At 33.8% G+C, this 138,118-nt stretch overlaps 23 protein-coding genes, 1 long non-coding RNA gene, 1 other non-coding gene and 3 pseudogenes across 40 annotated transcripts in view; 12 read left to right on the top strand and 16 right to left on the bottom strand.

Annotated features, from left to right (window-relative positions):
* The window catches only part of LOC111300748 (cyclin-dependent kinase inhibitor 7-like), a 1,723-nt gene extending 400 nt beyond the window's left edge, over positions 1-1,323 (top strand). The window contains exons 1-4 of one of the 2 annotated variants that reach the window (XM_022896367.2): positions 1-80; positions 174-223; positions 441-623; positions 746-1,323. The exon at positions 1-80 is cut by the window's left edge and continues 400 nt beyond it. In XM_022896367.2, the coding sequence (XP_022752102.2) occupies positions 1-80; positions 174-223; positions 441-623; positions 746-815 (383 nt within the window). In that variant the 3' untranslated portion in view covers positions 816-1,323. The remainder of the gene's footprint in view (positions 81-173; positions 224-440; positions 624-745) is intronic. The other variant, XM_022896368.2, reaches the window with a different exon arrangement.
* Positions 1,324-4,303: 2,980 nt separating this feature from the next.
* On the top strand, positions 4,304-5,808 carry LOC149513875 (B3 domain-containing protein Os01g0234100-like; annotated as a pseudogene).
* Positions 5,809-6,718: 910 nt separating this feature from the next.
* On the bottom strand, positions 6,719-7,711 carry LOC111300747 (uncharacterized). Its single transcript, XM_022896366.2, has 2 exons — positions 7,165-7,711; positions 6,719-7,069 (listed from the first exon to the last, which is right to left on the bottom strand). Exons 1-2 carry the CDS (start codon positions 7,636-7,638, stop codon positions 7,016-7,018), a joined length of 528 nt encoding a protein of 175 aa, XP_022752101.1. The 5' UTR covers positions 7,639-7,711; the 3' UTR covers positions 6,719-7,015.
* A 3,256-nt stretch (positions 7,712-10,967) lies between these two features.
* Positions 10,968-17,701, bottom strand: LOC149513874 (uncharacterized). Its single transcript, XM_089747918.1, has 2 exons — positions 16,785-17,701; positions 10,968-11,690 (listed from the first exon to the last, which is right to left on the bottom strand). Exon 2 carries the CDS (start codon positions 11,485-11,487, stop codon positions 11,194-11,196), a length of 294 nt encoding a protein of 97 aa, XP_089604044.1. The 5' UTR covers positions 11,488-11,690; positions 16,785-17,701; the 3' UTR covers positions 10,968-11,193.
* On the top strand, positions 12,104-13,722 carry LOC111299990 (cell number regulator 1-like). The gene is made up of 3 exons (XM_022895547.2): positions 12,104-12,987; positions 13,085-13,294; positions 13,642-13,722. Exons 1-3 carry the CDS (start codon positions 12,756-12,758, stop codon positions 13,713-13,715), a joined length of 516 nt encoding a protein of 171 aa, XP_022751282.2. The 5' UTR covers positions 12,104-12,755; the 3' UTR covers positions 13,716-13,722.
* LOC111299989 (uncharacterized) lies at positions 13,873-15,105 on the bottom strand. Its single transcript, XM_022895546.2, has one exon. The coding sequence runs from the start codon at positions 14,698-14,700 to the stop codon at positions 14,131-14,133; it is 570 nt and encodes a 189-aa protein (XP_022751281.1). The 5' UTR covers positions 14,701-15,105; the 3' UTR covers positions 13,873-14,130.
* Positions 17,702-18,526: 825 nt separating the features above from the next.
* LOC111301058 (isoleucine--tRNA ligase, cytoplasmic-like) lies at positions 18,527-24,701 on the top strand (annotated as a pseudogene). Its single transcript, XR_016330150.1, has 6 exons — positions 18,527-19,921; positions 20,773-20,880; positions 21,606-21,630; positions 22,561-22,617; positions 24,392-24,427; positions 24,624-24,701. The product of XR_016330150.1 is annotated as an isoleucine--tRNA ligase, cytoplasmic-like (transcript).
* Positions 24,332-34,103, top strand: LOC111299986 (uncharacterized). 2 transcript variants are annotated; one of them, XM_022895543.2, is made up of 8 exons: positions 24,332-24,427; positions 24,624-29,912; positions 30,040-30,293; positions 30,373-30,517; positions 31,266-31,461; positions 31,549-31,857; positions 31,984-32,672; positions 33,017-34,103. In XM_022895543.2, exons 2-8 carry the CDS (start codon positions 24,777-24,779, stop codon positions 33,668-33,670), a joined length of 7,383 nt encoding a protein of 2,460 aa, XP_022751278.2. In that variant the 5' UTR covers positions 24,332-24,427; positions 24,624-24,776; the 3' UTR covers positions 33,671-34,103. The 2 variants fall into 2 exon arrangements, with proteins under 2 accessions (XP_022751278.2, XP_022751277.2); XM_022895542.2 differs by having other exon boundaries at positions 31,549-31,884.
* Positions 34,104-34,463: 360 nt separating this feature from the next.
* Positions 34,464-35,429, bottom strand: LOC111299988 (ethylene-responsive transcription factor ERF110-like). The gene has a single exon (XM_022895545.2). It carries the CDS (start codon positions 35,303-35,305, stop codon positions 34,709-34,711), a length of 597 nt encoding a protein of 198 aa, XP_022751280.1. The 5' UTR covers positions 35,306-35,429; the 3' UTR covers positions 34,464-34,708.
* Positions 35,430-35,747: 318 nt separating this feature from the next.
* LOC111299987 (pentatricopeptide repeat-containing protein At5g39350-like) lies at positions 35,748-39,654 on the bottom strand. Its single transcript, XM_022895544.2, has one exon. The coding sequence runs from the start codon at positions 39,531-39,533 to the stop codon at positions 36,603-36,605; it is 2,931 nt and encodes a 976-aa protein (XP_022751279.2). The 5' UTR covers positions 39,534-39,654; the 3' UTR covers positions 35,748-36,602.
* Positions 39,655-40,038: 384 nt separating this feature from the next.
* On the bottom strand, positions 40,039-41,987 carry LOC111300746 (caltractin-like). The gene is made up of 7 exons (XM_022896365.2): positions 41,849-41,987; positions 41,316-41,436; positions 41,193-41,229; positions 41,075-41,102; positions 40,799-40,951; positions 40,614-40,716; positions 40,039-40,298 (listed from the first exon to the last, which is right to left on the bottom strand). Exons 1-7 carry the CDS (start codon positions 41,849-41,851, stop codon positions 40,234-40,236), a joined length of 510 nt encoding a protein of 169 aa, XP_022752100.1. The 5' UTR covers positions 41,852-41,987; the 3' UTR covers positions 40,039-40,233.
* Positions 41,988-42,404: 417 nt separating this feature from the next.
* LOC111299984 (red chlorophyll catabolite reductase-like) lies at positions 42,405-45,339 on the bottom strand. Its single transcript, XM_022895540.2, has 2 exons — positions 44,845-45,339; positions 42,405-43,133 (listed from the first exon to the last, which is right to left on the bottom strand). The coding sequence occupies exons 1-2, from the start codon at positions 45,196-45,198 to the stop codon at positions 42,522-42,524; spliced, it is 966 nt and encodes a 321-aa protein (XP_022751275.2). The 5' UTR covers positions 45,199-45,339; the 3' UTR covers positions 42,405-42,521.
* TRNAE-CUC (transfer RNA glutamic acid (anticodon CUC)) lies at positions 45,298-45,370 on the bottom strand. The gene has a single exon. It is a non-coding gene; the product is annotated as a tRNA-Glu (tRNA).
* An 873-nt stretch (positions 45,371-46,243) lies between these two features.
* On the bottom strand, positions 46,244-49,059 carry LOC111299985 (heat shock factor protein HSF24-like). The gene is made up of 2 exons (XM_022895541.2): positions 47,993-49,059; positions 46,244-47,198 (listed from the first exon to the last, which is right to left on the bottom strand). The coding sequence occupies exons 1-2, from the start codon at positions 48,194-48,196 to the stop codon at positions 46,524-46,526; spliced, it is 879 nt and encodes a 292-aa protein (XP_022751276.2). The 5' UTR covers positions 48,197-49,059; the 3' UTR covers positions 46,244-46,523.
* Positions 49,060-56,257: 7,198 nt separating this feature from the next.
* LOC111299983 (uncharacterized) lies at positions 56,258-57,315 on the bottom strand. Its single transcript, XM_022895539.2, has 2 exons — positions 56,753-57,315; positions 56,258-56,653 (listed from the first exon to the last, which is right to left on the bottom strand). The coding sequence occupies exons 1-2, from the start codon at positions 57,219-57,221 to the stop codon at positions 56,574-56,576; spliced, it is 549 nt and encodes a 182-aa protein (XP_022751274.1). The 5' UTR covers positions 57,222-57,315; the 3' UTR covers positions 56,258-56,573.
* A 5,007-nt stretch (positions 57,316-62,322) lies between these two features.
* On the top strand, positions 62,323-66,777 carry LOC111299981 (CLK4-associating serine/arginine-rich protein). The gene is made up of 13 exons (XM_022895537.2): positions 62,323-62,641; positions 62,732-62,770; positions 62,847-62,995; positions 63,181-63,256; positions 63,852-64,134; positions 64,216-64,325; positions 64,419-64,466; positions 64,547-64,756; positions 65,024-65,125; positions 65,234-65,367; positions 65,702-65,840; positions 66,385-66,519; positions 66,609-66,777. The coding sequence occupies exons 1-13, from the start codon at positions 62,445-62,447 to the stop codon at positions 66,631-66,633; spliced, it is 1,647 nt and encodes a 548-aa protein (XP_022751272.2). The 5' UTR covers positions 62,323-62,444; the 3' UTR covers positions 66,634-66,777.
* Positions 66,778-74,953: 8,176 nt separating this feature from the next.
* LOC111300745 (uncharacterized) lies at positions 74,954-76,555 on the top strand. The gene has a single exon (XM_022896364.2). It carries the CDS (start codon positions 75,155-75,157, stop codon positions 76,352-76,354), a length of 1,200 nt encoding a protein of 399 aa, XP_022752099.1. The 5' UTR covers positions 74,954-75,154; the 3' UTR covers positions 76,355-76,555.
* A 3,475-nt stretch (positions 76,556-80,030) lies between these two features.
* LOC111299980 (zeaxanthin epoxidase, chloroplastic-like) lies at positions 80,031-85,722 on the bottom strand. Of its 3 annotated transcripts, none has more exons than XM_022895532.2 (16): positions 84,795-85,722; positions 84,533-84,695; positions 84,298-84,372; positions 83,747-83,847; positions 83,501-83,613; positions 83,045-83,256; positions 82,723-82,814; positions 82,174-82,288; positions 81,973-82,076; positions 81,550-81,595; positions 81,405-81,469; positions 81,213-81,299; positions 81,006-81,060; positions 80,827-80,915; positions 80,660-80,747; positions 80,031-80,380 (listed from the first exon to the last, which is right to left on the bottom strand). In XM_022895532.2, exons 1-16 carry the CDS (start codon positions 85,595-85,597, stop codon positions 80,300-80,302), a joined length of 2,289 nt encoding a protein of 762 aa, XP_022751267.2. In that variant the 5' UTR covers positions 85,598-85,722; the 3' UTR covers positions 80,031-80,299. The 3 variants fall into 3 exon arrangements, with proteins under 3 accessions (XP_022751267.2, XP_089604041.1, XP_089604042.1); XM_089747915.1 differs by having other exon boundaries at positions 82,723-82,871; positions 84,795-85,639; XM_089747916.1 differs by lacking the exons at positions 80,031-80,380; positions 80,660-80,747; positions 80,827-80,915; ... (2 more) ...; positions 81,405-81,469; positions 81,550-81,595 and adding an exon at positions 81,686-81,838 and having other exon boundaries at positions 82,723-82,871; positions 84,795-85,639.
* A 3,679-nt stretch (positions 85,723-89,401) lies between these two features.
* LOC149513873 (uncharacterized) lies at positions 89,402-90,936 on the bottom strand. 2 transcript variants are annotated; one of them, XR_016330039.1, is made up of 4 exons: positions 90,571-90,936; positions 90,430-90,497; positions 90,219-90,343; positions 89,402-90,115 (listed from the first exon to the last, which is right to left on the bottom strand). It is a non-coding gene; the product is annotated as an uncharacterized LOC149513873 (long non-coding RNA). The 2 variants fall into 2 exon arrangements; XR_016330040.1 differs by having other exon boundaries at positions 89,975-90,115; positions 90,219-90,333; positions 90,571-90,709.
* LOC111299978 (uncharacterized) lies at positions 89,554-92,411 on the top strand. Its single transcript, XM_022895529.2, has 4 exons — positions 89,554-90,163; positions 90,825-91,182; positions 91,671-91,752; positions 91,914-92,411. Exons 1-4 carry the CDS (start codon positions 89,554-89,556, stop codon positions 92,112-92,114), a joined length of 1,251 nt encoding a protein of 416 aa, XP_022751264.2. The 3' UTR covers positions 92,115-92,411.
* A 206-nt stretch (positions 92,412-92,617) lies between these two features.
* LOC111299979 (heterogeneous nuclear ribonucleoprotein 1-like) lies at positions 92,618-97,195 on the bottom strand. Of its 10 annotated transcripts, XR_016330036.1 has the most exons (15): positions 97,109-97,195; positions 96,771-96,924; positions 96,578-96,667; positions 95,879-95,944; positions 95,717-95,782; positions 95,526-95,611; positions 95,266-95,311; positions 95,118-95,172; positions 94,764-94,840; positions 94,439-94,574; positions 94,227-94,354; positions 94,043-94,147; positions 93,424-93,624; positions 93,139-93,273; positions 92,800-92,941 (listed from the first exon to the last, which is right to left on the bottom strand). XR_016330036.1 is itself a non-coding variant. In XM_089747911.1 (14 exons), the coding sequence occupies exons 2-14, from the start codon at positions 96,786-96,788 to the stop codon at positions 92,879-92,881; spliced, it is 1,071 nt and encodes a 356-aa protein (XP_089604037.1). In that variant the 5' UTR covers positions 96,789-96,924; positions 97,109-97,195; the 3' UTR covers positions 92,618-92,878. The 10 variants fall into 10 exon arrangements, 6 of the variants coding, with proteins under 6 accessions (XP_089604037.1, XP_022751266.1, XP_089604038.1 ...); XM_089747911.1 differs by lacking the exon at positions 93,424-93,624 and having other exon boundaries at positions 92,618-92,941; positions 94,439-94,570; positions 94,760-94,840; XM_022895531.2 differs by lacking the exon at positions 93,424-93,624 and having other exon boundaries at positions 92,618-92,941.
* A 5,098-nt stretch (positions 97,196-102,293) lies between these two features.
* On the bottom strand, positions 102,294-103,416 carry LOC111300744 (transcription factor HEC2-like). The gene has a single exon (XM_022896362.2). It carries the CDS (start codon positions 103,181-103,183, stop codon positions 102,395-102,397), a length of 789 nt encoding a protein of 262 aa, XP_022752097.2. The 5' UTR covers positions 103,184-103,416; the 3' UTR covers positions 102,294-102,394.
* Positions 103,417-106,424: 3,008 nt separating this feature from the next.
* On the top strand, positions 106,425-107,408 carry LOC111300743 (protein RALF-like 34). Its single transcript, XM_022896361.2, has one exon. It carries the CDS (start codon positions 106,512-106,514, stop codon positions 106,896-106,898), a length of 387 nt encoding a protein of 128 aa, XP_022752096.1. The 5' UTR covers positions 106,425-106,511; the 3' UTR covers positions 106,899-107,408.
* Positions 107,409-114,242: 6,834 nt separating this feature from the next.
* On the top strand, positions 114,243-115,693 carry LOC111299975 (mitogen-activated protein kinase kinase kinase 20-like). Its single transcript, XM_022895525.2, has one exon. It carries the CDS (start codon positions 114,378-114,380, stop codon positions 115,461-115,463), a length of 1,086 nt encoding a protein of 361 aa, XP_022751260.2. The 5' UTR covers positions 114,243-114,377; the 3' UTR covers positions 115,464-115,693.
* Positions 115,694-117,791: 2,098 nt separating this feature from the next.
* Positions 117,792-119,319, bottom strand: LOC111299976 (uncharacterized). Its single transcript, XM_022895526.2, has 3 exons — positions 118,697-119,319; positions 118,342-118,527; positions 117,792-118,222 (listed from the first exon to the last, which is right to left on the bottom strand). Exons 1-3 carry the CDS (start codon positions 119,183-119,185, stop codon positions 117,938-117,940), a joined length of 960 nt encoding a protein of 319 aa, XP_022751261.1. The 5' UTR covers positions 119,186-119,319; the 3' UTR covers positions 117,792-117,937.
* Positions 119,320-124,956: 5,637 nt separating this feature from the next.
* Positions 124,957-126,109, top strand: LOC111301057 (protein decapping 5-like; annotated as a pseudogene).
* Positions 126,110-128,894: 2,785 nt separating this feature from the next.
* On the top strand, positions 128,895-132,057 carry LOC111299972 (PI-PLC X domain-containing protein At5g67130-like). The gene is made up of 9 exons (XM_022895523.2): positions 128,895-129,128; positions 129,232-129,318; positions 129,423-129,554; positions 129,689-129,826; positions 130,507-130,605; positions 130,710-131,013; positions 131,128-131,351; positions 131,438-131,524; positions 131,757-132,057. The coding sequence occupies exons 1-9, from the start codon at positions 129,123-129,125 to the stop codon at positions 131,931-131,933; spliced, it is 1,254 nt and encodes a 417-aa protein (XP_022751258.2). The 5' UTR covers positions 128,895-129,122; the 3' UTR covers positions 131,934-132,057.
* A 677-nt stretch (positions 132,058-132,734) lies between these two features.
* On the bottom strand, positions 132,735-136,030 carry LOC111299977 (putative serine/threonine-protein kinase At1g01540). The gene is made up of 7 exons (XM_022895527.2): positions 135,116-136,030; positions 134,842-134,946; positions 134,573-134,695; positions 134,307-134,477; positions 134,090-134,219; positions 133,754-133,963; positions 132,735-133,217 (listed from the first exon to the last, which is right to left on the bottom strand). Exons 1-7 carry the CDS (start codon positions 135,736-135,738, stop codon positions 133,089-133,091), a joined length of 1,491 nt encoding a protein of 496 aa, XP_022751262.2. The 5' UTR covers positions 135,739-136,030; the 3' UTR covers positions 132,735-133,088.
* Between the last annotated feature and the right edge of the window lie 2,088 nt (positions 136,031-138,118).

Raw genomic sequence — 138,118 nt, 5'->3', positions numbered from 1 at the left:
ATCATGATGATGACGTGTCATGTTGTTCAAGCAATATTGGATCGAGCTCGAAAAGGATTATCGAATTGCCAGATCTGGAGGTGAATTTTGAAACTTATGGATTCTAGGAATTTCGTTTTGTCCAGCTTTAATTGATGTTAATAAATTAAAATTTTTTATTTTTATTTTTGCAGGATGAGAGTATTGAAGTTGAAACATCCACTCATTTTAGCAGCAGAGAAAGGTTTACTAATAATTAGAGGAATAAATTTATTTATTTTTTATTTTAATATTTAAGTACTGTAACTTACTTTGTCACGTCTCTTGAATTCGAATTTCAAAAGCAGCCGATCATTCAAATTTTCTTTTTCCGTTTTAAATTCTTTAAATTCTCTTTCTTTATAAACTCGATCCTTTTCTCAAATTCTTTTGCTCTTCTTTGTCTCTTTGGTGAATTCTAGCAGGAGAGAACTGAAACCGTCGAGTGAGCTCCGAGCAGAAGCAGAAGACCTGGATTCAACGTCGAGGCCGTCAGAGGCGAACTCTCGCCGTGTATCAACGGTGGAGAATAAGCCAACAGAAGCTGAACTCGAAGAATTCTTTGATGTTGCAGAGAAAAAACTTCAAAAACAGTTTGCTGAAAAGTATGTTCATGCACATTCTCTTAAAAACCTAGATTTTACTCTCCTGTTGTTACATTTTCTTAGCAACCAAACGGCAAATTGAAACTAAACAAGAAAATTTCTTTTTGGTTCACTATTTTTAGGTATAACTACGATATTGTCAAGGATGAGCCGTTGGAAGGACGTTACGAGTGGTTTCGATTAAAGCCATGAAGAAAAAACCCAAAAAAAAAGGAAAAAACAAGAAATAAATTATTTAGAGGAAGATCAAGCAAGCAATGTCTCTTAGGTACTACTACTAATTTAAAATTTCAGTTTCTCTTTACTGTTCTAGGGTTTTCTTTTATGTACAGAAATGAGAGGAAGATAGAAGGGAAGAAGCTGTTAGTCTGTTTTTTGGAAGAAAAAATGGGGGAAAATCAGCTTAGGGAAGAACAAAAAAAAAAAAAAAAACAGTTATCGAACAACGAAATTCTGTTTGAAGTATATATTTTGCTGGTTTTAGGAAATTTTTTGCCCAAAAAATTCGTGTCTGTCTCTTCTGCTAAATTCTGCTGCTGCTTCTCGCTTCCCTCTTTCTGGTACACCTACTGTATCTTTCGTCAGTTAGTAATTCTTAGTAGCTTTGTAGTAACTTTTTTGGATTAATTTAATTTAATCCAATAAAATTTACTAACTCTAACAGAAAGCTCTTTTTTTGTTTGTCTTTTTCTGTTTTTTATTTGATTATTGTAATTGTGAATTTTTTCTTTGGAAATTCTGGAAATGTCATCGACTATAAATATAGTTTGTTAATTAAAAAAAAGAGCGAATGATTACATGAGGTGAGAATACATGGGGATAATGTGGATCACAGGAGAGACAACTACACGCGCCCCGCTGAGTAAGTTAAGGACACGTGTTTAGTATTGGTATTTTGATTTTACAAATATTTTTGAGTAAAGATTCAAAGTACATTTTATAAATAAAAAAATGTTAATCTCGCAAATGTTCTTTCAATTATAATAAAATATTTAATATAATATTTAAATTTTAAAAATTTATAATATCGTATTTAAATTGTAAATTTGATAATTAATATGAAATTTATTTATAATATAATTAATTTTAAATGAAAACATGCTATATATATAATAATTTTGGTGGAACTTATTAAATTAAAAAAATTACTTAAAATGTTTCATGCATGTATAGAAAAAGAGAAAAATTATACAATAATTGAATATGATAATTTAAACCCTCATTAGTTAAGATTTGAGCACTTAATATGAAAATTCAATAATAGTAATATAAAGTTTATGCAAGGTTTAATAATAATTTGTTTATAACTTGGGTCTTGTCGACCTTTCAACATTATAATGTGGAGTAGTAGAAAAGAGACGTGAACACTATCCCTATAAAACTATAGTATAAGATTAATCAAACGACTCAATGACATAATAAGACAAGCAAGTTAATCTGATAAATGCTATGGAGAATTAGACATTTGCCACCTCTTTCCAAGACATGGAATCACCGACTTACCAAACTTATATTCCATCTTTTATGTCATGTTATTTAGAGCACCCTAATAGACAATTTTCACTCAAATCACATCGTGCATTATGCTGTCATGTCAACAAATTTCATTACTACCAAACACTAGGAATTAAGCAAGGATAATGATGAGACTATGATGGGGAACAAACTAGGAATATTAATGGTTGAATTAATCAATAACAATTTCAAATCCTTCAATTATCTATCGTTATGGTTACCTTAATCGCTACCAGTCCATGAAATTTAAAAACTTCGTCAATTTATTAAGGATGTCACATATGTTATTATAATTAATACTGCAATAGTCTCGACCAAGAGTCAGCCATGGAACCCGACGCTTTGCCATGCCATGGAAAGAAGAAGGACTTCTAACAACTCACAAGAAAAAGGAGGAAATAATAAATTAACTAACCTAACATGATTTGAGTTCTTTTCACCTTAACATTTGCATGTAACTTTTGGTGTTTGCAGCTAAATTATATGCAGATAATAATTTTAATGTTAATTGTTATTAATTAGGGTAGTTAATTAAATTGAATTTAGCAGTTTTTTTAAGCAATTAAAACATGGGTGGAAGAGTGATCCACATGGATTAATAAGTCCAATTTATAAGAAGAATTATTTTTGTCAAAATAGTATATCAACATAAAAATTATATTTTTAAAATTATTCAAAAAAAATAAATTCACATAAAATTGAGAACACTCGATCCTTGTCATATTATATATACTATAATTTATCCATGAAATGTGTAATTATTTTTTTAAAAAATGGGTAATTTTTAAATAATGTTTTTATAAGAAAAATAAAATGAAATGTATATATATATTTTTTATAGTAATAGAGTTTTATTAACATATTTAATATATATATATATATATAAATAAAAGAAAAATGGGGAAGGGTGAAGTTAAGGGATACGTGGGGAATACAGGCTATCATTCATTCATGGAATTGCGTGGGGGTTATTCTTTTACTTTGGATTGGGTAAATTAAAGGAGGGTGAGTGATTTATTAGGCTACCATTCCTCTTGGATCTGGTGCCCGCCCCCGACACACACTCCGTCTGCTGCTTTCTTGGGTCCCACTTCTCTGTAAATTGTTCTTTCAGATTCCCATGATTTCCACAAAATTTGAATTTCTTGTTCATAAAGAAAAATGAAAGTTTCAAAAAGATATATATATTTTTAAATAATTGTTATAGACACTTTCATAGAAGAAGGGGAGAAAAAAAAAAAAAAAAAAAAAAAAGGTAAAATTCCCACTTTGGGCTGGCCATCAGGAAATCAATGTTATCCACGCAAGTATACATCTAACCTTTGGGCCCAAATTCAGGATATTTGGGCTGAATCTCTGCTTAAATGTGCAATCCTAACCCAAACCCTGAAATTAAGTCTGCTCCAATCTTAACCCAAACCCTGAAATTAATTGTTATTCTTTATTCTACAACTTTTTTTTTTTTTATTTGGTTGTGGGGTTGGTGTGGTTGGAAGAGATTGACAGGGGAAGCTAGTGGATGGTAGTGGAGGAAAGGGGTTAAGCTGGCAGTTAGGAAAAAGTATAACAGCTATTTTTGAGACTGATGCTGAATGTTTTCTCAGTTACTTTACTTTGCCAAAGGTAACCCCATGTTGGAAACTAAGGCCTGTGTTGTTTGATATCAATCAGATGATGGTTGCTGTAAAGGAGAAAAACAAGAAGCACAAGCCCTGCCCAAAAACGAAGTTTGAGGCCCAGAAGAATCCAGTAGCACTTGGTGAGTTTTGCCATTGATGGTCTGGGAGAGACTGAAGCATCTTCGGTTCCCTCTTTCCACATGATCTCTCTCTTCCAGTGCTTTCTAAGCCTAGAATGTATTAAATTTGAGACTCCAATCTAGTTATTTAAGAGCTGATAAACCGTCAAATGTGGAAAAAAAAGCTTACTGCTTCTTGCACCAACATAAGATGTTACTGCTTGTGTATTTCAAATCCAAGTAATCAAGGTTACTCATTAGTCAAAAGTTGTCTGAAACACAATAGACTTATGTTTAATTGACAGCCATATAACTTTGAGAATGCATAACCTCAGTGTTCCTTCTAGAATTGCAGTACAGTGATAGCTTGGGAAGAAACGATATAGAGGCACAGAGTGCAGGAAAAGCATTCTAGATGTTAGGGTGAATGTATGAAACCAGATTCTCAAAGATTTTGAATCTGTATGTCCCTTATTAAGAGGTCAAACATTTAAGGCCTAAGAAGGATAAAGGAACAAAACGTCAGGGGTGGCCTGTAACATTGCAATGAGGGTGAGACATCTTACTATGCAGAATTTACTCTTTTATCCAATGTATCACTCTTCAATGACCTGCAGGAGGAATGAAGAGAGCAATGGACTTTTAGTTCCAGCCAACAGCACCAGACCAGTGCTTTTAAAGTTTCTATAGGAACTAAAGGTGATAGTCCGATGGAGAACTATTGCAGAGTTCATATAGGTTTATTCAAAGTCATTATACCAGTAAAACAAAGGGACTGGTTGACAGTGTTTCTAACAGTTTCCTTCCCCTGTTTGAAGAGAGATTATCTTCTTTTTCTCTTTTTTATTTTGGGAAAAGGGAAGATGGGGGAGGGTATCCACAGCTGAGATTCATTAAATGTCTCTGTTCATGTGAAAATTCAGTCATTTATATTACTAATTCTATTGCTTCTAACATATATTGACCTTTTTTTTGTAGGTATGCATAGTAAGGGCAAATGATTTGACTGAAGCGGATGATCATACAAAACAAAGTGATGCAGGCAAGTTGATTGATGTCTTTGTTTGGTATCTTAAGTTTCATGCTTGAATGTCAGAAGGTTTGAATTATAATTGACTTTATGAAGGAAAAAAATGATGATGCAGAAATTGGTACAACAGCCTCTAAAAGTACAAAGAGCAAACGTCCAAAATCTCAGAAGATTGGCTTGTGATCTTGGGCAGCCAGCAGAGCAATCTGAAAATGATAGCGAAGAAGTTGTTTCAGAAGTTTTGGAAGGTTGCAAGCTATCTGTGCCTACCATTCAATTCAAAGACATAACAAGTTTTGAGAACCTCAACAATTAGGTGATGGCTTGGTTATAGATTCTGAGCTCTCAGAAGATATTCGCAATAAATACTACAAGCTATGCTGTCGTCAAAATTCTTTCCTTCATGAAAATAGTATCCAGGATATAAATATTAAATTGATAGTTGGAACTATTTCTGATCAGACTGTCAATATTGCTGATGCCATAAGAGCTTGCATTCTCACAACATCTCTGGATGAATTTGACAGTTGGGACAAGACCTTGAAAGCCTTTGAGCTGTTGGGCATGAATATTGTATTCTTACATTTGAATCAGAAAGTGCTGCTGACACAAGAAGGTACATTGAAACTAAAACGAAACGAACTTAGACAGAGGATGGGATAAGAAATCTTGAAGCAAAACTTGCTGAGTTGAAGAATGCCTGTAAAACATTTGGAGTTGAAATTGAGAGTTTGCAATCTAATGCAGAAACCTACGAACTCAGATTTAAGGAAGAAGTTAAGGCTCCATTGTGAGAATCCCTTTAAGATGTATTGATGGTTCATTTCCAAAGTTATTTTCTTCCTTATGTGTGCATTATCTCTCTGACTAGCAAGATGACAACCCTAGCTTGTATCAATGGTATTGACAGGAGATCTGTAAACTGTAGTGAGATTTGTAGTCACTTAGCTTTCAATGATTATTGTTGTGATTTCTTTATTATTTGTTTTTTTTTCCTAATAACTTGGATGATTCTGTGACATTGGAGGAATGATATATAGTACTGTTATTTCTCTCTTGCCCGAATCTTAATTGCTTATATTTTCATCTGTTTCAATGTTAATGGGAGAATTATGATCGTGGTTGAGATTGGCAAATAGGAGCAAAAAGAAGAGTCCGGCTTCATGGCGGCGAGGGAATCGTGATTATAATTTGAGACCAGACAGAGAGGAACACTATATATATGAGGCAAGTGTGTCCTGTCCTGCTTGCAGTTTTATTTTCATGCATTCAGTTTCTTGAATTGACACCTTCTTAGTCGTTTATAAAAGGCTTAGAAATTTGCTCAAATACTCAATCAGTTGTCACTAAAAACCACCCATTTTTGGAGGAAATTAATCCTAAATTATTCATTGATTGAGAAACACTAAATTAAGAATGGTTATGGCCTAACAGCTATACCAAAAGCAAATAGTCAACAGTCATCAACACAGATGAATAGTCGAGCATTAGCTGTCACATTAATGGCTGATCCAGTCAGTCAGACTCAAACCTCCTCTTCCGGTCCTCCGCCCCACCTCCCTATGGAGCACTTAATCACATGTTTTTGATTAAAATACTGTTGAGTTCTCATTTCTCTTTTTCTCATGCATTACCAGTCTAGCGCTCTTTATTAAACCTTTATTTCGAACTTGGAATCGAATAAATGTATTGTGAAGGGAAAAAGGTTAGTACACCTTCCTAAAGATAGTAAAAGACACGAACAGATCAAGTCAAAGTGAAAATTACATGAGTAGATCCGAGTCAAAAAACAATGACCTAAGACAGATCTATCGATTTCTCAACATTAGAAAGAAGTTCTTGAACTGCAAACATTTTGTACAAACGAACAGTCAAACACCAAATCCAAAGAGATAAAAAGAAAAATAAGAACACCAACGAGGGTAATGACTGAACTCCCAAAGCAAGAAAAAAGAGAAAGATCAAAAGCAACCCCATTAGCACAAGTTTTGAGACCTTCAAATTTATCCAAATCTCCTCCAAAAATAAGAAAGCCACCCCCAATCTTCCTTTTTTAAAAAAAAAAAAAATGCTCCACATCTCTACAAGTTATCCCCTCCAAGAAATTAACTATATTCCAATCTCCACATCCCTGCAACTTGACCGTCCTTCACTCAAAATCTCCTGTAACAAAGAGCATTGATGAAATCAGATCAACAAACCTAAAAAGAGTTAGCTTCATAAAGAACCCTTTCTTTTGTTTTTGTTTATCTTCTCACCTGTGAAGTCTCGGTAACATGGGTCTCCTCATGAGCAAAACCAGACCTTTTACTGTCACCCATTCTCTCAACAGACCCTTCAGTCTTGTCAGCTTTTTTGGAACCAATGTGGGTTCTCTTGAGACCCAGAAATCCCTTCCACCTTGTGGCCCCCTTAGGAGGCCTCAGTGTCACATTATCATCATCCTCCTCAACAAGAAGCTCTTCTCTCAGAGTCCTTTGCATTTGATTGCTACAATTATCTTTAAATGGCAAAAGCTTACCCTTAAAGAAAAGCTCATCGGCACTCATCATGGAGTAGTTTGACACTGAGAATTCAAAGTCTGAGGACACTGGAGCCTCTCTTGAGCTCCTTTCTTGCTTCATAATCTGCTGAGTCTCAACAAAATCATTTGAGAAAGAGATTCTTGGACTCATTGGAGCGCAGTGATTATGACTTTTGTGCTCGGAATTATACATGTCTAAGCATGCCATGAGCTTTCAAAACAACATGAAAAAGAAGGGAAACCAAGAAGAAACCCTAATAAATTCCATAGGACCCTCTCACACTGTTACAACTTACCAAGTGATGTTTGTATTTATATCTAAGGAAGTAAGGGAGCTTGATGTTGATCTTTTTGAATTCATGTATGTCATGCCCATGATGTGATGTTTTTTGTCATCACATGTTAATTGGCATTCAATGACCAATTTCGAAGACAGAGAATCCTCCCAAGTATTTTTAATTTTTTTTTCATTGTTTTCTTTTGGACTGGATGTAGGTGAAGGTACTAAGAAGCTTTATTTTCCTTCAATCGATAAAATAATACAAATAAACAAGAAATAACCCTCTTTTCTAGAACCAATCCCTTATCCTCATGTTTCTGAAAATACACTCGGAAAACTTTCTATGAAGATTCCGAGAAACGGTCCTTTGTCTTTCCACACCAGTGAATTCTTTTTCCTTTTCCTATCAATAAATTATTTATCATATTTATTTATGAACATCACAATAATTTCCGCCCGTACACTTCTTTTTATTTCAACTACAAAGATGGTGAGATTGCCACCATCATGGCTTTTTTTTTTTTTCAACATTTAATCGAATGGCTAAGTAAAGTGTTTATCGGGTAATATCCAATGCAGCTGCCTTTTTTATTACATTTGGGTGCAATGACTGAATCATATTTTTCACAAGAATAGCATCTGGCAGTGATAGGCAATATGCATGGAATAGGATGTACAGTTCACAAACTTAACCTTCTTTTTACTTTTTATTATTTTTTAAAATTGTAGTGCAATGGGGGTCAAATGCAGAAGAGCTGAGGCACCATTAATTATGAAGACAGTGCACCATTAATTATGAAGACAGTGAATAAATTAAGTTAAAAAAGTGGATGGGCTTTTGGGAAGAAATGGGTGTCATGTAGCCAAATTTAGGAAGGTTGGAAATGTTAGGATTAAAGCATTATTTTTCAAAAAGTGATAATAAAATAAGTATAAAAAAAATTTAATGTACTAGATTTGTGGTAATTCATTCTCAATTACGTCCACAATTATAATTTTGTAGAATTTTTTACTATAAAAAATATTTTTACTTAATATTCTTATCTATAAAATTTTAAAAGGATAACCAATATAAAAATAATAATTAAACTTCAGACAACTTAACAGAAACAGATACTATTGCTGGCAAAGAAAGCAACAGCAATGTTTTAAGCTAAAAGTTTCACCTTTAGTTTCTTTTGACAAAAGAAGAAATAAAAAAAAAAGATTTTCAGTTATAGGAAACCAAGGCAGGGGATTGTCTTTGCATTTGCTTCTGCTTGACCCTGCTTTAACGTGTAAGTAAAATACCAGTGAATGAGCTGGCGAAACCGACGGATCAAAAGGACCACGTGATCTGGGGTTTGCTTTTTCTTTAAAATAACTTTAAAAGATAATTTTAACTCTTTATTCAGATTTTGTACATGTTATAGGATATCATTTTCCAATTCTTTTTTAGGATGCCCCTTTTAATTATTAATTATCTCCTAAAATCCTGGTTTAAGGTTTTAATACTAACTTTGGTAATAATTGATGTTAATCTCTTGTAAACCCTAACGTTTGAATTCGAGATAGATGAGATTCGAATTTTAATAAAAAAACAAAAATTTTGATATTAAAGAATTTTAATACGATATAAACGAAAAACTTTGAGGTGAGATTAAGATTAATATTTAAAAAAAATAACAATTAATCATTTAAATTCAGGAGTTTCTAAAATAAGCGTAATTAAGCAAAGCAAGTTGTAGTAAGAAAGGCAAATTACAATCTTCCAACTAGTTGTATGCTGTATACTGGTGGAGATCACGTGGTCACGTGCAGACCTCTTTCTCTTCCTAACATGATGATCTTTGTCTTGCACTACAAATCATTAGTCATTGAGGATTATCTTCTTCTGCTGTCAACTTTTCTCCTTTATTTACTTTTTTTTTCCCCCAACTTTTTCTCAGTTGTGAACATGAAAATTCACTTGATCAGCAAAAAGATTTTAAATTATCCAATTGCAATGGCGTGAGATGAAATAGTACTTTTTTTTTATCATGGATTTTGGACTAGAAATAATGCACATGTTCTTTTAGCCAAAATAATAAAAAAAAAAATTCCCCCACCAACCCTTTATTCTCTTTATTTTAGGATTTTCTTCTTGTTCACCTATTGGCATTTTATAAACAATGCAATAAATGGAATTAAGTTGTTTATTTCTATTTTGCTGATAAGATTTAGGTTCGATTTATGCTGTCAGTAATCTCTCTTAATAAACAATTCATAAATCTATGTTAATTTTTATTGAAATTTACAATATATCCTGATTATAAAATGAGGTAACTTTTTCTTAAATTTTTTTTTTTTTTTACAAACTTGAGTATCTAATTAAATATCAACAACTTGGTTAGGTTAAGAATCTGGCAGAGGGCACATTCATTTGGATTTTGGAGTCTGAGGATCAGATTTTTTAGGGTTTTTTTTTTTTTATATGTACTTAGCAAAAGACAGATAGAAAGGAACAGATTCAAAGATCATGGTGAGCTATGGTAGGTCTGAGTAACATGCATGTTGGGGGGGGGGGGGGGGGAGGGGAAGAAGAAGAATACAAAGAAGACTGGTCTGCATGCATTATAAAGAATTGAAAAAAAGGACATGGTTGTCACTCACGTGACTCAAACAAAACACGTTTTCTAGATTCAGCCAAATGGGGTTATGACACGCGGAGGATTCTCATCAATTAGTGCCTGCAAAAGAGGACCAGTCAAAACTCCACCTAAACACACATACACACAGTCTCTGGCTGTGGCCTGGTAGGGGGCTGAAGCCTAAGCATTTTTTTTTATTGTCTCTGTTCTGATCTCCCATCTTCCTAGCAATAGCTTGGAATTTTATCATAGATTTTTTTAAAGAGTAGTATTAACTGCACCTCTCCTAATTTTAATATTAAAAAATTGAATTGATTTTAGGTTGAATTACTTTGATTTCGGATTGTTTTGAAATAAGGTTATTTTGAGTTTTGATTATTTTTAGTTCGGATCAAAGCAGATTCGAGTTATTTTGGATCAGGATGAATGATCCTTGAATTAAATTCTAAATGTCATAAGAAACATTAATGATTCTGTCTCTGTAATGTACATTATTGTAATGAATCCTTTTGTACCAACATTTGAATATTTTTACGCAAAATTGAAGAACCGAACCATGAGCCGGAGAGCCCATGTAATGTTAAACCGAGCTTTTCAAACATTTGGGCTTCCCTGAAAGCTTGACATTGGCTGTCAATGCTTGTCAGATGAAGGAACGGCGCATCAGCTAGAATTGGAATGCAATGAAATTATATAATTCTATCCATGGATTTGCAGAAAAAGATAGATATACGAAGTATTACAAAATCTGGATTGAAATAAGCAGGGAAACCCACAATGAAATGCCCACATGTTTGTAGAATTAGTTATATGCATGGCTGCCAAGACATAAGATTTTTTAGAATGTAAAAAGTTTATAAAATTCTTTTAAAGATCACCAATCACTTTGATAAATTTTCATATGCAAGCGATGTTGAGCATAATTCACCAGTTTTTCAATCTCCTTGGCATTCTCAATTTGGCCATCATGATTGCAATCTGCCTCCTTCATTCCTTGGCGAGCCTTCCAACAACCAAACCAAACTCTCAGGCAATGCAGAGCGTCTTTCAGCTCTTCCTGCCTGATCCGTCCGTCACGATCAGCGTCGAAGTGGCGGAGCCACGCTTTGAATTCATCGACCGTCATTTCCCTGGTAGGACGGACCTCAATACACCGCATGATCGCCATCTCTCTCTGATAATGGAAGGCGATGTCGAAGTGCCTTTTATGGTGTTAATTGAATTTCGCTCTTAAAAGGGTGATGCTTGAAGTGATTGATTTTAGTGGAAAACAAAATAATCGACCAGATCAGTCATGCATGGGTGGCATGCCACTTTCTTCCTATGCCATCGGCATCTTTTAACATATCTTTCGATGATCGTTTCTTTGTTCTGCAATCATAGGAGAGTAGATCAGCAAAGAAATAAAGCATCAATCTTTTTTGAGTTTGATTGCTACCCTTGAGATTCTATCTAAATGCATGTTCTTGAGTTTAGATTTAGAACGTTGGATAATGTCAACTTAGGCTATAATTTTATCCTAAGCATATATGTATAAGAATGTTTTTTTTTTTTTTTTGGTAGAGACTATCATAGGTTAGATCTTTGATTGCTAGCCTTAAAAATTTTACATTAGATCACTTAACCGTTGATGTCCGACTATGTATTTAGTTACTATAAATTTGTATCAAAAGCATTGTCAATATCAAAATTAAGCTTAGCCAACAAGGGAACAAGAAGCAGGTGTATATAAATATATATATATATATATATATATATATATATGTATGTAGGGGAAGTCACTTTTTCTCTGTTTTTCAACTTTCAAGCAACTTTAAATATGATTATACTCAGGCAGTTCCTAAATGTATGATTCAATCAAGTTAATCATCCGAGTTCCGAGATATATAAAATTCATTTGTGCGGTCTTTCAAGAAACTAGTAGCATAAATTAACAATCTGGCCATTGGAAATTGAGATTATGAAAACGGTTTCTCACGGTACTCATAATCTTACTCCACATGAACACTTAGACATTATCAGATATCGAGAGTCTTGTTGCTTTTCTCAAAAAGCAAAAAAAAATCCTAACAAAATTCTAGAGGGCTAGACTTAGAGGCCAAGGCTAAAATGTTCATATAAAATCAGTACTAGCTAGTTTTGATGGAAAGAATGTCTAAAGTTTTGCAAATTTAAATGAGAGTTAGTGTTGAAATCAGTATCCAACCTAGAATTTCCAGCATGTAAAACTGGTTTTTCTCGTAGGGGCTTCTTCTTGGGGAGGGTTACTTGCATCTGGGCTACCATTTCAAAGCCTTTAATTTTGACCTCTGGAGCTTAGCTGTACTTTCTTGGAAATGGGGTTTAAGCTCTAAGAAAACCTATGAGTTCTTTTTCAACTACAAGGTTCCTTTACCACAAATTCCAAGTTATCATCACAAATTAACAAGAAAAGAAATGTATACTTCATCTCATGGCAGTGCAAAATATGCATCAGCAGGGTTTCCAACAACTGCCATGAATATGCCTCCCTCCCATATCTTACCCTTCCATGGAGCAACAAGTGCTACAGGGTGGTCTACTGGCCTTTGCCATTGTTGTGATGACCCTGCCAATTGTCTCATTACTTGTTTCTGTCCATGTGTAACCTTTGGACAAATTGCTGAGATAGTTAACAAGGGGACTATCTGTAAGCTTCTAAAACACCAATTTTAAGTACATTTTTCCACATTTTTGTGATCCTGAAGTATTGAAAAACTAATTTTGGTCTTAATTTTGGTATGCAGCTTGTGCAGCAAGTGGTACAGTTTATGGGCTGCTGGCTCTTACAGGCTTATCCTGCTTGTACTCTTGTGTTTACAGGTCAAGATTGAGAGGACAATATGACTTGGAAGAGGCTCCTTTTGCAGATTGTTTGGTTCATTTCTGCTGTGAGACTTGTTCACTTTGTCAAGAATATAGAGAGCTCAAGAACCGTGGATTTGATATGGGGATTGGTAAGTTAGCTCAGCTAATTCTGTTGCCTATTTCTTTAATTTATATACTTTCCGATTAGCATTGGCTCGCTGTTTTTTTATACCTGCCCTATGTTAACTGATCAGAAAGTCATTTCTAAAAGCTTAAAAGAGCAATAATGGGACTAACATAAGACCAAAGCAGTATCTACAATCTTTCCCTTTTTCCCCTTTCTTTTCAATCAATAAAAAGGTTGAAAAAAGGCATTGCCCTTTGCTATGTTCCTGTTACTATCCTTCATACACACTACATAAAATCCTTACAATATTTTCAATTTTCAAAAATTACAACATTTTTCTTACAATAGCAATTTTGAAAAAAATTCAAGGTTGGCAAGCAAATATGGATCGACAAGGCAGAGGAATCACGGTTGCTCCCGCTGTAGGACGTATGGCCAGATGATGATACTGAAACTGATCCTGCAACATTTTAAACTCAATGCTCTTCTGTATCTGTTCTATTTCATGCATCATCCGGTTAGTGTAGTATTTAGTTTATGCTTTTTTGATTTGTGCTTTTTATTTTGAAAACTGCAAATCCTCTTGGGAGCTGCCAAGAAATTATTGATAATTTTAAAGTTACATATTGCTTTCTAATGAGAGTTATGGATGTCTATTATTCCTCTATAAAACAAAGGTCCTAGAGACTGCAAGTTAGCAGCCTAACCAATAACCATGTCCCTTATCTAGTGATTAGAAGTCTAGAAAAGATGAAGTAGCTAGGAAAACAAGGATTTTGATCCACCTGCCAAGAAATTAACTTTAAAATATTGGGGGTTTCCTAGTTAGTTTCCCATTTTGAAGGGAATAACTCCAGATCACTGAGATGGCTTCATGGTGTGAGTCATCATGGTCATAAATTCATTCATGTCAATTAAACCATCACCATCAGCATCCACCCCTCGAATCATTTTGCGACAAGCCTCCAAGCTACACCTCTCTCCCATCTTCTTAAGCACCTCCATCAATTCTTCTGCGCTTATTTTCCCATTTCCATCCAAATCATAGACCCGAAATGCACTTTGGATATCATTGGCATTGATCCCTTCTCCCATGTTGTGCATCATCTCAATGAACTCCTTGTAGTCGATGAAGCCATCCCCATCAGTGTCAATAGCACTAAATGACTTTGCCACTTCTGTTTCTGCCACTCCTTTGCCTAATACTTTCAAAGCTGACTTGAACTCCTCCTTCGAGATCTTACCATCTTTGTTGGTGTCAAATTTGTTGAACACCCATTTCATCTCTTCCTCATTTGGCTGATATGTCCTTGATGACACGTTCGACTTTTGTCTTTCCTTGCTGAAGCTCAACTGATTAGTTGGTTTCCTCGACAAATTCCTCGGAAGTGCTCCATACTTGAACTCGATAAAACTCAAATTTGACATACTCTTCGACGTTGCTATATCGGAAATGCAATGTGAAACTGAGTCTGATACTCGATCTTCTATGCCAGGGAACTCCCTCTATATATAAGCTTGACATTTGACATCCTTTTTTATCCTTCTTACCTCAAAAGGAATCAAATCAAGTGGAGTCTCCCTTTTAATTTGAGGTCCAAACTATAAAAGACTCTCCCAATTTGATATTCTTATTCCAAAAGTGATTATTTCCATCTACAACTTGAGATTCTACGCGGAAGCCATGGCGAAACAAAAAAGACTTACTACCTACTAGGCCAAGCAAAAGGCATAAAGAAGGTGAATACTACAAGCTGAATCATAGGACAAATGCTTGATTCCAATTGGGCTTACCTTTCGGCAAGATTGATGCTATTTATACAAAAGTAAAAGATATTTGAGCTTTTTTCATTTTTCAGTCGGCAGCTGTGAAAATGAATTGGATATGCCGTGTGACAGGGACGAAAAAGTGCTGAGTCGTATAGAATATATATATATATGTATGTATGTATGTATGTATGATGTATGTATTGGAATTCACTTGTCAATATTGTTTCACAACAGAAAAATAGTTTATGGAACAATGGATTTGCGAATTGCGAGCCTTATTATTAGCAGACGGATATACCATTAACAGAAAGGAGGAATGCAAAAGTGTTGAGTGAGAATCAAAACCCGTTTTAAGTTTTTGTAAACAAGATTTCCAATAGCGTGAAGGATTTACTGTACATAAATGCAATGATACGATGGATGCAAAGATGGTCAACTGTGAATTTTAGGTGAAGAGGAGGAATCCAGAGGAAGACTTTGTTTGAGAATCGATGGATGATAATGTACTGAGAAAAGATTGAAAGAGACAAACGGCTCGAGGGAATAATGGACTTTGTAGTGGTATAGGACATTTGTTTGTATTCGCTACACATATTAGTTTTAGATATATACATTAATATGATACAAAAACAATAAAAAAAATAAATATGACAAAATTTAAAATTTTAATAAAAATTATATATGAATTTGAAAAGTAAAATATTTCCCAATTGATATCTCAATACAAATTTGAATAATCATTTTTATGTTTTATACATAATTGATATTAAAAAAATAAGACACAAATATAAAAATTAATATATCTATATTTTTAGCAAAATTATGATGGCTGTAACTAAAGGAGAGAAAAATTGAGGAAAACACGGAATTATATTCCTTTAAAACCATTGCATAAACTAGCTAGGGCGGCTTGCATTCCGTATATGTCGTTTTCTTAATTTAAAAAAAAAAAAACTCATCCCAACAGCAGACCCAAAATGTAAGCCTATACGAAACCCTCTCTCTCAACCCAATATACAAAATTTTAATAAATTGAACTGCTTAAGGGAGAGAAAAACAAGATGTACTAATCATTTAAGTAATTTATAGCTTAAAAACAAGCTAATTCACCATAATTACTGATATTAATCCCTGGGTTTTGCTCTGTTCTTCCTCCTCTCCTGCTAGCTCTTTCGGCTTGCACTAACCAATCTGTTCCAGCCACTACGACGACCTTGACAATTGCACACATCACCTAACCTAATGCTGCCAATAAACCAAATCAAAGGCCCAAGAAGCGAATATCCATGACAAAGCCCATCAAAACTGCAACAGGCAATCCAACTCCACAGAAGGATCCCAAATCTATGTTGGCACCTTAGGTTGCCCTAGCACTTCCTTTCAACACCCCAGAGCCAGTGGTTTGTCGCAGTTCCTAGCTCAAACAGCCCGCCTGCCACCGGCATCGCCATTTCCGTCAAACGAAAAATCACTTTATAATTAGTGAAGATTTGTCCCCAAGGATTGCTCATTGTTGTCATAAATGACATAGCCTCTGACACTAGTGAAAAAGGCACCCAATAATGTGCAATAATGGATGAGGTTTTACCTTTGCTTGGCTGGTTTGCTCCCAAGCCGTGTCGAAATCATAAATTATTGTTTCAAAAATCATATAATGGGAATTAATCGAACAAATTTTTTGGAAATTTTAGTACTTTTTTTCGAAACGCATTATAATTATGACAAAAAGAAAATGAAAGTACCTTGTAAAGTGGAGTCCTTTGCAATAACTTGAAGAAGTTCTTTCTGTTGCTCTCTCCTTTAGCTTATTTTGATTCGAGGGTTTAGTTGGGGAAAAAGCTAGTATTTATATGTTGTTTCTAGGGTTTTTATTTTTTTCTCTTAAGGATGTTCTAGAGAGTTCGAACATTGAAGATTTGAATCTCACAAGTGTTTTCCTAAACATAGGTTTCGGCTCACTCGTTCTTCTAATTTAGTCATTCTTTTTCTTCTTTCCTTTTCAGATAGTTGACAATTAGAAAGGGTCGTCGGGTCGACTTGACCAAAAAAAAAGAGGTTAAGAAATGGTTGATTCTTGAAATCTCATGCTAAGTAAATGTGACAGATGATAAACTAGGATTTTGGTTGAAGACTTTTCCACAAATGATGGTGGATAAACCCTGGAATATGACTTCTTACCATTACGCACCAAAAAAACAAGTGAGAAAGGGGATTTTGTTATCTAACGTGAATCAACTATGAAGATCAAGTCCGCAGTAGAAATTTTATTCTCGAAAAGGAAGAATGGAAAAAATCCAGTCCGCGTCAAAAAGATCGTGTACGGTGTACATAACAAGTCATCAATGATAATTATTTACTTAATTCAACAAAAAAAGATGGAAATTAGAACAGAAAGAGCAGATAGCCGAAATTTGATATGCAAACCCGTCAAGATTCTTCCTTTCTCATCGCGCGTCTTCCTCGTCGTTTCGTGAGCTTCGGAACTCGGGCAAACTCGGCGCGACGACACGGATTTTACAAAAGGGAAATGCAGCCATGGAGATGTCAAAGAAAGGTGGGATTGGCGATTTAGGGTTTGGAGATAACAAAAGGGAGTTGGCGTTTGGGCTATGGACAAAAAGGTTGGCATGCGATCCAATAACATAGTTGGGTTATTTGGGGTTTTCAGCTAAGCCCGTTAAGAGTTTTACCTTTATTAATTTTGCATGTTAAAATTATCCAAAAGATTATAAAATTTCTTAAATTTAGTACATATTTAATATTTAGTAACTTTATTTCACTAAATAAATTAATTCCAAGTAAGCCCGATGTTATTATATGAAAATTATGTAAAATAATCAATCATGTATCTGAAGTTACTGATTTTGCATATCAAAAATTTCAAAAACACTATAAAAATTATTAAAAAATTTAAAGATATCTTAAATTTTACTAACTCAATATTTAAACATAATTATGTATAGTTAGAAAATATGTCACGTCAAAGGGTTATTACTAATATTTTACACAAAGAAAAGTTAATATTGGCTGGTGGGCTATTAGTAGTGATGGCAACGGGTCGGGTCGGGGTAGGTTTTTATTCGTCCCGAATTCGATCCGATTTTAAATATACAATACCCGAATTCGTATTCGATCCGATAATTTTTTCATTTTTAATACCCGAATCCGACCCGACCAAACATTGTATAAAATTAAATCCGATTCGATCCGATCCGAAATTAATAAAATATTATTTTAAATATAAATATAAATATATATAAAAATATATATAATTAAATATATAATTAAAAAAATATTTTTTTTTATATATATCGGGTTGGGTAAGGTCGGGTTTGCTTAAAACCCGACCCGATACCCGATTAAAAAAAAAAAAAAACCGACCCTAAGGGGTCGGGTCAGATCGAAACCCGACGGGTTCGGGTGATTTTGCCCTCCCTAGCTATTAGTCACACATTTCTTTTGGTTTTTCTCATTGCATGGTGGGATGAAGTTCCCAATAGTCATGGATTCTGTTGAAAAACTTGGAAGGCTTTCTGGTGCTAAGGTCTTTGATCTCCATCGTCACAATATTGATCATATCACTGTACCTTCTACCCGTGGTCAAGAGTTTGGTGTGCTACGAGGCATAGACGATGTATTTGATTGTTGGTTCGAGAGTGGATCAATGCCTTATGCTTACATCCATTATCCATTTGAGAATGTTGAACTTTTTGAGAAAAGTTTTCCAGGGCATTTTGTGGCTGAGGGGCTAGGTCAAACTCGTGGATGGTTTTACACTCTTATGGTTTTGTCAACTGCATTATTTGGGAAACCTGCATTTAGAAATCTCATTTACAATGGTCTTGTCTTTGCTAAAGATGGAAAGAAGATGAGTAAAAGGTTGAAAAATTATCCTTCACCCATGGAAGTCATTAATGACTATGGGGCTGATGCTTTACGATTGCACCTTATAACTCCCCAGTTGTTCGGGCCAAGACTTTACGTTTTAAAAAGGAAGGAGTTTTTGGTGTTATCAAAGATATCTTCTTACCGTGGTATAATGCGTATAGGTTCCTTGTTCAGAATGCAAAAGACTCGAGTACGAGGGTTCTGCCCCATTTGCTCCTATTGCTTTCACCGTTCTTCAGAAGTCATCTAATGTGCTCGAGCAGTGGATAAACTCTGCCACTCAAAGTCTTGTTCACTTTGTTCGCGAAGAAATGGATGCGTATCGACTTTACACAGTGGTTCCATATCTTTTGAAGTTTCTTGATAACCTTACGAATATATATGTGAGATTAACCGTAAAAGACTAAAAGGCCACCGGAGAGGAAGACTGCCGCACGGCTCTCTCTACTCTTTATAATGTGATTCTAACTTCATGTAAGGTTATGTCCCCCTTTACACCATTCTTCACTGAGGTTCTTTACCAAAACATGTGAAAAGTTTCTGATGGAGCAGAGGAAAGTATTCATTATTGTAGTTTTCCTCAAGAAGAAGGAAAGAGAGAGGAGCGAATCGAAGAAAGGATGGCAAGGATGATGAAGATTATTGATCTTGCCCGCAACATTCGTGAGCGTCACAACAAGCCTATCAAAACACCTCTCAGGGAGATGATAGTTGTTCATAAAGATAAAGGCTTTCTTGGTGACATATTTGGCAAACTAAGAGAGTATGTATTGGAGGAGATCAATGTAAGGTCTCTTGTTCCATGCAAAGACACTGTGAAGTATGCTTCTGTACGTGCAGAGCCTGATTTTAGCATATTAGGTAAGCGACTAGGGAAAACTGTGGGAGTCGTGGCCAAGGAAGTCAAGGCCATGTCTCAGGAATATATATTAGCTTTTGAGAAAGCTAGGGAGGTGACTATTGCTACGCACTGTTTGATTATTTGGGTTAAGTAAGTTAAAACATTTAATCTAAAACAAAAGAATAATAGATGAATATCAAATTTTAGGGTAATCATGCATTTATAAAATAATTTGTTACAAAATGATATGCCAAAATAACAAAACTCAACAAATATTTCAATTGTATCCGTTAACAACCTATGGCCACCTTCAATCCTAATAACATAAGTTAAAATCATAACCAAAATTATGATTAACCCCTTAGTATAATGGGACAAAATTATATCAAAAGCAACCGGGTGGTTGCACTAGACAATCATAATTACTCATTAGTGTAATGAAACAGAACAAAAATCACAGTTACTCCTTTAGTGCAATGAAATAAAAGTATATTACCAGTGATACAATAAACAAAATCTATTATTCTCAACTAGTGATATGGTTTAAAATTGATTTCTAATCACATAATACACGTCAACGTAGCCAACAACCCCAAAAATCACAGTTACTCCTTTAGTGCAATGAAATAAAAGTATATTACCAGTGATACAATAAACAAAATCTATTATTCTCAACTAGTGATATGGTTTAAAATTGATTTCTAATCACATAATACACGTCAACGTAGCCAACAACCCCAATTGACAATGTTAGAACATAATGTATCGAGAGACATTTTAAAATAAAAAATCTTAGATTATCCAACAAGAATAATAATTTCATTCTTATAACTCCAACAAGGCTTTTAAAATTTAGGGCTCATATATAGTTCTTTCAAAACTAAATTACATGATAAAATCGTAATATGGAGGTAAATATAATTATTTACCAAAATAATTTTCACCATTTAAACAAATCACTTATGAGATTTGAGTCACTATTTTCAATAATGTGGTATCAGAGCTGAAGGTTCAAGATGTAGGAAGAGTCAGGTTCAAGATATAAGAAGAATCAAGTCCAGAGGAGCTCGATTCAAGATAAGAGTTTGCGTTTATACTTTGATAGATCGGTTTGCATAAAACTTGAAAGCACAAAAGAGAAGATAATTGTGAGACTTCCATTATAGGTAGAATCAAGCATATTTAGCATGAAAACTGATAATTTGATAAAATTTAAGTCAAAGTGGAGATTGTTAAGAATAATAATTGAAATACTATAAGTGATTTGTTTGAGATTGATTAGATATTATTTGATAGACAATAAGACTTGCAAAAGAAGAATTCTAATAGGAAAGAGATTTTTAATAGGTAAGTTTGTATACTCATAAATAAGTGAAGTCTCTATAGGGTTAAGCATAAAAAAAATGTAAGAGAGTTGTAAGATTTTATGGGATAGATATTCCATAGGACAACTAAAGATTTACATCTTATGGGTATGTATGTTTGAAAGTTTGTGAGTGTATTAGATTAGCTAAAAAGGTCATATAAGTATGGTGCATGGGTGTGCATGTGTATATATTTGTTTGAGTTGATAATACTCCAAATGATTAGAAGAGATTAAAAGGATCTATAGGTATTAATTATTGAGTGCTTATTGATTTTTTATTGTATGTTTGTAATTCTCTACAATTAATGAATCTTTTTTCTCATCCATAGACATAGGTCGATTAGGCCAAATCACGTTAAATTATTATCTTTTGTGTGATTGATTGATTGTTCAATTTTGCTTTCACTGGCAAAAATGTTTAATTTTGATTGAGACTTTTTGCCTAACAAATATGTGTCGAGATTGAAGGTTCCCTAAAAGCAATAAGTGGAAGGTAGGCAGCCATTATAACAATCATATGATATTTTAGCTCTTCATTTACAATTTCATGACCATTTTTTGTCTAAATCGTAACTTGTTGCTTCCAATTCATCGTTAAAACATCAGCTTGGTTGCTATGCTAGCATTTAAAATAAAAATACAAATGTAATACTAGTAAAATTGGTATATAATTTATACCACTAAATTGATATTACAAAATTACCAAAAAGGACAAGAAAATGTAAAGGAGGTTAGAGACGGCGGAGCAGATAATGCCAAGCTCGTCAATTAGCTATAGCTAGGAGTGTAATCAAGCCGAGCCTAGCCGATACATTGGGATGCTCAAGCTTAAAAAAACTCGAAACTCGACTCAAACTTGCTCGAATTTTATTTTTCAAGCTCAAACTCAACTTGAGGTATAATTCGAGTCAAGCTTGAGCTCGCTCAAGTCGAATCATAATAGAAAATTTGTGATTTATATTCATTCTCCACAAAACAAAAATTAGAATAACAAAACAAGAACCATAAAATCTTTTGTGAATCATTCCGAATATATGAAAAAAAAAAACATAAAAATTCAAAACAATAAAACAATTTAAAGAAAAAGAACAGAATGAAAAAAAAATCAAATAACATGTCATTTTTTTAAATGGCCATCTAATCACAAGATGATATCAATAATTTAACAATTTTGTTCACACATTTTGTCACAAAAATAGATTCAAATTCTACAAATACCCAAAAAAAAAAAAAAAAACTACAAATACCACAAATACCCAAAAAAAATAATTCTAAAAGCTAGGAAAAAAATGGCAAAGAGTAGAGATGCTAAAAATGATGGTTGTTCTTATCGGGATGGGATTTTAACATAACACATGTGATTGATTTGTGTCTTCGTTTATTGCAAATTATCACCAACCTTTTCAAGTATAGTTTATGGTAGAGAGGGCCTTTCTTGCAAGAGTTGGAGAAGGAACATGACAAGAGAGTTTTAGAGAAAGTAAAAAAGAAGTGGGGGAGAAAGTGAATGAGGTAATGCCATTTTGGGGAGAGGGGAAAGCGTGAGAGTGAAAGAGGAAAAGAATGATTTAAGGCTTTTAGTTTTAGGTTTTTATATTTTAAAGGTAAAATTGTAATTAAACTAATAAAATATATATTAAAATAAAAAAGCTTGAATAAGCTTGAAAAACTTGAGTCAAGTATTAAAATACTCAAACTTGACTCACTTGATAAATCAAGCTATTTGAGTTCGAACTTGACTTGACAATTATCGATTCGAATTTAAGGTTTTTTCTAATCAAGTCCAAATAATTTGTGAGTATAAGTGTATCATTTATACTTTAATTATAATAGACTATTATAAGAAGGTCTGTGCGTTGACCTGCCATGACTAGGATTTTAATTAACGTCTCCTACAAATTTTGGTTTTGTTTTTCTTTATTCAAAACTTAGAAATAATGAATCTTCAAGGATTAATCGATGTTTGAATGAAGAGAAAGAAAAGAGGACTATTTAGAAGTCAAGTTTGTTGACAGTGATGTAAAAGTAGCAAAGTTGATGGGAAAGATTGCAAATTCATGAATTTATTGGAAAAAGAAAAAAATAGGATCAAATTTAAGTAAATAAATTTGAAATTAAAAAAAAAAAGAAAAATTCCTAAAATTAGAAGGGGGTTGAGAAGGAAGAGATAAAGCTTTGATTGTGTCCATAGCTATGAGCTCATTCTCTTTGTGTTCCAAAGTGCTGAGTTTTTGTCCACTAACTTATACTTTATTTAAGTTAAATCATAGTCCAAAATAGAATATAATCCAGTCGAATCATTCAGTAAGAAATTTGAGTTGTTGTTCAAAACTTAATTTAAATTTGATCGAATTTTAATTTTTAAATTTAAATTAGATTTAAGATAAAAATTAAATTATTCGAGCTCATTAAATTAAGTTCATTTAATAAAATTGAATTCAATTTTTATGTTTAATTTCAAATTTTATTATGTATTTAAATTTGAATTCGAGTTCGAATTAATATATATAAATAATATAATAATTTTTAATTAAAATAATAAAAATATATTAAATTTAAAAAATTTAATTAGGTTCATGACCTATTTAAATTAAATATTAAAAAACTCAAACTTAACTTACTTAATAAATTAAGCTATTCAAACTTTAGTTTAATTTAACAATAAATTATTTAAATTTTATTTGAATCGAATTTAAATAATTTATAAATTTTAATATATCATTTATATTTTTACTTAAAATATATTTATAAAAAATCCCAATTAGGTAAAATCATTTTGTAAAGAACAAAAAGTACATAGCAATTGCCAATTACCATAATCTATCTCATCTCGAGCTGAAAAGGAGAGACAAAGATTTCATTGCCAAATCTTACAGCTGCAAGCAAACCCGCACTGTAGAGAGTGTAAAATCACAGTTACAAAAGTTTGCAAAACATTGAACAGAACTATGCTCTGCACAGCTAACAGCCACAATCTAGTAATCTACGGTCCGAAGTACAGCCAACGTACATGTAAAAAAAACACGCACCAATACTTTCAGTCCGCAAATCAATGGACACGTGTAAAAAAGACAATAATAATTGGGGGCCAATATATAAATAAGCATAAATAAAGAGGAAAAAAATAAAAGAACCATTCTTCTTTTTTTTCCTCTCGTGCTATTAACTCATACCTCGTGTTCTTCTCTCTCTTTGTCTCTCTCTCTCTGGTTTGGAGTGAGTTGGGCATTTGGTTTCTAATCTGTGTGGTGCAGGTTAGCTTCTGCCGTCTCTATCCTACGCCAACGGAGGTAAGTGCTTATCCTACACTCCATTTCTTCCCATTCTTTCCCCTTTCTAAAATAAAAATTCGCATCAAAATAGAAACCCTAATTAGAATAACACTCTTTTCTCTAGCCATTTTTTCCCTTCGCATCTCGTAACTGCAGAAAGATTGATATAGTTTGTTAATTTATTATTTTTTTGTTTTTAAATTATTATGATCAGGGAGTTTCGACGGTTTTGATTGATTTATTATCTGATCATCATTGCGCTGAGAGATCTGTTGAGGCGAGTAAAATCTAGGGTTAGGTTTTTGATGCTTTGTCGGGGATCATCGGAATCCGTCAAACGGGTTAACAGTTCGGGTCGGACCCTCCGATGGCAAATTCCGGAGTTGGGAATAAGTTTGTTTCAGTCAATCTGAACAAGTCATATGGCCAACAACCATCTAAACATAACTACCATTCACATCATTCGGGTTCTTATGGGTCAAATCGGGCACGACCCGGTGCTGGCGTTGGAGGAGGGGGAGGAATGGTGGTACTTTCAAGGCCTCGTAGCTCCCAAAAGGTTGGGTCCAAGTTATCTGTTCCACCCCCCTTGAATTTACCATCCTTGCGAAAGGAGCATGAACGATTTGATTCGTTGGGCCCGGGCGGCGTGCCTGCCAGTGGAGGGATTTCCGGAAGTGGACCAAGGCCTACTTCGTCTGGGATGGGATGGACTAAGCCCGGTACAGTTGCTTTGCAGGAGAAAGAAGGGTTCGTTGGTGGTGGTGATCTTGTGAATGATGGTGTTGATCAGGGTTTGAATACTGGTGATGGGGTCAGTAGAGGAAATGTTGGTGTTTATATGCCGCCTTCAGCTAGGTCAAGTGTGGCAGGGCCAACTTCCTCGGTGGCTGCTTCAGCTCAAGGTTTTCCACCTTTGGATAAAGCTACGGTGCTGAGGAGAGAGGATTTTCCTTCATTGCAGGCAGCTTTGCCTATTGGATCGGGGGCTGAAAAGAAACAGAAGGATGGTTTGAATCAGAAACAGAAGCAATTGGCAGTTGAGGAGTTGTCTAATGAGCATAGGGATGGTTCTCGTCCAAGTTCAGTTATAGATATGCGTCCTCAATTGCAGTCGGGAAGAATTGCTGTTGGTAATGGATTGAGTGAGAATGGGGATGAAGGTCATGTAAATGGCTCTCGTTTATTAGAGCAAGGCAGGAAGCAGGATGAGTATTTCCTGGGGCCACTTCCATTGGTTCGCTTGAACCCAAGATCTGACTGGGCTGATGATGAACGTGACACTGGTCAGGGTTTTACAGACCGTGGGAGAGATCATGGGTATTCAAAAAGTGAATCTTACTGGGATAGAGATTTTGATATGCCTAGGGCTAGTGTTCTGCCACAAAAACCAGCACATAGTCTTTTTGATAGGTGGGGACAGCGTGACAATGAAACTGGACGAACTGCTTCCAGTGAAGTCACTAAATTGGACCCTTATGGCAGAGATGCAAAAATACCAAGTAGAGAAGGGCGGGAAGGAAATGCATGGAGAGCTTCTTCCCCTCTTCCTCAAGAGGGAATTAGTTCTCAAGAGATTGCAAGTGACAGAAATAGTATTGGCTCAAGGCCTTCTAGTATGAACAGAGAAAAGGAGAATAAGTACATTCCATCGCCTTTCCGGGATAATGCTCAGGATGATAATGGAAAGAGGGATTTGGGTTATGGAAATGGAGGAAGACGAGCTTGGAACAATACAATGGATTCATTTAGTAGTAGAGAGTCTGAGAGGAATACAAGGGAGCATTATGGCAATGACCAATACAATAGATACAAAGCTGATGCTTTCCAGAATAGCTCCTTATCAAAACCATCTTTTCTTTTGGGTGGTAAAGGATTTCCTGTTAATGATCCTATACTAAATTTTGGTAGAGAGAAACGTCCTTTGTCCAATGGAAAACCTTATCTAGAAGACCCTTTCATGAAGGACTTTGGGGCTACTGGATTTGATGGACAGGATCCTTTTCCTGGAAATCTTGTTGGGGTCATTAAGAGGAAGAAAGATATGCATAAACAAACTGATTTTCATGACCCTGTCAGGGAATCATTTGAAGCTGAAATTGAGAGAGTGCAGAAGAGGCAGGAACAGGAGCGGCAGCGAATTATTGAAGAACAAGAAAGAGTGTTGGAGCAAGCTCGAAGACAAGAAGAAGAGAGACTGCTGTTGGCAAGGGAACAAGAAGAGCAGCAGAGGAGGCTGGAAGAAGAAGCTAGGGAAGCTGCTTGGAGAGCTGAACAAGAGCGGTTGGAAGCCTTGCAAAGGGCAGAAGAACAGAGGATAGCCAGAGAAGAGGAAAAGCGCAGGATTCTTTTGGAGGAGGAAAGGAGAAAACAGGCTGCTAAACAAAAACTCTTAGAGTTGGAGGAAAGGATTGCCAAGAGGCAGGCTGAAGCAGTGAAGGGTGGTAGTAACTTTTCTGCTGGAGAGGATGAGAAAATTTTGGGGATGGCGAAAGAAAGAGATGTATCAAAAGCAACAGATGTGGGTGATTGGGAAGATGGTGAAAGGATGGTGGAAAGAATCACAACTTCGGCTTCTTCTGATTCTTCTGGTCTAAATAGACCCTTTGAGATGACTTCTAGGCCTCACTTCTCTAATGCTTCTTCTGCATTTTCAGATAGAGTTAAGCCCTTTAATTCATGGAGGAGAGATGCATTTGAGAATGGAAACAGCTCAGCCTTCAATGGGCAAGAGATAGAGAATGATCATCATAGCCCCAGGCGAGATGGATCTATTGGGGGTAGACAATTTCCAAGAAAAGAGTTTTATGGAACACTTCCGTACATGTCTTCTAGGCCTTACTATAGAGCAGGGGTTCCAGAACCCCATACGGATGATTTTGGTCAGCCAAAGGGTCAAAGGTGGAATGTTGCCGGTGATGGTAATCATTATGGCAGAAATGCTGAGATTGAATCTGAATATCATGAGAACCTAGCTGAGAACTATGGTGATGTGACATGGGGGCAGCGATCTCGTGGTAATTTTTATCCTCCTTACCCTGAAAGATTCTATCACAACCCTGAGGGTGATGGGCTTTATTCCTTTGGGAGGTCACGATATTCTGTGAGGCAGCCTCGTGTTTTACCTCCTCCATCTGTGTCTTCAATGCAGAAAACCTCATATAGAGGTGGGAATGAGCATCCTGGTCCTTCAACATTCCTAGAAAATGAGATAAATTATAATCATGCAACAATAGGTGGATCTGGCATGGAGAGAGTTTATGATAGTGGCCATCAAGACGATCTTGTACAGCATGTAATTATGGATACTCAGCCTGAGAATACTGATAATGAAGCACAAAAAGTGAATGGCAACACAGCAAGGTGTGACTCACAGTCATCCTTATCTGTTTCAAGCCCCCCAGATTCCCCAGTTCATCTTTCTCAAGATGACTTGGATGAGTCTGGAGATTCTACAGTGTTAGCAGCTGAAGAGGGTAAAGAGGTTGACTTGTCAGGCCAGGGGATCGAACCCCTTTTGTTGCCTACTGAAGCTGGGAAAGGGAATGTTCAGACTGCTTCAAGTTCTATTTCAGCTGGTGATGATGAGGAATGGACTGTTAATAACAATGAACACTTGCAGGAGCAAGTAGAATATGATGAAAATGAAAATGAAGATGGATACCAGGAAGAAGATGAAGTGCATGAAGGAGATGATGGCAATATTGACCTGACTCGAGAGTTTGATGAAATGCATCTAGAGGATAAGGAGCCGCCTGACATGATGGATCACTTGGTCTTGGGCTTCAATGAGGGGGTCGAGGTTAGCATGCCAAATGATGAGTTGGAAAGAAGCTCTAGGAAGGACTCTGCATATGCAATAACACAGATTTCTATTGGCTCTTTAGAAGAAAAGGTATCTTTTGATGATATGCATAGTGATAGAAACACCCTTCAGTCCATGGATTCTCCTTCCCAAGTGAGTTTAAATAGTTCTTCTAGAATCTTCCAGGAAAGCGAGAAGGCAATGCAGGATCCGGTTATTCAACCGAATACTGCTTCTCAAGCATCAACATCATCTGAGCTAATGGATCCTGTGGATGCTACTGGTAGCACTGGTGTGTTGGCAGAGCATACTCTCCCCTATTCTGTCAGCATGGCTTCCCATTCATCTTATGGTCAAAGTGGCATGCCTACTGCTTCTTCTGTTCCTAATCAGTCTGAAGTACCTGTTAAGCTCCAATTTGGGCTGTTTTCGGGTCCCTCTTTAATACCATCTCCAGTTCCAGCCATACAGATTGGTTCTATACAGATGCCTCTTCATCTGCATCCTCAGGGTGGTCCATCTCTCACCCATATGCAGCCATCACAGCCTCATCTCTTTCAGTTTGGTCAGTTAAGGTATACATCTCCTATTTCCCAGAGAGTGCTGCCATTGGCTCCTCAATCTGTGTCATTTGTCCAGCCAAATGTTCCAGCCAACTTCTCCCCGAACCAAAACTCTGAAGTGCCTCTGTCTGTTCAGCCCAGTCAAGACTCTTCTGTGCATAGTATAATGAAAAATGAAGTTTCATCTCTATTGGATAACCAGTCAGGTCTTCCAAGGCCCTTGGATTTATCACATGGGAATTTGTTGAAGGAGGAAAGCTCCACACCAACCAGGGAAAGCAGAAAAAGTGTTGTGACACAGCATGTTCATGTAGAGATATCAAATATTGGTGATAACACATCTTCCAAGTCAGGTTTCCCTTCAGAAGATCAGGGGCACCAGAATTCAGTTCGTAGAAACTTAAAAGCACTGTCTAGTAATCAATCAGAACTTGAACTTCAAACTGTTCTGGCACCATCTCAGTCAGTTTCAAAAGAGAAAGATTTAAGTGCATTAAGGGGCCAAACTTATAGTAATAGGGGGAAAAAGCATGTCTTCAAAGTTAAAGGTTCTAACACAAGATCAACTTTTCTTGCTTCTGAGGCCTCTTGCCAAGAGTCTACTGGATATCAAAGGAGAGCTCGACGTCCTAGAACAGAGTTTAGAATTAGAGAAAATTCTGATAAGAAGCAGTCTTTTAGAATGGTTTCTTCAAACCACCCGAATCAAGTAGGGCTGGATGAAAAGTTAAGTGCCAATGGAAGGAATACTGGATTTTCCTCAAGAAATGGGGTGAGGAAAGTTGTTGTGGTGAATAAATCAAAACAGATAATTGAATCAGAATGCTCCAATTCAGCTCTCTGTGGTTCCCAGGAGATTGATTTTGGGAACAGGAATGAAAAGGGATTGGGAAAAGAATCATTGATGAGGACTCATAATATCCCACCCTCTGGGGAAGGTAATCTTAAGAGGAATATTGAAGATGATGTGGATGCTCCTTTGCAAAGTGGCATTGTGCGAGTTTTTGAGCAACCTGGAATAGAAGCAGCTAGTGGTGAAGATGACTTCATTGAGGTGAGATCAAAGAGGCAAATGCTGAACGACAGGCGTGAGCAAAGAGAAAAAGAAATCAAAGCAAAGTGCCGGGTTGCAAAGGTTCTAATGCACTTTGAACTTTTTTCATGACTCACTTCACAATAAGATGTTTTTCCCCTTTCATTTTTGCTGGTTCAGTGCAATAAGACTGTGTTGCTTAACATTGTTTATTTATCTTTCATGACAGCCACCACGAAAACCTCGTACAATCCCACAAAATTTCACCATCTCAGCCAGCTCAAATAGAAATTCTGCTTCAGCAAGTGGAGAAGTAATGAACAATGTTTGCTCTGATTTTGTTGCTACTGAGGGATGTAATGTGGGAAATAGCGAATTATCAGCAGGATTTGGTGCAACTATAGTATGCCAACCCTTGGCTCCAGTTAGTACTCCTGCCACTAAATCTGATGCACAGGCTGATATAAGAATGCAGGCAGTGAAGTATATACCTCTCTAGAAAAAACTAATGTACATTTAAACAATATTCATACAGATTGTTAAATCTGATGGTTTTCTACAGGTCACTCCAGAGAAGCTCCCTTCCAGTTACCTCAGGTGGTGAACCAAACCTAGTATCTGGCTTCATGTTTGATAGCAAGAATAAAGTTCTTGATAATGTTCAGACATCTTTAGGTTCATGGGGTAATTCACTTATTAATCGACAGGTATGAATAACTGCATTTACTGACTTATTAACTTTTGTAGCAGTTTAATACTGCCCTCTGTTTCTAGTAGATCTGCAAGACTCATGGTGTTTCTATGAATACTCAATTTTCCTTTTTATGCATTGTCTCATGGATTATCATGGAATCTTTTTTCCCCACGTTTTATATTTTGACTGATCTGACAACATAGTTTCTACGGCCTATGTTATTTTTATCTTGATTTTGGAATCAGATTGATTTACATATTTGCTCCTTCAACATGCTCAGCTCTTACTTTTCTTGCACCTTCTCGATTTTTCTTCAAGATCTTTAACTTGGGATTGGAATTCAGTATGTGTGGTGCACTGATTTATCTTTTTATACTTGTGTTTTATGCTTGTGTGCATGCATGTGTCTGAATTTCTGCACGTTGTTATATTGTGTCTTCCAGGATGCCTATAGGCATATTTGATACTATGATGCTGCAAATTTTAATCTGTTACTTTGTTTTTTATCATTTTCCCTTCTAACTTCAGGCTGTTATATTCTGCATTCTAGATTGATTAGGATTGAACTTTACAATGTGAAAGGTTGATTAAAATGTCTTGTATTTTCAGGGTTGTTAGTCTGAGGTTATTTATTTATTTTTTGATATCTTTAGTCTGAGTTTATTCTAAATTATTGTGCTTGCAGATGCTGGTATTCTTTCTTTTAATTATTTTAAATAAATCTGAGAAAGTCCAAGAACTGATTTGGTTGCATCTTGTAGGTAATGACACTGACACAGACCCAACTTGATGATGCTATGAAGCCTGTTCAATTCGATATTTGTGCTCCTATTGGAGATCACACTGGCTCAGTTACTGACCTCAGCATGCCATCCTCCATATTATTGAAGGACAGTTCATTTTCTTCTGCTGCAAGTCCAATAAATTCTCTGCTTGCTGGGCAGAAAATACAATTCGGTTGGTGTATTCTTTCTTTCTGATATTGCATTAGATTCTTTGAGTTACTGTTGCCACTTATATGATGGATATCATCACTTTATACAGGAGCAGTTACATCTCCGACAGTTCTTCCTCCTATCAGCCGTGCCATTTCACATGGGATTGGCCCTCCAGGTCCATCTCGATCAGATATCCAAATCCCCCACAATCTTTCTGCAGCTGAGAATGATTGCACCCTGTTTTTTGGAAAAGAGAAACATTCAAGTGAATCTTGCGTTCTTTTGGAAGATTGTGAAGCTGAAGCTGAAGCAGCTGCTTCTGCTGTTGCTGTTGCAGCCATAACCAGTGATGAGATTGTAGGGAATGGAACAAATACCTGCACCGATTCTGCTTCAGATAATAAAGGTTTTGGAGGTGCAGACATTGATGTTATTACTACAGGTGTTTAACAAAATAATCTGCAATCATAGTAGGGGCCCTGTATGTTTTTGCTTGTGTGGATGTTACTAACCGAGTTAGCTTTTTTCATCTATTTCACAGGTGATGTTGGTCAGCATGTAGCAAGTCAATCCAAGGTGGAAGAGTCACTCAGTGTTTCTCTTCCTGCAGATCTTTCTGTTGAGAACCCACCTATTTCTTTATGGCCACCACTACGTAGTCCACAGAATTCTTCAAGCCAGATGATTTCACATTTTCCTGGAGGCCCTCCTTCGCACTTCCCCTTCTATGAAATGAATCCCATGATGGGGGGTCCAATCTTTGCCTTTGGACCACATGAGGAATCTTCATCTACCCAATCGCAGTGCCAGAAGAGTAACACGCCAGCTTCAGGTCCCTTAGGGACCTGGCAACAATGCCATTCTGGAGTGGATTCATTCTATGGTCCTCCAACGGGATTCACCGGCCATTTTATCACCCCACCGGGAGGTATCCCTGGGGTACAAGGCCCACCACATATGGTTGTGTACAACCATTTTGCTCCAGTTGGTCAGTTTGGACTAAGTTTCATGGGTACAACGTACATCCCATCTGGAAAACAACCTGACTGGAAACACAATCCCGCATCTTCTGCAATTGGTGAAGGGGATGTGAATAATTTGAATATGGAAGCTTCGCACCGTAATTCTACCAACATGCCTGCTCAAATCCAGCATCTTGCACCTGGCCCTGGTTCTCCTCTTCTGCCCATGGCATCTCCACTTGCTATGTTTGATGTTTCTCCTTTCCAGGTAAAAGTTTAAGCAAACCTCAAGCTATTAAGCCGCCAGCATCGTGAAGATTCACGATGGTGCTTTTTTTTTTTTGGTTGTCCTAGTCCATTTTTTCCAAATTAATTTGTGTTGTCAACTCAAAAGTTAGTGGTCTATGTAGATATTCTAGGTGTAATCATCGATTCTTTTAAACTGGATTTTATTGAATAGGTGCACTAGAATGCTGGATGATGAGAATTATCAAAGTTTTTTTGTTTGGCTGTTGTTTGATTTATGACACTTTACAACCCAGCCCTCCCCCTTTTTGTCCCTTTCCCTACTTTTCCTCTGATCTGACTAATATCTTGAAACTTTTCCTTCAGTCCACTCCAGACATGTCAATCCAAGCTCGTTGGGCTCATGTTCCGGCTTCACCTCTACCGTCTGTTACACCATCAATGCCATCGCAGCAACGCACAGGTGTACTACCTTCTCAGTTCAGCCAGGGGCCTCCTGTTGACCTGTCATTGACTAGCAACAGGTTCACTGAGTCCCAAACATCAACGCCTTCTAACAGCAGTCGGAAATTTCCTGTGGCAACAGATGCAACCGTCACCCAGTTGCCTGATGAACTAGGGTTGGTGGAACCATCTAGCTCCACCATTGCTGCAGCTTCAGCACAACATGTCTCCAAGAGCTTGTCCCTCACTAAAATTGCAGGTGCTGGCCAGATTGATGTCCAAAATGACGGCGGTATTAAAAGTAGTGGCCAGAGCGCAAATCCTGCATTCAAGGCTGAGTCTTACCAGCAAAAGAATATATCATCTTCCCAGCATTACAGTGACTCCTCCGGGTATAATCATCAGAGAGGAAGTGGGGCTTTGCAAAAGCACAGCTCTGGTGAATGGACTTATCGTAGAATGGGTTTTCAAGGAAGAAGCCAATCCATGGGTGGAGACAAGAACTTTCCCGCTTCAAAGATGAAGCAAATTTATGTGGCTAAACAGACCAATAATGGGTCGTCAAAATCATCATGATGACAGCTTTTCTGACTTTAGTCAAAATAGAGAATCAACGAGTGGAGCATTTCTTTTCACCAGATGCAACTTTTGTTATTTTTATTGGCAAAATCACTTGGGTTAGTATGGTGACCGGTGAGTGTTGAGTTTTTGGGATTTTACCAGTGTACCAAATAGCCACGGTGGTTTTTCTGGTGGAAATTTGGACTACTGGTTGGTAAAAGAGTAGTTTTGTTTTTGGTTTTTGAGTTTTCTAGCTTAAGAAGGTATGAGTATTTGCCTTGAAGAAGCTGTGTAGTGTTTGTGTAAAGGGGCTCGATGGTCGGTGCAGTCGTGCTCCATCACTCTTTACGTTTTATTTTATTAGGTGCATAAATGTCTTGGGATTTGATCATGTACTGAGACTATAACTATATATATATATATATATGAAGGATTTTTCCGAGAGATATATGTACTATTTCATCTCAGTAATGATAAATATGGGCTTTTGGGGAATAATATGTCCTCCAACTCATTGCAGTCATTAAGTATGTCTCTTTGTCTGTATTAATTATTATTTCGAGCTGGCTATGTAGGATTATTGACTTTTCAACCATATGCGGGTGAGGCGAGTGAAAATTGAAGAGTCAACAGTAGACTATAGCCGAGCTTTGCGGTTCGCTAAACGTACATCATGTGAGAATATAAAAGCAAAGAAGTCCTCTTCTGACACCTGTACTTTCTTTTAAGAATTTCAGTCAGCTAAGTCCATTCACGTGGCATTCGCTCCTTTCCTCAGATTTTTAACATGTTTTGATTAGACACGAAGAAAAAGGAATGTCCCATCTTTTTAAGGTAAAAAGATAAACAGACACTTTTATAATTAACACATGACTAATTAAAACACATAGTTAACAATCATCCTCTTCCCCCGCCTGTCTGCCTAACTAAAGCGACCAAACTTATCAAATTTTAATTTAATTTTAATTTAAATTCACTAGTTGTATGCCAACGTTTTTGACTCGTTCCTTCCTATATCATAATCATGCGGGAAGCGGAGGGAGGTAGCTGCCGTTAATCCATCATCATCATCATCTCCCTAAACTCTTCCTCAGAGAATATTTCCAATGCTGCCTCTTCATTTTCTTTAATAGTCTGTCCTTTTTCTCCATTGCTCTTGTCTTTCTCTTCTTGAATTTCTCTCTTCTTTCCTTTTTCTCCTTCTTCTTGCTCCATTTTGTAATCTGATAATGGGAAATTGACCTTTGCTTTATCTCCACGAAATCTAATAGCCGCCCTGTCATAAGCCCTGGCAGCAGCCTCCGCCGTATCGAACGTCCCCAGCCATACCCTAACCGCCCGTTTCGGGTCTCGAATCTCCGCCACCCATTTCCCCCATGGCCTCTGCCGTACTCGCCTGTAACGCTTCCTGTTTGCTGGGACTCTGGCTGGTTGTTGTCGGCGTCCGCTTGGCGGGAAAATGCCGTCGAAATACTCATTACAGTTTATGAAAGGACACGTGTCGCTAAAAGAAAACCCATTGTTGGTCCCACTACTTGAAGTTAACACTGACGTGGTAGGTTGTCCACCGTTTATTACGTGCATGAGGGTGGAGACCATTATTTGATGCTCGTGGTCACAAGTGAGGTGGTTTCTCTTGTAACTTTCCATGACGTAAAGGGTGTTTTGGGAAATTAAGAGTTAAGTTGCAACGACGGATTCCTTTATGAACGAGCGGAAAAAAGGAGGAAATGCTTTATATAGGGAGGGAATTGACAGCTGTGAGTTACTCACACGCTGAATTGAGGTACGTAAGACACTTTCCTTGAGTTTTTTCTTTTTTTGAAGGATTTGGGTTAGCAGGAGTCCACTCGATGCCACCGTCATCTTCATACACGCGCCTTTTAAGCGGCTTTGCAAAATAAAATGTACTGTGGCTCACCGTGAGTTTGACAGCGCAGCATCGGCTGTAAATTCCAAAATCCAAAAACTACTATCTTTTCTATCCAGAAACTCCAAGAATCACCGAGTGATTGATTCACTTAATTAAAATTCGTTTTTTTTATCGAGAGATTTTGAGTTTAAATTTTATTAATAATTGTTAGTTAAAATATTTTATTAAATATGATATATTTTATTTTATTTTAAAAAATTAAATAATTTATTTATCTCAATTTTTTTTCTAAAAAAAAGAACTCCAAGAATCTAATCAAATATGTCGAGTGTCATCATCCATAGCGGAGCTGCCACCAACAGTGATCGCATCCAACATTGGATTACGAATGGCCTTCCTTCATGGGTTTGGTACTTTGATGCATGCTGCTGGCGCTTGATGTATCCCAAGCCACTTGGAATGGAAGTTGAGAAGGATTAGTTTGATTCCGTATTATTCCAACTATCCCTTTCATTTTTTTTCTTCATCTCTTCTTCTCCCGGCCAAAACCATCCCGTGTGAAAATGAAGACTCTTCATCTTTTTCTCTTCCACCGGCTACTTTCTCTCTAGTTATCTGGATAACTGTAAGTAATCCATTTGCTTTCTTTTTTCCAGGCTGTTTTTGTGTCTACCGCATCAGCATCACTTCTTACTTTTTGTATTCAACCGTCATTTCATATCAAGGGTCGTTTTGACTTGCTAGTTTCAGAAAGAAATTGTGGGTTGGTTGACCCCAACATTATTCTCCACTTACTCGAAGAAGGTCGACTGTTGGTTAACAGCTCGAGCGATATTTCTTAGCTCTCCATTGGCTGCCATTTTTTTCACATAGACCTCTGTGGATCACCTCAGACACCTCTTCCGATCGTGCACATTCATTTACGCTTCAGACAGCTGCTTTCTGGAGCGGCTACCACTAGTTGATTTGGAGCTCAGTGGATCACCTTCGACATGCGTGGTCACATGACGTTGTCTACTCGCCTTGACATTCATTTACTTGTTAGCACACTTCAGAGGACTGCTAATTCTGATGTTAATCTCCAACTAGACTAAAACCAGGGACTTTCCTTAGTAGTCTTCCTTCCATGATAGACCTAACTGTATTGGCATCTTCCCACTTCCCAGCTGCTGCATAGATATTGTGAAGCATCACATAGGATTCTGAATTTTGTGGGTACATTTTAAAGAGCATCTGACAAATTCTCTCTCCAAGTTCAACATTCCCGTAGATTTTACAAGCACCCAACAAGGATTCAAGCATGCCTATAGAAGGTTTAAATGGAAGTCTATTAACTATATCATAAGCTTCATGCAAGTGACCGGTTCGCCCAAGAAGGTCAACCATACAAGCATAATGCTCTGTTCTTGGAGATACCCCGTCTTCAACCATAGAGTTGAAAACCCTATGGCCTTTCTCAACTAAACCAGCATGGCTACAAGCTGATAAAAGACTTGAATAAGTAATGGCATCAGGGCTCACCCCTGAAATTCGCATCCTCGAAAAAAGTTCGAGGGCATCTATAGCATCTCCATGCAATCTGTATCCATTAATCATCACACTCCAAGAGACAGCATCCCTTTCATGCATGTAGTTAAACAGCAATCTAGCAACCACAATGTTTCCACATCTTGCATATAGATCTATAAGGGCATTAGTAACTAACACATCTTTGTCAAAGCCCTTGCGTATCACATAGGCCATCACAGAATCTGCTAGATTTAGGCTATTTACTAGAATACATGAGGAGATTAAACTTAAAACTGTTATATTGTCGGGTTCCAAACTTAACTGGAGCAATTCACGAAAAACAGCAACTGCTCTTTCGGCATTTTTTGTATCAACATGCACGGATATGATAGCATTCCACAAAGAAATATCTCCTTTTTTCCCCATATGAAAAACAAGGAGGCACAAATTTATGTTACCAAATCTAGCATACATGAAGATAAGAGACGTAAGAACAGTGGTTTCTTCTATTATTCCTGTTCTGAGTGCAAAAGCATGGATGGACTTACCCTGTGGCAGCGTGCAGCATATGGGCAATAAGTTTAGCAAACTAACTTGATTTGGTCTCTGATCCTCCTTTATCATTGAACCAAACAAGACTAAAACGTTGTTTGATAAGTTGTAATGCCGGAAGCCCGTCATTAATGAATTCCAAGAAACTACACTTCTTTCAGGCATGACATCAAACAATGAAAATCCAGCATCAAGCTCCCCGCAGTCACAATACATGCTAATTAGTGCATTTGTCAAAGAGACATCAGACTCACACCCAGCTTTGATAGCATAACCATGAAGTATTGTTCCTTGGCTGAAATTTTCACTCTCAGTGTAAGAAGAAAGGATACTTAGCAAAGTTACAGAATCCAACTTCTCTCCCTCTTTCTGCATCTGGTGAAAAATCATATTCGCCTTCTCCTTTTGTCCACTGTGTACATACCCAGATATCAATGTATTCCATGATACAGTATTTTTAGTCGCCATTCTTTCAAATAGCTTAAAACAAGTGGAGAGTAGACAACAATCAGAGTAAAATGCCAGTAGTGCGTTTGAAACATTAATATTTGTTTCAAAACTTCTTCTAACTACAAATGCATGTGCTGATTCACCCAGTATAATGTCACCTTGGTTGGAGCAGGCAGAAAGCATGCTAACAATTGAGACTGCATCGGGGCTGAACCCTTCCAATTGCATTCCACGAAATGCAACCAAACTTTCATCCCATAGCCCATTACTTACATAACGAGAAATCATAACATTCCATGACAGCAGCGTTTTGTTAGGCATCTGATTAAACAAAAATACAGCTAAACTTATGTACCCAAGCTTAGCATACATTGACACCAGAGCTGTCAACACAGAAACCTGATTTCCTAACCCATATTTAATAACACAACCATGGAGTGATACGCCATACCAAATATTAAAATAGTTCTCACATGAGGGAATTATAGACACAAAAGTGACTGAATTAGGCTGCACATCAGCTCGAAGCATTTCCCGAAACATCTCAAAACCTTCCAAAAACTTCTCGTTCTGTGTATAACCATTGATCATAGCATTCCAAACAGAAACATTCCTTTCCACAGCAAAGTCAAACAATTGTCTAGCACTAGATAAATCCACTTCACTTTTATACATCGAAATAAAAGCAGGCACCAAAAAATCATTCAAGAAATATCCACATTTAATAGCAAAACCATGAAGAGATTTACCAATACCAAAATACCTCCACCGACTACATACCGGAATTATACTTGCCAAAGTACTAACATTAGGCTTTATGTCCACTCCCTGAATTTCCCTGACAACCCCTAATGCTTCTTTATCAAGTCCATTAAAACAGTAACCAGAAACCAAAGCATTCCATGAAACCAAGTCTGGTTCAGAAATTCCATCAATCAGTTTCCGCGCAATCCCTATCTGGGCATTTTTCGCATAAAAATCAATAATAGAAGTCATTATAACAACATTTCTTTCATACCCTCTTCTCAAAACAAAGCCATGAATCTGTCTTCCAATCCCAGAAGCACCTAGAGCTGAGGAAGCCTTAATCACGAAAGGAAATGTAAATTTATCGGATGGGCAATTCAGGACCCGGCATTTTAGATAAACAGATAAAACATCTTCAGATAAACCAAGACTAGAAAGACCCTTTAACATTAAGTTTTGTAAGAACAACTTTGGGTTTTGAATCTGGTAAAATGTGGAGAGAGCTAAATTTGGAGCACCCAGATTAAAGCAAGATTTGAGAAATTGTTCTAGCAGTAAGTTGTTTTTAATGAGACCGTGTACGATGAGAAGGGATTTAAGCGGCTTTAAGCGTTTGATGCATTGATTGTATTTTAAAAGATGTAAGAAACTTGAAGAGGAACGACATGGAAGATTTAAAACCATGGTGGGCCTTACTGAGTGATTTATGTTTGGAACTATGGCTTTCCCCCCAATAGCAATGCTCATCCTCAGGAGTTCAGAATTCAGACAAGCCTTCGCTACATTTATAAGGTTTTTTTTTTCCTTTTTTGGCGTTAGAAAAAAGCTTGAATTTTGAATATGTAAAATAAAAAAATATCATATTACATTTCCTATCATCATAGAAATACAAAAAATTAAGAATTTAAATATTTTATGGAATAATTTTATTTAATTTATTCTAAATATAAAATATTTTAATTTTAATTTTAATATATTTTATTATTCAATTAATTTTTAAATTAACCAAATTAAATTAAATCTTTAAGATTTAATAAATTCGATTCGATTAATCAAAATAAAATAACATAATTCATTTAATTCAATTTTGAGTTCAAAATTAACATTAACTAAACCAATCAGAAGAATGGTTTCCTGCCATTTAATGGCGATGTTGAAGCAAATTAAGGCAGATCAATTGCAATAACCAGGATGGATAGTGGTATCAGATTAGATACTGCGATAGAATATCATATAATCATCACTGGCCAAATAAAGCCAACAAAATACTAATTCAAATTACTTAATATAATAGAGATCAGCTACATGTTTAAAAGTTATGGTTAAACATTCAATCCAGTACATAGATCATGCAAAACATTTTTTTTTTTTTGGTTTATTTGTACAACTATTCTGCAGCTACAGCATGACTGCAATTAATCTCCCCCTTCAGCAGTAAGTGGAACTTCTAATAGCCGTAAGTAGTTCTCTTCATTATCCTCATGAACTCATCGCTACTTACCTCACCATCACCTGCATTCAGAGTTGACATTGATTAACATGCTTGCTTGAACATAGATGAGATTTGACAAATAAAGAAAAAAAGGCTGGTAATAATTTTATGCGCAATTGTCACAGGTGAATCTATGTTCTTTTCATGTAGCACAAAACTAACATCAAAACAAAATTAAAAAGATTTTGTAAGATCGAAATTATCAGGAGATATCCAAATATTGTTCAAGAAAGTAAATGTGAATGGCATCAAGATATACTATCACCTGGAACAAAACAGAAAAGTAAAACATCATATAGTACTGTATCAAGATTCAAGAAGAAAGGTTAGCTTACGATCTCGATCTGCTTCTTCAATCATGTCTTGAATCTCTTTGTCGGAGAAGTGTTCACCAAGCTCCTTTGCAATGCGTTTAATGTCTTGGGCAGATATCTTTCCCTGAATTCAAATGAAGGAAGAATCAATCTTCCACAAACAGCTAATAACATCAATTCTAAATAAACAGAAAACAGATCTTTACATTGTTATCTTGATCAATGATTTGGAATGCTTTCATAAGCTCTTCTTTAGTGTCCCTCTCCCCAATCTTGGCAGTCATCATGTACACAAATTCATCAAAATCAATGGCACCACTGCCATCCTTGTCCACATCAGCAATCATTTGATTGATTTGCTGTTGTGACACAGCAGATCAAAACATAAGGATTACAAGAAAATCAACTTAATACACAATCTATTACAGGATAACAACAGGATAGCAAACATTTCAACAAGTATCCTCTGTTAAGAAAATTACCTCTTCTGTCATTTCGAAACCAAGAGCCCTGTAAAGCTAAAACTTTTAGTTCCAATGTGTTGACATCAACCAAAAACACTGTTAACAAACATGAAACATGAAACACAAATACTCATACCTCATGGCAACATTCAGCTCTTTGGCATCAATGGTACCTGGCCAGAAAATTCAAACTATGATTGAGTAATATGCCAACCACATGTATCATAGATAACCCGCGTATTAAAAAGTCAGTCCATACCTGAGCCATCAGTGTCAAATAGCTCAAAGGCTTCCCTAATCTCTTGCCTCTTCTGTTGGCTTAATCCATGGTGACGTCCCCTCGGCTTGTCCTTCCTCGATGCCCCTCTATAAAGACTAGCCTGATCGAGTGATCAAACATTCATAAAAGACATAAACGAGAAAATTCTAGTTCTACAGAATATCAGTGAGCCATAAATAAACAAACCAAAGAAAATATTATATAGCCACAATTGCTTCAATTTCCTGAGGCAGTACTGAAAAAGTTTTTATTTCCATTTCCTGCTAATGTCACCACATATCTCATCCATTTTATTTTATCATAAAACCCCAAATTTCACATTTAATCCCAAATTAAATCTACCAACGGTAGGCGGTAACCTAAAAGGCGAATCCTATTCAAAGTAAAGAGGAACACGAAGATAAAGAAAATATCAAAAACCTAATCTTTAATAATAATAATGATGATGATGATGATGATGATGATGATAAAGAAGAAAGAACTGGATCTAGAGCGTAATACGAAGAACATACCATTGTTAATTCAGATAAGATCGAAACGCGTTCGAGAAAAATCCTCAACCTCAGAGAAAAGGAATTGAAAGGCCGATTTGAAGATTTAATTTAAAAAAAGGAAAAAAGAGTAATATAAAAATACCATCTTTTGCACGGTTGTTTGATCTTTGTTGACTGTATAAAAATGGGACTAAATGGGCCATGAGTAGGCCCATTCTTAACTAGACTTATCTACTAATTATGGGCTTAAATGGCTTGTTTGTTCTTTGCTTTTGTTATTCTCTTGATCAAGCATGATGATGCAAATGGATGCTTTGAAGATGTTTTTGTTTTCACTCTTATTTGGAAATTGAAAATAAAATTATGTTTGGTAGTTTGTTTTTATTTTAAAAATAAAAAATTGAAAACAAAATTTTATAAATGGTTGGGAGTGAAAAAACAACGTTGATTTTATAAAATCTAAATTTGTTAAATATTATATTTTAAAAATAATTGCTTGAATTAATTAAATTAAACTTTGATTCAAATCAGATCATTTTTATTACTTAAATAAATAAACTATTTTTGAACTAAGTAGACAAGTTATTTAAGTTATTTTCCATAAAAGAGAGAGAGAAATAGGTAGAACATGCCATGTTCGTATATACCGATGAATATGGTTACCGTACAACAATGAGCTTACATTTAGCATTCATCCCTCGTATGCCTCCCTCATCACCCCTATTATGCGGTTTGCTATGTCAGGCCCGAACAACCTTGGAAAGCTTGAGCCAATATCAATCTCAATGGTCTTGCTCTTAATCAATCCATCCCTCTTTTCCAAATATGCCTTTTCTGCCTCATCCACATTTCTTTGACCACAAGCACATTGATCCAACCATATACCTAGTGCTTCTTTTGCCACAGGATCCACATGATGCTTTACAATCTCCTCCATGCGTCCTGGTTCAGCTCCATCTGTGTTGACACGGATCATGATTGATGTGGGAGAAGTGATACATCGAATGTAAAGAGCTGAAGAGTAGTAGGGTCGAACTTCCGGGAGTTTCTCAAGCGTTTGCCTAAGCGAGTCCAACCGAGTGTTTTCATAGAAAGTCTGAAGGTACTCTGGGTATAGGACTAGGTCCTTTCGAGGGGTCAAATCCAGAATCAGAATGAGCGATGTAGGGCTACTCTGTATGAGCTCAATAAGGAAATGTGGTGCATCTGTGGAAGCATTCACATATGCTGAAAGGCTTGTTATGTTCAGTGCTCCCCCTGTTGGCAGCTCACAGTGTAACCAACTTCCTAGTATGAAATCAACCTGTAACATCCAAACATTCAGAATCCCGGAAAAGGAATATTAAACAATACGTTTTAGATCAGGCTCATTGTCAAAATCCAATAAAACCGAAAACGTAACTACACAATTAATGTCCTTTACAACACGACTTTAATTACCAGATACCTAGTTTGTCATCTGCAACCTTTATTCACAGCTAATTTCATCTAAAATAAAACAAAATTATTACCAAAGACACAACACTTAGAAGCATAATGGAAATCTTCCAAGTTACCAAAAAGGATATCAGCTGACCAATCGCAGATTTAGCAACAATGGCAGTATTATACTGCTACTGCAGTGTCACTGGAGATTAGGAACTTACACACCTTCACAATTTAAGCTGAACAGTACCTTCTCATGAATGATGAATCTTAAGAGGAAAGAGAGTGCAGAGTTCAAACAAATTGGTATTACAAACGTTTTAACAGCCTCCAGCCAGGCATTTAGAAAGAGATACCTAGGCCCTGGCCAAGACGACAGCCAACAGTTCAAATACGAAACAACACAGATTGCTGTTTTGATTCCAGGATTCAATTTTACGAACCATACAGGATATCCCTAGATCAACATCATCTCTACCTTTCTGCGTCAACAAACAACTTGGGGAAATTTAAGCCTCTAAAAACAGATGGTTGGGGCCTGGGAATATCACTTGAAGCATTCTTACAGAGAAGAGCTATCTAAAATTTCAACCAGAACACAAGCAGGGTGCAGCATATACACACACAGAGGTTAGAAGTGGGAAGAGCATAAACACAAACAAAAGCACTTCCGAATTAATTTGATATATCAATAGGATCTTCATAAAATGAAATAGGCTAAGCTGACAACCATTAGATTAAATTGAATTATATGAGGAAATTTTGCAAGGTAAAACCCAATGGCTGTAAGTCAGGCTTAGAATCTGCAATTTGCTGCAAATTAGCATCCTGAACTGAAAGTCTAGGATTAGCTATTTGCTGGCGGTAATCCTCAAGCCTCATGCCAGACCAGTCTGAGACTAACAATACTCTGTCCAATACACAACTATAAGCCATTATGCAACATTTGCATCGAAAACCATTTCATTCATTATACTAGTGAATAATAATGTATATAACACAAATTATTTTACCTATTCTTTATTATTCTCCTGATTTGACTTACAGCGATTGCAGAAAGCTTTGAACATGTCTTATGAGTTATGACCAATAAACCAATTCACATTAGATATAAATAAAATTTTTGCTTTCAGTTTCTGGGGTGTACAAATTGGAATATCCTAAATTCCTAATCACTAGAATCAACAGCAAAACGTTCTATATCAAAAGCTCCAGCACGTTGAACCCTTCCCCTCTCCTTTGTACCAAAAAAAAAAATTTGCATAAACTGGGCCACTTGAGTCTAAAAGTTTTAAGCATGGACCGACAATTAATCAACAATTCAACATGCTACCTTTGCAATAGCAACTAGAGAAGTAGTTAATCATTAAAGAGATAGATTTTCCTTTCAACTGCATGTCAATTTGGGCCAATCATTCTTATACAGAATCATTTTTTTCTTCTATAACAGAGTTTACTAGAGAAGTTGTCAACAAGGAAGAAATTGATCAAGTCTAGAGTAGGAATGGTCAACTTTAAAGAATTCAAGACTACCCCAGACACCAAATTGAAAAAAAATGAAATAAAAAAGTTAAGAAAGGAAGCTATACCTGGGAAGAGCTATGACCTGATCTGATATGAAGTGAGCCCTGGGAGGTTCCACTTTGGTTGTAGTAATATTGTACATCAGGAGGTAGGGTGCATGGTTTGAGCTGAGACTGGAGTCGATTCTCCACCGTTGATACGAGATCAATCATTAAGTTCCTATGTGGGGCAGTGACAAATGGGAAATCCATGAATTTTCTGGGAGTGTTGTCCATGGGAGATGATGCTGGTAAAGAGGATGCAAAAATTTGAGGCCTGGGTGAAGGTGAACTGAAAGAAGAGAGAAGGCAAAGAGAAGAAGAAGAAAATGAAAGGGAGGGAAGTGGTGAGTTTAGAAAGTGACGGAAGACGACAGCCATTAGTCCGTAGCAAAACTTGGTGGCAATACAAATATTTGTCTGATCTTTTCATGGATGGTTGCGGCCGTTGCATTGAATTGGAAGTAATAAAAAGGAATATTCCGTTGCCGGGACTTGAACCCAGGTCTTTCGGGTGAGAGCCGAATATCCTAACCAACTAGACTACAACGGACTCATGTGTAAAATTCTCTACAAGAAGATAATGAGTAATTATGTTTTGATGACAAGAATGAATTATTCAAGTTTTTTTGATCCAATCCCTTTCCTAATGAAAACATCAAGATCAACATCATGGCTGGCATTTGAAATCTACAAGCAACAAAAGGCAAAAACAAAATGTGAACGTATAAAAATGCTTTGATCTTGCTAACTTATCCAATCACTTCAGTCAAAATATTATACCTACCTTTGAAATCTGTACGCAACCAAATTTTGCAGATTAATAAATATCTTTTTCAAGAGAAAATTGATCTTTTGTACACTTCTGGGACCAACTCAATCTTTCGTAGTCATAGAATTATAAGAGCTAATAATGAAATTATAAGCTTCCGGGTTTTTGAGCAGAGTGTAGAATTATGTGGCAGAAGCTTCCACCCTTTCTAAACTTCATACCATGGTCGGTCAGTCACCCATTAATATTTTTTTAACTTAAGGTTAACGTGAATCGAATTTTGATCGTTAAGATTAAAAATTTAATATTTTATTAACAAATTATATGATTATTTATATGGTACTCCATCGTTTCAATCTTACTCTCTAAATAAAGTAAAAAGAACATGCATCCAACACTCGAAACAAATACTTGACTAGATAAAAAATTATTTATTCATTATTTTATTTTATTTATGATTCCATATGAATGTTCAAATTATTGACTGGTAAAACAAGCAAACATTGGAGTGATAAATCATAATTTATGTGTTCTTAACAAAAACATTTTTATACAAATTAATGATGAATAATGTGCAAAGTTAACTAATATGTTCACCTGACCTAACTTTTTGCTTTTCCTATTTTCTTCATGTTATAATAATATAGTAACATGTGAGCCAATAAAATTAAACCTCAAAATAAAATAATAATAATAATAACAATCTAATCTTCAAAGGAGACATTTTACAAATGTGTAATTTTGCAACATTGAAGATGGGAGGAGGAAGGCAAAGACCCATTTGCCTTTGATCTTTGCCTCCCACAATTGCTGACTAATTGACAAAGCCATCGTTATTACTACATTTTATATACAAAAGAAAACCTTACTTATTCCTAATTATTGAAAGCAACTAGCATGGAAGTTTCTTGCTATCGTGTCGACCGTTGATTGGTCAGTTGCAAACCTTGCCGCTCTTTACTGCCAAAGGCACGTCGCGAAAATCTACGGTCTTCATCTCCTTAGCGCGTGGCCCATCGTACACGATTTTCTCCTCGCGGGCCCTCTTTTTTTCCGCGCCTTTCAACCAAACCCCAAACAGTTTCAAACTTCGGCTACCTTCTTCTACGCTTTTTTCATCATCATCATCTTCATAAGCACCGAAGCTACGGCCACGATCATCGCCATCATGGGTGGACCCACAGCTTCCTTGCCGCATGATGCGATCGATCTGATCGGGCCCTACCCTCACGCATTCAGTTAAAAACGCGACCAGTTTGTCGCATTGCTTCTTCGCCTGGGCCAGCTCCGAGCTCAACTTCTCGTTATCTTTTTTCAGTTTCTCGTTCTTATCTGATAAATCGGCTAACTGATTCATATCCTCTGGCTTAATTTCCACCGACCCCGGATTCTTCGAGTCCGGTGATGACGTGGAAGTGGACCCTAGGTCCTCTCCAGAGTTAGTCGGGGAGGTAGTTCCACCACCAGATGTTTTCCCATTCTCCGGAGTATTAGCCAATGATGATGTCACCGTCTTTCGACGACGGATTTCGGACAACAGCTCTTTTTGCCCTCGCTTGAAGTTCTCGTTCGCGAATTCCCATTTGTCGGAAACAACTTTTCGAAATCCCTGTCGGAAAACAGTAAAAAAAATCACCGAGACGTAACTGTTAAAGGAACTTTCATTTTAATCTTCCGTACTATTACAGAAAAGTAAAAAGACGGTCATATCCCTCACCTAAAATTAGTTGATAGAAAATAATTGGTAAAACTTATTTTTAGAAGAAAAATTCTTAAAATTTGAGTTTTTTTTTTAAATCAAAAATTGAGTTGGTGAAAGGTTCATTAATATCTTTAATTAGCTCACCAATCCCCATCAATTATCATAACCCCAAGCTATTATGAGAATCATTCAATCTATTAATAATTTTTAAAACTATCCAATAAAATTTCCTTCCTTTTAATAGAAAGAAATCTTAAGACAATTAATCATCCATCTTTTTACTTCACCAAAAAATTTGAGAAAAAGACAGTTTACCATATAAATACTACAACTATACTATTAATTTATAAATTTTATATATTATTAACGAATCATATGATATTATTGAAATAAATATAAATTTTAAAAATAAATACATAAAAATTTAATTTTAAAAAAATTTATTATGAAATTGATATCATATGATCACTAACGTCATATAAAATTTATATATTGATAATATATTAAATATAAACTCTTAATATGCTTATTATTTATTTAGATTTAGAACAAAAAAAATTTGTATACACTCATGTAAAATATTATAAGTTTTACAAATTTTGGTATTTTTACTTAAATTTTAAAATAATAAATACAAATACACAAATGTAACACTTTCTTGCATATAACACTATATTATAATTCAAAATACGATAACTTACGTAAGTGTTGAGCTGCCGAACGAAGCTAGAAAAGTTGTTGTGCTTGAAATAATTGGGTAGCAAATCCTTAGCAAAATCAGCAGTTTTCCAAACGATAAAGGACGTTCCCTTTTCATTCCATGAAATCACATCGTCGGTGATCGGATTATCCACCAGCTGGTACGTTTTCGTCAAGAACGGAGCCGGAACTGACCTTTGCGCCATTTCTGTTTCTTCTTTTACCCGCTCCGACTCACCAAACCCTTCCCCAGAATACGTAAAAACGAAAGAAAATCTAACAAAGAATTATTATCACAAGAGAAACAAAAGTAGAACAAACGGCGTTAAAGATGTTGAGGGTACGTTGTGTTTAGACAGAACAACTAAAGAGAAGAAGAGCGGTCAAGAATTCCCAACCCCAGCAATAGAACCCAGAGAGGAAGAAGTGAGAGTGAAGAAGGTTGTCACAGCGTTTGCTTGTATCAGTTTCCATGAGTTAACAGGACGAACTCCCTGGTTTTTGGAATCTAAACAAGACCATAACTTTCTGACCAGTGGTCCTGAATGAGAAAATTAACAAAGACTACTTATAAAGGGAGGACGAGGATCAAGATGAAAACCAAAAGAAAACGATACTGTTGGGTTCTAGAAATTTTGAGAAACAAGTCCCTTAAATTAAAGCAAAAAGCAGCCCCTCCAGGCCTCCACTAGTGTCAATCTTTCCAAAAGCAAAAAAAAAAAAACAAGATGAGAGAGAAGAAAACATCAAAACAATAATCTTTTTCTCTTCCTCGAGGAAAATGATGAGAGAGAGAGAGAGATTTTTCTAATGAGAAAAACGAAGGTGGTGGGCGTGTCCTTGGTCGTTTCCCGAAGGAAGCTTCTATTAAATAGAATTTCTAAAGAGTTGATTTGAGGGAGGAGAGGGGGGTTTATATGAACGCGTGCTTTCCACCGTTTCCACCTTTTCCAAGCCGAAGAAGCTTGGGGAAGCCTTTACTTAAGTAGTGGTAATATTATTTTTTCCTCAGCCCCCCACCTAACGGGTAACACCCCATAATCACTGATTGCTTCCTTTCATCACCATTATTATCATTAGCAGTAGCACTCTTTATATATATTCTGTTTAAATTTTGGGCTACTTTTAATCTTACAACCTAATTGATTAATATATGTCTTAATTGAATTTTTATTTCGAAACATTGATACTCCTATTGCTATTGGAGTTTTAATTTGTCCCGTATAGTTTTTTTATAAAAAAAAAATCATGAATAAAAAAAATTATAAGTGTTAAATTTTATATTTATTAAATGTTGCTTGTATAAATTAAATAATTTTTTTTTAATTGATAGTGCAATATGAGCTATACTAAAATTGAATCCTTCAAAAATCCTTTAACATAAATGAAAAAAAAAAACCTATTAAATATAATATGGGAGGGTTCATGTTTATTAATTTAAGAAACAAAGAATTACGTAATATTTGAACAAAAATAGAAAAAATGTAAGCAAAAAATGAACCGAAAAATGAGAAAGGAATACCAAATACGAAAGGTAAAAATTTATAATGAGTGAATAGCCCAGCTCTTGTGTCTATGATGAAGTATAAATGTATCTTGACTAAGTAATTGATGTTAGGCACACATAAAATATTCTAGAAGGGAGCATTTTATCTATAACTTTTTTATTATAATTATTCAATTACATTAATGAATTGTATAGAGATCCATCACTTTTAAATGTAGATTTCATAAAATTTTTTTATGAATTTTTCATAATTCTGAATTATAATTGGTTAATTGTATTATAATAATTATAGGTAATATGCTCTTATATTAAAAATGTAAACTAATTTTACGGCATTTCAAATGCTTGGTTTATGAAATTATGTGGAAATTCAAAACTTTAAACAGTATATAGAGACCATTAATCTATGATTATTGAGTATATAAAGTAATTAGCTAGCTTTATGTTTTGATAAAATTAAAGGAAGAAAGACTTTTCATGAGAAATAAAAAAATTTTCGTACATTTAAATTATTTTAAAAACTTTAAAAAAAAATTGTCTTAATTTGACTAAAAAAATGATAAAAATTAACACATGTTTTAAATGATTTTATTGTTGTAAAATATTAAATTCTTAATTTTAAAGACAAAAATTTAATTATTAACTATCTCAAATACTAAAAATGAGGAAAAAAATAGAGACAACAATGCCATAACAAGATCTAATCTGTGAGTAAGTAGTATACTACATAATTTTTTCTGACAAAAACGAGAGTAAAATTTTGTATCAGTTAAATGGTGTTTTACCAGTTTCTGAGGAAATTCTTGGTCTAGTTTTTCGACCAAACTGCCTCTTTTCTTAGTCTAGGCGGCTGACCACCTGGGTTAGGTTAGGCAATTCAGAGACCAAACATTTATATGAGAGCTAGGATTCCACAATGCGACGTAGTTGAATTTATTATATCAATAAATAAATTTAAATATAAATTTTTTTATAAAATTTTTTAATTATAATTATAATAATTTTTATTATTATTTTCGATTTTAGCATGAATCTTACATTTCTTCTTTTCGCGACAATTTTGTCGTGTTCAAAAGGCTTGTGATTAAACCCATAATTATTTGGAGAAAAAAAAAACAGTAATATTAGGGCTTTATAAACAGTGAAAATGAATTCGTGATTTTAAAACAGTTTTTCAAAACATCATGGCTGCGAGACGACTGTACCATGACTAGTTCACAGGCCAAAACATACTGACAGATATTGGCTTTCGTTTCCACTTACTAAGTTCTGAGATGTTCTGTTGGATATCCATACGCTGTTTGATTGCGTAAAGGGGACGATCAATTCAAGTCCTTTCGAAACAACGTGATAGCACAAATGTTGGAATTTAATCACCGATCATATTGACTTTCTCATCCACTTCTCTTTTGTCTTTCTCATCTCTGCTTTCTTTTTTCTTTGTCAAACTCCGATTAAAGGTGGAAACGTTTTAAAAATTACCAGAAAGATATGTGGAATTTCATATCAAATATTACAAAACAAAAAAGAAATTATAAAATTATGTCATCGGATTTAGGCCCAAATGATTCCAACGGGAACAATTTTTTTTATTAAGCTGCTGTTTCTGATCAGTTCATACTTCAATTTATTCTAATTTTAATTTTATTATATAAAAAAATTAAATATATTGATAGCAAAATTTTTTAATTTCATAAGTAAAATTAAAATGATATTACATATTTTTTATATATTTAAAAAAATTAATATAAAAAATAAATAAAATATATGTTATTATTTTAATCTCATTTGTTAAATTAAAAAAATTTACTATCAGACTATCAAATAGTTTTTCATTAAAAAAATCATAGATACAATTTTGATGTATATATATATAGTAAAGTTTGAGAAATTTTACTAATTCCAAGATTTTATATGGTTATAAGGAATTTTACTCTAGCTAGTTCTTTTTATTTTTGATAAATGACTTTGAAATTCAAAATTTAGTTGATTTCATGCTTAATTTAATTAATTTATATGGAAATTAAAAAAAATAACGTCCAAAAAGTTTTTTTTTTTTAATTCTGTAATTTCTTTTATATAAAAAAAGTTCAGTGTAATTTAGATGATAAATTTAAATGTTAGCGGACGGCTTAATTGCATTAATGAACCGTTCAATATTCAACTTCTAAACTTTTAGTACATTTTTATCTTTCTTTGGTGCAAATAATTAGTAATAAATTTCCGTAACATGTTCCACAATGCTACCTTTACACCTGGACAAACATCAGGTCCCGAATTTGGAAAACAAAATTGGATGTATGCATGTTACTAGTCCTCTTCTTTTTGGAGAATTCTACGGCAAAGTTTGATGGCATGCGGTCATTTTCAACTTTCGCCATTGACAACCCCCGATTTAAGCAAGCATCAGAGCGATCAGAAGCATAAACAACCTTATTTTTGTCAGTAATATCACATAGATTTTTTTTCTCTCTTGCTTTGTCATAAGTTGACAATTGTCAAAGACGTAAGCGTAAAATAGAAATCAGTGGCATGGAATTTTCTCAGTCCAAGCTTCCAATGGTCGATAAAAATCAACCTAATCACATGGGGAATGATATTAGCCACCACCCAGTGGCGTAATCAATGGTTAGGTAATGATCAATCTAAGAGATCATTTGGATGAAAGGTAAGATTGGTTTTACTAAAATTAAAAATAATAATAATTATTATTATAATTGTGATTAAAAAAATTTGTATTAAATAAATTTTATTAAAATTAATATTTGAATTCAATTAATTATACGTTGAGTTTAATTGCATTGCATTAAAGATAAGGTGAAATTCAAACTCTTACTAAAAAAAATTTAATTAGAGTGAAAAAAGAATAAACCTATATAATATTCTTGTTTTTGAGTTTTTCTTTCTTTTTTTTTTTTTTTTTGATAGAATGTTGTTGTTCTTAGTTTTTCTGTGTTCGAGTAATCAATCATTTAATTAAAACTTAATTTTTATTAAGGTAATATTTTTTAATTTTTGGTAATTACGATTATGACATGTAAGTAAAATAATATCTAAAATTATAATGCGATTATGATTTTTTTATTGAATACCTCTATATAACATTTTCTTATGTTAATAAATATAAAATTGCCTTTTTTCTAACAAATTTCAATAAAAAAATTAAGGGTTTTTTGGGATCAAAGGTAGCGTACAACAGATTTTTTGAATTGTTATTTAGGATTTTGTAAAGAACTAGTGAAGCCGGTAAAAAAAAAAAAAAACATCTTTCTTATCAATAAGTATTCAATGGAATATTTCAAAAAAGGATTTTTTAAATACATTGTTCTTTTACATGAAAAAAATTATCTTAAAAAGCAATTAGATCCCAGCGAAATTACTTGAGAATACGTCTAATCTTATAATAAAAAATTTTATATTTAATGTAATATTAGTATATAAATTTTATATATTATCTATGAATCGGATGATGATATTTTATTAATGAGTACATATCAATAATTAAAATTAATATTTAAAAAAATTTTAATTATCATTTGATTTATTTCATTAATGAAGTATTATTATATGATTTATTAACAATATATAAAAATTTATACAATAACAATATATCAAATATAAATTTATAAAAAAAAAAAAAACGATAGAAAACTAAGGGCTTGACTTTATGCCTTAATTTTGTTTTCTTCTTTTCACTGTTTCTAAATGCTGTTTTCGGCTATTCTACTGAAATAAACAAAGGCTTTTGTTCTTATAAAGTCTATAGGTGGACCAATGTGACTGCGAAGATGTAGAATTTCTGTTTTATTTTTGTTTCTCTTCCACATATTCTTTTCTTTTCCTGTCTTCTTCCAGACATCGTATAGGAGTTTTCTAGGAAAGTAACAACCATACTTAGCCATACACGTCTTTGAACAATAGATATACAACACCTTTTCAAGAATGTTGGCAGGCCAGTGTTTGTTTAATCAATTTTTCTCACTAATAAAAAATAATGTTAATAATTTGCAGAATATATCCAAGACTTAATCTTCAAGCATAAATCTGTAGAAAATTTCCAAGATTCAGCATCAAAAACCGGACGGCAGATTGTTCCCACATGCATGGCGTCCTGTTTTTTATCCATTGAAATTGGTCTTTCACGGCACGAAAACAGGACGAAAACCAACATTGATTGACGTATCTATGAGCGATGAACTGGTCAGTATTAGCATTCAATTAAAAACAACTTTTTTTTTAGAAGGATTGATCAACAATAAACAATTCTCTGTTCAAACATTAAGTTAATTATCAATATCACCTATATTTAAAGCCAGGATATTTTTAAATCTAAAAAGTCAAATAATTTTTTTTCGTTAAATTATTAACAAATAATCAAAAATATTTTAAATTTTAAATTAAATTAACATATCATATTGATCTAATTTCATAAAATCACGTCAACTCCATCACCTCACTAATTTATTCAATAAATTCCTTTAAATATTAAGTTATCATCCCTAAAGTAAACGGTCAATATTAAAGTCAACTTGATTTGTTAGATCATCTAGGTCCTAAGGCTAGCTTTGAACACCATCTAGACATTTCACAAGCTTACTTTCTTATGCTTTCCTTACATTCTTTGCCTCATTATCCTCTTTTATCGATGTTTGACTTAAACATCGAAACACGAATACCAGGAGCTCTCTCAACTTTTGTTTTTAACCACTCTATTTCTCTCTTTTTTATTTCGCAATTTTACCTCAAGCAACTTCTTTCGGCACCAGCACTACCGTTCTTTTTCTCTTCTTGCACACAGCCTACATTTTGTCTGATTTGAAACTTCTTGAACCCCAGAATATTCTGACAGCATTGAAAAATGAACGTACTGATCATTATAAACGATCCTTTCGTTCAAAATATAAGGATATATTCCTTTTTGCAAGTCTTGATATTTGAATCGAATGCGAAAACCTCTCATCTGATTGATGTATAATGTATTTCTCTATCATGTTGAACAAGATTTTCCACTCAAATCTGCATAACTAGTCATCAGCTATCGGATATTGGAATGGTTCATGAAGCAAAGATGTGTACATGAACGTTACTCAAAAGCCAGTAGTACTGTTGAACCCACTAATTCATTGGGGTTTACTGTTTAGAAATTCAAAACAAAAGCCCTAAAACGGGCTTTCACTATTGGGTTTCATGATTGTGGACAAAATTATCGAGTCGTGGAAGCCCATTGGAACAGGAATTGAAATAAGGAGAGCACCCACCGCGTTCTCCGGTGGACCAATATGTCTGAAACTTTTCTTCATCCAATGAGAAACCATGACAGAGAAATTAATAGTGCTAAGCACTTGGTTGTTGTTGTTTACGTTGGATTGAGCTGTGAGCACTAATGCCATGTTTTGTCCTGAAGCACCCTTTTCTCACATCGATGCTTTGGATGTAGACCAGTCTTAGTGGGTGCCTCTTTGCTGCCAATATTGCACTCTTTCCCAGCTAAATCACACTTCTGGTGATTTATATAATTTTGGTGTACGTGGGGCATATATGTGGGGATTAATGCAAGCAAGGTAATGCATGAGTATAGTACTATGAGTAATGAGGCCATCGAAAGTTAGGGTCAAATTTGTCTTTGTCATTAGTGATTGTTTGGAAATCATGTTTACATATATCTCCAAAAACTATTCGTAAATACCAAAATGATATCAGATTCTAAATAATTTGGAGAAGAGTGATTCAAATTTTATTCTTTGAATTGAGAAAATCATGCAACGATCACTCGAGGAATACTCAAGAACAATCCAAATGGATTTTAAGTATTAACAGAGAGTAGTAATTCATTCTAGTTTTTCCAAATTATATAGAGTATTTAATTCATCCCCATACCAAATTAATTAACTAAGCCTTTCACGGGGACAAAGCCTGAAATTCCTTTTGCTATTAGTAGATATGCACCAATATCCAAATCAGGTTCTCAGTTTCTTTTGTTCCTGAAATTCGTTTCCCCATTAATGCATTCTGCTCATACCGCTAAAAATGGAATATATTTAGTGCTATTCAGATTTAGTCTAAAATCCTTAACTAATGCTAACAGGATCTTAATTATTCCTATGTCCCCTTTCCACACTACTTTCCCCTTTTGGCAAAGGACAAATCTCAGTTTCATTACCCACTTATCTACCCTGTCCTCTGATCTTGTGACTACCATCAACCAATAGCTATAACCATTTATCTATTCATATAAGGGAATCCACATCAAACTCTTTGGAATTTGGATTGAATTTTATCCAGAGCGAGGGTAGCTGCAGAGCAATTTTTTGAGTTGTCATGAAAATTTTCATAAATTTTGTAAAATTTCTTGAATCAGAGTTTAGGTGGGGTGGGGGGCGGGGGAGGGGGGAGGGAATCTATATCTCTCAGGCCTCAGTCTGGTTGATGATTGAGAACATGCAAAGCGCAAATTGACTGTCAAAAAAGTCTTAATTCTGTCTGGCATTAAGGAATAAGCATAAAACTTTTTTGCTTCAAAATGCCTTTCCTTTCAAGAAAGAAAATGATTTATTTGTCTGCCCATTAATTAAAGCAAGCTGTATTCCGTAAAGAAGGATTCTCCTCGAGAAAAGAAAATCCCTCATTCCAATTATTAAGACAGAGAAACACTTTTAAAGTTTAAAAAAAAAAAAAGAAGCTGCGAACATCTTTTGACCTTTTCTCACTTCATGGTTCAGACAGAAACTACGTACCTTAAACAACGTAAGACTGGGTAAAGTTAAAAAAAAAAAATTAACATTGACAGCAATGCAAAATTGACTGATTACAGTAAGAAAAGGCAATCTAATAGTAGCTGTTCTTGTTTTGTCTTTTTTCTTTTTTCTATTTAACTTGGGGATTTTTCACATTGATTTTCTTTAATTTCTAACCGAACAAAAGCAGGTGGGTAGGGTAATCATATCAAACAAGTTGTTGTTTGTTGATATTTGGTTACATTGATGACAACCCTGATTTTTTGTTTTGATTTCTCAATAAATAACCTGAAACCCTGATGATCATATCAAGTTATGGGACACATCCATCCATCATCCTCATCATGAGCTTTGCCTCACCGAACAAGCAACCACTTGCGCCCATTGTTTCAGCCTTGTCTTCACCGTCTGTGGATTATCACCTTCACCAATCACCAAAAAATAAAATCAAAATCACTAAAATCAGAAGAAAAAGAAGTTCGAACAAAATTAGGATCATCTGAGTTGAATTTATTACTTACCAGGGCCAAAGATGGCGTGAGGGCTGCCAATAGGGGAGGGAATACTATCACAATCCGATGCAGCTGAAGGAGATGACACAGACTTTGAGAGGGTGCCGTTATAGTTTTTGTTAACAGCATAATAAAGACCCAGAGCAGGCAAAGTATCAGCCAAACGTTGATCCACCTCAGGGGAGTCAAACCCGAACCCCAACTCAATACAAGCTTTGAGTTCATCAAGGTCTTCGTCTGTCACGCTCTTGCTTCTCCTGTTCTTGCTGTTTCCCTTCCTTCTAAGCCATGCGTCATCACGGAAAATGTCTGGGGACCACGATCGCTGCTTATAAAGCGGAAGCAGAGGTGGCATCATCATAATCATCGGCGCCGAAGGTTGTGGTGATTCTAGTGCTTGTAGCTTTTCTCGCGGTGGTGGAAAGGGATGAGGTGGGGGTGGTTGTGGTGGTGGTGGTGCATGATCAGGATGGGACATAGACACAGCTGCCCCGAGGAGGTCCGGTAGGACCTCGCCCGCGGGGGTGTGGAGGTCTATGGCTGGTGTGATTTTTAGGATACTTTTTACAAGTGGAGAGGGGAGGTTCACGGGAGATGGGTTATAAGGTGGTGAGGTGGTGGGGTTGTGGGTCAGGGGTGCTGCCTTGGGATTGGTTGGTCTAGTCAGGATGACCTGTTTTTTTCCTTATTTATTTGTTTTAAAGGAAGGGTTAAGTGTTTTAATATTTAAAAAAGATTAATTTGTAAAATGAGCCATTAATTATATATTTTATCAATTTGATACTTATAAAAATAAAATTTACATTTAAATATATCAACTTTCTTTCCATCAAATATTTTAATATTTTGCACTATTATCATTTATTTAAGTAACTAAGTTTAGATAGCATAAATACCCAAAAAATTCATGTCATTTATCGTAAATATTTAGTTATCATCATATTGATCATTATTACGTCAAAAGAAATTAAAAATAAAAATAATAAAATCATTTTTTTTAAATAATCAATAATATGAAATAATCAATAGGTGAAACTTGGGAAAGAAAAAAAAAAAAAGAGATAGAAGGGGAGGGGAAAGAGAGACATCATCAATCGACCTAAGATTAAAACAAGTTGATCTATGTTAGACTTGGCAAATCGACATGAATTTGGCTTGAATGAGCTGGGTTGAAACTAATTTACTAGGTTCGAGATAAACTAGTCTCGATTCGACCTTAAGTTGATTGAAGGTGTCACCTAAGGGTTCCCTTTTTCCTGTTTCTCTTTCTTTCTTTGTTTTTTTCCTTTTTTTTTTATCTCTTCCTTGATTGTGTTCGTTTTTTTTTTTTTTATTTTGAATAAAAATATATATTTAAAACTTTTTATTTAAATACTAACATGACAAATAAATGATATAATAATAATTGAACATTTATGTCATGTGTCATGATTTTATTGGATATCAATATTATGCAAGCGACTTGATTAATGATATTAGTTTAAAGTACTAAATTAATTGACAAAATAAAAATTTAAATATTTAAGTGTGAATTTTATTTTTTTTTAAATACCAAATTAACATAAAGTTTATAGTACAAGATCATTTTTGTATTTAACTAAAAAATTAAGTATTTTTAGAAGTAGAAATGATAATTACAAAAAAAAAATCGACAATTTGAATATTTGCATTGTATTTATTTTTTATTAAATATATTTAAAATATGAAAAATTATTATGTTATAATTTTTATCATATATCAAACATAATATTTTTTATTTTTATTAAAATTTTAAATTATAGTATATCATTATATCGTATTTAAAATTATTAAATTTACATAAACAAATTTATATTTTTTAATAGTAATTTATATTTGCTTTCTGATATAATATAGGATTGAATTAAGCTCCAAATTAAATATGGAATATTTTCCAGCCACACGTTACAAAAGTTTGCAATGTTATATATTTCAAAATTTGACTTACGAATACTAATTTGTCTTAAGAACATATAATGTACTTTATTAGGATATGTTATGCACATCAAATATGTCAAAAATAAAACCATTAACACAAGAAGAATTTAATATATATGGCTTATATAAGTATTATATATGAGCAATACCGTCTAAAATATATGACTATTATATACCACTAATTTTATTTTTTTTTATGTTCGTTTTAATTGTATTATATTTCAAGCTTAATTTTGTATTATTTAATTAGATATCCAAAATATATAAGCATAGCATTTAACATGTTATTATTAAAATTTTATTTAAAATAATGTTATTATTAAAATATTAATAATTCACTAAATGAAACTTAGTCGTTGCCTTAAAATCAATCATTAAATAAATACAATATTAAATCCGAAATTTAATTTAATTAATTCATTAATTATTTTAATTATTTTTAATAATTCAATGGTCAATAAAATGGAAAATAGTTGTAAGAAAAAAGGGAAATTGATCAAATCATTACATAGCCCTTTTTCCTGAACGAAGAAGGGGTGGCTGTGGCTTGCATTTGCTTAAGGTTCCATTTCTTATTGACTTGCCTTGGGCAGACGAAGGACTTTCTAAATTCATTTTTTATTCATTAAGCAGGCATTTGAATGGAACATTCTATAATCAAAAGTAAAAGACGTGAACTTCAAAGAGACTTCCAGGAAATCCAGCCAAAGTTTCAAGACTAAACCATTTTTTCTTTCTTTTCCTCCACGTCTATTACAAACACACGGTAATGATGCTAATCTACAATTTAAAAGAAAAAAAATATGCAAGGGTCAATCTAGCGTTAAGTAATCAAAGATGAAAATTTAAATTTAGAATTTAATTTAATTAGTTTATATTATAAAATTTAAATTTAAATATTTTATATGATCTAATTAGATGAATCATCAAATTTATATAATATTAATTAATTAAGTAAATTAATTAATGTTGCATGTATTTTTCAGTGTCTAATGTTAATATTAACCTTTAAAATTTGATTATCAAAGCCTCGACGAAGATAAATTATTAAAAAGAAAGAGAGACCAATTTGAGTTGTAAGTATTTCCAAGAACGTAGGCTTCGACAAATCACATCAAATTGACATCATTTTATAATGATGTTCAAGAAAAAGATAAAAATGAAAAAGGATCCAAACCCAATTCTTCTTTTAATTAGTTGGTGGCTGCCTGTCACAACAAGCCTTATTATGCTATGACTTGAACTCTAAGGCACCCCCACTGTCAATAATTCCGATCACATGACACTAGCTGATGCTTTATCTTCACATTCTTGCTTATCACATATCTTAAATTATAGATTAGAATAACTGAATGTGCAATTATTTACATTAAATTTCATGTTTTAATGTGGTAGAAGGATTTTTGATCGCGATATAAGTAATTTAATTAATTGACAAAATTGATTTAATTTGATTAATTAATTAATTATCGAGTTAATTTCAGTTGATTAATAAAAATAGTTTTAAAATAATTTTGATTTTTAAATCAAATTAATTAAAATTTTAATCAAAATATAACATAATCAAAATATAAAATAAAAAATACATTAAATGAATTATTTAATTTTATAAATTGTTAGAATTTCTAACATAATATTTTAGTATTTGAATATTTTATTAGATAATTTTATTTAATTTATTTAAAATATGAGAAATTAAGAGTTTAAAATATCATTTAATTTAAATATATTTATTATTTAATTAATTAAAAAAATCAAATATATCAAATTTAATTCAGTTAATTGATTTTTAAAATTTTAAATTTGATTTTATTAACGAAAATAAAATAAAATAATTTAATTAATTTAATTTTAAATAATTTAATTCGAAATTAAACTAAATTAACATCCTTATATGACGGCTTTCCGCAAGTAGAATGGTTAATTTAGTGGCAACTTGAGATAGGAATTCTTTAACTTTTTATTGTCGAACGATGATTGAAGTTCTTATATTGCTTGCACTTGCCGGTAGTGAATTTTGTATAATTTAGATGAATGAAACAAACAAAATAAAGTATTTTCAGAGTGGATTAATGAAAACATAACTTGGCTGGGCCAAACATTAAGACCAAATTCAGGAGGCATGCATATATCGTTTCCGAATTGAAAAAGATTGACAGTTTGACAATATAATCATTGGAAAGGCAAGAAATTTTATAAAAACTTCAATGAATCGAACAATCCACGTTCAAAATATGAGTTGTAGAAAGAGATTTAAAATCACAACTCTTGTTAAAAAATCTTAACATAGGTAATTCGGTTGTAAAATTCGATAGGAAAATAAAATTAAAAATTAAATATTTTATCAACAGATCATATATGGACCATCGTGATCATCTTGTTGATATTATTGCATGTAAGACATGATCAAGTAGACATTGATTATGATTATTCCACTCGTGAAGGGTTCATCAATGTCAAATACCCCATTTCTTGTACTGGGGTCGGCGAAACCCAATAGAATAATAACCTTTTTTTCCTTTAAGAAATCTAGTATATATATGTTTATCTCAATGTTATCATGCTTTAGCATCTTACTAGGTTTGTTCTTTCTTTAATTTTCTCATCTATACCTTAGTCAATATTGATAATTCCTATTAACTGGAACAGCAAGAGGCTTAAGCATGTTAGTGAAATTGCAAGTGATGCTGGAAAATTCTCTAGCAAACATCCTGAGACAATGAACAAAACCTGTAAACGGCCCTGGTCCAATTCCTGGAGTATTGACAATTTGATCTGATGTTACAGCATTTAGCAAGGAAGACTTTGGCATCAGGTGTCAACATGAAGGTAGCCTTTATGTTTGAATCTTAGATAGAGCTTTCTCATGGTAATCAATTGAATCGATGTTTTTGATATTCTTTCGCTTGAATCTCAAAATTTTCACCAGCAATAGCTGTGATTGTCCTCTTGAATGAATCAATAACTAAGCCAGATGGCTCTACTTGTGAACTTGTTATCACAGAACCAAGACAAGGGTCAAGAGTAACCATGGGACCAGCAGAAAATAAGACAACCCGTCGGTTGGTCCTGCAAATCAAAGATGGTGAAAGTTTTAAGGTATTAACTCAACAAAACTCCATCATCCTAAAACTAAATCCCTGCCTTTGCAATGTATATATAATTATCAGGTTCTTTCCCCAATAATCCTCTTAACTTCTTTGATTTTTTCACTATTGCTATCCTTAGCCTAAACTTATTACAGATTAATTAAGTTCATATTGTAAATTGATCTGATAATTTAAAAATTGATCTAATAATATGATACGAATATGATATAAAAAAAGACATAAAAATGATACGATTTAAAATTTTAATAATAATGATATATTGATTAAACAAAACAAAAAAAATTATATCTAATATTTTTTTATTGACATAAATTATGACATATAATTTTTATATAAAATATTATGTAAATATATGAATTTTAATATTTTATATAATATGTTTTCACGAAAAAAAAAAAAAAGGGTAACAAATAAAAGGGTCTATCCACCCAAATCTCAAAATGGGCCTTTTTGGTTAAATGAGGGCCCATTTTTCCACAACAAAATGGGCTGGCGAGTTATAGCCCAATTCCTACCATACAAGGTTACAAGCGCCAGAAATCCTTCCTGCTAGTCGCTAATTTCCTCTTTCGCTTCCATTCCACCCACCATCGATTTCTCTCTTTGGGGTTAGGGTTTCGATTCTCTTCTCGAAGATGTGGCACGAAGCTCGAAGATCAGAGAGGAAAGTCCACGACATGATGGACGCGGCTCGAAAGAGAGCCCAAAGACGAGCCATCTTCTTAGCCAAAAGGCGCGGCGATCCTCAACAATCCATTCAAGTTATCGGCTCTCGCTGCCGTATCCATCGCGACGATGCTCTCTATCACGCCACCGAAGACCAGCAAGGCCTGTAAGTAAATTAATCATTTTTTCCATAAATAATCTTATTAATCTTCTATTAAATATCTCAAAATTTTCCATTGTTCCATTTTTTTTACAGGATTCCTTGGAATGGTAAACAAGACGTTTTAATTGATAGGTAATTTAATTTATTTCTCTCTCTTTAATTTTTGACATCATTTTTTTAAATAATTAATTATTTGTTTATATTTTAGATTCGATGGCCGATCTCTACTTGATTTTATTCGGGAGCCAGGGACACGGCATTTTAGAAATCAAGAGAAGTCTGAAGAAGAAGAAGAAGTAGAAGAGTTTGTTAATTTTGAGCGTTATCGGGATTTAATTAAGCATCGCCGTAGAGGATGTCGGTACTTTTTATTAATTTCTCTGAATTGATGAATTTTGTTTTTAGTTTTCGTTGTTCGTTTCCAATGGCTTTTATTGGTTATATTGCAATATACTAATATATATAAGGATAAAATTCAGTTATAAGAATAAGAGATTAGTTTTCAATGAGCTTTATGAGCTGAAGTTTGTTTCATTTGACAGTTATGGATGAGGAGGGTTTACAACATGTGAATCTAGAAATGGAGGCAAAAGTTACCGCACCATTTCAGTCAGACAGGTTTAATATTTTTTCTATGAACTCTTTGTATCCATTTGATATGTTAGGCGATGCATATGGTAGTACTAGAGTTAAATTTTTCAGATAAATTTAGAAGTCTCTCTGTCTGTTATAAGTTTCTAAGAAATTCTGGTAGGGTTTCAGGGTGATCTTAGACATTAAGTTATTTTGATGGTTGGAATAAATCTTTTGTTCAGTGTTATGCTGGTTCAGAAAAAAATGTTAAAAAATACTTTATAGAAGATCAAAGTTACAAACTTGGTTTGCTTTTTATTTTCTTCATATGGTTTTAAAAAATCATCTTTGATGTGTCTCTTCTTTTGCCTTAATAGTTGATTTATTGCTAAGCAGGAGAAATGCATTTTTTTGTCAATGATTTTGATGCTTATATCATTGAGATCTATTGGGTGATCTGCATGTATACAGTTTAGTGTAGACTATTTCTATATGGATGGGTGTGCTTCATTTTGGTTTCTTTGGCATGTGTAATATGATCAAGGATTTAATTTCCTCCAAAGTGGTAAGTTTGGTGATTTTAATAGATCTGACTGCTATATATGGTTTTTTGTTTTTCTTTTTTTATTTATGTTGGCAGATCACAGCCAGCACAACCAGCTAATAAAGGTTCATATTCTCAAGTTGGATTTTCTTATGATGGAAGTGGGAAAGAGGAAGCTCATTTTTCAGATGATGATGAAGAAGATGAGGAGGAGGAAGATGATGATGAATTCAACAGTGATGATAGTAATGATGAAGGAATGGATATAATAGCAAAAGAATTTGGAGTGAAAAGGTATGGGTGGCTTGTTTATATGGATAAAAAGGCAAAAGAGGAGGAAAAAAGACAGAAGGAAGTAATCAAAGGCGATCCTGCAATTGTAAGTTGGATTAGACATGCTATAGTTGCTTTTTATTATTTAACATATGTTGATAACAAATATGAAATTCTGAACTTTTAGAGGAAATTGAGTCGCAAAGAGAGGAGAAAAGCTTCTCAAATAGAGAGGGAGAGAGAAAGAGAAGCTGCACGGATAATTGGAACACGAGTACTCCATAATGATCCCTACCGGTACAAAATTTGGAAGATCTTTGTTACAAACTGTTGTTGGAATTGGGTATAACATCATGCCTAAAGTGTTAATGCTTTCTTTTGCCATATCAGGGAATCTAGGCGGAGTCCAACCTATGATGCTTATCCACGTTCTAGGAGGTATACTATGTCCTTTGCTTCTCTTGAAGCTGTTATTTGAGGCACATAAAAGCAATTTATTTATAGATTTTCCTATTCAGGTCAAGATCTAGATCACGTTCATACTCTCCATCCTACTCAAGGCGCCATGCACGTGGAGGTTATTCTGATGATTCTCATAGAAGTAAACCAAAGGCTCCAAAAATAGAGTATATTACAGAGTTTGGGGGTTCTGGCGATGGGGATGGACCAAAGCTTGAAGGACATTCTCCACCATCATCTCCGCTATCCCAGGCTGACATGTTGAACCGGTCGGAGCACTCGACCTTTAATTCTTGCAAAGATAGATTGGAAGTCTTTACTCTGCTGCAGCTTATCCCCATTTTGTTGCCTGAGGCAAACTTTTCTGGTTTAGAATAGATCTGCCCTAGGGTTATCAACATAACTGGCAAGAGGGAGTAGGAAGGAGGCTTCCCTTCTGAAGCTCATATTTTTCCTGACATGGAATTTGTGTGAATGCTTCCCAGTTGCATGAAACCATGAAAATGGGCATATCTAATGCTTTTCCTTTCCTGCAGGCCATCATCTGGTCGCATACTTGAGGCACTTCATGTTGATCCTGCATCTGGTGTTTCTCTTGATAAAGAAAAGAGTGGTAAAGTGTCAAAACCAGCAATAAGGTATCCTCACCATAAAATTTGCTTCTATCATTATTTTATCTAGAATAGGATTATTTTAATTTCTTTTGAGTTGCGTTGAATTTAACAACTTTATTTCCTTTCTGTCAGTGGATCGTCAGCATTAGCAAAGTTGACAAAAACAAGTGCCTCTGGAGGACCCTCAAAACAGGGGCAGATTGAGAAGAAAGAAACTCCTCAGGAGCGGCTAAAAAGGATTATGAACAGACAGTTAAACAAGCAAAGTATGACATAAATGATACTTTTTTTATGAAGCTGTTGATTCAATGATATCTTGCTCTGTTGGACACCTTTTTTTTATTATTTTTTTTATTTTTATGAGTCTGGTGATTCAATGGTATCTTATCATGCTCTGTTGGAGTTTTTAAGGAATTACATGTTCTTTTTCTTATCAAGTTGTGTTTTTTTCTAAATTTTCTTTAGCTTTTTATTTCTGTAAATATATTTGAAAAAAAAAGAGGATGCAGTAAGTTGGTACAAGAGGGTTTCTATTTGTGGTGTCACATGTTTTCTTGAGTTTCTTGTATTTTTGATTTGATAAGCTGGTTTCTTCTATAGTTAAGAAGGACACTGCTGCAGAAATGGCTAAGAAGCGAGAGCAGGAGCGCCAAAGACTGGAAAAACTTGCAGAAACAAGCCGATCAAGTCGTCATAGGCATAGCAGCCGCAGTCGGAGCTACAGTCGCTCTCCTCCAAGGTACATATCCTGGAATACTTAAATTTTTGTGTTCAAACCATATAGCTGACAATGAATATCTTTTGCAGCAGAATAACGTCTCCTTGCAAACCAACCAAAGATAAATACGAGTTTTTGAGTGATATTTTGGTTAATTTATTTGTTGTTGTGAGGGAATTTGGGGGTGTATTAAGATGTAGTAGCAATTTGCCAAAAGGGGAATTGCTGCCTGAAGTTTAAACAAAATAAATATCCACAAACTTTTACGTGGGAAGTCAAGAAATTTATAAAACTATTGACATTTGTCTTAAGCTTATTCTGTCTCTATTTTCTTCCCTTTTTTTGTTTCCTACTTTTTTCTTTGTCCATCTGGTTAAAGACTTGATTGTGTTATTTTCTTCTCTTAACTGCAGTTAATAATGTTTGTTGAGTCATTCCTGATATTTACATGGCAACTATGTAATTTAGCAATACATGCTCTTTTGTGGTAGGCTGGTAGCAATATTTGTTCTGCTTCTCTCTTATCGATGTTCTAATCATCTGGTGAATAATTTTCTTACTATAGAAGGTATCAACGGAGTAGAAGCCCAAGTAGGGGTAGGAGTTCTCGAAGATACTATTCTCGTTCACGCTCACCTTCACGACCTAGGCACCACTCTTACTCTCATTCCCGTTCTCGATCTAATTCCCGCTCGCCCAGGTTGTCATTATGCTCTGGTAGTCGGACTTTCCTTCTGTTGCATGATGTATAATGCTTGGTGGCTGATTTAAGATTCTATGAAACTGCAGGGTAAAAAGCCGATCAAGATACTGAAGGTGATTGCTGCAAATGGTGAAGGCTGGGTATTGATATTTTATGTAATGCCAGTGTTGCGATTGTAGTTTTTGCCAGCTTTTTAGAATATTTGCCAAATATTGTAAGGTGTTTTAATCAGTTGTGATCTATGTTCTTTATTAATCTTCTTTACTTCTACCAAATATCGTGTCATATAACAAATAAGTTTTTTGATAAACTATAGTTTTTTAAAAATTTAAAGTTGACTGTTGTAAAGCTTTTACCATTTTATGCGAATTAAAATGGGAGGAAAAAAGGAAAAGAGGAGTAATAATAATAATAATAATAAAAAGGATCGTTTTAAGGCCCAAAGTTTCTCCTACCTTGGCATTTTTTGGGTCTTCAACTAAACAATTTGAACAACAATTTCGTTGTTGCAATCTTCTTTCACTCTGGTTTGGTTGTTTTCGACTCTTTCAAGTTGTCAATATGAGCCGAGCCGGGCTCGTTTTTTCACCCTGGATTGACGGTATGATAAGTCAGCCATGGGACTAGGACGATGGAAATATGGAAGCAGAGAGGGAACCAGATTTTGGAGATGTCTTGTCGTTGGAGTACATAGTTACCCCACATGCCGGTTCTAAGTGCACAAAGGACACTTGTCAAGGGTGTCTTGAGAGAGACTAATCTTGACGTGGATTTTCATCAGAGTCCCACGACACTAGTCCATGGTGGCGATTGAAGTTGGAAAAAGAACGAAGAATTTTTAAAGCATCACGATTTCTTTCATTTGTTAAAAGAAAACTGAAATGAGTTTAGGTTCTATGATAGCCTAAACTGGAGTTAATTTGCATGCGACTGCAACAAGTGCTCAAATTTAAAGCATTTTCAGAAGCTGTCACAACGCCAGGTTGATTACTGGCCTGCACAAAGTGTTTAAAACCATAAACAAATGATAAGTTCTATTCAAAATCATCTCCGAACACAAAGTTGTAAGAAAACTTCAAAGTCATGTTCATTTAATTAAAAGTCATCAAAAGTGTAGAAGATTCGAAGTTGGCCTTAGATTTAATCTTTCTTTTCTGTGATCTGCCCTTTTAGCTTTTCTCGTGAACAGCACCGATTTGTTCTTTGTTGTCATATGATCTAAAGCAAAATTGTTCTTTTTCTTTAGATGAATTAAAGCAAAGCTAGCTAAGTAGCTATCAAAAAACTTGCAATTGAATCCACCCTTTATTCCATCCTTATCGCACGCACTCATGAAAGAGAAAGGGATGCCCCATCTCTAACATTACCCACAAATAATATTCACACCTTTTAATTCCCCTACCCTAGCTAGCTATTGCTTCAGACTTATCATACAAAGAAATAAAAAAAAAAAGGTCATCACTCATGAAATTAATCAAAAACCTGACCACCACACAAGGGGACACTTGCTTTAATCCAATATGGATTGATACCATAACATGTTGGTAACATTTTGATAAAAAAAAAATTCTCTACCAATGGGAATATGGTGTGATTTGTCATTGCTTTAGTTTTATACAAAATAAATTTGATAATTCATATATTTATATTATATAATAAATTAATAATTTATATATTCAATCATATTTTATATAAAAATTATAATCATAATTTATATTCACATAAAAATATAAAATATATATATATTTTTTCGTTAAATCTATTTATGTTTTTTGTTAAAATTTTAAATTATACCACTTTTATTTTTTATTTATATTATTTTTATATCATATCATCATACTTTATTTAAAATTATCAGATATAATGCAAAATCAATACTATGGTTATCCTCTTGTAAATTTAGATATATATTTTTTATATTAAAAAGATCTTTGAATTGAAAGCTTTGGTTGAAAATGACCTTGGTAAAGAATCATATAATATTGCTATATTTTCACTAAAATTATTCTTTAATCTTTGTAGAAGGAGCCTTGATAATCCAGTACCTCCTTCAAGAGCCTTTTTAGGTAATAAATTAACATTTGATTTTAGCTTTATATTAAGATTTAATTAAACAATCAAGCAATGAATCCCCAATTTATTTCTTTTGTTAAATTAACCACTTGAACTAGGCTTTACCTGCCAATTTGTTCCTAGAAAAGCTCCCCTAGCTAGCAAAACTTCACTTAATTAATTTGCTTAATTAATAATTATAGGTCAGGAAGCACATGGGAAGGCTACATCCTTTCTTTGATTATTTAAGCTTAGTTTAGTATTGATGTTGGTTTAAAAATTTTAAATATTTAATATTATTGTAAAAAGATGTTGGTGAATTGAAATGTCCAAAAAAAAATGTAAAAAAAAAAAAATATTAAAGATATGAAAATAATAAAATTATTTTACTCACAAAACTTGTGGTTGAATACAAAATCATCTCATTGAAAAATCAGATTTTTTTTATTATTTAGCATTGAGATTAGATTAAAAAAAAGAGTTTAAATGCAAAAATCACTTTCAATCTCAATCCTAAAATAGCCCTTAAGATCCTTGCCATAAAAATTCCCCAAATCATGCATATTCTCATCGTATAGAATTACCCAATATTATATTATAATCATAATCACCCTCAGCTGTGTGAATTGATTTGTTTCTTGTAAATTTTTTAACCCTATTTCATCTTTAAGGCTAGATATAAAAGTATAATTATTTGAAATCAGATTTTTTTTTCCTATCTTTTATTCAAAGTCAAACATGTGATGTCAATTCCTATTTGTGCATATGCATTGCCATGCCTAAGATTTGAAATCAAATTGAAGATTGTTGGCCAGGAGAGTTATGGGCTCAAGACAAAATCGTTTCTATCTCAGATATGTTTGGAGATCGTGTTAATCGATCAAATTCAAAAGTTCGTCCAACATTTGAAAGGGTTTGTCAAGAAAAAAGCAAACAGATGATGAACTTGTCGATTATTCGATAAATTTGATCAATCAATCCAATTTCATTTGCGTGTATGACTTGTCTCAAGCAATCAACCAACTGAATTGATTATGAAAACTAGTATATCAAAACCAAAAATATCAATGTTATCAAAGATCCTTTCTGAATTTCCTTTTTCTGAACGTAATGACCCAAGGTAGAGGACAGATGGCTTGACTAATCGGTGTTCAAGGGAACACATATGTTGGATTGAGGAAGACAAGCAAGCAATGCTGCCCACTGCTTTCACTAGCAGAAAGTAAATCAGGCCGGGCGATTTTCTTGCCCCACTAGTTCCCTATAGAGGACAATGGCATCTTCCAATTAAATCTATGGAGAGTGCCTCCGACGGCTCCACATTCACAAAACCATTGTTGACTTTTGTAGCTTGTGGTTTCCACTTGGTGACCATGTCAATTGGTCCATGCTTTCCCCCTAAAGCACTACAAATCAAATCCCACAACCTTTGTTCCTGTTATGGTGTGGTCAAAGCCGATGTCCTACTGATCTAAAGCCGATGTCTTTCTTTCTCTGGAAGCCCCTACTCAAATTGATTGCGAAAAAGATGCATCGTTTGGTCAAATAAATTAAGTGCCAAGGCTAACTTACAAATGTCAATCTGTTACTTGAATCGTCTGAATGATGAAATTCTCAATTACTTCGGTATTTAAAATTTAATTTTTGACAATTTTAAATACAAAAAATTAATCAAAATTTGATGAATATGTAGAGTACTATATTCAAATATTTAAAATAAAATAATTTTTCATACTGCATAGGCCATGCATGTTTGAGAGTAAACTTGACACTTTAAAATATAATATAATAATATAAATATAAGACGGAAAAGTGATATAACTTAAAATTTTAACAATAATTTTATCTAAATTTAATGAAATTAAAAAAATATATTTTATAATTTTGTATCGACATAAATTATAATATATAATTTTTATTTAAAACATAATATAAATATATAAATTTTAATATTTTATATGATATAATACACCAATAATTAAGTCTATATAAAAATACCTCAAAGCCTCACCGAGTGTTTTCCAATGTAAGATGTTTGCAAGTGGGCATTTGCTTGATAAGGTAAATGGGATTTTGCAGCTGTGGCATGCCGTAGTTCGATCATGTGTGAGATGAAAATGTGAAAGTTGCAAAAAAAATCGGCTGAAAACCTTAGCAATCAACCGTTGACCAACTACATTTTTGCTGATCTAATGATTAAAACTTTAGCCAAATTAAAAATATTGAGATATTTAGTACTATTTTTCTCCTGATCAAATTACGAAAATCAAGGCTGCCTTCACATGTTTTTGGCTACTTTGTATCATCTTCTTAATATATTTTTTTTAACTCAATTCCAACTCAATTGATTTATGACCATAATCCCATATAATTTTTCTCAATAAAAGAAGTTGCAACTCAAACCTTTATTCATATAATTATTTTTAAAAAATAATATTTAATAAGTTTGAAATTTGAATTTTAATATTTATAATTTTTTTATTTTTAGATTGTAATATTTTATATACAAAAAAAAATTATAGGTATTAAGATTTAAAATTTAAAATTATAAAATATTATTTTTTAAAAATAATTATATAAATCAAATGAATTCAAATTTGAATTCAAATAATAAAATAATGTAAATTGATGTTTGATGAATATTAGTGTCTTAACCTCATGTGCTCAACCCGAAAAAGTTACCCTTAAATTTCACCAGATGTTTTAAATTGACAATAATGGGTGGATACTAAAATTTAATATTTATCTGTTAAGGTCATATTTAATTTAATATATATAATGATTGATATGATAAGATAATAATCATTGATTGTCATGTTTAATTTGTATGTAAAAAAATAAATATGATTGTAAAAAAAAAAAATTATTATCTTAATATAAGATAATTTAATCTTTTTAAAATAAAAAAATTACTTTTAATCTATGAAATTGATTTTACATATTTTATTATATTTAAAAAATTACATTAATAAGTTAAATTATATAAATTTAAAAAAAAATTAATTAATATATAAAATTATCTTATACTAATTTTTACAGATATTAAATATAAAATAAAATGATATTATTTAATATAATATTATTTCTTATCTTACTTTTTATGCACTAAATATATCCTAACATCTTAATATGTCGTGATGGGATAAAACATTCAAAAACTCTCTTTGGAATGCCTTTTAAAGTCTAATATCTGCAGACATTCATGATGTTAGAGTGGGGGCAGTTGGGGTCCAAGAAATGCATATCTTAATGAGTTCCAATAACGTTTTGTGTCAGATAATCATTGTCTGAACGAGCAAAGGCCATCCAATCTTAACTCCTAAGCAATCTTGAAACAAATTTCAAGCAATGCTCTCAGTTGCCGTCAATTATCAACCATAGCTGTCTATATATATGAATCCCTATGAAAGGAGACGTTGGAATTTAACCGCAGGCTGTTGCTCATCACCAACACAAAATTCATCCTTCCACAACAACTTGGCACAAAACCAAGCAAACGATAATTGGATTTTATTTTTACTACAAACTATGATTGTATAGTCCAAGGAGGAGGGTCCACTAAGGCTAAGGCTATGATGCCGATTGTTTGGAAACTTGGGGAGAGGTAAACCCCACGTGAATTTACCAAACTCTCAGACTAAAAGTATATGAGCTTTACTTTTTCGCTCGAGGAGTTTTAAATACACCATATATTCTTCTCTCTACAATCTACTTTTTTTTTTTTCAAAATTATCCATATAAAAAATATTAATTTTATCTATTAATAAATTATAATTTTATTCTTCTTATATCTCATGTTTAAGACTTTTAAAATTTTATTTTTAAATTCTTAAAAATTTATTTTTAAGAAATCTTTTAAAAATCTTTCAAAGTTATCGAAAATATATTTTTGAGAAATTTTTAAAATTTTCGAAAATAAAATTTTCATAATATTTTAAAACCCTCAAAAATCTATTTTCAATAAGTATGATTTTTTTAATTTTTCAACTACATTCACGTTGGGCCTTGGGGGATATCGTATAAGCTCAGGTTGCTCGTGATTTTCATAATTTTTTTTTTAAATGATTACACTTTCTTTTTAATTAATAAATTTATTTACTTGTCAACTACATTCCTTATTAGTCTCAATACACAGAAAATAAAGGAAGAAAATTTATTTATTTTTTAATATGTTATATATCTAATATTGATAATTAAAGTACAATAAAAAAGAATCAAGTAGCATATTAAGAAAATAAAATAATGAGTACTCAAAGCATTTGATTTAATATGTAATTAATGTATGATCTTTATCTTTAAAAAATAAAGTTCGAATCTCTTTTTTTTAGATTAAAAAATAACAAAATAATAAAATTTAAGTATTTTTAATAAGCTAAGTACCTTTCGATCCAAGTCCTTTTTTTTTTTTTTCTCTTATCATAGAAATTATCATGATTATATTTTCATAGATACGTTAAATAGGTAAATCAATCACCTTTTTTTCTCATTTCCTTGAATTTTTTGGATACACATCTCAGTTCCTTCTACAAATTTCTTTTTCCCAACTTTTTTCTTCCATTCCTCGATAAATTTGCTTTTTTGCTGGCAATAATATCTCAAATCATCTTTAACACTATCCCTTTTTCCTTTTATTCCATTTACTTTCTCTTTTTTTTTTTCGATAAAAAATTTATGAGTAAATCAGATTATCATATTTATAAGATCAAAATATGCCGTCAACCCATACAAAAATTTACGAATGTTTATTTTATAAGAATCGTTTACCAATAAAATATTATGAAAATTTAAATTTGAATGCTTTACATTTAAACTCTAAACTTTAATAATTTAGGTCAATTTCTATTGATTAAATTTTAAAGAAAAGCTGAATTCCAAGGAAAAGTACTCAAGGAATCATACCACAAATCAATTTCATAAAAAAGGAAAGAAGATATATAGCATTTAATCTTTGCACACATCTCCCACAACACTAATGGATGTGATTAACTATGCCTTTCCTGCCAACAACATCAAAATTTAATTCTAGATAATTTTAAATAAAAAAAAAATACTATGCCTCACCTTATGAAACATATCCTCCTTGTTAGGCGTGGATTCTAATCCTGTTTCTCCTTCTAAAATTAAAGATTAATAAAAATAAAAAAACAAAAGAAATAAAGACCACGAAAAAGTTTTGTTAACGTTAGCATACAACAATGTGGAATTATGATTGTATGCTTTGCTTTATCTAAATCTGTCTAGCTAATTCATGATTGCTAACTGGACCTCAAATAGGCCGTACCAGCTGCAAATGGTTGCAACTAACATAAGCTGTGTTTCTTTTTCTTTCTTTAAGTTGATTAGACTATGGAATTCTATCAAAGGTTAATTGATGTTTAAGGATTACCAGATGTATTGTCAAAATCTTATAGGTCGATTTGCAAGTACGATGGGACGATGTTTTCACTGCATCTTGTATCATTTTGATTTTTTACTTCCTTAAAAGTAACATATTAAAAGTAATATTTTCTTCATTTAAAAATATTTGATATGTATTTATTTTTACAAAATTAAAAAAAATTAATTTAAATATATTTAATATCAAATTTTAAAATTTTTATAAAATTAAAATTTTATGATTTTTAATGTTCAAAAATTAAAAAAATCATTAAAAAATTTTGAAATATAAAAATTAAGAGTTTTAAATGTTGAAAAAAAAATAAAACATAATTTTTGAATATCTTAAAAAAATATGAATAAAAAATGGGACAAAGAAAATCGTATTATACAATGTTCGATCAAATTAATAACCATAGGTTCATATATTATTATATTCAATTATACATGAATTAGTAATAATTTAAAATTTTAACATGATAATGAACTTAAAACAAAAGAAAATGACAAAAATTAGGTTCAAATATCTTAATATGCAATTTTCCATACAAATGACCAACTAAACAATCCCAAAAATGCAAAATTAAAAAGATTGAATTTAAATTAAAAAAATGAAGTTAGTCACAAAATCACCATAAAAAGAGCCGTTGCTAAACAGTGAACATTGAATTGCATTTCCAAAAACAATCTTTTCCTTTAAGGAGGGATTAAAATCTATCATACAATTAAATTTAATATATCATCAATTAGATTTAAATATTAATTTTAATAAAATTTATTTAAAATAAAATATTTTATAAAAATTTTAATCATAATTATAATTATTTTATTATTATTTTTAATCGTATCAAAATTAATATTATGACCTTTTCAAATGCATCTATTTAATATGTTTCACTTGTCAAAACCATCGAGGTTAATTCAGGAAAGTAAAAAATTGTACAAAAGATTTTTAAAACAAAACAATTACCAAAATCTCAGAGGTGGGCTCCACCGTTAAACAGCTATAAATATGCACCGTTTCTTGTCGCCTCGAAGTCCTCTCCCCCTAAAAATTAGGCTCCTCCCACTCCGTTTCCCTTCTTCACTCACTCTGCTCCATTTTAACTGAGGCAAAAAAAAAAAAAAAGAAAGAATCTTTTGGACGGCGTATTTTTATTTTCGACGGGAATTAGAGAATAAACCGTTAGTTATTAAAGCGAGAATGGTTGACGTGGACCGGAGGATGTCCGGTCTGAATCCGGCTCATGCAGCAGGCTTACGCCGTCTCTCTGCTCGAGCTTCTGCTCCCTCAACTCCTGCATCCCTTCCTGTTCGCAACGGTCTTCAGTCTTTCTCTTCTTTAGCGGATAAAGTTATAACCCATTTACGAAATTCGGGTTTCCAAGTCCAGTTGGGTTTATCCGACGCCGAGTTCGCTAGAGCGGAAGCCGAGTTTGGTTTCGTTTTCCCACCTGACCTACAAGCCATATTATCAGCCGGGTTACCCGTTGGTCCAGGTTTTCCCGATTGGAGGTCTGCTGGAGCCCGACTCCATCTTCGGGCTTTGCTTGATCTTCCCATCGCTGCAATTTCCTTTCAGATCGCACGGAACACCTTATGGTCCAAATCTTGGGGCCCGAGACCGTCCGACCCGGAAAAAGCTTTACGGGTCGCAAGGAATGCGCTTAAAAGAGCTCCGCTTTTGATCCCCATTTTTAATCACTGCTATATTCCCTGTAACCCGTCTTTAGCGGGTAACCCGATTTTCTTCATCGATGAAACGCGGATTTTCTGTTGCGGATTTGATATATCCGATTTTTTCGAGAGGGAATCTTTGTTTCGGAGCACGGAATCCGACCCAGAATTGCTGAAAAAGCAGAGGTCCGTTAGTGAAAAATCAGCCGGATCGTCCACTAATTTCTCGAGGCGGAGTTTGGATGCGGGTTTGATAACCGGTTCGAGAACCCCACGATGGGTCGAGTTCTGGAGTGACGCGGCCATTGATCGGCGGCGAAGAAACTCATCGTCGACATCTTCGAGTTCGTCACCAGATAGGTATTTCGATATGCCGAGAACCCAAATTCCCAAATGGGTAGAGGAATACATTGAGCAAATCGGGTCGGTTCTTAGACAAGGCGGGTGGGGCGAATCAGATATAGCGGAGATCGTACACGTATCAGCATCTGGGTTCTTCGAAGGAGAGATGGTTTTATTGGACAATCAAGCAGTTCGCGATGCGCTTCTTTTGAAAACGGATCGGTTTGCAGCTTCGCTCCGGAAAGCTGGGTGGAGCTCCGAAGAAGTTTCGGATGCGCTAGGATTTGATTTTCGAGCGGAAAAGGGAAAGAAACCTGCCAAGAAATTATCCCCTGAACTCGTAGTAAAAATTGGGAAACTTGCTGAATCCGTCACCCGCTCATGACACATCGTCGAGGATTTTTTTTTTAATTTTATTTTCTAATTTGTTTGTTTTTAAAAATTTCCAGGTATCAGAGTTTGAAAAAAAAGTGCGTTGTACTATGAAACAAAGCGCAGAAAAGAGCTGAAAAAAAGTTAAAATTAAATTGTTGTTCATAATATATAAATAATTAATAAAAGAACATAGGTTATTCTCTTTTGTTTATTTGAATAATTTTTTTACAGCTCAGATTTTTTTTTTTTTTTTATACTTTCGATAACAATGGCATATTTTTGTTACCTGAACTGGCTCAGCTTTCTAAATCGCCACCAGTGCACGTGTGCTTTTTTAATTTTATTTTTTTTTATCATTTTTTAAATAAAAGTTATTTCTAGGTCCCACTATTTGGAAGTGGAAGCTCTAACCCAAATTTTATCTGTTTTTCACTTCATTTTACTTTAAAGTTACCTTTAGATTTGAGGTGAGATTAAAAATAATGATAGTAATAAAGTTATGGGAGATTTAAGGTGAGATTAAGATTAGTGTTAATAATATATATTTGAATGGAAACATAATGTGACAGTGAAATTATGTATGATATTAAATTATTTCATAACAAATTTTATTATCATAATTTAAAAAATCTTTTTTTTAAAAATTTACACTGAGACTCTAAGTTCAATGAATCACTTCAATCCAATCTAGCCCTAAGTGTATAGTAAGCTTTGAACAAATATATTAGGTGTGAGTCAATTATTTTTAAGAAAAAGATGAAAATATTAGGTTTGGATTAATATTTTTTAAAAATATTAAGAGTAAGATAAAGTTTAAATAAAAATTTGATTTTGATTACAATTTTTTTATTAAAATAATTTAATTGATGCGGGTTGATAAAAGTACAAGATTTGAATTATTAGATTTAAGTTTTTTTTTATAATAAAAAATTTTTTGGTGAAGTTTGAAAAAAAAAAAGGTTGGAATTGTAATCTACAAAAAATCAATAAATCATCAAACTCAGCTCTCAGACGCTGTCGTTTTAGCTGTTGCTTTCATTTCCCTTTTTTTTTCTCTTCGTCAGGACTGAAGTGCATTTTCATATTTTGGAACTAAAAAAAGAAAGAAACCTGCCATATTTTTGAAACAAACACGGGCAACGGAGATGTCTGGAAAAGATCTCTTCTTTTGAGAAACTACGCAGCATTTAAGACACAGAAATATACATAGAGATAGAAGATTAGGAATTGTTTTTCATTTTTCTTTTCTTTCTCATATATTTTCTTGGAATTTGAAAAGGAAAATATAACGGGGGGTTTCCAGTTTCCACACAGAAACCTGACACCAAAACCTTCTCACCGTTTAGCTTTTAAGAGACAAAACAACGAGGCCTTTGTGTTCCAACTTGCAACAACAAAACCCAAAATAATCTGAAATGTGAATCTTATTGTGATTTTTGTTTTTATTTTGCAATGTGCGAAGTAATTTTGTTGGCATTTGAGAGCGAGATGTTTGGTCATAAAAACTTACTAAAAGTACCTTTGAGTGTGGGGGTGTTTTGGTTTAGGTTTGTCAAGCATTGTTTTCTAACATTAGAAGAGAACATCAAGGAAGGTTCATATGTGAAAGGAAGAGCTGAGGAAAGTACGAAGAAGGATTTTGGTTCATTTTTATTTCTGTAACTTTGGTTTCTCAAAGGAGTTTGCCTAACGAATCAATTTTCATGTTTGATCAATTCTAAGGATATCCAGATGATGTCAGAGACATAATTGACACTCATTTTCATTGTAAAATAAGAAGAAGACAAGAAAAAAAAACAGGGTTTAGGCTTTAGGCAGATCTTTGCTGACCAAATCAATGAATGCAAAATAATTGCACAGTAAAAACAAGTGGTTCGGGGTGATCTTTGGATCCCACCGCCTTCGCATGTGCTGATGCGCATTACGATTTGACAGCAATAATTAGATCTGACAGTACACAATTATTAAAACCAAAAAACCAAGAAAATTTTTTACCAAAGAAAAAAAAAAAACAAAAATCAATGCCATAAGCAGTGAAAATTCATTCATATCCCAAGTATTGTGAACGGAAAACACATTTAATGCTTCAACGGTCATTGCGACGCCCACCTGAACCGACCGTTGGTAAGGGTCACGTGCCATCCCCACCGCTATTTACGGCTTTCACGTGCAGACAAAATTACCTCCATAGAAACGACAACATGTGCACAGTGCATATGATGATAAGCAAAAGCAGGGCAAAAGGCCTTTTTGAGAGGTGGGACGTGTTTACGTGGGGTTTTGTTTAGAGAAATTGGCTTTAGCCCCCTCGTTTGTTCATCTGTCTGCAGTTCTCGTTACACCTTTTTAAAGACTCGAGCGATCCTTTGCACCATTCATATTACTCCAAAACATTTCACACTTCACACACACTATTATAATTTACAGCCTCATAGCCTAAACAACAAATTGCTTCTTTTTTATTTAAAATAATTAATTTGATCCCAAGCTTATTTGAATATTGGTTAATGATTCATTTAATAGCATGATGAAAGAGACTTGCGATATCATTTTATTATTGAATTTCTAAGAATTTAGTCACATAAAATACAATTATGACGCGGTGTGAGCCAATGACTAACAACGATGGTGGTGGTGTCCTATCTTGCCATCAGAAAGGGGAGAGTCTGATTGGTAAGGTCAAGGTGCGGTTGCTTTTGTCTCGCAAAACGAGACAGTACTAGAGCTTGGTGCGGATTTTAATGTGATAGATAGCTAGACAGATATGAAGACGATGCTGCATAGAACGGATTGGTGATTCAAAGATTGAGATTGTCAAAATCCTTGACATTGAGGGGGGAGACTTTGGACTGTTGTGGGAAAGTGTTTGCTGTTGTTAGTCTATTTGTTTGATACATTATTGCAGGGAGGGCAGGTATGTTAATTGTCAATGGCTCCATGTTTCTTTACAGTTTGTTTTTGGGTCTATCATAGACTCTTGGAATTTTCTTGTGGGCTGACATGCAAAAGCAGCAAAATCAGAGTCAGAACCAGAACCAGAACCAGTTTTAGTTGTTTTTTTCAGAAAACAAGTTTTCTGTGTATATATTTACCAAACCATGAATCTGTTCTTTTTTTTAGTGCATGAAAAACTTATTACTGCTACAGTCTAATTTATCTAATAATATATGACAAGACAATGAGTTCTTGAGTAGGAAGAACCATAGAGCAATCACCGAGCCAAATGCTTAGATTTCAATACATGGAAGACTTTTTATATTCTTAATTCAAGCTTTTAGGCCAATAGAGTCTAGAAAGACAAAATAAAAAAGATACAGGTTATCAGAAATGTGAAGCTGCTGCAGATTTCTTGACGGTACATAATAGAATGTATGGCAATAACTGGGGACAAGTTACATCTTACATGTGAATGACATGCCCACTGTTCACTGACATGACGAAATTGGGTCCAATCTGTCAGTAAATTATTTCCAAAGCTATCAGTTTTCTAATTTCTTAGACGATTACTCCACGGCATCCATCTCCCTTGATTCCATCCCTGACGATATCCTCCTACCTCTGTTTAGAAGTTTGAAAACCAAAATTTGAACCAGAAGGCAGAAAAGTGTTCAAACTGATGTTGGGTTCTCGAAAAAATGTGTAACTAAAAATAGTACCGCAAAACATAAACACCCAAAACTTCACAATTGGGAAGAAAAAATTACCATTAAATGTTTTTATATTATTTCTTAACATAAATGAGGTATATACGTCCGCATTCTTTGAAGTGAATGGAAGTTGACATATCCTATTCCTGTTCTGCCAGGAGCTACGCAGGGGTATGTGACATTTCTTGTATGATACTCTGAATTCAACTCCTACTTTCTACAAAATGTAACAGATTTCATTTTCTCCACCTGCGTAGATAAATGCTGTACAATGCTATAAGTTTGAATACTTATAGCTTAATAAATTTTCAGACGGCTTGAAGAATTCCGCCTTCTTCCTTCACAGCAATCTTTGGGGGTGATCTCATCACTTTTAACCGGAAAGCTGCCTGCACATCGCTTGGAATGTAAGATGAGGTTCAAGTTGGGAAAAAAAGTGGTAGAACTAAGTAGTTATGATAAAAGTGACTCGTGCTAATTACTGCAACATGAATAATGAGCTGCAAATGTTTTTTTATTTTATATGGTAGGCAGAAACGACTTTGAACTTGGGACCTCTAATTTGGAGATGTGATAACGACTTCAGTTAGATGGTCTCAGAAGCAGCAAAAGTTTAAATGATATTCATGCAGTAGGTTAGCAAACTCATATTTGATTTTATTTATTACCTTCTTGTCTGAACCAAACTCAATAACATCTGATGGACGAACACGTGTAGAAACATTTGGAGGTATTCTAGATCTTCTCCCTTCATGACTGCACATACAGAGTTTAGTTTTAGAGACTCCAGGAAATTTAAGATACACAAAGTTGTTTCTTGCTGCTTATGACTTACTCAATGATATAGGTTCCATGTTCACTTTGTAAATCAGTTAGGAAGAATGCACCATCTTTATAGCTGATTTGAGCATGTGTTTTGGTTACCTGAGATAATTAGGCAAAAAAATCAAAATGTTGCAGAAGTAAGCAAACTAGATTAGCTCCAGATCAGGGCTTTAGAACAGTCGAAATCACCTGGGGTGAAGGTATCAACACTGACATTCCGGGAAAATTCTCATTCTTTTCGCTCCTGCAATGACCATTAAGCATGACAGACAGATGAATTACTATAAGAGAAAAGTAGTAGACTGGTAAATGGGATTGATTAAAAAACGAATAGAAAAAATCCCTTTTAATGACATGAAGTCATATACTACAAACCGACAACAAGCAAATACATACCCAATCATGAAAGGTTTGTTCTCATCCCTAATTAAACAAATAGGTTGTGAGGCAACTACTTCATTTCCAACTGGCAACAAAAACCAACTGCAAAACAGACAAGAAGGATAAGAAATACAAGAGCCTATAGTGTTGAATAAATTGTCCAGAAAATATGATACAATTTACAAATATAAAAACTATCATACGCACTCTCCGTTAATAGTCCGCTCCAATGCATCATTGTCTTCAAACCACGTCTGCAGTTGGTCACTTGCCTGAAGAAATTATTTTAACAGATGTTTCAAACAGTTTCGCTAGCCATTTATGCAGAATCAGTAGCATAAAAGCAGCATACCTTGTCTGAGAGTCTGCAACTTAAGGGCCTTCCTTCAAGTTTTGAGCTGCAAACAAATCAATTCATTTTTAGAAGGAAGAAGAAACCAGAAACTTCGTCCTAGGATCTTTGGAATTTTTTTAGACGGTTATCTAAATCCCCTTAGCACTTCCCCCAATTTCAATCCTTCTGCAATTTCATAAGTTTTTGGCACCCAAAACTTTTTGTTAACCGTAGGTTCATAGTGCCATTTCATGAGTGCTGAAAGGTGAAGCAATACCATCAAAGAACTCATTGGTAGGAATAAACTCTGAAACAAAGAAAAAATTGAAAAACAGAAGCTGGTATTGAAAGCTAACTCTTCTAAAGATGGTCCATAATGAAAAATGCTTGAAAATCAGACATAGATAGAAGCAGAGGAAAAAAGGCATTTAAAGATCTAACCTGTTACCACCTAAGACCCAATTGAGCATTAAGGGCATTGCTAAGTCAATAAAAAATCTGCCACCAACCCTTCCTGGATGCGGTATCCGAAATTTTGTCAAAAACTGTAAAGGAGGTCAGATTCCATGGTGATTATGTATGCAGTTGTTGCACAATTATTGACTTTATATTATTATTAACTTACATAAAATGGATTCTTACCGACAATGGACCTAGCCCTACACCTAAATAAGCCTTGTAAGTTGAAGCCATGATTGCAGCCATCCTTGCCATTCCATGGATGATGGCAACTCGCAGTCTTCTAGCCTTCTCATAGCTGTGAAATAAAAGAGTCACCTAGGAGAATCAGTTTCAGATTGCAGAAAATGGATATAGTGGACCAGTAACATATATGTAATTTGGTTATATGGACATCGTACATAATGAAAAGAAATCATTATTGGTAGACTGCATAGGAAGTTTTCAGATAAAATCTAGATTGTGATGAGTGAATCTGTTAAATTTAGTAAATTTTACCAAAGTTTTCCATAAGATACTTGCTAATGATGTTCTACTTCCATGGTTTACAAGGACTCTTTGCCTACTAAGCACTTGAGTCAAGAAAAATAAGGAAACACTTAATTCAACAATTCAATCTGACAGATGAGAGCTTTCTCAATATAATTTTTTGATTGAACATGCAGTTTTGACCTCCTTTTACAATCATTTCCCCTTTCGAACTATTTAGGAAAAAGGAAAATATTATATTACCTCTTTAAAGAAGAAACAACATCAACAGGAGTCCCTGACTCAATATGTTGTTTCCATGCCTTATCAAGTTCCAATGCTAATTGGTAACTGTCCTGCAAAGATGAATGAAAAAGGAAGTGTTTTTTTGGCACGAAGATCGCTTGGATAACCTGACATCCTTCCGATTATTAGGAAAACACGATATACAGTATTAAAATACACATGATGTTAATAACATATATAAGTTTATCAAGGGTCTAGAACTTGAAATATCATCTGATCATAGGCAATACTTAAATTTGGGGAAAAAAGGAACTGCCAACACAATGGTTTCCAGTCATACCTCAATGGCCATACATCCTCCTTGACCCATATTTGGTTGCATTGCATGGATAGAATCCCCAAGCAAGGTTACCCGCCCCCTTCCCCAAGTTAGCGAGGGTGTTCGGTCATATATGTCACGTCGAAGAATTGCATCTTCATCAGTAGCAAGTAACAAATCTATCACATTATCACACCAACCCTCAAATATTTTAAGTAGCCTCTCCTTTTTACCTGCAAAAAGATGAAAACAAGAAGCAAAAACATTAACAGATTTTGAAATTAACAGTCAAATCCTATAATAGGTTGGGACAAATATGAGCACTGTTACTAGTTGAAAATTTAAAAGAAAGATGTATACCTTTGAATTTGAAATATAAACAAAATAAATAACTTTCAGGGCAACTGAAGCCTCTTTCAAAGATTTTGCTAGCTTATATACTGAATTCTAAAAAATAAAACATCGGAGGTTATTTACATTGGCTATCCACACCACCAGCTGGTTCCTTGTGAAATGCATACCACTGCATCTTTCCAGCACCAACATCTGAGGAAACGAAGTATTGCTTGTGTCCCAAAAATACACGGTACCTTCAGAGGAGAAGTTTTAGTGTAGGCAACTAGCAAAGCCCTAATACATTCTAATAATTTCCTATGGCTTGTAAAAAACACAAATTTATAATGTAATATCGATCATATTAATACAAAGCAAAATGGAACATACCCAACAGACTCAATATCAGCAGGCACAAAATCTGCAATACCAGTATAGCAAGTGTAGCCTGAGTATACAGCTTCCTTTGGCCCAAATAAGTTCTTCCTCACCTGTAGAGGAAAATTTCACAAACTATGATACTGCTTCAACATTTCAAGGGTTGAACAATAGGGAAGAAACAATCGGTGTCACTATTGGTGAAAACTTCAAGTTGCATTTCGATCTTGATTTAGTTTAATTACAGAAAACTAAATGAAAAGAATTCATCTAGCTGACCAAAGTTTAGACTTTAGAGTTAAGGATTAGCTCATATACTGTCCATCCCACCGTAGGTCAGCCCATGTTTTCCTATACCTGAGTTTTCTACTTTTCTTCATACAACTGGGCATTATATAGCAAACAGATTTTAGCAATTGTTTCAGCTAAGTTGAAAGTTTGGTAACCAATTTGTCAGGGACGTGTTGTCAAAGCAAGCTTTAGGATAGGTTGTTAACAATCCAGTGTCTAAAAACAAACAAAGACTATGTTCTGTCATACAAATAAATTAAATAAAATGGTACCTTGGACCATATTCCATCAGCTCCAACTAGAAGATCACCCTCATAGCGCTGTCCATTTTCCAGAACCACAGTAACCTGAACTTTTAAATTACATAATTACAAAAAATAAAATGTCACTACAAAAGAATTAGCCAAACCAGTTTGCAAAACACTAAAAGAAACTAGTAAAAATAAGAAGATTATGCTTTCCTTTAGCTACAATAGAAGATCTTGACCAATTAGCAACTCATATTACCTTATGTCCATCATCCTCAAAATCAATAACGTTGCTGTCATTAAAAATTACATCTTCCCCAACTGCACGAGCCAGGATTTCTTGCAACGTCATCCTACTAATAACTCTTGTAACTGGAAGCCCCTTTTCTGCTGCAGGGGAGAATGTATCAAACTTGATGTACCTGTTTAAACCATATATCATTTAGTGCGATTGGATTCTTATAACCAATATTTAGACAAGGCAGCCAAACAACAGTATTTAGTACAGAGTAAAAACTCACCAAGTACCGGAAACCCCATCAACCAATCCATTAATTCTATCTCCAGTGATGCACCCTGCCTCCATAACTTTCTCAGCAACTTCCATATCAATAGCCTCTAAAGCAGCCAATGCATTGCTTTGAATCTGGATTGGACCCCTATATTGCCCCTCACCTCTTATAGCACTCAAATCCTTCTCAAACACCACCACATCAAAACCTTTCCTTTTTGCAGCCAATGCGAAAACCAATCCTCCAATACCACCCCCAGCAACCAATATCCTCAGTTTCTTCTTCTCCAATTGATTCTCATCAAATTCACTCTTCTCACCTGACTTTGAAACACTTTGGGTTCCGGCTGCCACTGTAGCTTTTACTTGTAAAAGTCCCTTCTTTCTGTTACTTGCTCTGCTTCTAAAATGGTAACTACAATACATACAAGGCGTGGATTCTATTGGAATATAATTAGAGATGGAAACTGGAAACTGGGTTCCTGTAAAAAGAATTGATGAAGGGTTTTGAAATGAAGTTGCAGCCATTGTTTTGCCAAAAAAAAAAAAAGACTTTTCAACTTTCAAGGCCTTGTTTGTTGGTTTTAATAATAAAAAAAAGAAATATGTTTTCCTTCTATCAGATGAAAACACTTTATGGTTACAGTTGTTTTCAGAAGAGTCAAGGAAGGTAAGGGAGAAAGCAAATTGAACAGATTTTTTCCCAATTCGACAGAGGGAGAAAGAGAAGGAAGTGATAGAACAAAATCCAATCACACATGAATGTGAAGTCAAGAATTGTGCTGCACTAACCATGGTGATTCGAATGGCCATGTGGCAGTAGTCTAAAATCCCACCACAATATCTTGGTAAGAAATATCTTTGTTATTTGACACACGTCCTTCTTTTCTGTGGTGGTCGGCTTATCTGTTATTGTATTTAAAATATTTTCCACTTCCAAGTTCCAGCCTCATCCTAATGGAATTGGAGGTGATGGCTGCTCTTCAATGGAAGTACTGTTGGATAAATACAATTTATCATAAAATTTATTATCTTCACATATAGATTAGGTTTGGTTCACTATTAAATGCCATCCTGATTCATAAAACTTCATGTGGTCAACCGCCTACGTTAGAAAAAAGTTACTAAGGCAATATTCTTCTTTTGAACTGTCTCTCAAATTTGATTTTTAACTCTCGCAAAATTTTCTTTTATGATTATTCTCTTGGCTTTCACATCTTTTATATATATATAAAAAAAAAAAAAACTTTTGAAACATAAAATAGACGATGATGGTGGTGCCAAACTGTGTCTAGTTTCAATGGTTGGAAACAACGATCAGATGTCAGTCAAGTCACCTTACCACCTAAAGACAATGTGATTGGTTATGGATCAGCTTTTAAAACGTGGCTTCCGTTCGGTCGGGAGCCATATTGGCTGAGGACAAGAAGAGTAGTTTTCAATACTATTAATTCAGAATAAGTTTATTATCAAGAACAAGCCTATCCAAATCCTCAGCTGGGAATTTTCATACAAGTCCTGTATTCATATAAAAATATTCCCTCGGAAGTCTGAATAATCATTTCGTATAACTCTTTATATATATTTAAATCATATAATTTATATATTTATATCATATAAAATATTAATAATTTAAATATTTATATGAGATTTTATAAAAAATTTGTGTAATAAATTGTATTGATATAAAAATATAAAAATATATTTTTTATTAAATTTATATAATTTTACTAAAATTTTAAATTATATTATTTTCATATCATAATACTAATATTTAAAATTATGACATCTAAAATTTGAAAACCCTAGAGCTCTTCCCAGCTCCAATAATACAGATGTAACTTTCAAGGTCCATGAGCTTGGGAAGCATCAAATCCTCTCCACACAAAATTGAGTTAAATTTTATTTACGAGTGTGGCTCTTTGAATTTTGAAGCAAAATTCATGGAAAAAAAAAAGGAAGCAATTTGCTGATATTTTATTGATGAAGAATCAAGATCATTGTCTCTAAAAACATCTAAAGATGTACCAATCTAGTGCATCGTTTGACTGCAACTAATTAAATGGACAAAAATCTCCAGGAATCGGGACCCCAAAACTACATCTGACATCATAATAAATGCTTCTAAGAAAAATAAATTCTCTCAATCAATGTCACAATTATTTTGAGGTCCTAATGTTGAGTGTCTTAAGAGCATTTCTCAATATCTTTAGTTACATCTTTACAATTTTCATCAAATTTGAGAAAATTATATATTTTTTTTTTTATGAAAAAGGGTTAATTGAAAATAAAAAATTAAGTTATCTTGATACTAAAACCAGACCTTTTACAATATATTTTACAATTTTCTTGAGTCCAATTTATCAAATGCAAATTCTTGACTGATAAACATATAGATATGAACGACTCTGTTCATATTTGAAAATTTTAAAACTATATAGTAATTTTAAAAATTATAAACATTTACAAAAAACCATCCTAGGATTATGAGTTTAAAATGTTTTAAAAAATTCTTATTTTAACCATGAATATTTAAGTCAATGATTATTTTGTGATAACCAATTTCACATCAAAATATTTAAGTCAATAATTATTGTGATATATAAATTGAAATTTAAATATATATTTATGATGTACATTTTGTAAGATAAAATCAAGAGATTTTTAAATAAAAATAAATAATATCTGACATATAAAATATGAATCTTTACAAATTGTATAAAAGTAATTACCCATTAAATAAAAATTAAGTATTATATAATAAGAGTCACCTCTAAAATTTTAATATCTAGTGTGATTTTAATTTTTTAATTTTGCTTGTGTTTTATGTTGGATGAACGTCGGTATATTTTTAAAATATGTTATGATAAATTAAATTTTAAATATATATTTATAAAATATTTTTTATAAGATAAAATTATAAAATTTTTAAATTAAAATATATAATACTTATGCAAAACTCCACATATTTAATCAAATTATTACAAAGCTTTTAATTTTAATAATTTCAAATAAAAAACCCGTTATTTTGCTGTTCATATTGGCATAAAACCTAGGCAAATATATGAAAAAAAATTCTGAAACTATAAAAGTACAAAAATTTAATAATGAGGCAAATGTTTAATACAGAAACGGATAAATTAAGAAGCGGTGGAAATGCAATAATGCCATTGGGAACAGGTTTTTATAATATTATAGTTTATAATAACTTGATTTGATGTCCACATCCTAACATATTTGGGGTAGGGTCACTGCCCTACACAGAGCAAAGGGCATCAGTATAGTTTTAACATTTTTTATACTATAGCTATCTGTTGGGGCTATTGTTTTTCTTGTAATGAAAAATGAGACCAAAAGGAGAAGGGAGGGACCAACTTCCAAACCCTTTGCTGATCAAAAGGTAAATTACTAGATTTAATCTATTCTTTTTTTAACTATTGAGATTTATTTTGAAGCTATGTTTTAACAAATTAATAAAGAAAGGATAGAATTTGCAGTTGAAAAGCCTGATTCAATTATATTTTGTAATGTGTTTATATACATATTTTTGCAAAGGATAAATGATAAATATGTAATATGATAAGCTTACATTATAAATTAATCTAAGGTTAAGTCAGGTAAGTGTTAAATACAAATTCAAATTGATTTCCCTCTTATACAGATATTACAATTCACAACTTATTACTAAGAAAAAGATCTCAAATTTTATATCCTTCTCCCAACTTTTTTTTTAATACAACTGTAAAAATTTTCCATTGGTTCAAAGATTAATTGTTGAATTTTGCTCCGTTTGCGAGATATTATTTATTTTACAAGTATCTTTATGATTTCGTTTTTCGAAAAAAGATGTATCATTTGAGAAAGTATAAATCTTTATTTATAAATCACAATCCAATTCTTAGTTATTAAAAATGTGAAATCTTTTCTGTCAACACTCTAGTTGCATAAAAGATGGGATTAAATCTTTAAAAAAAAAAAATTAACACTAGTACAAATAAACAAACCCATAAACATGGCTTAAAAGCTAGGAGCTAATATTAGGGAAATGAACTAGACAAACAGAGATCATATGTTTTGAATTAAATGCATGAGGTTTGATTTTTTTTTCTATAATAAAAAAACAACAAAAAAAAAAGGCAAAATGTGAAAAATGTGTTGTATGTATTTCTACCCTTAAATCTCCATCTTCAAACTCAATATATAAAATGAAAACCCCATTCAAAGGGAGTCTTCCCGTTGGCAAACCGCCTTGTTCTTATTGTTCATCGCTCAATGTTCTTTGGATATTCACTATTCTATTTTTTGGGTGCCTTTTTGTTGTCTTATATACACATGTGGATGTGGTTTTACTTGAATGTGAGTCTTCCTTTTTTTTTTTTTTTTTTTTTTTCTCTTTTATGGTCGAAATCTGAGTTTTCAACTAATACTAGTATTCCTGGCCTTTGTGTACAATGATTTGATGCAGCATTTCGCATTTTGCAATCTCAATGAAGCAACCCATCATGAGGTTTGTCTAGATGCAAACAAATCTTTGTACCCAATTAACGGATAGCTTCCTACAATGCTAGAATTAAAAAACAGCTGAATACTTTGCCACAAAGAACAGTAAAAATCAGCTTTCAAACAAATTCTTTCATATTGTCTCAATAACCCTTTTAGACAACATTGCCAGCAAACCGATATCACTATTATTTGTTCAAGTCTAGGTGGCTTTTGTGGCACTGTCTTTGCAAACAGGCTAAGACTCTTGTTTTGGTGATAGAGAGTGAATGAAGAAAGGTTTTGTTTCTTTGAGCCATCTGGGTACTTTTCCAAGCCCGGGACCATCAGATTACCGCGATAATGGCGTGGTGGTGGCTTCAAAAGGGTGGAGTTCAGAGAGGGTGCCACATCCAGGTAATAGCGATGGTAGTAGCAGAAGACATATCAGTGCTTCATCTTTGACATCTTTTTATAGTGGTAGAACATTGCCTTCCAAGTGGGAAGATGCCGAGAGGTGGATTTGTAGCCCTGTTTTGGGTTATGGTGTTAGCAAGAATGCAAACTATCAGCTTCAGAGGCGGCCAAAGTCTAACAGTGGTCCTGTTGTGCCTCCTGGTACTGCTTTCTACTCCAATTACTCGCCTTCAATGCGGCTCCTTGATGGTGGAGGCGGTGGGACGGTGAGGAATTTGATGGCAGGCTCTCCATTTTCAACTGGGGTTTTGATGGCTGACGGGGTTTCTGTTCATTATGGTGGTTGTACAGCTCCTGATGCTGGTGGAGATGGTGACGGCAGGCAATCTTGTATGGTGCAGAATGACAGTAATGTGGCAAGATCGGCAATTATACCTGGATGGTCAGATTTGGTTAGTGAATCTTCATTGCCCAGTTCTCAAGGTATTAGCGTTCTTTCTTTGTTTTGAGTATCATTTTGCTTGCAATTTTAACTTACGCTGCTATACTCCAAGTACTTATCTGCTGATCTGATTATGGAGGTTAAAGAACATGAATTTGCACATGATCAGGCTCCCAATTGCATATCAGAATTCCAACAATCAATCGCAGTTCTGTTAATTTCTAACCAGTAATGATTAATTGTAAATAAAGTTCTTAAAAATGCATCTGGATGGAATCTGTGAACTTCCTTGTGTAGACAGACATACCTTGAGAGCTGAAGAATCATATTTAAGACTTGAGATCTGCTTGGACCTCTTTGTTGTGGAAATCCTGCCTGCCAACCGATAATGAAGTGTGTAGAACAAATATAATGTGATTAAAATTACATCGATTTTGTAAAATGTTACCTTCAAATTGAAAAAGGTCTGTTCTTCAGTTTGTAACTTGGAACTGCAGTCACTACACTAGAATCATCTTTTTGGGGGGCTAGGACACTTGAATAGAATAGATATGGTCATGGATTGACAGTTGAAACTATTAGATGGCTAAATCTTCAGTGTAGTTTTTAACGAATGATTTAGATGTAAGGCACTTTCTACATTGTTGCATGATTTATTTGTGTACAACTTTTCTGATGTTGAATCAAATCAAATTGTTGCAGATGAGAAACTTGATGAAATCAAGGAATCAGAAATGATGATCTCTCGTGTAGTTTCACGGAGGGATATGGCAACACAAATGAGCCCCGAGGGCTGTTGCAGCCACTCATCTCCCAGAGAGAGGTCTTCCCCTTGCCACTCGCCTCCTCTTCCTGCTGTGGAGAACAATGATCATCCTTCTAAATTGGACATCAGGGAAGTGCAGATAGACAAACGAGCCACCATGACTAACCGGTCCAAAATACATGGATCAAGAAGAATCCAGAAAGGGGTGCCGGATTTTGAAGAATTCAATCAAAACAGCACGGCAGTTTCTGCTTTTTCTCTGGATATTTCAGAGGCAGCAACAAGCATTTCAAGGTATGTTTTATTGCATCGTCCCTTAATAATTTCTGTCCCGCCTCCTCCAATTTGAGGCAACATTAATGCTTAATATGAATCTTGAAATTCGATGAATACATATTCTGCCTTGCTTTATGAAGTCTGGAATGTAACTTTCAATGGTGGGGACCAAGATAAGCTCTGTGTCCCATATAGGATTTAGTAAATAACATAATTTTCACCGACTAGTAACTGCCAATATAATGCGTTTCTTTGTTTGATATTTCTTTCGGGCAGGGCGGCCAAACTTTCCAGCATTCCTGGAATCCAACCATAGATGAATTTTACTTCAACTTCTGTCACTCAATGCTATAGGCTTTAACGTCGAAGGAAATTTCCAATATTCAGTTCCTAAATAAAAATGCACCATTATTATATTCAACAGAAACTTGGGGAGTAGTTGAGTGAGATAAATTGTCAGAAACATAAAGGAGCTTTTCCAAAAGAACTTTTGACTTGTTTTGCAGGTTGCAAAGAGAGGAAGCAAAGATCTGCGCATGGGAGAATTTGCAGAGGGCAAAAGCTGAGGCAGCCATACGAAAACTGGAGGTTCACATGCACACAAGAATTCTGTTTATTGTGTCTCTATCCAAATAGCTTAAGCTTTCTTAAGATCTTTTCCTGCATTTTCTACTTACCTTTTCATTTTATTTGAGACCATATTCCTTTTTATTGTTAGCTTAAGATACAGCACTGTATTTTTCTATCAGATGAAATTGGAAAAGAAGAGATCAGCATCAATAGATAAGATCTTGAACAAACTGAGGATGGCTCAGATGAAAGCCCAAGAAATGAGAAATTCAATATCAGGCAAGGAGGATGAACAGATTCCTAGGACTTCACAGAAGGTTACATTCTTCCATATCCGCATGAGTTCCTTCAGTAGTTGCTTCGCCTGCCATGCTTACTAGTTTCTTGAAATGGGATCTGATCTCCTTTGGCGCAAATCGTTACCACCAGGTATATTTATTAACCATGGAGTTACAGACTCCAGATTTTGTATATGCCTGCTGGTTTCTTGGCTTCCCTACTCTTCCCACATAAAATATCTTAGAATTTTAGGATGACTCTCATTCTGAGTTAGAGCAGCTAAATTGGACCATTTGCTGGCCCAAGAGAATGCGGGATTCTAACTCTTGTTCTTAGTAGATGGGACTTTTGTACATAAAATTACTTATCAGGAAATATCATCTCTTATGGTTTTCGCAGTCCACTGACAAGTCAATAGGGTGGTCTTATCTATTACTTGACTGATTTTTAAGTCAGTGGAACAACCTTTGGTCTTCGGGGTATTAAACACAAAAACACAAGCTTAGCTTCATATTTAACAGGGCATATAGCAACAATTCGGTAAATATTTGCATATATGCCTAATAATTGAAACTTCACATACCACTGATAGGAAGTTTTAAACTTCGGCAATGAAAAAGTTTGGTTAAAACTGATAATATACAGTGTTAAAATACATTAATTAGAGACTTAAACTGATTGGCCAAAAAAATTGACTTCAACTGGAATATTTTCTACAGAAACTAAAAAATATGGCTCCATATAACATGATTTATAATCAAAATAAAAGATACTGACAATGACATCAGGCATTAATCTTGATAATTTAATAAGTTCAATAGTTGACATCCCATAAAGTTCTCCACAGCTATACCATGGCCACTTATTAGTACGGCCGGTACCGCCAATCTGCTCGAGATGACCTTGCACTCCCAATCGCATAACCCCACTGCTTAACATAAAATACTTAACGCATAAGATAAGGTCATAATGAACTCTTTGTCTGAATCTAAATGATTTTCCTCATCCTAAGAATTCGGATAACTTCACAATCAGTTCCATCTTTGTTTGAAAGCGCACCTAAGTACTAAAGTAATTGTTTAAATCGTTATTTCCAAATAAACTTCTGTAGGCATATATACTCACATCATCAAAATGCAGGCCTTCATACATCCTACCATAGGGGCGCATTGGACCACCAAAACCTCTAAATGGTCCAGCAGGATTCATCATGAAACTAGGGCCAGCATCATCGACAGGTGTTGCTGAATCTATTGCCACCTATAGCAAGTTCATATGTAAAATTATAAGAGTTTAAATCAACATAAATTATGGCATTTTGATTGCATTTTATAGAATGTAGAGAGAATAGAAGTTTGAAATAATAACTTAAATGAAGGGACAGAACTAACAGCAGATGAGCAGGCTTACCTATAAATGTACACCTACTCTTTGAACCTTTCAAAAATGGTGAACTAGATAGGACTAATTAAATGAATTTAACGACTTTAACTTGTAGTCATAGCAAGATGATCTCAAAATCCTTTTTCTTTACGTGGAACTGCTCTTCTTTCTCTCCCCAGTTTGCAGAAAATTTTTAAAAGCAAATGCCTTGCAAAAGATTTCTTGTAACTGGTCATAACCACATTTTTGGGATTAATATGCCATACATACTCCATATGACCTCAGTGCATAATGGAGTTACCACACCAATCCACAGCAGTAACAATAATAAATTGAGGCTTTCCAATCAATTCATGGCAATAAATCATAATTGAGAATCCTAAAAATTTCAGTGCATAACCTGAGAACTAGAGTTAATTTCCATAACCAGAAAATGGCTATCATGGCAGGATATACATAAACATATCATCCATGAACTTGGCCTGTTTAATATCCTATCATGCATAAAAACGAACTTGGCCTGTTTAACATCTTATCATGCATAAAAACTCATGAAAATGAAGAAAAAGTAAGTTTATCGTTATCAGGCCTCAGATGTACGGCAATCAAGTATGAGGTAATAAGTTATAGACTTGTTTCCATGTACCTGTTGCCCACAAATCTCGTGTGACCTACGAGATACTCTGTCTGCAACTCCGTCTTCAGCAAAAGTGACAAAACCAAAACCTCTGTGGCCAGATCTCTTGGGGTCCTACATTAAAGGAGCATCCAAACCTTCAAAAGGAGGCTTCAATTATCTATCATTTGTATATGATATTTCATCACCTTACCTTAGGTACATAAACATCTAGTATACGACCAAATCTACCAAAATACTGGCGAAGATCATCAACAGTAGCCTCCTGAGGAAGCCTGCCAACAAATATCTTTTTGCCCATTCCTCGACTGGACTCCCCTCCTAATTCAACAGAAAGGGAAAAAATGAAAACATGAATAAATGATAATTAGATAAATCAAAGTCTCTGCTAGGGAAGGAACTTACTTCCATACACAGGGCCAGGATGGTCATACAAGGTAGGAGCACCAAGTGCAGCATATCTAGTGGCAGCAGAAATGTAAGCATTGTATGCACCATATCCCCCCTGTGACATTCTGCCAATGGGCTTGAAGTCATCTTCCTGTCAACATAATATCAAGTTAGTGACATTAACCCCACAAATTGAGTATATATGTGAAATTGACAGGGAAATAGAATATAAAAACTAAATTGTGCTTCGTCCTGTATTAAAAGATCAAATTTGAACTGCAGGTATGTAAAACAGGTAAATTGTTAAAAAGTAAAAAACACCAGCAGTCATGTAACTTGCCTTGGGTGTTGCTCGATCAACTACTACTGTAGTACCTCCCAGTTCATGAGTATCAGCCATCAGATTCTCCACAGAATCTGTAACAGTGAACACGTATTAACCTTCTTCTCACTGTTAGACTTAACAGGAGTGGAGGAAGAGAACCTGATATAACTAAATTTGAACAAGTAACAGACAATTCTTAACTATACAACTTGGATTTTCAATTGGAAAAACAGAGAAGTAGATAACTTGTAGCACTTTTATCTCGTAGACAACCAAATAAAATAACCCAAAATTTGAACACAAGCATGTGAACCATTTGATGCAGAAAATTAAATGAAAGGTGATAAGCCAGGAGCAGCATAAACTGACCTGCGCTAGCAAAAGTGATAAAGCCAATTCCACGGTGAGCTTTTGAGACTTGATCCTGCGAAACTCATACTTAATAATCATCTAAGAAAACTCTACCAAGAAAGCTGTTATATGCAACCATAGAAACACATGAACAAATAGGGAGTACCTTCGGCATGTATAAATCTGTAATCTCACCATACTCCTCAAAATGACTGCAAAGAAGAATATATTGATTGTTATGTTAATTCCTCACATAGCTGACAAGTCAACTCATTATTTGTTCTTTACCCTTTAAACAGGATTAGTCAACTCAAACCAACAAAGGCATGGCCTGTTGAGTAGAGTTGACAAATCATGTTCAAAGAATAAAAGGCAAATAGCTTAAAAAGAAGGCACTACCATGATTCTTATATTGCACTTAATTACCTCCGAAAGGTTGATTCATCCACTGTTAGTGGAATCCTGGCCACAAATATCCTGGTTACTTTCTTAACTGGTGCTCTCATCTCCTCCTGTCAAGTATGATACAATGAAGCTATTGATAATGAATAGATAAAGACTAGTAAATCGATAAAATTTCTCAAAAAGGGCAACTATTAAAGTTTATATAATGAAACCTTTGGAGTAGCTATTTTAACTTCCAGAATTCTTTCGCCAAGAAAATGCTCATTTGATAGCACATTCTGTAGAATATGAAACACAAATAATAATTTGCCATCACATGGTTTAAAGGTAAGGGAAAGAAAGAAAACAGTAGGAGTGAGAAGGTCAATGGTTACCTTAGCATCATCAGCTGATGCAAATGTTACATAACCAAAACCACGAGATCGGCCTGTGGATCGCTCCTAGATAATAGAAAAAGCACATTAGTATTGATAAGCAACATAAAAAAAAAAAAAAAAGGAAAAGGAACTTATCCACAAAATTTAACAATTCTCAAGATTCTAACCTAGGTAATATGTGATAAAAAAACTTGCATAGAAGAAAACTGAAAAACGCTTGCCCCAGTTTGGGCTATTTTCACATAGAGTGAAGGTTCTAGTAATTCTTGTATATACCTCTCTGACACATCAGCCACCACCATTTGGAACAAATAATTAACATAACATGCAATTACTGATATTAACTATGAACCAATTTCTACCATCAAGATTTCAAGAACCTCCTGACCTCAAAAGCACCTTAGAAAATAAACCTCAGCATCATAATAATGCTGCAGCAGAGTTTAGTCCAAACACCAAGGATAAAGTGAACACATACTACTACATTATTTGAAATCTTTCACAATTCTTGACATCCAGAGAAATGCCCAGTAAGGAAGAGGATTTAAAATAACAGAAAAATACCAACCCACGCAATTTAAGTGAAGCAAATTACAAAATTTTCCATACATAAAGCAATCCTAAGCTAAAACGCAAAGAAATATCCAGAAAAAAATTATTGAGTCAATAAATAAAATAAATGGAAAAAGGGGAAACCTTCATGACAATACAATCCTCCAAATCACCATATTTACTCATATACGCCCTCAAACCTTCAGTATCCACCTCCCATGGGATTCCCAAAACCTACGAAATGAAAATTGATCAAATTCGATAAAATCACAAGAGACCCAGTAATAAAAACCCAATCTTTCACCAAAATAACAAGGGTTAGGAAAACAAAACTAACCACAAGCTTCCGGTCCATGAAGAAAACCAGAGAATTTGAGCTGAGAAATGAAAATCGTTGAAATCCCTAACCCACTAAAAAAAACACTCACAAATCCTCTCTTAATAAATCTCTCACACTCTGTCTCTTCCTCTTTCTCTTCCTCTTCCTCTTCCTGCACACAATAAGCACACGCTCTTTCTCACACATAATCATCACCAAATACGAAATCAAATTCATTGCTTTTTTTTCTTTTGAAAAATAAAAATTTAATTTTAAAAACAGGTGATCAATTGTAGTAGTAATCGACAAGTATTACAAAAATTTTTCCTTTTTATCGTTTTTGGGCGCTCACTGACCTGACCAATCCAAACCCCTAAAATTTGCAGAAGAAGATCTCTCTACCTCTCCCTCGCTCGTGCCGCTTTGAGTTGTTATCGCGATTCGGAGAGTGGATCGCGTTGGCTTCCTGTTTATAGCCGAGTTGGGCTAAATTTGAGTGGTTGGCGGACTACCGTGGGCTGGCCTTGAGTCCATCACCATGTCGCCTGTTCCATGCTAAAGGCCACTAAGCTAACTCTAATTGGGCCCAGATTTAAGGCTTTTGTGTTAAAACCTTTTCTCTTTTTACTTAAAAAATAGCTATCTATTCTAATATAAATAATATATTAATACTCATAAATTATATATCAATATTAGTAAGTTATATATGTTCAATTTGAATAAAATTTGAATTTAACTCAATCATTATTAATTTGAGTTCGAATAGCTCAATTTATAAAATTTATCAAATTCGAACATCTTAATATTCGATTCGAACATTTCGTTAACTTAATTAAATTTTTAAATTTTAATATATTTTTATTATTTTAATTTAAAATTTACTATTTTATGCTTATATATATATATATATCAATTCGAGCTTGAATTTGAGTTCAAACACATAATCAAATTTTAAATCGAGTATAAAAATCGAACTCATTTTTATTAAATGAATTTAATCGAGCGAATTTAAACAACTCAATTTTTATTTCAAATTGAGTTCGAGTTTGAAAATTAAAACTTAATTGAGCTAGAACCTAGTTTCAAACTGCAAATTTAGAGTCGAACTTGAGTTCGAACTTCTAACTATATCGATTATTTGGCTTGATTACACCATAATTCTTGTCTAGTATAGTTGTGTTGAAACCTCCGAATCCATTCTACTATTGTGTTAGGCTAAAAGGCTCCAATCAAGTAAACAATAAAGTCAATCGAAACATAATTAAACGATCAATTAATTACATAAAAGATAACAATTTAATCTAATCTAGTTTAATTGACTTACATCTACGGATGAAAAGAAAAAGATCCACTAGTTGTAGAGAATTACAAACATATATTTTATATTAATCAACACTCAACAATCAATATCCCTAGGTCCTCTTAATTTCCCCTAATCTTATGAAGTATTTTTAACCTAAATAAATATATACTCATGTGCACTCATACATATATTGAATATCTTAATCTTCTCTAATCCACCTAAACAAAAGCAATCATCATTTTATATGAACTTTTTTGGTCTCCTTTAGTCCACTTACAAGCATTCAAATATATATAACAATAAAAATATTAATCTCTAGTAGTTCTATATCTACCCAATAAACTCTATAACTCTTTTATATATTTTTCTCATATTTAACTTTATAAAAATTTTATCTATTTATAATCATACTAGTCTGTCTATCAAGAATTCTCTCTCTTAAAATTCTATTTTTGTAAATCTTTTTATTTATTAGGTAATATCTAACTAGTTTTAGATAAACCTGTAATGAGATTTTAATCATTAATCCCAACACATCAAAATATAGTCTTGTGTGATTCTTCATCAAGTTTTTGCAACCCAAAAAAGAAAAACCAAAATCCCCGCAAATCTCAGTTTCGCTCTTAATTTGTATGATTCAAATGCTAATTTATGTTTGAAGAAAGATCATTCACCTGCCTCTTGTAGCAGCCGTTGAAGCAAAGGCATGCATGTCACAAGGCGGTTGTATAGGGAAGTTGCAGGTCATCTATAGGCAACCTAGGAATTATATCATTGCATTAAACAAACCTCAGTTTTGCAGCAGCTGTTGAAGAAAAGCATAAAACAACTGGGTTAAATTTTAAAGCGTGTTTATTTCTAACAAAAATCAATCGATCTGACGATCAATCTAGTCGCCCCAGAGACCTATACTGCCACTAAGGCTCGAGAAAATCAAGCACAACCCTGTGCTGCATGTTCCTGTCAAGGCCTGCTACAATACATTAGCGGTGGAGTGAAAGGATTAATATCTTGATCCAGAATTGGTCTACCTGATCTCATATGTCTGGCTTTGGGTTGCAATGAATTCATCTTAAGATTCCCATCCATAAATGCAATTCAGGTAAACTGCGATCTCTGTATTAGGGACAACCCAAGTTGCTTTCTTGCTTTTCTTTTGTTCACCATTTTGCATATACTTACAATTGAAAGCTTTGGATGTTTCTATCACCATTTTTTCATTATAGCCTCAACTCCCAAAATTAAATTGCTTGGACCTCTATCTTTATGCCATTATTTAATTTTATCTTCCTATGAAGTTCATAAATATATAACTTGCCAAATGATTCATTGTTGTTAATTTAAAGGAAGCTCTCATTCATATATAAATGTCTCTTATAAGTTCCAATGATATTTTGGGAATTAAAACACATCTAAATATTATATATACCATATTTTTTCTTAAATGAAAAAGTATAAGACTTAGGCCCTAATAAGTGTCTCTAATGGGATACTCAATGGTAAATTTGAATTTTATCCTTGTTTGAATCTTGTACTAAATATAAAAACCTTAGTTATTTTTTATTGAATAATTCAATAAATGAATAGAAAAAAGCTATAAATGAAAAATATTCAATCATAAAACTCATCATTCGATGTAATGAAATCGTTTCAATCGAGCTTCCAAATAGAGCCCTAGTGGACGGAAAGAAAACGAATATAGCTAGAGATACCAATAAATCTGTCAGTTGTGCCTATATAAATATTTAATTAAACCTTGCAGGAAAGAGCAGATATAGAAAATGAAATTCCATGAATATATACCCTTTTATCCTGTCAGAAAGAACATCTGAGAACTTATCGTAAAAGGAAAAAGAGGTAGATGGATAAAATGGATTGTATGAAACAATAGATCAGAAGATAGAATGTGTCAGAGAGGGAGGATGCAATGAACATTGCCCGGTTTGATCGATCTAGGAAAATGTCCTAAATACTTACACTCTCGAATAATCAAAGCCTTTGTGTGGGGATGTTGGGGCCTGAGTGGGATATCTCACATGGGTCTACTTGATGAGATAAGGTTTGACCATTTCATTTATTTTTAATTCTCTTTTTTAAAATATTTCTTTAACTATTCTTCTAAATGTCCACTATATGTAATTCATTAAGTTAGATGGAGGGGGATGTGGCTTTATTAGTGAGGCATGACCCTTGAGACATGAACACTAACACTACTCGACCCTGCCTTGGGAGGCAACCTACCTCCCACCTTCCCTTCATTTAATATATAGCACTTATGTACAAAGAAGATTATGAAACCTTTTAAATGAAAAGGTTGGAGATATATAGCACTTCATCCTTTGTATTTGGTGGCGAAATTATTCATAGCAAGTGAGGAGCCTTCCCTCCATCGTTTTTTCTTAAATTAAAGAATGTAAAAAGAGTAAATTAGGTAATTTATGTATTTATATCATATAAAATATTATATTCGTATCATATTTTATATAAAAATTACGTATCATAATTTATATTGATGCTAAAACATGAAATATATATTTTTTAATTTTATTAAATTTATTTATGATTTTTAATAAAATATTAAATCATATTATCTTCTTATATTTTATTCGTATCATTTTTATATCATTTTATCACATTGTACCATGCCTAAAAAAGAGGCAAGAATAAGCTCATTATTGCATCACACTCTCTACTAGTCTCTACTCTACAAACCAAACTTATTTGGCCGACCTCCTTGCAATTAAACCCCACTTGCACTCCTTCATGGAATGTGTATGAGAAAAGTAGTTAACCGGTGGTCAATTAAGAATGTGTTACTTCATCCATTTTATATATTGCGTCTGATTTTCATTTTGTACAAAATTTAAAAAATTTAAAAATTATTTTAACTTTCATTGATTATAAATATTCTTTCCAAAATCACCATTGATATTAAAAAGGAGAAAAAAAGTGAGTAACCATAATTAAAGAAATTTTTTTTTTTCAAATGAGGCATTTATTTAAGAAATATAAATACATGCAAATAAAACAATATTTGTAAGGTATGAGTAATATACATATATATATATATATGTATACAGTATTGTAGAGGCGAAATATATGGTGAATTCTAGTCGATAAATAATGAACATATTTTGGTTTACAAAAATGCATAGCGCCAGCAATATCAGAGATGATGATCATCATGCTCTCAATTCGAGACAATGACCATTATCAATTTACTATGCTCGGCAACTATAACCAGCGAGTATATATAGTAGTAATGAAAAAATTATTATTATATTATCATCATCGTCATCATCATCATATACAAACAATAGAAAATACTGGTTTAGTTACTGTTTTTGGTATGTATAGAAGATATTTGGGACGAATATATTTTTTAAAACAAATTTGATCTAAGCGAATCCAATGAAAAATTGAAGTGTAATTGCAAGAAAATCAAAATTGGCATGGACCACCAAATATCAATCTATTATAACGTTCATTTTTGTCACATATACTTCAATATCATGTCAGAGAATATGATGGTTAGATATAAGCTGTGAGCTAGCCTAGGTACCACGCAAAATGAAAGGAAATTTCCATGCATGTATGGAAAGGGAAATAGTCCATTTGAAAGGAAATTAAATGCTACTTATCTTCACCAAAAAAAAATCTCATCTTTCCATTATTTCATGTGTTTTGCTGATTAAAGTTTGAATAGCATGGTTTTTTTTTTTTTTTTTGGGTTGGATGGGTAACGATTACTGGCACATTGGGTGGTAACAATAGAGGGACAAAACTTATATAAAGTAATTTAGGTGAAATTTATAAAGTTTTTTTTTTTAATTATTTAATAAAAACTTTAATAAAAAATTTAAATTGATAGACTGATTGTGTTGGATGTAAAAATCAATAATATCTAAAAAATTTATTAAAATATTATTTATAATTTAAATTTAATCGATATTTATTTAATGGTAAAAATTTTATCAATATTTTTACTAAAAATGTCAATTTAATAAATGTATCAAAAATTATTAAAATTTTTTAAAATTTTGCATGATTAATTTATGTGATGAGTTCTTTTAATCTATTGATTTTGATTTTTTATTTTAAATTTTATTTAATCATTTTTAATAAAAAATTTCACCAACCTCATTTATAAAATTTCATGTAAAAGTCTTTCTTAGAATAGAAATATAAAGGAATATTCAAAAGTTTAATAAGAGATAATGAAAGCATGCAATGAAATTATCTGTTGCACATTAAGAACAAGTAAAATTCACACTTTACAAGTAAACAAAAACATCACGACTACCCATTAAAGAACCAACTAAATTCTAAATTTTATCTCCTATCTAAGCATCTGCATATTGCCTACAACTTGATGATGGTTAGATGGCTGGCAAGCTTTCACAAAAGAGGAGTAGCCCACATTAGCCATTGTTGCACTTGGAAACCCAACACCCATTGGCCTGTTAATGGCAGCTTGTTCCAAAGATTGCACCTGTCTCTTCAAGAATTTGACATAGTGAATGGCCTCGTCTAACATTGAAGCTGTGTCCATTTTGGTGCCTCCTGGAACAAGTCTTTGAAGAATCCTTATCCGCTCACTTATCCTTTCTCTTCTATGCCTGGCGGCCACGCTCTGGGGATCCCTGGAGATCTTAACGTTCCTTCTTTTTGGAGGCTTAATGGATTCTGGGTCTATATGAATAGGCTGCATTGCTGCTATACGGAAAATCATCTCCCTCATTGCTGCCATGGAGGTTTTCTTATCTACTGAAGAAGGATATGAATTTAAATTGTTGAAAGAAGTTGGATATTTGAACTTGTTGCCAGTGGCCATATTGTTGGGTTGGAGAGATGGAGTCATGGGTTCTAGAACTGGGTTATTGCCAATGAATGATAAAGTGGAAGGCAGGGTCATCAATGTATTAAGTGAAGAAACATTTGGGTGTGGGTAAATGGGTGGTTTGGGTAGGATGGTGGAGCTCGATGTCCCATCGGAGAAGTGGATTTCAGGCAATGTGGAAGAGCTCTGGAAAGGCTCACAGAATTCAGGAAGCTTTTCCATTTGCATCATCATTGTCATCATATCCACGTGATTTTCTGTTGAGGATTTGATCGTGTGAACATCCATTGAATCTCACCCAAACTACACTAACTCTTCCCCTTTACTCCTTGAATTCAGTGCGCGCGTGCGTGCGTTGAGAGAAAGAGAGATGGGGAAGTCGGAATTGATAATTCTGAAAGACTGAATGGCAGGGGGATGGGGGAGCTGAGAGTAGCTGAAGATAGCTTTTATAGAATTTGGGTTTTAGTCAGTGATATGTGCAGAGAGTTAAGGAGAGATGAAAAGTGTATTAAAAAGTACCACCGATATCAAGCAAGGAAGTGGAAGGGAATTATAGAGCAACTTGTGACCAAATTGAAACCAAAAAAAAAAACTTGTGACCAAATTTCTAAAAATTTCATGCAAAGCCGATAGGAAAGTCCCCTCCCCAAAACTCATTTATGATTGCATATGTGATCTCTGATAGTGACCGCCCATTATGTGGGGCTAACTCTATTAACTGATCCTATCAACCATCCGATCTAGTGACCAGGAACACCAACTAACTGAAAAGTTCAAACCAACACGTGTAAAAGATCGATTGGTCACGCGTTTAGGCCCACAGATTGGATGGCTTGGATTTAAGGAATTGTTCAAATAAGGTGCATGAACCACTTCATTTTTATGGACTGACTGCGGCTAGGAGTACTCAAAGTGCTTACTCTGACTGCTCTGCCTTAAATTTTTTATTTTACTTTGCTGAAAGACGACCTTATTGAAACCCCGCAGTCAGATGAGATTTGTCAGAAGGGCAACCCCTTAGCGGACTCCAGTGCCTGATAAAGATTCCGGTAACTGTGGGGAAACACTTTGATGATCACAGTTAAATAGCAGCTGTGAGGTGGTGTTAAGGGGTCAATCAATATTCAATTTGGAACTTTACTTCCTGACTTAACTGATTATTCTAGCTTGGGCAATATCCTAATTCCTAAGGAGGTGATGGTATATATGTATTTGCAGTGGATACAGTTTTGGTCTCTCTCTTTTCTCTCTCATCACTGTTTTCCTCGGCACGCTTTTCAAGGTGGATTAGAAGGTGACGGTGATGCAGACCTCCACTACAAGTATGCATAGGCTGCTTTCGGGTGAAAATTTTTCTTTGTTTCTAACGCCTAGTAATTAAACTGACAGCTGCATTCGTGAGGCTGCTTTTCAGTTTTCATGAACTTGTATATAGAAAAAAAAATGCCACAGAAAGGGCAATATATTTGATTGATTTCAATACGAATGAAGTTTGTCTGAGATGACATGAAAAATAGCTAACAAGATTGCTTCCAACAGGCTAGGATACTCAATTATGCTGTGAAAATTGCAGGGAAAAACTATTAAGAAACATCAATATTGGAGCAAAAATACAAAAACCATTCTGTGAAATTTTTTCTTGCAAGTTAACAACAAGAAACGAAACTCACTGTATTTTGAAAATGATGCTGTAATAAGGACCATGACAAGCACATTTGAAGTGCACATGGGGTCTGAGATTCAAGATTTTTCTAGCAATTCAAAAACAATATTTAAATATTCTGCATCAGTATATCATTAAACTTCCCCTATCTCCTGCCCCCCAGGCCAGGGAACCAAATTAGAGTGAAAGAACAAAAGAAGAGCACCCATAAAAATGATTCTAGTAGAAAAACAGTATTTTGATTACATCTTGTTATTCAAGAGAACTAACAGAGCAGATAATTACATTGCTCAAAAAGTAGTCCCATTTCCTCACGAATCTTCCCTGGTTTTTCTTTTCACTGGTATTCTCCAATCTACACCATGGATGGATCTCTTCTTTTTTACAGGTTTCGGAAATGAACAAAACAAAAGTCGCAATGGGAATTCAACCTTTTCAGATTGTCAAGCTTTTGTCATTCAGTTTATCAGTAAAACTTGAGAGAACCCTTTTTTTCATGCATTCATAGAAACGTAGGCGACACAAAGAGAATTTTGAACTTTGAAACTTGACAGAGAAAATAAGTTGGCCTATCTTCATGTTAGGACCGTATGCGCTTCAATGATGGAGCCAGGTCAGTGACTCCAAATTTCTAGTTTCCCACAAGCACTAAAAAAACAGTGATCCATTCATAAATGCTGGTCCTTTCTACTCTGCCAAAGTGCCAATTCAGGCCCTGGCGGTCCAACTTAATTTATTGAAAACTCTAGGTCAAGATTTAATATCAGCTCCAAACAACTCTGAACTGTCGCTATAGTTCAATTGGAAGGATAACCCTTTTGGGTCGACCAGTCGGTTTATCCAACTGAAATTGGAGTCAAATCGCTAGTTTTTGAGGGTTTTCTTTATCTGATAGCTAACCATTCTTTGCATAATGAAGAGAAATCTAGATAAAGAAAGATATATGAAAAATGGACCACAAAAACAGAGGAGATAGTCTTGCTGTCTGTGTAATGATTCATGAATTTCTTATGTGAATGTTATGGTGCTGATATACATAAATGAAGAAGACATTTTCATTTGATGAACTTACTGTCCAATTTTATAACAGAATCCAAGGGCTTAATCAACCAAGCTTATAAAAGATGGAAGACTTAAATAGCTTGAATAAAATATATCATTAATCACTTTGATATAGACATGATCTGGCCTACTAAAATTTAAGGCAATGCAATTAAAATTTTGAGTTTGCTTTCTTTTTTTTCCTTTCTAACTAATTCCAATATATAACCTACATTTTAAAAGTTCTTCAAATAATAACATAATCTGTAGAAGATTGATTTTCTATCAATAAGGATATATCTCTCTAAATTGCAACATTAGTACCATAATTAAAATTCAAAAGGGAATCGTCTTCCACCTCTTAATCTAATAGTTAAAAAAATTTTATAAGAACATAAAAATCCTGATTTCAAGATTTCCTCCCCCTTTTTCCTCTGGCTATGCCCCTGAAAAAAAAAAATTCAAAAGGGAATCAAGCGGCCCAATCCAATCCCACCCCGTCCAGCCAGGAGCCAGCGGCCAGCCGCGTCCTTCATCATCATCCCATCCCTCGCATGTACACAATGTCTCCTATCATTCGCCACTCCGGTATATACCCATATACTTAACTCATCACACTTCAACGAACTTGATTGAGCCACTTAGGATGGATCCACACAAATCCTAAATCAAACGGCTTAAACCAATCTAAAACCGTGAATTCCAACACAGAAGATGGCAAGTCCTTTTTGATGAGGCCAAGAACCGAGGCACGCGTTAAATGATGATTGATGCAGCACAGCTGTAACCCAAACACATCTCTGCTCCCGTGACCCCACTGTCCCTTTTACCAAACCAGTACTACTTTCATTACAGCACCCTTCTTCAGACTTCAACAAGCCCCCCATCTTTGCAACTTGACAGTAAACAATGGCTTCTTCACTTCTCAACAAGCTTCTTTTTCTCCTTTTCATCACTTACGTTGTCCTTTCAAGCTCAAAAGTTGAAGCTCAAGTTGAAGAGACAAGCTTGGAGCTGATGAGAGATGCTTTAGAATGGCCACTTTCAATGTCGCTTTACAGTAACTTAAACGACAATGAGGAGATAGATGATGAAGAGGAAAGTGGGTATAGTCGTAGATCCTTGTACTGGAACAGAATGAGGTATTACATTTCGTACGGGGCGCTTTATGCTAACAGAATCCCATGTCCACCAAGGTCAGGCAGGTCTTATTATACTCACAACTGTTTCAACGCTCATGGCCCTGTCCATCCTTACACTAGGGGTTGTTCCAGGATCACTCGCTGCAGGCGATGAGGTTATTAATTTAGGCTTTGAACTGGGTTTTTCTTTTCTATTGGAGAAGAGTAAATTTTGGCTTTGTATTAATTGTGGAAGATTTGAGTGTTATTAGCTAAAATATCAAGAGTTTTAGAGTTTTGGGTGTTTATTTTTCTTTTTTTTTTTTCAATGGTTGAGCTATTGTAGAGCTATCCCTTCATTATATATGTGATCTCATGAACTTACATGTAAATGCTTGAAGACTTGAAGAACCCTCTGAGATCTTTGTCAAGTGTCAGCTCGTACAAGGTTTTTTGTTAAAGGGACTTTAATTGGGCTGAGATCATTGTAGAAGATTTGGATGATGCAATTACATACTACTATTTGAGCTTTTGGTTAATTGTGAGTTTGGTTTTGGTTATGATAACATTATGATTAACTTGGATTGATTTGTCATAACCATTTGTCAATGTATTTGGACTGCCAGTTCCCACATCTTTATGTAGACTAGGCTAATTCCATCAATTAAATTAAGCTTTGCTTTGGTTATTTGATTATGTGGTAGATTGGTTGGGTGGGCTAAAGATTGTAGAAGAAACGAAAAAGACGAAAAACTTTCCCAGTCTTCAATATCAAACCTAATAACTAGCCGATGTTGTCCAGCTACTTTTCAGCAACTTACTATACATTCATTTATGAGACAAATTTAACAGGCAGCCGTGGACATGGATTAGGAATTGCAACGGGACGCTGGGTTTTTGTGTTCTTAATCCAATTTTATACTTTTAATATTCAAATTTGATTTGATATAATTTTTTAAAAATTATTTTATATTTAATTCGATTTGATATTATATAAAATGATTTTATCTGAAATTAATAAAATATTATTTTTAAGTATAAAATATTATTTTTAATATAAATATAATCTATATAATTAAAAAATTAATTACAACTATTTTTTTATAAATGTATATATAATTTACCTAAAATTTGATCAAATCTTAAATTTATTATTATTATTATTGATTTGATTTGAAATTTAATTTAAAAAAAATAACTCTAAGTAATAAGATGAGGTCGAAATCTGCTCGGGTAAATGTCATCCTTAACATGGATGGATCATGAAGGGGTTGGGAATTGGTACAAGGGTTTAAATTTTGCTAAAGAAGAAGAAATACGTTTTTTGGTTTTCCTTCATTGAAAGAAATAGTAAAGTTGAAAGTGTTTATTTGTGTTTTATCCTGTCATACGACAACCAAGCATCTTATTTCATCATCAATGGTGATTTTCTAAATCAAGTATTGAAATTCTTAACCAGCGAAGATTTAATTTCTTGGTCGGTTAGCATCAACCTCGTGCAAAATGCACTGGATTTCAAGTCATGTCTGTATATAATCTTTTGTTTTTCAATCCACTAAGTAAGAATGAGCCCAGGCCAACTCGTGGAGTAGGACACATATTGGAGGCTTCATCTGTTTATAATTTAGGCTGGGCTACATTGGGCCTGTTCTATAAGAGATCTTAACCAGGAACAAGTGTTTTAGGATACAAATTGGTAGCTCAAAAGTGTTTATTTTGGCATATCGTCGGCAGACGATTGCTAAATGAAACCGCGGCATAATATATGGAGCAATTATAGGAGTTGGGAGCAACCATGGCTTGACAGAATTTGAGCAGTAGGAACCATGTAACCTCATTGAGATATGAAATCTCTGTCAAAATCCCCAGTTGTAAAATTCCTAATCTGCCTGACATAATTAGACTAATGTGTCAATTATTACAAGATATGATGAAATCTTAGTGTCCATCAATAAATATTACACTTGTCATCACCCAAAGTTTTAACTTTGGATGCCAAACTTGGCCAAATACATTTATTTGTATTGCACTTTCCATCGCCAAAAGTCATATCACGCTAGATTTGCGCTTAGTGGATGAACAGTGAAAAACCCTTTTCCAAACTCCTTACAAATCTAAAACACAATCAAGAGATTTGAGTCCAAATCTAAGCTTGATTATTTCCTGATTCTTTACCGGAATGATTAGAGCTGATTCAAAATCAATTGGTCAAAGTGACTCAAAGTTGGAGAGTTGCAGTCCCGTTGTTGTACTGTCTTTCAATCAAAAGAACAGCTAACCCTGGTGGGTGGATTGATATCAACTTGACAACTTTCTTTTTGTACCTAACAAGTTGAAACCACATTTCGTGTCCTTTTTTTATTGTCCCTATAAGTAATTGCTGAGGTAAAGATTACATTATACCTGACTACCCGTTAGGATTATAATATATTTGCAGCAAATTCCCACATCGACTACCTTTATATCAATTATAATTTACTTCAACGCCTTAACTTTAGTGGACGCTCTAACGAATGGTGTGAACAAAACGTAAACATAAATGGTGAAAGTATAATTATTAAATTAATGTCACTTGCCAAAAAAGTGCACTTTTGAAATTTTACTTATCTAAATCTTTTTAGTGAGGGTTTGGATTTCATCGGTTGTAGTGCGGTTATAGTGGAATTGAACAATTAAATTTAAATATTAATTTTAATGAAATTTATTTAATATAAATTTTTTTATAATTTTTTTAATTGTAGTTTTAATAAATTTTTTTAATTATAAATTTTTTAAGTGGGGTTTAAATTTCATCATTTACTATATTGTTAAATTTATCATATTATTAATTAAATTTAAATATTAATTTTAATAAAATTTATTCAACATAAATTTTTTTAAATTATAATTATAATAATTTTTAATTATAATTATAATTATAATTATAATAATTATTATTTTTAATTTTATCAAAATTAATCTCATCAATAATCTAAATAAATAAGTTTCAAGAGGTGAACCATTTGAGTTTTGACCAAAGCCTAATCTATACATAACCTGTCTTGTTCTTTCGCTCATGTGAATAGTCTTTTCTCAAACATTTGGCCTGTTCAAGTACCGAAGAGAGTTCAATAGTTTATAGAAGGAAAAAATATTGTAGGAAAATTCCCCATGATTGGTGGATCAAATTAACTTATGTAGGTCCAAAAGATGATACAAACAAGATTAAGATCAATTTGGGTCCCATTTTCACAATCTACCCAAAAAGATTAACTAAAAAAATTAAAAACCAAATAATTATAGTACAGCCAAATGTAAACAAATTTGGCAATTATAAATGGAGCAAAAACTACCGGAGGCTAATCCCAGAGGTTCAAAATCAAACAGGGCTGCCTGGCTGTGGCTGCCCCCTGGCCCCATGAACCTTGAGGGTTGCATTTGCAAGAGGTCAGATGGGTCAGGTGGGGGGGTCCCCATTAAAAGAGGCTGCATATTCAATGGAACACTCAAAACCGCGCTTGGTGCATTGCATGGTGCAATTTGTTTTTGTTGCTTTGCTGGTGAGCTATATATAATCCATCTTTATGGACAGTCGAGGCTCATATTTTTTACGCAATAAATTGATTAGACGCGGTAGCACCGTCCACTTCAGCCACGGTTCGGAGTAACTCTGGCTCACGTGCGTTATGGCCTAATCCGAGAACCGACAAAATCCCAATATTTCAGTATTTTTCTTCCGTTTCTTCCACGAAAATTGACATTTTGACGGCGCGTCAAAATTTTTTGGATTTAGATTATTAATAAATTAGCATGCAGTTCTAGTTGCGTCGAAGATTAAATATTTTTTATTTTAAAAACATAAATTATTTAATTTTTATTATTTTTAATAAAATGTCATGTTTAATTTTATATATTAATGACAAAAATATTTTAATAATTTAATATATAATTAATTTTATATTATATTAAAATTTAATACATAATTTAATATTTAAATTCATCTTATGAGTCTTAATTAATTTATCCTATTGAATTTCATACATAAAAATAACAAAACACTATAATTAAAACAAATTAACCAATAATTAAAATTTCCCATGCATTAAACGTCTAAGTACATATGTGCATTATAAATAATTGACAGCTATCACGTGGAAAAACATTTAATAAATACTACTTATTTATTAACAAAGGAGGATATGATTTCAATTTCATGAAGTTCACATGAAATCATATAAATCTAAAATAATCACTATTACCCAATCTTTTAATATTTTCAGATGAGCCCTTTTTGATGATTAGCAAATATAAGAAATGGAGATAATATATAGTATAACTTTCTTTTTTTTTTTTTTTTGGTCGAAATATTATAACGTATCACTTTCATGTAACTTGTACGCTTCCTATCAAAAAATTAACAATTCCAAAAACGTGAGCTCTAGCGGAAAGAAGGAAAATGCTTTAGTTTGAGCGTTCTCCTACCTATGTACCTAATGAGTAAATCACACCCATCTACCCTCCCAACATTTCATACAAAGAAAAAACTATAGCGACTGATAGAGGCCAAAATTTGGCCATCTTTTTCTTGCAACCTTTGTTTTTATTGCATATATTTTATAGATGTTGACGTGATTTTCCCTTTTTCAGTTGAATAACTTGCAAATCACACACTGAGCAAAGCCTTGATCCCTCACTTTCGTTCCATTCATTCACTGGGAGTAATGATAAGACACTTTCTTTCTGGTACACAAATTGTCTGCATGCATGCCTTTCAAGTTTGATCACCTAAAAACAAAAGATTTGGACAAAACTTGAAGATACGTTGATTATATTAAAAAAAAAATCCTGTAAAGCAATGCAAAGTAGAAGTAGAACAAAAAACATGAATTGTGAAGGAAGCAAAGCAACGCAAAGGGAGAGGAAGGAAGGGCTAAACAGACAGGGTGGAGTAAGTGATATAATTTCTTCAGGGGTATAGAACGTGCAGCCAACATGTGATGGCTAAGGTTTGCAGACCGAAAACGTGACAGACCTCTTCTTTCTTGTCTCTTTCTTTGTGCAGAGAAGAACTGGATTCGAAGTGAATGCTACTGATTTGATGAGCTGGTATGCACACAAACTTTGGTTTAAAACAAGTTGGCCAAATTGATCTGAATTTTTTGAAAGCTTAGCTAATGTTATATCATGCAGCTGGATTGAGGATAATCTAAACCCACGCCTTCTCATGACAGTTATGGGATATTAATTGTCTCATTGCACCTTCGTTGTTTTATTTATTTTATTATTAGTATTTTTTAACCAAAAAAAAACTTTTATGGCTAGTTAATTGTAGTCATAAAATTTTTTGTGCTTGCAAAACAAATAACTAGAATGTTCCAATAAAATATTATAACTCAAATATAGAAAATCTTTTATTTAAATGTGTATTATAAGAATCATAATGGAAAAGTGACCCCTAAAAGCAAACATGTTTAATTAATTCAAGACAATCAAATCCAAATAAGTTATATGTTTCAAATTCACGTCTCATTTTATGTAAAATTGATCAATTGGTATGTTAAAATTTTTTCTAGATATATACTGATTTAATAATAAGATTGTTAATTTATCTTGTTAATTTTTTATATGATGTAATAATAATTGATTTTGATTGTAATTTTTGTTTGTATGTTGTGAATTTTTTATAAAAACAATGCAAATTTATACATTGATATGCCATTTTCATGAATTATTTGACCGAATTGATTTTAATGGTTTTAAAAGAATTATGCAATGAAGAATTATACAGAAATAGAGTAAAGGTGTTTTTTTACTTGAAATTGTTAGAATTCAAATCTTAATCATTGAAATTAAAAATTTAGTATTCTATTAATAAATCACACAGTTGTTGACGAGCAAAAGTAATTGCTAGTTACATGATTTTGGATAATTGGATTACATTAAAATAGTTTAGGCCATTGCCCACACTGTATGAGCAGAGTCAGGTGGTCACACCAGCAACATTCGGGAAACCAAGGTGTTTAATATCAAGCTCTAAAAAAGAAAAGGATCAATATTATTTGCCCTCACATGCATCATGTTCATGGATGGTTGTAAATTCAAAGTAGTATCAAATTATGTGTAATATTATTTTTCTTTAAATAATGAAATCTATTAGGTTTCAAAGATGATATGGACATTGTTAATAGCACATGAGACACACATTCAGAGATTTTATGTCTAAAGATAGCTGCATCAACTGAAATTAGGTTCACTGCCAAATTAAATGAAAAAGGAATCATAAATTCCCTTTTTTTCATATAGTTTGGCAACCCCCCAAAAAGGTTAATTACTAAATTTCTTTTTCTTCAAGTGACATTTATAGAATTGTGTACCTTACTCTTTGAAAAATGAAAGAGAGAGAGAGAGAGAGAGGGACAATCACCAAACCTCCCATTTCAGGGTAAAACTAAATCATTTCCACTTGAAGATTAGAACCTTAAATGACTTTACACTATGTTTTTTTTTCATATAACAAAAAAAAAAAAGAAAATTGGTTTTGAATGTATCAAGTTAACATAATTATTAATTGTATAGACTAGTTAAGAATATATAACTTCACGTTTTGTGCTTATTAGATCATATTTGATTCAATTCGATCTTTTATAAATAATGCTATTAAAGTAGAATTGTTCTAAATATGTCGTAAAGAGAAATTAAAATAGCGTTTTGACGTGCCCAATTAGATGGCTAACGTAGCCGCCATCCTCTCTTGTTCATTTCTTAAGTAGGGATGGTTTACCTTCTCCTCCATAGATGGTTTATGTAGGTTGGTTTGCAGTGAGAAGAGTTCCTTTACAAAGGTCTTAAACTTTGCTGTAGTTTATGAGGCGTGTATCAGGCGTTTTATGCAATAATATGAGTTTCCTTTAGGCAAAAAAAAAAAAAAAAAGGAACTTAATACAAAAATGATATAGAATGTTGAAAATTTTATGTGATAATATTTTTGTATATTTTTAAATAAAAATAAATAATCAACTTTATTAAATTAAATAAAAATAAGAGATATTTTATTAATTATAATGAAAAACAAATGAATTCAATAGAAATTCATTAATCAGCTATATCCTCCTTTAATACGAGTTTAGTAGGTGATCAAGAATTTTTTTTAATCTCGTGACTATGATATGCTATAACAGTTAAACAACCCATAAAAATCCTACTCAAAAGTAGGAAAAGGAAGCAAAAAAATTGGTAATTTAGTCAAATTGAAAATGTGTAATATTAAAAATAAAAAAAAATTCTAAATACGCGTGGGCGTTGAGTAAAAATCTCTACCGATCGGCCACATTGACCACGTTTCAAAACGGGGACTGACCGACTGAGCTGTTTTTTAATATGCAATTTTGGAAAATCAAATTAAAACGAACTAAAAGCAAATAAAATATCCTTTATCACGTGCATTAATTATAGGAAATTTCAAAGCATTGAATGAAATTGAACGCCGGTGTAAAAAAATACTTCTATATATAAAAGGACTTTGCACCACCACAGCGCACTGCGACCTGTGTTTGCTCTTTTTGCCTTCCTTTTCTTTCTCTCAAAGAAACAATCAGCAAAAAAAACGCCTTCGATTTCTTCTAAAACCCAATTGAGAAAACAACCTTGAATTCTTGAGTGAAAGTTGGAGTTTCCAATGGAGTGGGTTCGAGGGGAAACCATTGGATGTGGAAGTTTTGGCACTGTCAATTTGGTGGTGCCTAAAAAAGGCTTTTCAGGATTTCCTTTAATGGCTGTCAAGTCTTGTGAAACTATCGACTCTGTTTCTCTCAAAAACGAGAAGGAAGTGCTTGATCAACTTGGTTTTTGCCCGCAAATTATCCGTTGTTTTGGCGGTGATTATAACATTGAGAACGGTGGGAAGTTTTATAATTTGTTCTTGGAGTACGCTAGCAAAGGAAGCTTGGCTGATCAGGTTAAGAAAAGCGGTGGAAACTTGATAGAATCCGAGGTTAGAGGATATGCAAGATCGATACTTAAAGGGCTACGCTTTATTCATGCCAAAGGGTTTGCTCATTGTGATATTAAACTTCAAAATATTCTTTTTTTTGGTAATGGAGATGTAAAGATAGCTGATTTTGGATTGGCAAAGAGAAACGGGAAAGGAGAAGGAGAAGAACAGAGGAGGATGGAAATCAGGGGAACTCCTCTCAATATCGCACCAGAGTCGGTTAACGAAAACGAGTATGATTCACCGGTGGATATCTGGGCACTTGGATGTGCTATTGTTGAGATGTTTACAGGGAAACCAGCCTGGAATTTCAAACCAGGAACAAACGTGGCGGCTTTGTTGATTAAAATTGGGGTCAGTGATGAATTGCCTGAAATTCCTGTGGAGTTATCTGAGGAAGGAAAAGATTTTCTTGGAAAGTGTTTTATTAAGGATCCAAAGAACAGATGGACTGCTGAGATGCTCCTGGATCATCCTTTTATGGGTGGTGATGATGAGACTATTGCAATGAATCGATGCGAAGAAGAAGCATCATCATCTCCTCAATGTTCTTTTGAAGAATTTTCAGCATCACCAAGATGTCCTTTCAATTTTCCAGATTGGGTTTCAATTGAATCAACAACTTCTTCTCAATCAATATTCCAAGAGAATTCAAGCCTCGTTTCTTCGTTTTCAAGTTACATTTCATCACCTTTGGATCGGATTCGTAAATTGGCTTGTGATCAGGCACCCAATTGGTCTGTTTCCGGAAGCTGGATCACCTTGAGGTAGAAGAAGAGAAAAGTTAGTTTAATTGCCTTCATCAAATCTGACGGCTCTGATCCAATTGGTTTTCGTTTTTTGGTGGCAATTGGTGATGATTTTTTATTGTAAATGATTAGGAAAACATTCTAAGACTGACATTCTGCTCGTGAAGAGTTCTGATTGGCTACTCAGGTAGCCGCAGAGTGTACAGGCCATTCTTTATTTTTAATTTTGTCTGAATATAAAAGATTTTCCAATTCCTTTCCCAACAAATATTGAAACTTGGCATTTGGAGAAAATTATACCCTGAGTTGTTAAGAATTTGTTGGGATGCTTCAGTTCAAGTTCCAATTTCAATCAAAATTTACCTAATCATCAATTTTTTAAAATTACAGCAATCGGCAACTGTTTATCTCACGTAGAGAGTTCACACATTCATGTTTCATTTTAATGTCCACTAAAAATGAATTTCCACCATAAGGATTATTACGCCGTTTCGAGATTGAACCCTTTTTCATTCTTCCAATTCGTTTGCTTTATTCTCAAATTCTAACATTGATTCGATCCCTGAGCACAGATTAAATCCGAACTTAGATTTCTTAATTTCAAAAGTAGTTCTCTTGTAAGAAAAAATCCAAAACAGACAGATAAATAAAAATAAAATATCATACTAAATAATATAAAATAAATGATTAAAAATAATACATTTAAAATAATTCTAACAAATAATAAATTTTTTTATCTTTTATCAATTGAACTTCATGAAAGCTGTAGCCATACCGCAGTGTGAATGTATTTATGTGCGAAACTTGTTCTTGTGTTTCCTGTGAAGCTGTTTATTTTGTCCAAACTCAATACCAGGTAGACTTAGGAAGTAGGCAAGGACAGCTCAAGTCATAAAAATCAACTAACTGAATTCCAACTTTTGGTGATTGACCCACATTAATTTAGAATTTTACAAGCATGCCGTATGGTATCACCATAAACAATAAATTGAAGGAGATGTTTTTGTACTATTTTTTCCTGTTATCTCCTTTCATTCAGAATTACACCGTCAATGAATTTTATATGAAAACATTAATTTGATTATAATTTTATGATTGAAAAAATGGAAATGACAAACAATTTCCTTCAACAATAATTTCTCAACACCTAAAAAAGCAAAGAATATAGGCAGACTGCGGCCTGCCGATTCCTATGTTTAGATTGTCCCAACTCCCAACCCAAGCAATGCATTTTTGTAAAACAGCTCGTCGGTGCAGGAGAAATCATTGGGTGGGACTTTGGGTTGTTTTCCACTTATGACCAAGATTTAACTAACTTGCTTCAAACATTTTGTATTCATGTTCACCAAACTCTTTTTCTTTCATTTCAGAAGGCAAATTGATTAGTAATAATAAGGGATTAGCAAGTCAACATCAAAAACCAAATCTTTAATATTAAAATATATCAACCGTATCAATAGATATATTCCTGGACAGAAGAATGCAAAGGATTAAAGAATTGAAAGCCTATGAATGATGGGATTGATTCCAGGAAAAAATGTTAAATAAATGTTTTATTATGTACACATGCCATGCCAGGAGGCAGCTGCCTGCCTCAGGTGCACTTGAGGAAATTAGGAACTGAAATTACCATGAAAGCAGATTTTGGCTGTATTCTGGTAAGTTCTCGGCAGCTCCTTTTCTGAGCTGCTGTTTCTTGTTTTTGAGGGAATTAATTCTCCTCTTGTTGTATTTGAATCTTCTCCAGACTCCAGCTAAAAGGGAATGATGGGATTGATTCCAGGCAATCTCCATTCATGTGTTTCGAAGGCAGATGTAAAAAGAATGGAGCAATTCATACAGTCCACTTGTTGACCGGAGGCCTTAGGCCCTCTGGTTTGCTTGGAAAGTGGGTGGAAATATCCAAGTTAGGATTCAAAGCCACCCTCTCCTAAGGTAAATTGGCTCAATCACATTAAAAAAATGTGGAAAGTCAATCTCAAACTCAACTCATTTCGGGCCTAAATTAAAAAGAAAAAAATCAACCCCTTGATTTAGTGTGTTATATAATCTGAGTTCAAAATTGATACATCTTCAAACTAAGGATAAATCCAGCTTGCAGAAAATGTAAATTTGACTTGAATTCTAACTTTATTGGACTTGATAGTAATTATATTTTACATCTTGATGCCCTTTGAAAGGTAAAAAAAAAGATTAATCAAAGCATTCATCAAAATGTCCAAATATTTGATCAAGCATCAAAAGTTTTACCCAAAACTCGTTTAACTTACACGTGTAAACAAATCTTAAAGGGCCTAACAGTATAACCACCGACCAGTACTACATTTCCAATGCCCTTATTATTGGAGCCAGAGAATTCTGAATCAGTCTCCACCGTCCAATCTGCTCAGTATAAACTTGCCTGGCCGCTCTCGTTTATCTCATTGTACCATATTTTTTCTATCAAAATAATTTCAAGCCATCAAACAACGATAAAAGTACAGCTCTGTTGAATTATCAGCTGTAAATGCATTTGTTTTTTAGTGAAATAGCCTCATTCATCTTTTTGGGGTCCATGGTGACCGAACATTCAATTCTCTTATGGAACTTGGGCTTGACCAACTGGCCCAAAACATAAGCCCTAGAACGAACCATGAAGTTTAGTGTCAGTGGCACTGGCTGAGTCGTTGCACCATTGAGACTACCCAAGCTAGCCCCGCCTCCATACAAGGGAATGTGACTCCCTTTCATCATGACAGTTAATGCTCTTTGGCTCTTTCTTGATTGATAAAACTTGCGCATCTGCAAAAAAAAACCATATAATAATTTGCTTAGGAAGAATAAATAAATGAACCTCTCCCTAGGAAAGAAGACAAAGTGCATAAAACATTTAATATTGAGTTAGTTCATGGCTGGTTTACCGATCCAGTGGCCACAGTGAGCCGAGAGAAAGAGAGATCTAAGGGTGTTGATGTTACATGAACTCCAAAAAATGTAGCTGTGTTGCGATATGTGAACTTCACCGTGCAGTTCATTGACACCATTTCCGTACCCACTCCTGAGAAATCCGAACCAGCTTGAACCACAAATTCATTGAAGGAAATGCTCTACAACAAAAATCATTGCATACCTTTTCACAATTTTGTAATCTAAGATTAAAGGAAACCTTTTAGAAAGAAGAAAATATGAAAGATAATGCATGTCAAATCTAGAAATGATCCGGGATTTTATGATGAGAAAGAAACGGAAAAGAAAAAAAAAATCTAAAGTTCTAACCTTCATGGTGATTTTAGGCTTTTGGGGTCTACTAGCACCCCATAGGATCAAAGAAAACGTGGTGAAAAGCACAAAGAAGCCAACAACAAATGCAAGGAAATAGCAACGTCGACGATGGAGGTCATGCTGGGGACCATCATTACCATAAAGTAAACCTTCTTCTTCAATGGCATCGAACTCTTTCCATGGCTTGTGACCTTTGCGAGATCCCTCGTGTTTTCGATGTGGTTTGAGGGATCCAGACAGGCGGGTTGAAGAAGACTCACGCGAGGAATGAGGGCCTAATGAAGAGTTGGAATGAGAGTGAGGAGGTGAGCCCGTGGGGCTGAGCACCGGGGTGGATTGGAATGAGTTTGTAGTCTTTTCACCATCATGGGAGTCCCTTGATGGACTCTGAACGTAGTAGACTTGTCTACGAGTGGACCTTGCTGGTGAAGATTGAGTTGGGCTGCTCACCTCTGAGTCTGTCTTGGAGAGATGAGCAGACATTTTCTCCTACTTGGGCTGTTGTTTTAGTTGAAGACAGAAAGTTAGTGAAGGAGAAGAAAGAGCAAGAGAGTAAAGGGGTTTGATTGATTCGTTTACTTGAATTAATGTTTACTAAATATATAGGATCTTTTGAGCGTTCGTTTGGTGTCTGCACGTTGGAATTGTGTTTGTTTATTGTTATCGAAGTCACTGTATGTGATAATGTGGAAGTAATTAATGGGAGAAGGTGGGACTGGTACTTGACACAGAGCAATGGCAGTTGTCCAGTTAAATGTTTTTTGGTATTCATATATATTTGTCAACTTCAACTATTTTTTCACAAGTAGTTTCACTGCAGATCTCCAGCCTGAGTTTTTATATGATCTCAGCAAAAGAAACTGTTAACATGTGTCTACTGTGAGTGAATCAAAATAACAGCATTGAACTTTGTGTTGAAAGCACCGATCGGGACAAGATCAACCTCGAAGGATATGGCGTGGGCCTCAAAATCTCAATGCATCTTTTATTCTAAATTGTAAATCAAGAGGATTAACTACATGAAGCAAAAATTAAAGCTTCCCCTGTAGCTTTTCAGGGGGATCATTTGATAAATTGTCCTTATAGGCCAATGCTCTGTCTCAGTACATTTTAGAAAAGAAAAGTTTCAGGGTTCGATCAAGGTCAAATTCAGTAATTCAAGCATTATTTATTTTATGTGTGAAAGTTTTCTGGATGGTCAGTTGGTCCCTTGAAAGGCTCTTATCATGTGCCCAATACAGCAAATTAGGTTGACTTGAGGGCACTAATCAATCCACATTTCCTAAGTTTTAATTGATGAGTTATTATCAATTTGCCAAGAAAGTCTACCTGATTTTTCGCCTGGCTTGTTAAACTTTGAATTGGGTGGGTTGGACCAAAGTGCATGGACTCTGCGGGTCTTATGCTTAAGGAAACTAGTAACAGCCAACCATGCTAGATAACAATCTATCTTATATTGGGACCAAAGCCTGATTTCCCCAGCCAGAAGATCTAAATGTTAAAGCATACAAAATCTCGATAGATTGAACAAAGATTAGAGGATGATTCTGGTGGCCACAGTTGGATATCTGGACTATATGCTTACCCTCAGCATCTGCCTAAGTCGGAGAATAGTGAACTACTAAAAATTTCATCACTTTTGGAGCCCTTTAATCTGTGTTCGTAGCTTCTGTTCTGGTAATTGTTTTTTTGGAAAAATTCACATATTTTAGAACAGCCTTCACCTTGAAATCAATAATTGGATCCAACATATGCTTTTTCATGTCCTGCAATGATAACTTTTCTTTGGAAGTTATTTCTTCTTTTGGGCCCAAATATGTGTCTCTAGCTTTAAGGAAGGCAATGATAGATGGGTTTAAAATTTAAACAATTATAAGAAGGTGATCTTGTGAATTGTGATCATTAAGTTTGCTTCAAAGTCTAATACTAGTAGTATATTTCATTCTACAGGGAATTCTTACATAATCTTGTCCATGGGTGTTACAACTGATCCAGGCTTCACCACCTTCTTGGGATTGATTTTGGGCAGGGGAGGAGTTCTCGTTCTAGCATGTAGGCTAGTAGGGGTTGTGATGTACTTTCATTTTATGGTGAAGACAAACTGTAAAAAGAAGAAACAGAATAAAAGAGAACGGAATAGAAAAGAACAAAGAAGGTAGGAAAAGCAGCTTAATTGACATCATTTTTTGTTCTTTAGATAAGCTAAAATTTCATTTATCCAAAGGAAGCAGGAAGCCTGCTACATCAGAATAATAGCTGCAAACCAGAGAGCTTAGTTGACATCCATTTGCGCTCTTTATTCAATAATATACATATAGGATAATAGGCCAAACAAAAGTCTGACTTTGCCTTCCAAGTAGACCAGTAAAGTAGATTATGGCTATTGTGGCCACTATTGGATTTCTCTTCATGTATTTACCATCATTATCTACCAAACAAATAACCAAAAATAACTTCTGCCTTCAATAATCTTCGGCCCTACAGGCTGAGCTTGTAGCTTTGCTTCTCATATCTCTGCTTGAATATCAACTTCTGAGGCTCCACCCTCGCCTTTATACCATCCATGCCTGTCAGCTTTGATGAGCGAGCCATTTCAGTGTTGCCTACATTTGTTACAGTCCTTCGAAATTCTTGCACAACTTTTTCATTTGAAGTTGAATGCTCATCATAAAAGAAAGCTATGCAAGATGGGTAATTAAGATCCAGAGACCGACTCGTGCAGTTTTAACTTGATCTTGCAAAGATTTGAATTTGTGTAGATGTGTAGTTCATTGCAAGAAGCTTTACGTAGTTTTCAGGTGTTGCATTTTCCGAACTCAAAATTCTATCAAATTCACGATCTGTAAAACCAGCTTTCACTGTTAACATCCATGGTGATCCATTGATTAAAGTCCAATACAAAGGCCCATCATTTCCAGCTGTTGCTCCTATGAACACACCCTTGTCCATAGCAGCAAGAGTAGCCACTGCTATTGGATCATCTTCCAAAAAATAGTCATCACACTTGAGCCCAAGGATTAGGACAATATATCCACTCCATCTTGAATTGCCTGATCAATTACAGCGACACCTTAGTCCATTTCTCCAAACTACTTTGTCCATTGCTAGGAGTAGGAGCCCATGGAGCCATGCCTCTGGCTGTGCCTGAGCCCTGAGGCATAGCCAAAATATGAAGCTTCTTTGTTGTAGTTGCCCGCGGCAATTGATGAAGTATGAGTTCGGTTTCCACTGATTTCCCTGGGGGAGTTCTTTGGAAGGACCAACTGCAATAAATAAATGTGGAAATTAATCTGATAACAACATAATAAATAGGAGAACGAACCAGGTAAAGTAAGCATTGCAAATTTCAACCCTCCCCTGTTGATGCTAACTTTTGGTACCAAATCAAGATGAGCTTCAGCACTCTCCGAACTTTGCCTTTGACATGCTTTTGAAAATAATAATGTCTGTCATTTTTACCGGAGTAATTTCACCATTAACAAGCTTTCTCTCTGATGAAATGGTAATTAATGCACCTCAATAGGTTTTGTTCTAACATCTAGAATTCCAGAACAAGATAGCAAGTTCTAACTTATTATGATTGCTTTTCCTAATAAGAACTGGTTGCGTTTTGCTCAAAATTTTAAAAGGAAAAAGAAAACACTACAAGGTTTTATTAGTTCTTCTTCTGTCACGTTACCTGGTTGATTTTTTTTTTTTTTTTTGTATTTTTTGACACCAAGAAGCTAAGTCTAAAGAGGAATTCAATGGAAACGATAAGATATTGAGGGCACAATGCAACATTGAGTGAAATGTTAGCATTATACAATTTCAAAACTTATTTGATCAAACAACAAAATAGATCTTTTTCATCTGAAAAAAAAAAAAAAAAAAAAAAAAAAAAAAACACCAAAATGAAGCAATTTCCTTTTTGTGAAACTGTCAATTCTTGTACTTTGAAATGTCAAATTTGAACGATTCCAATTTTCATGTACTATAGTAGTTATGTAATAAAATACTTTTTATAATGTTTCTTCTAATCCTAAAAATAAATTTATATATATATATATATATATTTGTCAAAATTGTATATATAAAAACCAAAAAGTGGGATACAGGTCTTATTTGATCAACCCACTCACGAAAAACTGCAAAAAAATAGCAAATAATTTTTTTTTTCTTTGCCCTGTAAAGAAAGATTGAAAGTGAACGCAATTGTTAAAGATTGTATTATCTTAATGGCAACATAAAAATAAAATACCACATGGAACTGGTAAAGTCTCCTATGGTGAATATAAGAATTTTCTATTGAAAATTTCTATGCTTTCTAGAAAGATAAGTGAATCATAATTTAATTTCATTAATTCACACAATAACTTATTTTTATGACATATTTGGTACATAATATTATGATAGAATAAGATAAAATAATATTATGAATATGATTAAATTAAATAATATTATCTTATTTTATATTTGATGTACATAAGGATTAAGATAGAATAATTTATTTATTTATCAAAATTATCTTTCTTTAAAATTTATACAATTTAAATTATTGATGTAATTTTTGAAAGTATAATTAAACATGTAAGTTTAATCTTATGGATTAAAAATAATCCTCTCTACTTGAAAAAGATTGAATAATCATATACCAAAAAAATATTAATCTTTCTTATAATTTTTATTATTATTTTTAAATACAAATCAAATATAATATAAAATGATTATCATCATATCATATTAATAATCTTATGTTTTAAGCATGACTTTAAAAGATAACATTAATATATTATCTTATAGATTTTTTGTTTTTTTTTTTTGTAACTAAGAAGCTAAGTCTAAAAAAGGAATTCAATGGAAACAATAAGATATTGAGGGCTCAATGCCATTGTGTGAAATGTTAGCATTATCCAATTCAAAAACTTATTTGATCGAACAACAAAATAGATCTTTTTCATCTGAAAAAAACACTTGATTGAAGCAATTTACTTTTTGTGAAACCGTCAATTCTTGTATTTTGAAATGTCAAATTTAATCAATTCTAATTTTTAGGTACAATAGTGTTAATATTATGAATGACTTTTGAATTATAATAAAATATTTAATATAATATTTAAATTTTAAAAATTTTTGATAAAATATTTAACTTATAAATTTATTAATTACTAAAATATTTATCTTAATATTTAACAATTTATGTATTTATATTATATAAAATATTAGTAATTCATGTATTCATATCGTATTTTATACGAAAATTATATATTATAAGTTGTGTCAACATATTGTAGACACCTCATTTTATCCGAGATTCTTTGTCAATTGAGACTAATCCAAGCTCAGTTGTAAGGATTTTTATTTATTTTTATTTTATATTTATTTTATTTCATATTTATCATTTTTATTTTTATTTTATGATTTTTTTTCTTTTGATTATCTGATTAATTAAAAAAAGAGGAAAAAAAGCTGAAAGATTGAGATTAAGCTTGGTGATTGTGATGAATGTTATCTAGATGCTAATTTTTAGCATTGGATGACTAATTGAAATTAAATTGAAACTCTATCAGTATAGGTCTATATATCAACAATGAATATATAAGTCGAAGGGGAAGAAAAGAGAGAAGAAGAATCCGAATAGTAGAGGGGGAAGGGAAAAGAAAACAAAAGCCAAACAAAAGGGGAAGCCCCCATCGCCACCAAGCCCTCGAGGCTTCCCTTGGTGGGAAACTTTCCCTTCATTGATCTTGACCTTCACTCTTACTACCATTTGAACCACCCACCAGCCTAGTTCCAAATCCCAGCAAACTAATTTCCAAAAAACATAAATCCAACTTTCAAGAGTCAGATGAAGTGGCTGATTATCTAGTCTGGATGGACCCTGGTTCCATTTGAATCTGGCAATTGGTTGGTCTCAGTCAAAGACTCGGTTGTATTGAGGATCCATAGAGCATCAGAGGCGAGTAAGATGACTACTTCTAGCCCGAAACTTTGAAGGTAAAATCTCCCACTCTGAAGGAACTCTGAAGGAAATAGATCACTTTTAACCAAGAAAAAGGTTTGGCCTTTCCCTTTATGCACTAGAAAGAAAAGAATGAAAATGAAGCACTAGCACCTCTGTCAACAAAAGCACCACCACCTCTATTAGCATAAGTGCCACCACCAGTTTCAGCACAAGCATCACCACCATTGTTAGAACAAGCACTACAACAACCACCAAAAACCGAAGGACAGGAATCGATATTGCCTTCACCTTCACCTTCTGACTAGAAGCTACATAGAGCTCCAATGCACGCATATCATAGTTACAGAGGAGGACGTGAAAGAGGAAGAAGAAATAGGATTTCACATTCAACAACCAGATTTACTGAAGAATTTGATTTCACAGCGATGAATGAGAAATTTAACAAGGATAAAGTTTGGGGTCATCTCGGTAAAAGTAGCCGAGCTCAGGAAGATGTCGATGATTTACAGGATGAAGATAGTGTTGGGTCCCTAAAAGGGGAGGTTAAACCTGTATATGTCAAGGATGATTTTTTTTTTATTCCTTGTCCTGTGATTCTCTTGGTGGTGGGTTACGTGGGAGAGCTAGATTTTCAGAGCAAATGAGAAGAGATACAGAGAAAAAAATAAGGAAAAAGAAAAACAAAGAAATAAGCCAACTTTGTTGTAAAAAACTAAAAGGGTATGGCCTCAACTGAGAGCTCCAGATCTTCAACTTCTGGGTCTCCTAATTCATACATAGGTAGCTTGATAAGCTTGACGTCTAAGTCTGAAATCAGATATGAAGGTGTTCTCTTTAACATCAACACTGAAAAATCTAGCATCAGTTTGAGAAATGTAAGGTCATTTGGAACAGAAGGGCAAAAAAAGATGGTCCACAAGTTCTAGCAAGTGATAAAATTTATGAGTACATATTCTTCCATGGAAGTGACATAAAGGACTTGCAAGTTAAATCTTCTCCATCAGTTCAGACCTCAGCACCTATACACAACGATCCTGCCATTATACAGTCTCACTACCCCCAGCTAGCAATTGCATCCACAAGCTTGCCTTCTAGTCTGGATCTATACAAGATCTAGGTTCCCAAACTCCGTCTGTAAGACTAGTGAGGCCAACATTTCAAAGCATTCTTCCATTATATCAACCTGGTGCAAGTTTAGGGCCATGGGGTTCATTGACTGCTCCAACCACAAATGGTGGGCTTTCCATGCCTATTTACTGGCAAGGTTACTATGGGTCAACAAATGGTCTTCCTCCACAGCAGCAACCTTTACTCCGACCCCCACCTGTCAATGTCACCTTCCATGCAGCAATCTATGCAATATGTAGCCATGAATGTGTCATTACCTGCTGCAGCTTCTAACTTGCCAGCTTCTCAATTTTTTGAAAACAGTCAGTTGTTGCCACCTTTTGCTTAGAAGGACGTGGAGGCTATTCATGTGTCATCTCCAGAATTGACGTTAGCACCAGACATCTCTACATTTATTCGAGCAAGGGCAGCTGCCTATCCTATATTTGTGATGATAGAGAGGAATACAATTAGCAAAATTAGCTCCAAGACAGGCTCACCCAAGACCTTAAACCGGAGCCGTTCATTAATCAAAACCAAAGCCTTGAGTCGAAACTCATTCGAGAAACAATTTAGGTCTTATTCAAAAAATTGGTCTAAACTAATTTTGATCCGGGATTAAGTTCAATTTTTGGTAAGATGTTTTCTTTCCCATTTTGATTTTTTTGGTCGTAGCATGTCATTTATTCACTCATTTTATTTTATGTTTTCGTGATTTAAAAACATTGGTTAATAATAAAAAATAATAATTTCAAAAAATATTTTTTTAAAAAAGTTGAAAGTATCAATTTTTCTTAAAAATAAATTTTCAACAAAAGGTTTTTGAGGAAAAGTTGAAAGTATCAATTTTTCTCGAAGTTAAAGTTTCAAAAAAATTATTTTTGAGGAAAAGTTGAAAGTATCAATTTTTCTTGAAAATAAACTTTCTAAAAAATATTTTTGGGGAAAAGTTGAAAGTATCAATTTTTCTCAAAATTAAAGTTTTAAAAAAAAATTTTTGGGGGAAAAGTTAAAAGTATCAATTTTTTTTTGTACAAAAGCAATCATTTTTTTTATTTTTTTTGAATTTTTTTTAATGTCAAATAGTCCGACGATGGAGTCTCTGCAAGTGAAACAATAGTTTTCTTGCATACTCTTAAAGTGAGGGAATTTTCTCAATTTTTTGCTAAAAGTATTAGAGTCAATTGAGAATAATTTCCAATAATTAATCACTTGATAAATTTTTAAGGCTCATTGGATAACACAAATTTAAGCTGGTACCATCTTTTGATGGACGTTGTGAGGGTGCTTTAACCTTCCATACACGTAACCGAACTCCCGAACTTTGTTCTGGTTAGTAGACCTGAACCTATTCTTTTAAGGACCCTTAAACTTAGGTGTTCCCTGAAATGACAGATTCTTTAGATGGTCAATCGCACATAGATAAAAAAGATTGATGACGACTCCTTTAAGTCAATGTCTAACGATAAATCCCCGGATCTAGACGTTATGACACATATCAACACAAAATATATATATTTTTGTTTTGTTAAACCAATGTACGAGCTTTACTAAAATATTATATAATATCACTTTCATATTTTTTTATAAAATTTTTGTATTGTATCATCATATTATATTTTAAATTGCAATGTATGCTTACCCTTTAGGGATGATAACAAGTCGGGTTGAGACGAGTTTTTGTTCACTCCAAACTTGACCCAACTTTATATTCATAATACCTAAATCGACCCTACTCGATTTTTTTTATTTTTATACTCGAACTGATCCTACTCAATATTATGTAAAACTTTAATAAAATATTATTTTTTAATGTAAATATAAAATTAAATAAATATAAAAAATATATAAACATAAATAAATAATTAAAAAATAATTATATATATAAGATCGATGTGGGTTTGTCTAAAATACAACTCGACTTTATTCTACAATCATTTGATCCGATACCCAATTTAAAAAAAAAAAACAAAAATTGACCTTAAGAAGTTAAGTTGGGTTGAAACCCGTTGGATATGGGTTAAGCTATCTTCCTTATTACTCTTAATGTGACTAACTTCACATAATGATACGTATTGTACAAATAATCCTCTAAATATTGGAAGCACGTCACTTATAATTTTTTTTTTACTACAATACTATCATTATCCAATCACATTAAAAAATTATATAAATATCCACTATTTTTAAGTGTAAGCTCTACATAAAATTTTTATAAATCCCACATAATTTTAAATTATAATTGATTAATTGTATTACAATGATTATAAATAAAATTTTTTTTAAGTATCATTTTAGTTAATAAATTTATAATTCAAATATTATATTAAAATATTTCACTATAATTTAAAAATTAATATTAATGTACTATATAATGAAATGAAATACTTTTTATAATGTTTTTACTTATCCAAAAATAAAATTGTTTATATAATTTTTGTCAAAATTGTATATATAATAACCAAAAAGTGGGATACAACAGGCCTTTGATTAACCCAGTCATGTAAAGCTGCAAAAAAAATGATAAATAATTTTTTTCTGTGCCCAGTAAAGAAAAATTGAAAGTGACCACAATTGTTAAAAGAACTTATTATCTGCTAATGGCAACATAAAAATAAAATACTTATGTAAGAAATTTCTATTGAAATGGTAGTCTTCGTATGGGAAACGTAAGAATTTTCTATTGGAAATTTCTATGCTTTCTAGAAAGACACATAAAATTTTAAAATGAATCCTAATTTAATTCGATTAATTTTGAATTCAAAGTTTAATATTTCACTGATCTTTCTTTCGTATTTAAATTGTAATATATTTTGTACCAAAATAAAATGGCAAAGGTTGACCATAAATCAAACAAGTTGTATTAAACAAATATTCTAGTCATGGCACTAAATTAATTAAAAAGCAAGAAATTAGAAATTCATAAATTTGTCATTATTTCATTGTTGTCTAAAAAAGCAGGTAATTTATAAAAGTAATCAAGGAAAACAAGTTAATTTTATTTTTTTCTACTTTAAATTTTTTAAAATATTAGTTTTTTTTGCCAATTTTAGAAGCATATGGTTGAAACAACAAAAAGGAATTTCTAAAAATAGATTAACAAATATATTATAAAAAAAAAAAAAAGAGAAAATTGAAACCCCCGACGGCTCGTTAGGGGACGTAACATCAGGTGCATTTCCCACCCTTTACCTGTTCAACATAACTTCCCTCAGATACGTCCCTTGTTCTTTTCTTATTTCCCAGTTTCTCCATAGCCGAATACCCCAAAGCTCAATCCAAAAAGAGAAAATATCATAACTCCTTTTCATTCAACACCCAAAACTTTCCATCACTTTCCTTTCTATCTGGTTCTCTCCAAAGCCAGAAATGAAGGTGTGTCATGCCCTTATGCAATGCCCTTTTATCAACTTTTCTTGCTTTAATCTGTCCCCTGCGTAAACCCTTTTTACTGACGATCGTCTTTTCATTGTTGCAGGGATTCAATCCTTCAACTAATCTCTCCCTCTTCCTCCAGCTTTTTCTTATTACAGTTCATCTCTTCTCCTGGTCTTCCAGTCTCAAGGTAATTAAAAGCTTGATTAATTATCTTTTCCAAGTCAAAACGATAAAAACCCATTTCTTTTCTTTACATGAATCATGCGTTGAACGACTTTTTAACCTTAACAGATCGGAGAAACATGTTCTTCTTCTTCTTCCAACAGTGGATGTGACTCTGGCTTAACATGTCAAACTTGCGCAGCCAATGGAAATACCCGACCCAGATGCACACGGATTCAACCACTCAACCCTACATCGAAGGTTGGACCGGTTTCAGTTGTTGGTTTTAATTCTTTATTTAATGTCGTCAAATAACTCTTTTTTTTAGTTGTATTTTATTGAATTTGTAATATTTGTTCTGTTTATTTGTCTGTCTATGGTTGGTAAATGGTTAGGAAAAAGGTTTGCCATTTAACCAATATTCTTGGCTCACAACTCATAACTCTTATGCCCTCAAAGGGGCAAAATCGGAAATTGGATCGGTTATTGTTGCACCCACTAACCAGGAAGACTCCATCACCAATCAACTTCAGGTAAGACTTATCAAATTTCGTTTTTTTTTTCTATTTTTAATGATTTTTTTTCTGGTTTTAGAATATCAGTTTTTATAAGATGTAAACGTGTGCTTTTTTACTTTCAAGGGCCATGTTGTTGTTCAGTTATTTCTCAAGTGACCAAAATGCCCTTGATTGAGGTCTATTATTGCATGGTGAAGCTTATTGATTTAGTTATTTTATGAAATGTATTCGTAAGGGTAGTTTAGTCTTTCAATGTAGATAGTAACAGGTTTGGAGCTCAAAAACAACAAGAAGGGGAGAGGAAATAGTATGTTAGATGCAGCAAACAGCTGTCTTTGATTAAAAATTAAGCATATTTTGTTGATGAGTTGGTAGAAGTCTTTTGATTAAAATATAAGCTTTCCAACAAATCCATTGCTTCATCATTTCACATTTAACATACACTATGATTAATAAAAGACCCCAGAGCATAGAATTTCCCAATATCATATCCATAATCCATAATCCATATATAGAGAGTTATCACAACAGTTTGATTGTTTTTTAAAAAGGAGTGAGTCAACTTTTTAGTTTTTTAATGTATAGGCTTTATTTGTTTAAGAAGTCCAAGAAGATTAACTTAGATTTTAGTACCTTTTTTTAATGTTCGTTGAACTGAATTGTCTTAATTTACTAAGAAATGAATCTTGTTGTAGAATGGGGTTCGTGGACTTATGCTGGATATGTATGACTTCAATGGTGACATATGGTTATGTCACTCCTTCAATGGCCAATGCTTCAATGTCACAGCATTTGTAAGTTCAATAGGTGCTTAAATTAATCGAATTTATATATCTCAAGAAAATTTTTATCTTTTAAACTCTTAGCTTATTTTCCATGAATCTTTGATCACCCTCAGCAACCTGCCATTAATGTGCTCAAAGAGATACAGGCGTTTCTAGAGGCAAATCCATCAGAGATTATCACCATATTTATTGAGGATTATGTGGTATCTCCACAAGGCTTAACAAAGGTTTTCAATGCATCTGGTTTAAGTAAATACTGGTTTCCTGTTTCAAAGATGCCCAAGAATGGTGAAGATTGGCCGACAGTTGATGATATGGTCAAGCAGAACGAGAGACTGGTAGTTTTCACTTCCAAATCAGCTAAGGAGGCATCTGAGGGGATTGCTTATCAGTGGAGATATGTGGTAGAAAACCAGTGTGAGTTCCAGTTCTGTTTTCACTCCTTTCTAAAATGTGTGTTTGTTGGGAAGTAGAACCAAATTTTAGATTGTCTTTTGATGTAAAAAGCCTGTTTTGAACTCAAAATTGCAGATGGAGATGATGGGATGAAAGCTGGTTCCTGTCCAAACCGTGCTGAATCATCTCCTATGGATACTAAAACAAGATCGCTGGTTCTTCAAAACTACTTTCCTACTAATCCGAATGAGACAGCAGCTTGCGCAGAAAATTCAGCTCCGCTGGTTAGCATGCTGAACACCTGTCAGAGGGCAGCTGGAAATCGATGGCCAAACTTCATTGCTGTTGATTTTTACCAGGTTCCTGAACTAAACTGAATCTCATAGAACCTTTTAATATTGATTTAGTAAGTTGTACCTGTCATCGAAACTGATTTTTGTTGCAGAGAAGTGATGGTGGGGGAGCCCCAGAAGCGGTAGATATAGCAAATGGTCATCTCACTTGTGGTTGTGACAATGTAGCCTATTGCAAGGTCTGTTAACATTTAATATGCAATTTAAATTTTGAAATAAATGACAACTACATAACTGGATGATTAATTTGTGGGCAAATTTAAGATTCAATTGAAGATTTCTATACTCTCTTAACTTCGGGGAAAAACAATTGAATATTCTATTAGTTCAGGGAAAAATAATAACAAAGACTAGCAGAGCTGTAAATCTTGCAGTTTTGAGTGTTTAACCAATGGTTGTTATATTTGGCAGGCCAATGCTACATTTGGCACCTGTGAGGTCCCTCCAATTTCACCCCCTCCACCTGCCGCTGCAACTCAATCGACCACCCTTTCTAACTCCAACTTTGCTAATATGGATGCCAGACCTGTCCAACTGCGGTGGATGCTGGCCACTATTTTGACCACAATTCTCTTGTTTCGGAGTTGATGATCACCAGTTCGCCTGTTTGTTTTTCCTTTATAATTTTTAAGATGCAGTTGTTTTTACAAAACCAAGGATTTATATTTCCTTTGTTTGACCTCTTAACTCAATTAAGATTATACTTCAACCACCAGAATTTTGCAAACAAAAAGGAAATGTTGAAAATCCAGAGGGGGGGGGGGGGGGACATGGGGTTCCTACATACAGCTGAATTTTAATGCTAATGTTTGTGTGCTCCAATTTATAAGAAATTCATGCTTGTAAGCATGTGGACTGTCGAAGAAGTACCATTTTTGGTTCCATGTTACATGGTGCAAATTTTGGCATTATAGATAACGTGCACAATTGACAGCTACCAAGGGATGCCAGGTCAGAAGAAAAAAAACAAAAACAAAAAGCAAAACCAATAATAATAACAGGAACTAAAACAGAACAAACATAGTGGCCCGAGGAGGGTAAGAATGCCAGGGTTATCCTCCAAATTCTTTGAAATGTAATCTTTGCATTGGCCTTGAAAGTGGAGTGATTAAAATCCTCCCTAAGACTTTGCTGCTGGAAGAGCTGCTAACCATCAGTGAAGGAGAGATCCATGGACAGGACATAACCTCTCTGTTCATAAAGATTGGACTAACAAGATTTGTTGATGGAGGGACCTTGATTACATTTATATTAATGATAAACCATCCAACCACATTCACTCAATTTCGACAGTCTCAGTGTCATAAATTGGCTCAAATAATTCTGGTGCTCAAGTATTGCTGATCAAATGTGCTGGCAAACTGCAATAATGATTTGGCATATGGTTGCTGATAATAATCATCCAGAATTTAATTTATATCGTTGAAAATGAATTTGTTGAGCAATAATTTGATTCTGAATTACATGACAAATCTTAATGTTCAACGCCTCTCCTAGAAAACAAATTGACAAAAACAACTTGATTTGGACCCTTTTTAGAAAGTTATATCACAGCTGTAATTAAGAATAGATGCCACATACAAGTCAACATAGTGGAGCAACGGGACAAAAAGGGAAATGGATCATGTAATTGGCATTGCAAAATGTGGAACAAGGAACTTAGTATGTGCAATTCACCTCAAACAATTTCAGCATATATCCAGTGCTTTTCTTCTTCACATTCCTGATGTCACCAACCCACCATTATGCATCATTAACATGTTCTGCACCTTCAGAGCCACCAGACTCTGCCACCCTTTTCTCTACCAACTCAGTCTTTGGATAGTCGTGATGTGCCTGTTCTGCTCCTGCATCCCTTCTAGTTCTACAATCCTGAAACAAGTTGCTTAGACCAATGAATCAACAGGGTTCCTTTATCTTCAAAATTCAAACTGAATCAGGTGATCATTTTTCTCTACTTCTAACCGTTACTAGTTTCAACATTATGAAAAATGTTGGGGAGAGGAGGGAAAGGCATGAAAATTCATGAAGATAAACCAGATACATCATCGGCATAAAAAGGCAAATGGTAAAATACATGCACTATAATATCCATAGCAAGGAAACTGGTATAACAGTATGAAATTCAGTTTCTGAAGCTGGATTTATGTACATTCCACATCCACCTTGGATGTTTGTATTATTAACAACTATTACATGACTTATACTGTGAATTTTGGAAAAGACTTCTTCAACAGTTTAGCACAAATGCGTTTTCGCTTTTAATTCTTTATTGCAAATAATCATTTCATGTATATTTTACACTTAAGGTACAACTAAATTCAATGATTTTGATATGACTACATTCCTTATATGTAGAAAGTACCATATTGAACTTGAACATAACTTATGCAGATTTATATACATACATCCTTGAAGGGGGTTTCTTCAGCTTCAAGCATATGTACAACATAGCCCATCTTAGGTCGTTTTTGTGCATTTGGGTCCACACAACGTAAAGCTACAAGTAGAGCTCGCTTCAATGCTCTTGAAGTAGGCTTCTCAGGTAGCTTGGGATCCAATACTCCCTCTGGGTTCCTGTTAGCAACCATCTTCTTAAGCCACTCAATCAAGTTCACCTGGAAATTCTTGACTTTTAATCAAAAAGCAAAATGGGAGAGCAAGAAGGAAACCTTAATAGCAATTTTTTTCTGAGAAAAAAAAAAAAGAATCTTTTGCATATACAGCCGGATATGGGTGCAAACCTCTTCTGGAGGCCGGCTATAATCAACTGGATTCCTCCCAGTGATAATTTCCATAATAAGAATCCCAAAACTATACACATCACTTCTTTCATTCAACATGCCAGTGCTAGCATATTCAGGAGCTACATAGCTACAAAAACAGAAACAAAATGTTAGAAGTGGCCAAATACACAAAATCACATCTGCAGGAAGTGTGAAAGGGAGGCATTTTACAAACCCAAATGTTCCCATGACTCTAGTTGTAATGTAGCTGCTCTCAGAGCCCAAGAGTTTGGCTAGGCCAAAGTCTGAAACCTTGGGGTTCCACCGCTTGTCAAGTAGGATGTTGCTTGATTTAATATCACGGTGAACAACTTTAGGTTCAAGTCCCTCATGAAGGTATGTTAACCTAATAAATAATCCAGTTATGACAAATTAAACAATGCAGAAAGAAAACAGCATAAATAAAAGCCAAATGAAAGTTTCATTTGATTTCAATCAAACCCTTTTGCTGTTCCCAGGATTATATTCATCCGAATATCCCAAGTAAGAGGACTGCAAGGCCCTACATCTCCATGAAGCCACTGCTCTAAATTTCCATTATTTAGATACTCGTACACGAGCATCCTAACAATGAGGCAACAAGTAATTGTTAACAATTTTTTTAGATTTTCCATATAAAATGCCATTAAGTTATTAAGTTATACAAATGAATGCCAAAGTCTATATTTTTCCAGATGACAGATAGGAGCAGTTAAGCAAAATCAGAGAACCTGTGAGCTCCTTCAGCACAGTAACCCAGCAACCTTACTAAATTCTTATGCCTAACTCGTCCAATTGCCTCTACTTCAACTTTAAACTCCTTTTCAGCTTGTCCCCTGTGGATTAACAAATGTTTCAATTCACTAATTACTTCAGAAATTAAGAATGACACTTAATTTAACCAATATATAACAGCTAAGCAAAAAATTGCTCTACCATGAACTCCAATTAATGAATCAAAATTGACATGAAAGTATAGACAATTCATATAGGAAGAAAAAGCACCTGTTATTGAGCAAGTTCTTAACAGCAATCTGAGTGTTATCCTCCAAAACACCATGGTAAACAATTCCATACCCACCCTCACCTATTACTTTTTCAGGAGCAAATCCATTTGTCGAAACCTCAAGCTCCCTCAAAGTAAACCAATGCCCCCATCCCAAATGTGAAACTTCAGGCACCACTCCTGCCACGTAATCACCACGTGCCTCGCCACTCGTATTTGGAGACAACCCTGGATACGAAATTCTATGATCTTTCCCAATCTCAATGTGAATTCCATGATAACCAGTCGGACTCTCCTCTTCCAGAGGCAGAAGCAAGGCTTGTCTTTCAATGCCTGTACTTGGGTCAGTGTCAGGATAAGGGTCAGCTAGAATTCGAGTCATCTGAGGCTTTGGAGGGTCGATTTTGATCTCCTGGATCTCTTTGGAAACAACTGGGATTCTTGGTTTTGAAGAAGCTTTGTGTTTAGTTCGTTTTGAAGCAAGCCAAAGAGAAATGACGAAAAGAAGGAGAACAAAGGCTGCTCCTACACAGACTCCAAGAACTACCCATAAACGCAAACCAAAAATTGAGGTTGTCATTGATAGTTGATCTGCCATAAACCCACTTTTCCGATCAGACATCTAAGTCTGATCCTACAATTCAGTTAAAAGAAAAAACAAGGCAAAAAAAAGCGGATTCATGCACAGCTTTTAAGGAATCAAACTGAATAGTTAAAAGTCACTTATAGGTGTTGTAGCAAAGTGCCTAGAGAAAAAGAAAGTGAAGGGACTGATAGTGATGAAAAGAATAGCAGCTCGCATGATGGGACCTTTTACATTGTTGAATCAAAAAACAACTCTATAAATTTTTTTTCCCGGACGATAATTTTAAGAGTGTTGCAGTTCGAACTTGGAACTCCTACTACTAGTAAGTAGTAATCCAAAGTCCAAAAAAGAGAGATATTTTGCATGCTAAATGTCCTTATTTCTTGCCACATGAACAGGTAAAGCAACAATGGATTAGCTTTTGCACATTTATTTGCTTTTTACTTGGTCTATTTACTAACATTTTAGTAATAAATATACTATTACTCTAGAATTTTTGTTAGACAAACCAACAAAATCAACCACTAGATGATTTTTTTTAAAAAAAAAATGAATTTCAAATATTTAAATGATTCATGAAAAATGGCAATTTTTTTTACTATGATGACTTCCATTGGCTCTTTATTTATTATTTCTAGAGAAAGATTGATTTTGGGTTTTACCAAGTGAGTTGACTGGCTGTGTTTGAATTGATTCCAGAGTTGCACGAGCCATGAATTGTATCTGTCAAATTCAATGTCGCCCATCCCTGCTTGTGAGTTGTGGACATGGAATTTTAATGCTCACCAGACAAGAACAGCTATCTTTCCATGGTTTTATGTTTTAGCTTGGGAGCTAAACCGTTCCATCATTCTTCAATTATTCGATATTCACACCTTGATCCTCCTTGTTTCAAGCAGTTTAAGGTCATCTCATCTTAAAATATTCCATAGAAATGTCCAGTTAGGGTACAACATAAACGGAACTAATCATCTAAATTATAACAAGATTATGTCTAGCTAGATGCTTAACTTGAAGGAGATCATCATCATCATGTCAGTTAGATAAGATTAAAGGATTTTATCTTTAAAATCAACAGCATGCAATTAGAAAAGGATTCCTCTGTGAGTTTTAGTAGAATTTCGTCTGTAAGCTAAAGCTGGTCATGGGCGCAATCTATTCGAGCTTGGCCCATTTAGGCCTGTAGGTGGCTTTTCCAACTAGCCAGTTTCTTCACAAGAATCCTGGTACACAAAGCCGGGAAAAAAAAATTTTATACAATTACAAAATAGCCCCTCAAGCCTAAATTTATTGTATTTATGTATATTATCTTTTATTGTGGATATATAGTAAAAACAATTATTTGTATTTAAATATTACAATTCTTTAATTTGGGTTTACTTATTATAAATGATTTTTAATTTCAAATAAATAAACTTGTTATCACTTTATTTTCACAAATATATAGATTTAAACTTAATATATATACAAGTATTATAATAACTAAAATCAAATTAACAAATATTCAATTGCAATATTTTTTCAACAAAATCTTTTTTCATATTGTATCCTTCTTGTTCCTTTTTTTATAAAAATTGTTACATATTAAAATAATATTACATACTTAATATATTCATTTTGTTATACATATATTTACATATTAATATATTTATAATTGTAAGTTTTGTTTTTATATATTACATCTAAGAGGCCTTTTTTTTTTGTTATTAATAGATTTAATATATTTTGAGAAAAATAAAAATAATTTGTTACTATAAAATATTACTTCTTATGATATTGATTTTTCAAAAGTAAAATAATCTTTAAATAAGATTTTTAACGAAATAACTAATGGATAATTAATAGAAAGATTTATTTGTTTTGTAAATTAAAAAATTTAGAACAGGATGTCAATTTTTCAATTAATAAATTTGTGTTGAATTATGTCTAAAGCTAAAAGATTTAGATGAAATTTACCTTATCTAAAAAAACATACAAATGTTATGAAAAGACTAAACTAGAAGAGAAAGCAATGGTTCATTTTATTAAGAATAGCAAAAGGCAATGGGATTATAATGGGATTATCATTAATTTATGTTATATGGATGATATTTAATATATTTAGAATTTAAATTTAATTATATACTTTTTTTTTATTTTTAAATAATAATTTGACATACGAAGACGATTATGTTAAAAGGCTCCTCCAACTCCATTGGAATTATTATTCTTAACCAAGATTTTTTTACCGAAAAGAAAAGGAAGATTTCATTTTTCTTTTTCTTTTATTATTTTCCAAATGAAAGGTTTTGAAGTTTGTGGTTGTCTTATGGGATTTAAAACAAAGATGCTGGCTGGCTGTTGCTTACAATATAGAGAGATGCTATAATTTTTTTAGTCATAAGTAACATGTAATGACATGAACCTTTTTGTTTTT

This window comes from Durio zibethinus, chromosome 18, assembly GCF_047325235.1.
Source record: "Durio zibethinus cultivar Kanyao isolate XHJ-2024 chromosome 18, ASM4732523v1, whole genome shotgun sequence".
Classification (NCBI taxonomy): Eukaryota; Viridiplantae; Streptophyta; class Magnoliopsida; order Malvales; family Malvaceae; genus Durio; species Durio zibethinus.
Note: the sequence above shows the minus strand (reverse complement) of the source record. Positions and strands in the feature narration are given on the sequence as shown.

Coding starts and splice junctions, on each gene's coding strand:
- LOC111299990 (XM_022895547.2), top strand. CDS start 12,756: ATGTATACTTCATCTCATGGCAGTGCAAAATATGCATCAGCAGGGTTT. Junction 12,988..13,084: donor AGTTAACAAGGGGACTATCT/GTAAGCTTCTAA, acceptor TTTGGTATGCAG/CTTGTGCAGCAAGTGGTACA. Junction 13,295..13,641: donor TGGATTTGATATGGGGATTG/GTAAGTTAGCTC, acceptor AAAAAATTCAAG/GTTGGCAAGCAAATATGGAT.
- LOC111300746 (XM_022896365.2), bottom strand. Junction 41,103..41,192: donor GAGCTGAATGTTGCCATGAG/GTATGAGTATTT, acceptor TTAGCTTTACAG/GGCTCTTGGTTTCGAAATGA. Junction 40,717..40,798: donor TCATTGATCAAGATAACAAT/GTAAAGATCTGT, acceptor ATTTGAATTCAG/GGAAAGATATCTGCCCAAGA.
- LOC111299988 (XM_022895545.2), bottom strand. CDS start 35,305: ATGGAAAGTTACAAGAGAAACCACCTCACTTGTGACCACGAGCATCAA.
- LOC111300744 (XM_022896362.2), bottom strand. CDS start 103,183: ATGGATGTTCACACGATCAAATCCTCAACAGAAAATCACGTGGATATG.
- LOC111300745 (XM_022896364.2), top strand. CDS start 75,155: ATGGTTGACGTGGACCGGAGGATGTCCGGTCTGAATCCGGCTCATGCA.
- LOC111299981 (XM_022895537.2), top strand. CDS start 62,445: ATGTGGCACGAAGCTCGAAGATCAGAGAGGAAAGTCCACGACATGATG. Junction 64,757..65,023: donor CAGGCTGACATGTTGAACCG/GTCGGAGCACTC, acceptor CCTTTCCTGCAG/GCCATCATCTGGTCGCATAC. Junction 65,841..66,384: donor TACAGTCGCTCTCCTCCAAG/GTACATATCCTG, acceptor TTCTTACTATAG/AAGGTATCAACGGAGTAGAA.
- LOC111299976 (XM_022895526.2), bottom strand. CDS start 119,185: ATGTCTGCTCATCTCTCCAAGACAGACTCAGAGGTGAGCAGCCCAACT. Junction 118,528..118,696: donor AGCCTAAAATCACCATGAAG/GTTAGAACTTTA, acceptor TTTTTGTTGTAG/AGCATTTCCTTCAATGAATT. Junction 118,223..118,341: donor TCACTGTGGCCACTGGATCG/GTAAACCAGCCA, acceptor TTTTTTTTGCAG/ATGCGCAAGTTTTATCAATC.
- LOC111299975 (XM_022895525.2), top strand. CDS start 114,378: ATGGAGTGGGTTCGAGGGGAAACCATTGGATGTGGAAGTTTTGGCACT.
- LOC111300743 (XM_022896361.2), top strand. CDS start 106,512: ATGGCTTCTTCACTTCTCAACAAGCTTCTTTTTCTCCTTTTCATCACT.
- LOC111299987 (XM_022895544.2), bottom strand. CDS start 39,533: ATGAGCATTGCTATTGGGGGGAAAGCCATAGTTCCAAACATAAATCAC.
- LOC111299977 (XM_022895527.2), bottom strand. CDS start 135,738: ATGTCTGATCGGAAAAGTGGGTTTATGGCAGATCAACTATCAATGACA. Junction 134,696..134,841: donor TGTGCTGAAGGAGCTCACAG/GTTCTCTGATTT, acceptor CCTCATTGTTAG/GATGCTCGTGTACGAGTATC. Junction 134,478..134,572: donor ATCCTGGGAACAGCAAAAGG/GTTTGATTGAAA, acceptor ATTATTTATTAG/GTTAACATACCTTCATGAGG.
- LOC111299979 (XM_089747910.1), bottom strand. Junction 95,173..95,265: donor CAGATTTATACATGCCGAAG/GTACTCCCTATT, acceptor TGAGTTTCGCAG/GATCAAGTCTCAAAAGCTCA. Junction 94,355..94,438: donor TCCTGGCCCTGTGTATGGAA/GTAAGTTCCTTC, acceptor CTGTTGAATTAG/GAGGGGAGTCCAGTCGAGGA.
- LOC111299978 (XM_022895529.2), top strand. CDS start 89,554: ATGAAGAAAGGTTTTGTTTCTTTGAGCCATCTGGGTACTTTTCCAAGC. Junction 91,183..91,670: donor GCAGCAACAAGCATTTCAAG/GTATGTTTTATT, acceptor CTTGTTTTGCAG/GTTGCAAAGAGAGGAAGCAA. Junction 91,753..91,913: donor CAGCCATACGAAAACTGGAG/GTTCACATGCAC, acceptor TTTTTCTATCAG/ATGAAATTGGAAAAGAAGAG.
- LOC111299984 (XM_022895540.2), bottom strand. CDS start 45,198: ATGGCTGTCGTCTTCCGTCACTTTCTAAACTCACCACTTCCCTCCCTT. Junction 43,134..44,844: donor CAGGTCATAGCTCTTCCCAG/GTATAGCTTCCT, acceptor TGGATGTTACAG/GTTGATTTCATACTAGGAAG.
- LOC111299972 (XM_022895523.2), top strand. Junction 129,827..130,506: donor CCATCACCAATCAACTTCAG/GTAAGACTTATC, acceptor ATCTTGTTGTAG/AATGGGGTTCGTGGACTTAT. Junction 131,014..131,127: donor ATATGTGGTAGAAAACCAGT/GTGAGTTCCAGT, acceptor TCAAAATTGCAG/ATGGAGATGATGGGATGAAA.
- LOC111299985 (XM_022895541.2), bottom strand. CDS start 48,196: ATGGCGCAAAGGTCAGTTCCGGCTCCGTTCTTGACGAAAACGTACCAG. Junction 47,199..47,992: donor TTCGGCAGCTCAACACTTAC/GTAAGTTATCGT, acceptor GTTTTCCGACAG/GGATTTCGAAAAGTTGTTTC.
- LOC111299986 (XM_022895542.2), top strand. CDS start 24,777: ATGGCAAATTCCGGAGTTGGGAATAAGTTTGTTTCAGTCAATCTGAAC. Junction 30,518..31,265: donor ATTCACTTATTAATCGACAG/GTATGAATAACT, acceptor TGCATCTTGTAG/GTAATGACACTGACACAGAC. Junction 31,462..31,548: donor TGGGCAGAAAATACAATTCG/GTTGGTGTATTC, acceptor CACTTTATACAG/GAGCAGTTACATCTCCGACA.
- LOC111299980 (XM_089747915.1), bottom strand. CDS start 85,597: ATGGCCATTCGAATCACCATGGTTAGTGCAGCACAATTCTTGACTTCA. Junction 83,848..84,297: donor CTGATGGAATATGGTCCAAG/GTACCATTTTAT, acceptor TTTCCTCTACAG/GTGAGGAAGAACTTATTTGG. Junction 82,077..82,173: donor TAGGGCTAGGTCCATTGTCG/GTAAGAATCCAT, acceptor CCTCCTTTACAG/TTTTTGACAAAATTTCGGAT.
- LOC111300747 (XM_022896366.2), bottom strand. CDS start 7,638: ATGGCATGCTTAGACATGTATAATTCCGAGCACAAAAGTCATAATCAC. Junction 7,070..7,164: donor ATGTTACCGAGACTTCACAG/GTGAGAAGATAA, acceptor TCTTTGTTACAG/GAGATTTTGAGTGAAGGACG.
- LOC111299989 (XM_022895546.2), bottom strand. CDS start 14,700: ATGTCAAATTTGAGTTTTATCGAGTTCAAGTATGGAGCACTTCCGAGG.
- LOC111299983 (XM_022895539.2), bottom strand. CDS start 57,221: ATGTCCCATCCTGATCATGCACCACCACCACCACAACCACCCCCACCT. Junction 56,654..56,752: donor TCACGCCATCTTTGGCCCTG/GTAAGTAATAAA, acceptor TGATTGGTGAAG/GTGATAATCCACAGACGGTG.
- LOC149513874 (XM_089747918.1), bottom strand. CDS start 11,487: ATGGCGATCATGCGGTGTATTGAGGTCCGTCCTACCAGGGAAATGACG.